Source organism: Lithobates pipiens, unplaced genomic scaffold (genome assembly GCF_037356315.1).
Source record: "Lithobates pipiens isolate NorthernLeopardFrog02 unplaced genomic scaffold, aLitPip1_a1.2 Scaffold_27, whole genome shotgun sequence".
NCBI classification, from domain to species: domain Eukaryota; kingdom Metazoa; phylum Chordata; class Amphibia; order Anura; family Ranidae; genus Lithobates; species Lithobates pipiens.
The window spans coordinates 179048809-179192987 of NW_027507788.1; the positions used below are offsets into that span (position 1 = coordinate 179048809).

Here is a 144179-nt window from a genome sequence, read left to right on the forward strand (position 1 = left end):
TCTCCCAAAGATTTTATCCGCTTGGTCGCACGACCGGCTGGAGAAAATTTTAAAGTGTAATGGAGGTCTAAGTGCTGACCAGTGACCATGACCACTGACCACCACGTAACTAATCTACCTCATCCAGACTAACTGACTGTCGCAAATATGGAAGATCAGTTGCACTTGCAGAAAAACATATCAGCTATACCAGCTATTAATATCAAGTTACATTACACTCACTCACCAAAGAGAAGCCATTGCATTAAGGATGACCTTTTAAAAAAAAGTTGTTTCATAAAATATAGCAGGCTACTTCTTAAAGGTTATAAATTTCATGTGGCCACTGATTGAATAAGCCCCACTTCTGTTCTAAGCCAGGTAGATTATTACTCCTGGTCTAGGCTAGGATGTATAACAGAGATTACATGAATTACAATTACTGAACCTTCGATATCCCAGTGCTTCATCTGCTCCCCTCTGCTACTGCAGTGGTCTGGTCTCTCCCTGAGCCTTCAAGACCTATGCAGGTCTTAATAACTGAGGGTGCATGGAAAATGTGTCTGACCACTGGGAAATGGGGATCCAAGGATCAGTATGTCTAAGCCCTTGTACACGCGGTCTGAGATTCCAACGGAATGTGTCCAATCGGACCATTTTGTCGGATATTCCGACTGTGTGTGGTCTCCATCGGACTGTTTCCATCGGAGTATCCGACGGACCAAGTTTTCCAACTTGTTGGTAAAATTTTCAGACAAAATGCTCCGATCGGACATACTCCGATCATGTGTAGAGAATTTCAATCGGACAAAGTGCCACGCATGCTCAGATCAAATTCCTACATCAAAGCTATTGGCTACTAGCCTGATGATAGTCCCGTTGTAACAAAATAACGTCATCATGTTCTGAACGATCGGATTTTCCGACAACTTTGTCCGACCATGTGTATGCAACAGTTTCGGACAAAATCTGACGGATTTGGTTGTCGGAATGTCCGACCATGTGTACAAGGGCTAAAACTTCTAAAACAAAAAGCACTAGACAAAAATGAGCAGCAGTTAAAGAAAAACTCCAGGGTACATGTAAAATATGTCAGAAAACAAAACAAACAGCCTGTTGCCAATGTGCAACACAATACACTCTGGAGTCTGAACTATAGCCTAAAGACTCAAATCACATCCGATCTCCGTAGCGATGCGAGTTCAGCCATACAGATAGTATGGCTGAATTTGCAGCGCTCCCGCAGCAAACTCGCACGGGACCCTTTTTTTGGTCCGCAACAGAATCGGATTGCATGGGGGTTCACACCATGCGATCCGATTCCTGTGCGAGTCGGCAGATCGCACTGCGATATGCAGACGGATCTGGGGGTGTCATTAACATAACATTGACACTCCCAGCCGTCCGCATAGGGCAGTGTGAACTGCCGGCGGGAGGTGTGCGATGCGGGAAAACGCCGCGGATTCGCGGCGTTCCCGCATCGCAGCGGTGTGAACCCGGCCTAACAGTAATTGGCTCAGACTGGGAATCTGAACTGCAGCAAGAAGGTGGCGTGATCAGGGAAGTGACATTGAGGAAGTAACAAGCACAGGTCACGCTAACCGGAAGACTGGAATCGGCTGCAGAGGGGGACTAATATAATTAATAATTCCAGCTAAACCAAAGCCTTGCAGAATAAAGAAGAACCATTTCTAGACAAGGTATGCCACCAGCATTTAAAATACTATTTGCCTGGAAAATACTAAAAAAGTTGTACTTACTCCCTGGATCTGCCGCGTCTGGCTGGTCACCGTCTTCCGGCGCATCCCCAGCAGCCTCTACAGGGCAGGTCTCCTCCACCTCCTGCTCAGCCTCAGCAGCTGTTGATCAATTTAATATAGAAAAGACGATTACAATCTACATTACTACATGTATGATCACTCAGCAGCATATACCAGCAAGATTATACTAACTTACATGTGGGTGTTGCTGCCTCAGCTTCCTCCTCCTCCTTAGTCTCCCCCTCTGACTGTATGATGACACCTATTTAATAATAAAGGAGAAATGATGAACATTACAATGTTCAAGCTTCAAAGAAATTATTACTATAAATAAATACTGTATATAGATAAAATTAATTATCCATTAGCATGGCAATCCAAAAATAAAATAAAAAAACTGTAAAAAAATAAAAAAAAAGGAGGCACTTACCTGTCCTGGTTCCAGCGGCGAGTGCTAGGTGCACGACACTGATCAGATTACATAAGTTACACAAGCGCTTGCGTTACCTGACAGAACGTCATAGAGGCTCTACCTGTCACTGCTTGAGCGAGAAGCAATGACATTGGAATCAACAATGGAAGGCTGGACAAATGGAAAAGGACCCACTGTAGTAGTGTCACTACTACAGTACTTACTGCATGTTGATGATGTGGAGGACTCCTCCTCCTCCGCCCTCCGCTTCCGGCGGTGCTGATCCTGTATACGATCTTTAAATAAAATCAAACACAACATGGTAAATGTCCGATGCTTGACAAAAAAAATCCCGTCCTGCACAATGCAATGCTGACACCAACCTTGATGAGCCAGGAGCTGGTTGATCTCCTTCTCCCCTACGCCCTCTAAGCCCTTGTACACACGGTCGGACATTCCGACAACCAAATCCGTCTGTTGTCTGTCTGAAACTGTTGCATACACACGGTCGGACAAAGTTGTCGGAAAATACGATCGTTCAGAACATGATGACGTTATTTCGTTACGACGGGACTACATTCAGGCTAGTAGCCAATAGCTTTGGTGTAGGAATTTGATCTGAGCATGTGTGGCACTTTGTCCGATCGGAATTCTATACACATGATCGGACAAGGTCCAATCGGATCATGTTGTCGGAAAATTTTACAGACAAGTTGGAAAACTTGGTCCGTCGGATACTCCGACGGAAACAGTCCGATGAAGACCACACACAGTCAGATTATCCGTCAAAACGGTCCGATCGGACACATTCCGTCGGAATCTCCGACCGTGTGTACAAGGGCTAACAGCTCCGCCTCATAGGGGAGGAGAGGCACCCGCTTCCCTCTGTGCCCCGACTGCCTGCGTTTACGTGCAATGGAGCTGCAAAACAAAAAGAGAAGAGAAGCGGGTTCCACAATTAAACTACAATTGTAATCTGAAAATGACATCAACACATGAAACAATTGTAGAATGAACCTGTAGTATGAAATGCAAATGGAATTTTTGGATTAAGCAAATTTTTTTCATTTAGCCCAAGATTTTCACATTTTTTTATTAACCAAATTCATTTTAAGAAAAAGGTATGCTTTTTTGGTGCATAATAAAATATAAAAGACAGGATTGGGATTGTGCCGAGTAAATATTAATATAGATGTCCAGTCCACCTTTCTAATTAGGCGCTTGTGTGAACTGTGTATGGTGTAAATTTCCTTTCTTGTTTCTTTTGCATTAATCACTTGTGGATTTGGACCCCTCCACATATGGTGGCGGGTCCGCAAGCTGGTTAAGTCCAGCCACCATAACAAATTTTTTTATTTTTTTTTATTTTTTATATTTAACTCTTTTTTCAATAACAAAATATGTAAAACCCAGTGTGGTGATCTAATGCCATAAAAGCTCTATATGTGACAGGAAAAGGGCATACATTTAATTTGGGTAGTACATCGCAGGAGCGTGCAATTGTCAGTTAACCACTTCCCGACCGGCGCACGACGATGTACGTCGGCAGAATGGCATGGGCAGGCATATTGGCATACAGGTACGTCCATTTCTATATGCCACCCTGCCATCGCATGCGTGCCGCCAGTTGGGACCCCCATGAGTCCGATCGTAGGTCCCGCGGGCTCGATCGCTGTGGGGATACCCGCGATCGTCTCACGGGGCAGCTGAACAGGGAGATACCATTGTAAACAGCATCTCCCCATTCTGCCTAGCAACAAGTGACACTGATGTCTGCTCCATGTGATTGGAGCAGAGATCAGTGTTCACTAACACACAGCCACGCCCCGCAAAGTTAGTAACACACCCCTAGGACAGACTTAACCCCTACACTGCCACCCCCTGGTTAACCCCTTCACTGCCAGTGTCATTTACACAGGAATCACTGCATTTGTATAGCAGTGATTGCTGTATAAATGACAATGGTCCCAAAAACGCTATATTGTCGCAGTCACAAGAAAAATCGCTGATCGCCACCATTACTAGTAAAAAGAATAATTATTAATAAAAATGCCAAAAAACTATCCCCTATTTTGTAAACGCTATAACTTTTGCGCAAACCAATCAATCCCTAATTGGGATTTTTTTTTAACAAAAATATGTAGAAGAATACGTATCGGCCTAAACTAAGGAAAAACATATTTTTTGGGGGGATACTTATATAGCAAAAAGTAAAAAAAAAGAAAAAAAGAAAGCTTTATTTGTGGGGAAAAAAGGCCAATTTTATTTGGGAGCCACGTCGCACGACCGCGCAATTTTCAGTTAAAGCGACACAGTGCTGAATCGCAAAAATTGGCACGGTAATTTGGCAGCCAAATCCTCCGGCGCTGAAGTGGTTAAAATGTAAAAAAATTTTTTTTTAAATCAGAGACGTTACTTATGTACCGTTTTAATGAATCAAAGACAGAGCTTCTTATCTTACACCCAAATCATAAGCCCGCAACCAAAACCTCCTGGTCTCCACCAACCGTCTTTGGGCAGACTATCTCCCCAAAGACCAAAGCGAAGAGTCTCGTGGTTATTTTAGATGCACAAATGTCAATGGATGCGCAAATAGGAGCAGTAGTCAGTGGATCTCACCATCTGCTGCGCATGCTTCGCAGACCCATCCCTTTTATCCCAAAGAATGACAAAGCAGTGGTAGTTGGAACAATCATTAATTCACGACTGGACTACGCAAATTCGCTTTACATAGGATTACCACAATATCAACTTGCGCAATTACAACTGATCCAAAACACAGCGGCAAGGCTGATAACAGGAAAAAAAACCTGGGAATCCATCTCTCCTTCGCTGAGAAGCTTACATTGGCTAACCGTAAAAAATCAGATCACGTTCAAGACCCTTTGCCTCACCCACAAATGTGTGCATAGAGAAGCTCCGCAATACCTAATGGAGAAAATAAATCATTACACACCAAACCGCAGTCTTCGATCAGCCAACAAAAACCTCCTCCTCGTGCCCAAAGCCTGGGAAAAATAATCCAAGGGGGATCGGAGATTCGCTGTCCAAGGGCCTCGGCTATGGAATGCTCTACCAATCAACATCCGCCTGGAAGAAAATCACCTGGCTTTTAGGAAAAAACTCAAGACCTTCCTCTTTTAGCAGATGATCAAAGCTCGCCACAGTGTCTAGAGGCGATTCAGTTTGCATTGTGCGCTATACAAGTATTTCATTCATTCATTCATGTCCTGAATTTTTTTCGGCAGGCAGTCGGGTCACGCTGGTGGTGGTACATCTCCTCCACTTTTTTGGAGATCTCCTCCCATTTGCGCCTCTTCCACTCAGGCGTGGATTCCCTGGAACGGGGGCCACACAGCTGCTTCCAGCAAGGAAGCGTTTCCCTTATTAGGACCTGGGACTCAATATGAGTCCAAGTAATGTTGCGCTTCCTGCTGGATGCAGCTTGTTTCCCCCTCCTACGCTGTTTTGTCCCTGCTGCCACAGTAGATGGCCCAGGAACTTCCTCCTCCTGTGACACTGCCTCCATCTCGCTCATATTAGCCTCTAGTTGCCACCTCATAGTTGCCACCATTTTCACTCTCCTCAGTCTCCTGTCAATTCGACACTGACCACCTGGATGCTGCGGTGGAGACGCACGTAGAGCATTCATTCGACATGAATGACGCAGATTCAACAAAGCTACTTAAAACATACACGTTTATAATAATATTCGACGGGATCGTCGCAACTGTACGACGCTGCAATCGTACATTTCCAGAATCAAATGCTCCGCCTATAGGCTATATAGAGTTTAGCAGCTCCGTCGAATCTTCTTTATCCATTCGACAGACACCATAAGCCTTCAAAGACAGATTCGACTAATTCATGTGGATTTTTGGACGAATGCAATTTTTGAACGAAAAACTAAATAAATAAAAGCGAATTTCAGGAGTAACTAAATAAATTTAGTTTTCGGACGAAAAGGAAATAACGAAACAAAATATTTCACTCTGTACATGTCTAGTATTTAATGTTTGCTAATGTGTTATATTTCTTTCCTCATTCCCTAATTACTATGATTGCAATATGCTCTAATTGATATGCTGTGCCCCTTTGTCCTCATGCATGCTGGAAGCTTTTCAAGTTCCTTTTTTGTCCTTCATGCATATTTGCCTTCACTAACTTCCCCAGCATGCTCTTCTGGGGCCATAAACCTATAGCCTAGTCACTTATCAATGTATTTTATCACCTCCATAGTATTGCTTTCCCCTAAACACCCCCTAAAATGTGTACAAATGTTATGTGTGTGCTTAAATTCATGCAGAGTGCCAGAATTTTTTTTTGGTTGGGCCAAACTCATTAGGAACCCCCTCCCCCCAACTTCTAGGTCAGCTGATAGCAATCCTCTATCTGCTGACTTTGCCAAACCCAATACACACTATACCTACCTTTTTTCTGATCAGATTTATGGATGAATTCACCAAAGCATGTAGTGCAAGGGCCTGCCTCAATACTTTCAAATGCTACAGTTTAAAGTTGTTTTTGCTCCTATTATTTTCTTGATAGGTAATATCAGAATGTCAAAATGTGCTTCCATTTGTTCCTTTTTTTTGCATTATGACACTTCTTACCTGTCCGGTGGGCTGCCAATAGTGTAAGTAAGGAGGGGCTGGCCAAAGTATCACACATTATTTATGCATTCAGCTCTCAATGAAGTGGAGAGGGTTACTGGTCCAAACCCCCCCCCTCATTTTTTGCAATGGCCCATCAGATGGGGGGGATGGGGGGGGATGAATCTGATAAGGGGACCTTATACTTTAGGCTTTAAATACTCATTTACAAAAATGTTATACTGATATTGTCCAAAATGTTTGCCTCTAATCTGCTTGCAATGTTCATGTGCAAAATTAGTAATTTTTTTCTTGTTTCACTCCACAGTTTCCTTCAACGCCACAGGAATGGCAGACTGTGGCCTCCCACTTTGCCAGCCGTTGGGACTTTCCCAATTGTGGAGGTGCAATTGATGGGAAACACGTCCGCATTGTCCCACCCCCCAACTTGGGGTCCTACAATTATAATTACAAGGGGTATAATAGTATTGTGATGTTGGCGGTGGTGTCAGCGACCTATGACTTCCTGTATGTGGACGTGGGGAAAAATGTCCATATGTCAGATGGTGGAGTGTTCGCAGGGATGGAATTCTACTGGCATCTCCAGAGTGGCAGTCTGGGCTTGCTACCCCCAGAGGACTCCCGTTTGTTTTCGTCGTGGATGAGGCGTTTGCTCTGGCAAACCATCTGATGCGGCCTTTCCTGATGAGGACCCTCACCCCGGATCAGAGGATCTTTAATGTGCGGCTGGCGAGAGCCAGAAGAGTCATGGAGAACACTTTCAGGATAATGGTCAGCAAAAACATTCAGCAAACTATGTGGCCTCAGTAGGCCCTTATGCAGACTTGCCGGAAAATGTCAACCTCATGGCCCTTGAAGTTTGCCCCCCCCAAAGTGCCCATGAGGTCAGAAACCAATACATGGAGTACTTTGTGGGTAGGGGGGTTATTGATATGCCAGACAATGTCTGAGAGGCAATTTTTTTATGAATTTTTCTTTGAAACTGCAATAATATTTGTTTTTATTTACTGCTTGGCTTTGTTTTAGGTGTCTCCTAGGTTTTTTGCTGTTTTTTTGGCCCTTTTTCTACAACAGTGCAAACCCAAGTTCTGAGCAAGATGAGGTGACAGTCTCTTCTTCAGATAATCTTATTATGTTGTGGGTCTGCTACACACACACCTTGTTTTTGTTGATAATGTATGTAGTGCATTACTGACAAAAATATTGCTCATTTTCAGCACCATGGCAGAAATATGTGGGGTCAGGAAAATGGCGTGATTGGGGAAATTTAAACATCACTGTGGGTGTTATTTACTAAAGGCAAATCCACTATGCACTACAAGTGCACTGCAAAAGTGCACCTGAAACTGCACTTGGAGTGCAAAGTGGATTTGCCTTCAGTAAATAACACTCATTGCTACAGAAAACAACAACTTTACTCCAAATACTGCAGTTGCACATTGAAAAAGGAAGCCCCACATTGTTGATAATTTAACTTTTTACTCAAATCACATTCACATGTGCGTTTAGAAAAGGGTTTTACAACAAACCAACATATTTGGTGTATATAACATTATTTTGGGAAACATTTTTATAACTTGGTGTTTTTGTGTAAACAGGCATGTATCAAAGCATAACATACAGAACACAGGAACTTACAAAGTTCAACTTTGAAAAGTGAAGGCAATATCAGACATGAGTATGTACAAACTGTGCTGATATTGCCTTCATCAGATGGGGTGTCACCCCTGGAAAAGCCAAATTTGGAAGATGCACACAAATTGAGAATCATAAAGTGGCCAGTTTCCTCCTGATCCCATGCCTAATGTCAGCATGTGCTATCTCCCATCAAGGGGTATCAATGTACGTGCCAGCCACTTTAGTAGCAAGGAAGGGGTTGCACCCACAAAACACATACATTGATCCCCCATGATGGGAGATAACACATGTTGACACACTGTGTGCATCTTCCAAATTTGGCTTTTCTAAAAATATAAAAGTGTCTTTGAAAATTTAAAAATGATGCTAGCTAGTTTGGGGTGTTTCAGACTCTCCCCAAAACATCAATGATGTTCTTCATTTTTTGTTGAACATCATTGATGTTTTTCTGTATATTCTCTAAATCGTGATTGCACCCCATTTTCTCCCCAATGAGGATCTGGGCACTTTCACTGATAAAATGCGATTCTTCTTCCACATCACCTAAAAATTAAAAAACCAAAAAACACACCATGTATTATAAATATGCAGACATACATTGATTAGCTTACCAGGAGCTGTGGTCTCCGACACTCACCTGTTGTGGTGACAATTTCACCGATTTCAACAATCTCTCCTTCCTCCTCCTCCTCTGCTTTTGTGTTGGTATTTCCTCTTCTTTGGGAGGTGTGGGGTCCCTGGTGTCCTCAGATGTCCCGAATCTTTTCTCCCCTATGAGAATGTAAAAAAGGAATACTTAGCATACAGAGGGCAGAAATAGGAATATGAAACATTGCTTGGAAGTGTGGTACAATTGTGTTTTTTGGCAGAGTTCAATGGTGAAAACATTATTTTGGACACTTTCTAAAGCTGGAATACTTACCAGTAGTGTGAACAAATGTAGTCAAGTGCAAGTTGGCAAAACATTGTTTTTGGAGTGGGCTAATGAACGATGTTTATTACGAACGATTGAACCCATGAACATGAAAGTGGCCATTTTAAACTGTACAACATTAAATCAAAGCACATGGAGCAGTATGCAAGCAATAATAATAATATGAACACACGACAACTACTTACTTTTTTGAAGAACTCGCTTGATCATTCTGTACTGATCGTGCTCCCTCAGTTTCAGGTCTGACCAGCGTTTTCTCAGTTGATCCTTGGATCGTCGTAGCCCAAAAATTCTTCTGAAGACTCTTCACAACTTTAGTCATGATCTTGGCCTTTCTGATATTTGGATTTGGGTAAGGTTCATACTTCCCATCATAATCGTTCCTTTTCAATATGTCCACCATCTCCAACATCTCTCCAAAAGACATATTTGAGGCCTTAAATCTTCTCCTCCGGGATCGGGAAGTTTCAGGCTCCGGGCTTTCCTCGTCCTCCTCCTCGTTAGTGGAATTATTATTGTGCACCTGCTGTGTCTCTGCCATGTGCTCTCCCCACTGCGCCGAAAGAGAAGGGGCGGAGAATAGTCTAGAAAGAATGTCAGGGGCGGGCAGAGTTTCACACATGCGCACTGTATATAAAACGCAACACGCGTGTGTCGTACGTACGATCTGTGAGCAGAGTGAGCCGATCATGCAACTGAAGGTACAATTTTAAAACTTGGTACATCACTAGCCTATACTGCTTCTATATAGGCCTATGTTGGGACAAGATTAGGAGAGTTTAGCATGGCATTATTATTAGGGTTTGTCTTGTGTTGTGTCTTGCAGACAAGATGGATCCCTTCCAGAAATCGCATTTTATGGGGCTATTCATTGATCTGCTCAGGGAGCTGCCCTGCCTGTGGCAGATGAACAACCCCTTTTATAATGACCTAAGAAAAACTAAGGCAGCGCTGGAGAAACTGCTTGGTTTGGTGAAGATCATGGTCCCCACGGCAGACATGACCTATGGGAAGGCCAAAGTTGGTGCCCTGAGGAGTACATATCTCAGGGAGTGCAAGAAGTACCAGAATTCCCCGAGATCAAGAGATCCAGATGCCATTTATATCCCCAGGATGGTGTACTATGAGAGGCTGCATTTTCTGGCAGACCAGGGGGAACCCAGGCCACCACTCTACAGTCTTCCTTCAAGGGTTCCTTCACCCCCAGCTGAGGCTTCCAATGTCCAACCTGGGCCTTCCAGGCTGCAACATGTGGAGGGGCCCAGCTTGAGACAGGTATAGCATTGTTGAACATATTTCTTGTCGTACATTTAATGATGTTAAATAGATGTTATTATTGATCAGTAAGTTGTGATTTAACAAAGTGGTTTACATATCAATAGACAGTAGTGACCAAAAATGATTAGGACAAGAATGAAAAATGCTGGGCTCAGAATGATAGTCTGTTCTAGTTGGTAACATTAAATTTGCAACAGTCATGAGCACAAAATTGTGTGATTGATGACCAAAAAACTAAAACTATGTCCCATTTTCATACACAGGAAGACCTCAGCCGGGAGGAGGCTGTGGCAAGTAGCAGCCGGGTGGTCGGCCATTGCCCTCCTTCTCCTCCTCCTGCCCCAACTAAGCCACAGCCACAGCCTGGAAGGAAGCCTGGAGGGAAGTGCCTAAGGAAGACCAGAGAGTGATGGCCTTGGTTCAGTCTGGTCTGACAGAAGATGAAGGCCTCTTGTAGGACCACAGCCTGGGGACATAGATGGCATCTGCTCTTCCTGATCTCTTGGACTTCTGGACCAGACTGCTCTCCCTGAGATATGTACTCCTCAGGCCACAAATTTTGCATTTTCAAATTAGTTCATGTCTGCCCTGAGGGCCAAAGGCTTCGCCAAATTGACCAGTTTCTCCAGCGCTGCCTTCCTGTTTATTTGTTTGACACCTAAATAAAGTTTTTTTTGGTTGAAGAAATACTTGCCTATGTGTTTTACTTCAAAAAGGACAGTTTATTTGAGAGTAGGCAGGTACATTTCAAAAATACAAAGTCAAATTAATAACAAGGGGCACCAACACCAAACAACAACAACCTCCTCTAGATTAAAAAAGAAAACAATAAAATGGGGAGATGTGACGAATGAAAATATTGTATTCATGAATAGTGATGGACGAACTTCCGACGGGATGTTTCGCGAACACGGACCGCGAACGCGGCCGATAGTTCGCGAACCGTAACGTTCGCGGCGGGCCCCATTGACTTCAATGGGAGGCGAACTTCGCAAACCTACAAGTCAAATTTGCAGCCACAAAATAATTAATAGCTGTGCAAACATAGTCCCACCACATGGCCAATTACATAACACATGTATGAGGTGAATCTGGGATCGACAACTACAAGCATTCTTTTTTTATATTGGAAATTGTTGTGACAATTCAGGACTGTGGAGCGCATGAAGGCAATGGAGGAGAGGGAAGGTCAGGGTAGGCAAAGAGGGTGCAGGAGATGATCACCAGCAGCGTGACATACAGCAATGACACCTGCACCATGATAGAGTCATCTGACAACAGCACCGTGATAGAGAGCACTGACATCAGCAGATTGACATAAAGCACTAACACCAGCACCGTGATATACAGCACTGACAGCAGCACCATGATAGAGAGCACTGACATCAGCAGCGTGACATAAAGCACTAACACCAGCAACGTGATATACAGCACCGACAGCAGCACCGTGATAGAGAGTACTGACATCAGCACCGTGATATATAGCACTGACACCTGCACCGTAAGCAGCCCCAGGAGGAAGTCAGCATAGCACAGGGATGGTGGGAGCCCCTCATAATGAGCATAGCACAGGGATGGTGGGAGCCCCTCATAATGAGCATAGCACAGGGGTGGTGGGAGCCCCTCATTATGAGCATAGCACAGGGATGGTGGGAGCCTCTCATAATAAGCAGCCCCAGGAGGATGTCAGCATAGCACAGGGATGGTGGGAGCCCCTCATAATAAGCAGCCCCAGGAGGATGTCAGCATAGCACAGGGATGGTGGGAGCCCCTCATAATAAGCAGCCCCAGGAGGATGTCAGCATAGCACATGGATGGTGGGAGACCCTCATAATAAGCAGCCCCAGGAGGATGTCAGCATCGCACAGGGATGGTGGGAGCCCCTCATAATAAGCAGCCCCAGGAGAATGTCAGCATAGCACAGGGATGGTGGGAGCCCCTCATAATAAGCAGCCCCAGGAGGAAGTCAGCACAGCACAGGGATGGTGGGAGCCCCTCATAATGAGCATAGCACAGGGTTGGTGGGAGCACCTCGAAATATGCACAGCAGAGGTACAGCCCCAGGAGGAATCAGCACAGCACAGGGATGGTGGGAGCCCCTCATAATATGCACAGCAGAGGTACAGCCCCAGGAGGATGTCAGCACAGCACAGGGATGGTGGGAGCCCCTCATAATAAGCAGCCCCAGTAGAAATATGACACCGCTCAACCTCTTCAAAGAGGAGGGTACGGGCATATAGTACGGTGTGCATTTTTTGGACAAGGAAGTGAGCCAAATGAAGAAAGAAGGTCTCTGTGCTCGATAAAAAAAATTGTTTATAGACATATACATGGTCTACTGGTCACATGTGTTGAATTCCTCTGAGATCCATGCCTCATTCATTTTTAGAAATGTGAGGTAGTTAACACTGTCGTGAGCTAGGCGAGTACGCTTATCGGTCACGATCCCCCCTGCTGCGCTGAACGTCCTTTCGGACAGGACACTGGATGAGGGGCAAGCCAACAGTTCGATTGCAAATTGGGCAAGCTCTGGCCAGAGGTCAAGCCTGCCCACCCAGTAGTCCAGGGGTTCATCACTCCTCAGAGCGTCCACATCGGCCGTTAACCCGATGTAGTCGGACACCTGACGGTCTAGGTGTTCCCTGATGCTGGATCCGGATGACACCTGTCGATGGGTCGGCTGAAAGAATGACCTCATATCCGAAGTCACCAACACATCTTCAAACCGGCCTCTTCTTGCAGGCACTGTTGGATTGGTACCCGCAACTCCTTCTCTGGGAGTGGGAATTGCTCCTCTGCCAGCGCACGCAAAGGCAGAATGCAGCATTTCTCGAAGCAAGGCCTGGAAGTGCTCCATTCTGCCAGCCCTCTGTGACGGCGGTAACATTTCCACCATTTTGTGTTTGTACCGGGGGTCTAAGTATGTTGCCACCCAGTACTGGTCCTTGACCCTTATGCTTTTTATACAGGGGTCCCTATTAAAACACTGGAGCATGAAGGCCCCCCATTTGCACTAAAGTGGAAGCGGTGTGGTGGCCTGGCTCCTGCTCATCATCCAGGATAATGTCGTCCTCTTCATTCTCCTCTCCCCATCCACGCACAACAGGGATCCCAGAAAGGTTTAAAGCATGCTCTTCTTGCTCCTCCTCATCCGCCCCGGCACCATCCTCCTCTGACTCCTCTTCAGACTCCTGTTGTTCACTTGTCTCAGATAGAGTAGCCCCCCCTGGGAATTCATCCAGCATTGCGACTTCCTCATCTTCCCGCTCCTGCTCCTCCACAGCTTGATCAATGACACAACGCAATGCACGCTCCATAAAGAAGGCATAAGGTACAATGTCACTGATGGCGCCATGGCTGCGACTGACCAGTTTGGTGATCTCCTCAAATGGGCGCAAAAGTCTGCATGCGTCGGCATGAGCAGCCACTGGCGCGGTGAAAAAAAACCCAGCTTCCCAGAACCTGTTCTGCCGCAGAGTTCATACAGGTAGACGTTAACTGCACGTTTCTGCTGGAGCAGCCTATTAAGCATATAGAAGGTTGAGTTCCATCGCATCGGGCAATCGCAAATAAGACGTCTGACCGGCAGATTGTGTCGCCGCTGAATGTCAGCAAGGCGAGCCATGGCCGTGTAAGATCTTCTGAAAAAAAAAAAATGAGATTTTCCTTGCCTGCCGCAAGATGTCCTGGACCCCAGGGTATTTGAAAAGGAATTGCTGCACGACCAAGTTTAAGACGTGTGCCATGCATGGCACGTGCGTGATTTTGCCCTGTTTCAATGCGCTAAGCAGATTGGCACCGTTGTCACACACCACTTTACCAACTGTCAAATTGAGCGGTGTTAGCCACTGATCTGCCTGTGAACGCAAAGCTGAAAGGAGTGCCGGGCCAGTGTGGCTCTTGGCTTCCAGGCACAACAGACGCAGCACGGCATGGCAACGTCTCCCCTGGCATGTCGAATAGGTTCTGGGGAGCTTGGGCGGCGCAGCGGAAGAGACGCTAGCAGCGGAAAAGGAGGAGTCAGCCGAGGAGGAGAGGGAGGAGGATGGAGTAGGAGGAGGAGGAGAAGAAGAGTCAGGCCTGCATGCAATCCGTGGCGGTAAAACCAAATCTACACGGGTGCCACGGGTTACATGCTTGATGGCCATCAGAAGGTTCACCCAGTGGGCAGTAAAAGTGATATACCTTCCCTGCCAATGTTTGCTAGACCACGAGTCTGTGGTCAGATGTATCTTGGCACCGACACTGTGTGCCAGAGATACATTCACTTGCCGCTGAACATGGCCATATAGCTCTGGGATGCCCTTCTCTGAGAAATACTTCCTTCCTGGGACCTTCCATTGTGGTGTTCCAATGGCCACAAATTTTCGAAAAGGCCTCCGAGTCCACCAGTTTATATGGCAGTAGTTGGCGGGCTATGAGTTCTGACAAGCCAGCCGTCAACCGTTGGGCAAGAGGGTTATTTGGTGTCATCATTTTTTTTTTACGCTCCAGCATTAGGCCCACGGAAGCCTGCCTTTTTGCAGAAAAACGAGAGCTTGGCGTGATGGAAGGTGGAGTGGAGGACAATTGTGAGGAGAGAGGAGAAGGAGAAGTAGAAGACGAGGCTGGACGATGAGAGCCTAGAGTGTGGCTTTGTGTGTTCCGTTGCTCCCACTCGGCTCGGTGATGGCTGCTCATGTGCCTTCTTAAGGCGGTCGTCCCTAGGTGAGTGTTGGGCTTACCGCGACTAATGCGTTGACTGCAAAGATTGCAGATGGCAACGCTATTGTCAGCAGCGGACACGTTAAAAAAAAGCCCACACTGCGGAGCCATGTGCCGGTGTCCTGGGAGTGCCAGATGTGACCGTACATGGTCGATGACTCGCTCCTGATACATTTGCAGTCTGCTTTGTCCCTCCTGTGCAATGTAAGTTATTCCTGCTTCTCCTCCCTATCTGCTGGTCCATATCTCCCTCTGAACTCCCCTCCTCTTCCTCTCTTGTGGGCACCCACGTGACATCACTAGACACGTCATCATCGACGTCACCTTCCCCACCGCTATAAGTAGAGATCTCGGAGTAGGCAGCAACACCGGGAACCAACCTCCTCCTTGGGTTGATCTGGGTACTGTCGTCAGACTGCTGAGTAGTGGTTGTTGCTACCTCCTCTTCCTGATCCAATACCAAGAGTTTCTGCGCATCAGAAATGTCTTGATATGGATCGGAAAATAATTCCTGTGACTCAAGCGGAAGGTATGTGGTGGTGGTGGTGTTGTTGGTGGTAGTGTCTTTGGGGATGCACATAGCAGAGAGTGAAGAAGAGGGTGCAGATCGAGAGGATGAGGAGGGTGCAGAAGAGTAAGGCTGAGTGAGCCACTCAACCAAGTCTGGTGCGTCCTTTAAAGTAATTGAACGCACCTTCTGCAACTTCCCACTTTGGCTCAAGCCTGCTGCTCCTGCCCTACCCCTACCACCCCTGCGGAAGGGCCTGCCTCTTCCTCTGCCTGTCATTTTTTAAATGACCCTGTGACAAAACTCTCAGTCCCTATACCGATGAAGGACTGCTGCAGTATAGGGCAGCGGTCAGCAGTAGTGCACCTCAACCCTATGTATTGTGGACCTATACCAGTCCTTATAGAATAGCAGACTGTACCTCACTCAACCCTATGTACTGTAGTACCCTATACCTTACCAGTCCTTATAAGGACCTTTGTGGAACAAGTAGGTTGTGTGTGAGTGATTAGCAGACTGTACGTCAGTCCCTATATAGATGAAGGACTGCTGCAGTATAGGGCAGCGGTCAGCAGTAGTGCACCTCAACCCTATGTATTGTGGACCTATACCAGTCCTTATAGAATGGCACACTGTACCTCACTCAACCCTATGTACTGTAGCACCCTAGACAGACCAAGTTACCAGTCCTTATAAGGACCTTTGTGGAACAAGTAGGTTGTGTGTGAGTGATTAGCAGACTGTACGTCAGTCCCTATACCGATGAAGGACTGCTGCAGTATAGGGCAGCGGTCAGCAGTAGTGCACCTCAACCCTATGTATTGTGGACCTATACCAGTCCTTATAGAATGGCAGACTGTACCTCACTCAACCCTATGTACTATAGCACATACCAGGTTATTACCAGTCCTTATAAGGAGCTTTGTGGAACAAGTAGGTTGTGAATAGGGATGAGCTTCATGTTTGAATCGAACATACGATCGACTCGAACATCGGCTGTTCGCCCGTTCGGCAAATTCCGAACGTTATGGGCCGTTCGCTCCAAATTCGTGTGGCGCTCACGGCCCACAATGCACTGCGTCATCGCAGTGCATTGCTGGCTCATGATTGGCCAAGCATGCACTGTGACCCCGCATGCTTGGCCAATCCCAGCGCCAGCAGTGAGGAGAGCCATGATTGGCCACAGGCAGGATGCCTGTGGCCAATCATAGCTCAGGCTGTGTAGTACACTATATAAGGCCGCCAGCGCGGCGGCCTTGTGTAGTGTATTGGCGTCTGAAGCAGTTAGTGGGTGTTCTGTGTACCTTCAACACAGTACACAACGATCGTTATCGGCCGATTTTCGATCTTGCTCTTCTGTAGTGGTTGTTGTCTGCTTGCCCTGACCGCAGTATACACCGCTATAGTCACCTCGCCTATATAGCTAGTGATCTATCTTTTATAATAGAGCTTGCAGTCAGTAGTGTTAGGAGCTTGTGCGTGCTGTCTGCATGCTCTGTACCCAGTACACACCGCTATATCCACCTACATAGCTCTTCTCTATTTGAGCCCACTTGCCATCTGCAGGAGTTATTGGAAGTTGTGTGTGCCTCCAGCACAGCACAGTATACATCTGTATATACCCCTTTATCTCTGGTGTTCTATAATAAAGGCATCTGCAGGAGTTAGTGGGTTTTTTGTGCCTCCAGCACAATATACACCTGTATCTACCCTTCATTGCTGTTCTCTAATAGAGCCATCTGCAGGGCTTAGTGGGTGCTGTGTGACTCAATTACAGTATACCCCTTTATCTCTGGTGTTCTATAATAAAGGCATCTGCAGGAGTTAGTGGGTGTTGTGTGCCTCCAGCACAATATACACCTGTATCTACCCTTCATTGCTGTTCTCTAATAGAGCCATCTGCAGGGCTTAGTGGGTGTTGTGTGACTCAATTACAGTATACCCCTTTATCTCTGGTGTTCTATAATAAAGGCATCTGCAGGAGTTAGTGGGTGTTGTGCGCCTCCAGCACAATATACACTACCCAACTGCTGTTTTACCCAACTCCCTTCAGGCCATTACCATGTCTGGAAGGCCAGCAAGAAGAGGCAGACAGGCGCGAGCCGATAAAAGAGGGCAAGCAGGCTCTGTGTCTAGAGACAACAGTGCTGGTCGTGGACGCGGTGCATTGTCATCAGCACGTGGCCATGGGACACGCTTGTCCTTCTTTTCGGCAGCTGGACATGTTGAACGGCAACATGCCAACGACTTGGTAGAGTGGATGACCAAGCCCTCTTCATCCTCCTCATCCTCTCTCACCCAGTCTCAGGGTACTAGCAAAGCAGCTGCCAACGCATCGTCTTCCCTCCTCTCAATGTCATCATCAGTGACTCCTTCCCTAGACCCACCACGTCCTCCTGAGGAGTTTCCTGAACTCTTTGAGCACAGTGTTGGGTACATGCTCCAGGAGGATGCCCAGTGTTTTGTAGGCTCTGATGATGACACTCAGCTAGAGGAAGGCAGTAGCGTGAGCGCAGAGAGAGGGGATGCTCAAGAAGGACAGCAATCTGGCAGTCATGTTCCACAAGCTGCAGCATACTGCCAGGTTTGCTACAGCGATGAAGAGGGAGGGGATGATGAGGGCACTGACTCCACGTGGGTGCCTGGTAGGAGAGAGGAGGAGGAAGAGGCACATGTCCAACGAGGCAGGATGCCCTCCGGGGGCCAGCTTAGGGGCAGCACACTGACTGAATCACACCGCAGAGCTCCGCCTGTGCAGGGCGCTGCCTCTGCGCGTTATTCTAAAAGTTCTTTGGTGTGGGCCTTTTTTGAGACGAGTGCATCAGATCGCACCGCTGCTATTTGCAACATATGTCTCAAGCGTATCTCGCGTGGCCAAAACATCAGCCGCTTGGGCACCACATGCTTGACCAGACATATGTTGACCTGCCATGCAGCTCGTTGGCAAGCGTACCTCAAAGACCCACACCAAAGAACAAAGCGTTCTTCAGCTGGCATCTCCAACCCTCATCAGCTGGCATCTCCAACCCCACTGCTACCTGCTCTGAGAGGAATGAAGGTGTAGAATTAGGTGTGTCACAGCCAAGTGCTTCCGGGCACTCTGCTAGCAGTACACCCACGTCCGATTATAGCAGGCAAATGTCCCTTCCCCAGCTGCTGGACCGGCGAAAGAAGTTCACGAAAGAAGAAAGAAGAAGTTCACTCCCAGCCATCCACATGCCCAGCGGTTGAATGCTAGCTTGGCTAAATTGCTAGCACTTCAACTGCTGCCTTTTCAGTTGGTAGACTCGGCCCCCTTCCGTGAGTTTGTACAATGTGCGGTTCCTCAGTGGCAGGTCCCCAGACGCCACTTTTTCTCACGGAAGGCGATTCCGGCTCTTTATCGGCATGTGGAAGGCAATGTCGTTGCCTCACTGGACAGGGCGGTCAGTGGTAAGGTGCATATTACCGCTGACTCATGGTCCAGCAGGCATGGACAGGGACGTTACCTGTCTTTCACGGCCCATTGGGTCACTCTTCTGGCAGCTGGGAAGGATGCAGGACAAGGTGCAGTAGTGTTGGAGGTTGTTCCGCCACCACGCCTCCAAAATGCTACTGTTGGTTGTGACACACCTCTCTCCTCCACCCCTCCTCTTCTTCTTCCTCCATGGCCTCTTCCAGTGCTCTGTCCTCAGAACCAGCGGTGCTCCGTAGGCGTTCCAGGGGCTACGCAAGTACGCAGGCAAATCGATGCCATGCCGTGCTTGCGCTGGTTTGTTTGGGGGACAGGAGCCACACTGGGGCGGATGTTTTGTCAGCTCTGCAGGGGCAGGCCGAGAGGTGGTTGACGCCACGCCAGCTTAAGCCAGGAATGGTGGTTTGTGAAAATGGCACCAACCTCCTCTCCGCCCTCTGACAGGGACAACTGACCTAGGTGCCCTGTGTAGCTCACGTCCTTAACCTGGTGGTGCAGCGGTTCTTGGGCAGGTACCCGGGCTTACAGGATGTCCTGAAGCAGGCCAGGAAAGTCTTTGTGCATTTCCGCCGATCATTTAATGCCTGTGCTCGGCTGGCTGAGCTCCAAAAGGAGTTGAACCTGCCCAAGAACCGCCTTATATGTGACATGCCCACCAGGTGGAACTCAACGTTGGCCATGCTGCAGCGGCTGCACACGCAGCAGAGGGCCATCAATGAGTACCTGTGCGACTACGGCACCAGGACAGGGTCAGGGGAGCTCGGTTTTTTCTCACCACGCCAGTGGGGCATGATCAGGGATGCATGCACTGTCCTGTCACCGTTTGAGGAGGCCACAAGGATGGTGAGCAGTGACAGTGCATGTATCAGTGACACTGTACCTCTTGTCCACCTCTTGGAGCATACGCTGCGTGGGATAATGGACAGGGCACTTGAGGCAGAACAGAGGCAGGAAGAGGAGGACTTCCTTGCCTCTCAAGGCCCCCTTTATCCAGACAGTGTTCCTGCTGTGCCACCCATCACACAGGAAGAGGATGAGGAGGAGGAAGAGGAGGAGGAGGATGATTGTGTCAGCATGGAGGTGGAGGCTGGCACTCAGCATCAGCAGCAGCAGTCTTGTAGGGATGATTTACAGTCCCAAGAAACACATGGACTTGTACGTGGCTGGGAGGAGGTAGCTGCGGATCATGTTGCCCTTAGTGACCCAGAGGACTCCGGACCGAATGCCTCAGCTAACCTACGCTGCATGGCCTCCCTGATCCTGCAAAGCCTGCGGAAGGATCCTCGTATTCTTCGGATCAAGGAGAGGGACCATTACTGGCTGGCCACTCTCCTTGATCCACGGTACAAGGGTAAGGTTGCCGACCTTATCTTGCCATCGCAGAGGGAGCAGAGGATGAGACATCTCCGGCAGGCCTTGCAGAAAGGTCTGTGCAACGCGTTCCCAGAGACTGGGAGGTTACAAACTCCTGGTCCTGGACAACGTGTTGCTGAGGCATCGGTCAGAAGGAGCGGTGGAGAAGGTGGCCGTCTGACTGATGCTTTCAGACAATTTTTTAGTCCGCAGCCCCAAGGTATGATCGGTTCCAGCAACCATCGCCAGCGTCTGATTTACATGGTGCAGGAATACCTAGGGGCAAGGTCAGACTTGGACACCTTTCCCACCAAAAATCCTCTGGCTTACTGGGTCTTGAGGATGGATCACTGGCCAGAGCTTGCACAGTATGCAATTGAGCTACTGGCCTGTCCTGCATCCAGCGTTCTTTCGGAACGCACCTTCAGTGCTGCTGGTGGCTTTGTTACCGATCACAGGGTGCGCCTGTCCACCGAATCAGTTGATCGACTGACCTTCATCAAGATGAATCAGTCTTGGATCACCCACAGCTACCAAGCACCTGAAGCTGATGTAACCGAATAATTTTTTTTTAAATATCACATCCCTTCAAGACTGCCTATGCTGATGCTGAGTGACTGTCCTGTTATGTTGATTGTCTATCCTCTTCCTCCTCCGCTGATATGTTGGACGAACATTTCTGGTTCTGGGTGATGCCATCAGCCCAATTTTTCTGCCCCTGTTTAACAGGGGCGCTTAAGTACAATTTTTGATGCAATGCTTTGCAGCAGGGCTAATTCCTGCAATAAAAATAGAGTATATGGGAGAGGTTGCAGTGTGGTGGCACCAGCACCAGTGCCTAAGGCCCAATTTTTCTGCCCCTGTTTAACAGGAGCGTTTAATTACAATTTTTGATGCAATGCTTTGCAGCAGGGCTAATTCCTGCAATAAAACTAGAGTATATGGGAGAGGTTGCAGTGTGGTGGCACCAGCACCAGTGCCTAAAGCCCAATTTTTCTGCCCCTGTTTAACAGGGGCCTTTAATTACAATTTTTGATGCAATGCTTTGCAGCAGGGCTAATTCCTGCAATAAAATTAGAGTATATGGAAGAGGTTGCAGTGTCGTGGCACCAGCACCAGTGCCTAAGGCCCAATTTTTCTGGCCCTGTCTAACAGGGACATGTAATTACAATTCTTGATATAATATTTCACAGGAGGGCCCATTCCTGTGCCCACCCAGAGTAACTGTGAGGACTTATAGTGTTGTGGCACCAGCACCACAACCACCAAAGGTCAATTTTTCTACCACTGTTCAACAATGGCATGTAATTACAATTCTTGATATAATCATTCACAGCAGGGCGCTCCAGCTCCCACCAAGAGTCACTTTCAGGGCTTACAATGTTGTGGCAAAACCAACACCTTGTTCCGCCATTTCTGCAGAGCATATAGGGCAGGCCCCTACTTTCAAACATCCAACTTACAAACATCTCCTACTTACAAACGGAAGGAGACAACAGCAAGTGAGATGAAAAAAGATGTACGACAAAACAAATTATACAGGGGTGATAACCCTTCCCTATGTTTTCCAAAAAGCTTAAAAAATTTTTTTTTGACTGGAGCTACACTTTAAAAATGTACCAGTTGAAAATTACAAACAGATTCAACTTAACACAACAAACCTACACAGTCCCTGTCTTGTTTGCACCGCCTGTATACTGCTGTTCTGAGCATATAGGACCTGGGGGCCACACGCATTTTCTTTTTTTAATATGGGTACAGGGTTCCCCTTAATATGCGTACAAGACCCAAAGGGGCTGGTAATGGGCAGGGAGGGCTACCCATGCCATTTTTCTCAATGATTTTCAACCATATTGCAGGAACCAGATATAACATTAAAACTGCAAGCAGTTTTCAATGATGTTATTTCCGTTTAATGTCTTTTTGTGCAGGGACTGTTCTAAACACGGGAAACACGTGGCACTTCACAGGCATACTACAGACACCCCCCAGGCACCATATTTAAAGGAATATTTACTTTTTTTTCACTTTAATCGTCATTAAAATCAGTGCTCCCGCCAAAACGGCCATTTTTAAAAACATTTTAGGCATTGACCCATGTCCCCTGGGGCAGGAGCCAGGTCCCCAAACCCTTTTTAGGACAGTATCTTGCATATTAGCCGTTAAAATTAGCACTTTTAATTTCGAACGTTCGAGTCCCATAGACTTCAATGGGGTTCTAAAGTTCGTACGAATTTGGGGTCCGTTCGAAAGTTCTGGTGCGAACCGAACCGGTGGGTTTTTGGCTCATCCCTAGTTGTGAATGATTAGCAGACTGCAGCAGAAGGGCAGCAGTCAAGTATAATATTCTTTCTATATTTGGAAGAAAGAATATTATACGTGTACAAGCCTATTACCATACCACTGATACCAGTACTGAAAAGAACCTTTGTGGACCTAATATAGTAACAGCTACTGATTAAACTGACCCTCACTGCCTCACACACTGGTTCCTGCCTGTCCCTATATAAACTGACAAAACAGAGGCTACTGGAACAATAACTGGAATAGCACTTTTGTGGACAGTAACAGCTAATGACTAAACTGACTGTCCCTACAGCAGACACACCGTCCTGTCCCTTTCTCTAAACTGACAAAAGACATTCAGGCTGCTGCAACAATCAGTAGCACAGCAAACCTATATCCTGAACTGTGAACTATACCTAACATCTATACCAGTCCTGAAAAGAATTTTTGTGTACCAAATAGGTAGAAATTTGGGTCACTGCAATCTCTCCCTGCTCCACACAGCAACCTCTCCCTATAGTGACAGAAGAAAGAATGTAAAATGGCCGCCGGATCGGGTCTATTTATAAGTTAGGGGGAATGTCCAAGTGTCCATGTGCTGTAATGTCTCAATTGGCTGTCCTGTACCCCATGATGGATATGTCATCATAGGTCAAAGTTCTTTTACACAGTAAACACGGAAGTCCGCCGGGCGAACGGCGCCAATAGTCCGCCGAACGGGCGGACCGCGAACAGCTGAAATTCGCCGCGAAACGACCGCCGGGCGAACCGTTAGGCCATCACTATTCATGAAATGAGGATAAAGAATAAAGAAATAACTTTGGGAGAAGTGTGTGTGAATATGAGCAGCAAAACAACTTCATTCTTGTAGCATTGTAAAGAAAAAGAGAATGTGTTGCATTAAAGAATTTTTAACATTGCAGCGTGACAAATGTGCTGTATTGATTACGAGTGGTAGTTTTACCTGACTGAGCACTTCCATCTCAGAATTTATTGTGCGCATGCGTGGCACCTTGTCCATCGGACTAGGCTACACATGATCAGAACTGCTGCGATCGGATCATATTGTCGGAAAATTTTATAGCCAAGCTCTCAAACTTGGTCTGTCGGATATTCCAATGGAAACAATCCGATGGTGCCCACACACTGTCGGATTATCCGACAACACGGTCTGATTGGACATTTGCCATCGGAATACCCGACCGTGTGTACAAGGGCTAACACCCTTCCCCCAATCTCTGCTGCACTTATACAGTATATTATGGCCACCCACACCAGCCTGTGTAACAGACCTCACACTTGGATTATTCACTGCACAGCTCTTGGGGCTATGTACTATCGCAATGCATGCAACAAGGTGAACTTTGTCTTTAACTAATCTAATAGTTTGGTTTATATGTATCTACAATCAGCTCCTTTGGCCACACTGCTTGCATAGTGGTGCATTTCCTAGCTGGCCTTTTTAACTCCTTTGCACCGACAGTACACAAATATGTGGCCTCTCCGAGCGGCCGCAAATTTGCAGATGATTTTGTAAACACATCTGTACCGAGCGCGTGCGCCCTGTGCGCTCCCAGCACAGTTACCAGCGACTAACAGAAAGCTTTCCAACTATGTGACTGCTGTAACAGACAATCATTGTGGTCACATGATCATAAACTGTCCCCTGCCTCCCGACATCCGAAACCCCTTAAAGGGCCAGGAGGCACTGGCGCCAAGAGGTTTTCCTCATCACCATAGGTCATAGAAAATGAGGACTGTAGCTGTCAATTTCAGTTCTATCTTTTAAGAAGGTGCTGAATGCAGAACCTCAAACATGACCAACTCCATGAGGTAGAGAATACTTTGACAATTTGTTTTTACAATTCTATTGGTCTAAGACACTGCATTGGCAAACAGGTATAGATAAGACTAGACCTGGGCTATTGCATCGTGTTTTCACCCTCATTTCTGTTCCATTTATAGTTATGGAATTTATAATGTTGAAAAAAAATATTCCAGTTAATCCTATGTAGTGTGATCTATATTCTCTAACAATCCCAGTAGCCTTGTATATTCTGTCTTGTGAAAAAGACATCTAAATGTTTTTTGAAGTATAGTTCTTTACTTTATGTGGCCTCAAATATCCTGGTCAGCTCATCTTGTAATTGGCTACTATGCAGCTTCTGCCTGAAGACTTGCAGATGTCCTTTTGCAGGTACTTTGCATAAGTAATTTATGTTAGTACTGTCCCTGGTACTGGTTAAAAAAAAAAAAACACTAACCTAAAGCTTTAGATAAATATAGTAATAACAAATGATGATGAAAAAGTATAACTAAAGAAAGTCACCTTTTGTGATAACGTAAACATTTACTTTTTGGTTTCTATGATGTGTATATCTAATTAATATTTAAAGTAATTTATTTATCATGCTATTTAAAAAACGTAGTTTATTTATTATTAGGGATGAGCCAAACATCCCTCAGCAGAACATGCGAACAGGCAAAAAATTTGAATATGCGAACACTGTTAAAGTCTATGGGACACAAACATGAATAATCAAAAGTGCTCATTTTAAAGGCTTATATGCATGGCATTGTCATAAAAAGTATTTGGGGACCCCGGTCCTGCCCCAGGGGACATGTATCAATGCAAAAAAAGTTTTAAAAATTGCAGTTTTTTCAGGAGCAGTTATTTTAATAATGCATAAAGTGAAACAATAAAAGTGAAATATTCCTTGAAATTTCATACCGGGGGGGGGGGGGGGGGGGTGTCTATAGTATGCTTGTAAAGCATGTTTCCTGTGTTTAGAACAGTCCGAGAGCAAAATGACATTTCTAAAGGGAAAAAAAGTAATTTAAAAGTACTCGCGGCTATAATGAATTGTCGGTCCCGGCAATACACATAAAAGTCATTAAAAAAAGGCATGTGATTCCCCCACAGTCCATTACCAGGCCCTTTGGGTCTGGAATGAATATTAAGGGGAACCCCGAACCAAAATTAAAAAAAAAAGGCATGGAGTTCCCCCTTCAAATTCCATACCAGGCCCTTCAGGTCTGGTATGGATACTAAGGGGAACCCTGTGCCAAAATAAAAAAATCTCCACAACCCTTGCCCGATGGTTGTGGGGGTCTGCGGGTGGGGGGCTTAAAAAGGGGACGCCCAGTTACCGGCCTCCCCCCTGTGTGAAATGGTAACGGGGTACAAATGTACCCCTACCATTTCACAAAAAAGTGTGAAAATTGTAAAAACGACAATACACGCCTTGGGGCAAGTCCTTTATTAAAAAATAAGTGTCCCACAAAGACCAATCATTCATCTTCTTCTTTTCTTGCTCCGACAGACCGAAAAAAAAAAAAAATCCACATGGTGACCCTGCCCCCCTTTGACACACAGGGACATCCCTATGGCTTCCCTGTAGCATCCGAGGGGGCGGGGCCACCTGGTGATGTAACCGAGTGACTCCATCCCCTCTGACACTAGGGATGTCCCCATGCGTCAGAGGGGGCAGAGTCACCTGTCGATGTCACCGTGTTGCCCCGCCCTCAGTTATAAAAGAACTGTCACCTGAGAGGCCAGTCATTACGGCGGATGCCGGTGTGTGGATTTTTTTTCTTTTTGGTCCATCGAGCGAGAGAAGAAGAAGATGAATGGACTTCGTGGGACACTTTTATTTAAACATTTTTTAATAAAGGATTTGTCCCAGGGCATGTATTGTCGTTATGACCATTTTCCCACTTTTTTTGTGAAATGGTAGGGGTACATTTGTACCCGTTACTATTTCACATGGGGGGAGGTCGAGATCAGGGGGTCCCCTTGTTAAATATTCCAGATTCCAATAAGCCCCCCACCTGCAGACCCCCACAACCACCGGGCAAGGGTTGTGGGGATGAGGCCCTTATCCCCATCAACATGGGAATAAGGTGCTTTGGGAGGGCTGCTACCCCAAAGCACCCCCCTATGTTGAGGGCATGTGGCCTGGTACAGTTTAGGAAGGGGGCGCTCTCTCATCCTCCCCTTTTCCTGCGGCCTGCCAGGTTGCGTGCTCGGATAAGGGTCTTCTATAGATTTTTGGGGGGACACCCCACACCATTTTTTTTTATTTTGGCGTGGGGTTCCCCACTTTAAAGGCATACTATAGACACCCCTCAGGTAGGAAATTTAAAGGAATATTACACTTTTATTGTTTCACTTTAAGCATTATTAAAATCACTGATCCCGAAAAAACGGCCGTTTTTAAAACTTTTTCTTGCATTGATGCATGTCCCCTGGGGCAGGACTCAGGTCCCCAAACCCTTTTTATGACAATACCATGCATATAAGCTATTAAAATTGGCACTTTTGATTTCTCCCATAGACTTTTAAAGGGTGTTCCGCAGCTTTCGAATTTGCCGCAAACGCCTCAAATTGTTCGCTATTCGGTGAACAGGCAAACACCTGATGTTTGTGTTGAACTTACGTTTGACTCAAATATCGGGCTCATCTCTATTTATTATATGTACACTGTGATATTGGAGCCATAGATCATGAGCCAAGCACCTTAGTAAATGCAAAAGTCCCTTTTAGCCCTTGTACACACGGTCGGACATTCCGACAACCAAATCCGTCGGATTTTGTCCGAAACTGTTGCATACACAAGGTCGGACAAAGTTGTCGGAAAATCCGATCGTTCAGAACGTGATGACGTTATTTCGTTACGACAGGACTACGTTCAGGCTAGTAGCCAATAGCTTTGGTGTAGGAATTTGATCTGAGCATGCGTGGTACTTTGTCCGATTGGAATTCTCTACACATGAACGGACAAGGTCCGATCAAGTCATGTTGTTGGAAAATTTTACCGACAGGTTGGAAAACTTGGTCCGTCGGATACTCCAACGGAAACAGTCCGATGAAGACCACACACAGTCGGATTATCCGACAAAACGGTCCGATCGGACACATTCCATCGGAATCTCCGACCATGTCTACAAGGGCTAACAGTCAAAAACAGTCCAACAGAAAAAACAGCTTATCCTCTGGAAGCAAAAAATATCGATCAATTGTTGTTACAAAAACATAAACGCTCTGCTCACTGCCACTTCTACTTTAACAGGGTGTTTGAAATCTCCTGGATGCCTAAGGTGTCCCAAAGACATCAGAGTTCAGCAACCTTGTCTCAGCCACGCGCTAGCCCACATTGCTCATTTAGTTGTGTTTTTCTTCTCTACTTCACCTCACAGACTGGCACTGAATGTTTCCTTCCCCTTGTCTGGACTCTGATGCAAACGGGTGAATTCTTCAGGGTGAAAGTTCTTTCTCACCCAAATAGTTCTCTGAAACTCCAAATTTCGGTTCCCAAATGAGGACTTATTGATCCAGAGGGGACCATAAGTCAGTCTTCTTCTCTCCCTTGGGTTTAGACTCACAGTTTGGGGTAAAGGGCCAATCACAATGGTCCTTTACCACGTGATCAGCTGTATCCAATGGCTGATCACGGATGTAAACACAAGCCAGTTATCTGTGTTTCTTTCCTCACACTGACAGTGCTAGGAGAGAAGAAGGAAGCCAATAACCAGCTTGTGTTAAAGGGGCATCAGCACTGATTATCAGTGTACTGATTATCAATGCAGTGCCCACCAGTGCTGCCAATCAGTGACCATCCGTGCCACCTATCAGTGTTGCCTACCAGTACCCATCAGTGTCACCTATCAATGCCACCTATCAGAGCCCATCAGTGCCACCTATCAGTGCCCACCAGTGCTACCTATTAGTGTCCATGAAATGTCCTGAAATGCGTTTGTTATCAATCAATAGATAAAAAGATAAGTTGTATACATAAAAGGTTTACAATATTATTCCAAGACAAGTATACACACATTTATATTCTGAATGATCTTTATTAAGATAGTTAACACAATTTAACACAAATTAATGCAAAATAACATTGCTGACTTTAGTGCAACTGCTGTGATTTCTGACTGCCATAGAACCCAGAGGCCAACATAATTCTATTTGGCTTGATTTGGCACCAGATTAATGCTATTCGCTCCAATCATCTACTCCCCTTTGCGTCCTACAATGAATAGCATAGCTTTATAATCAGTGAGATCGCTGACATTGCGTCTCCTCTGCACTGCATAGTAATCAATGGCTAAACCCACCTTACCAAGGGCATTTTTCACAAACTCCTCATTACATTTAAAACAATGGAACCGTTCTGCTCCAGCAACCCAGTAAGTTGCATCAATTATTGCAATAATTAATAGTTGGCCTCCATGTTTTAGCAGCTTTATGATCTTCTCCAGATTCTTTATGTATTCATCTTCATTTTTACTGATAATTTCCAGTATCCCCGCACTAATAATACAATCAGAAATTGGTAGTAGCACCGGGGAAGTTATGTCTTCCTGTTCAAAATCACATTTCAAAATCTGCTTGATGGATGACTTTAGGCGCATTTCTTTCTCCTGAAATTGATCTCTGAAAGAAAAAAAAACATAATATGGACATTACAGGAAATATATCAATATAAAGTGATATGGTGTGAAAAGCAATTCTGCCAATATTCAGTTAGAATGTAATTTGACAAGTTAAAATAAATTTGTCATACTAGTGTAGTACTACCCCCATAGGAGAGGCTAATGGCAGGGTTCCCCAATCGCCACTACTGCAAAGACAGTCACACAGCATTTCCTTCTTGTATCCAGACACAGTGATCAGACCTTTGGCTTTTTTGTTGTTTTTATAGGGGATAACTTGGATGGGGTAAGGGCAGGGCGGTCTTAATAGCATCATGGACCCCTGGGCAAAGTAATGCACTGGGACCCCTATCAGCTTGCCCCAATTTACACACCTGCTTTCAAGAAATAAAGTATAAATAGTTGATAGAATTAAACATAGATTCATTAGTACTTTCAAAAAAAATAAATTTTACAAAAGGAAAACATTCCATGAATCAAAAACTAATCAACACAGAGGGCACAGTACAGTGGGAAATGCAGTACAATACTGGGATCAGGAGAGCACAGTATAGGTTCTGGGATACTTCCCACGACACGACCATCTCGGGACAGTTTAGTAAAAATCTTGAATGTCCCAGACAGTTTGCAAATATGATGTAATGCAAGATTATTGCGGGATGCCATGCACCGGGGGTCCCTGGGCAGTGCCCAGGAGTGCCCTTGCATTCAGATGGCCCTGGTTAAGGGATTATGGGATACCCAACTTGAAAATGTCCAACAATTAAAACCGGGGACAACTTCCTCCCTATTTACAGATTGAGACGGGGCCGCGGTCTCGTCTCAGAAGTTCGGACCCCTACTCCTTCCTCCGCCACCAGACCAATTATAAAGCACAGCGCGCTACACGCACGCAGTAAGGACCTGGCTTTGAAGCCAAAAGCTGGGCTCCCTTACCTGGAATGGTGGCGACTGCACCTGACAGTTGATCAGAAGATTGGCTAGGGTGCAAACATTGCAGGCTCCCTGGACAGATACGTGTCCATATATTAAAAGTCATCAGCTGCAATATTTGTAGCTGATGACTGATCTTTAAGTTCATTCTCATAACTGATTATTCACTGTGATTGTATTTCAATACATTTTACCTTCGACTAAATGCATTTCTCATTTTTGCAATCTGCCTAATAGTCCTTTCCTGTGCATGGCATGGCTGCATACTGATGGGTCAAACCTTACAGGGATACAAGACTGACTATTCCATAAATAAAGAAACTCTACCTAGCACCAGAATCCTTTTTTTATCCTCACAGTAATAGTATGCAGCTACTGTCCCTAGCAAGAAATGAATTACTAATGAAATGAATTTTTGTACTATTTTTACCCTTCCCTGACTGTTTAACTTTGATCCTTTCCAAGCAGGTTCTCTGAAACTCTCCTCCCTGAATTCCTAATACCATGGGTGCTAAAGGGGTCCCTCATAAGGAACTCTATTATGGTGGTTGTGGAGGTAATATCCAATAAGCGGGTAACAGAGTAATGTGGTGTTCAATCAATGAAGCACAGGACATGTGTCCCATGCTTTTATTTCCATGCTTTCAAACAGGCTTTCTGAGCCAGTGCATATGGAAATCAGTACTTCAGATAAGCCAAATTGGCTCTACGTATTGAATCTGCAAAGGTGGCTGAACATGGGAACTTGGATCACAATACGTCTGATGTCAGCACTCAAGGCTGCACAGCTAATTTTCAGGATATTCTAGTCCAGGGCAAATAACGATGGTCAGAAATAATAACAGTCTTCAATATTCTGGAACTTTGAGCAGCATGACAAACATTGTACTTATTGGTTTTAGGAAGAAAACTCTAATTAAAACTCTAATTCAAGTAAACAAGAAGATGGTAGTGTCCTATTTTCCAAAGCAAGAGAGAATGAAATGCAATACCATCCTGAAGGAGGCCAAGCCAATGAGCACTGCACAGTGCATTCTGCACCCTGATTGGGCAAAGCTTTGCCCAATCATGGCGTAGTGTAAGCTGGTTGTTAGGGAGCAGGGCTGGGAAGCTGGCTGCTAGTGATGGCCGAACGGTTCGCCCGGCGGTCGTTTCGCGGCGAATTTCCGACTTTCGCCGTCCGCGGGTTCGAACGCCTTTTTCCGTCGTTCGCCCCGGCGGACTTACGTGTTTAATGTATACAAGAACTTTAACCTTTCGTGACACGTTTATCATGTGTTACAGGACAACCAATTGAGACATGACAGCTCATGGACACTTGGACATTCCCCCTAACCTATAAATACACCCGATCCGGTGGCCATTTTACATTCTTTCTTCTGTCACTGTAGGGAAAGGATCCTGTGTGGAGTAGGGACAGAGAAAACGCTAGCTATTTGGTACACAAAAGTTCTTTTCAGGACTGGTATAGGTGTTAGGTCAGCAGCCTGAGTTTCTTTTGTCAGTTTAGATAAAGGGACAGAGCGCTGTATGCTGCTATTTTAGGGACAGCTCAGCCAGATTAGTCTTTCTTCATCATCATCATCATCATCATCATTAGCTGTTACTATCAGGTCCACAAAAGAGCTGTTCCAGCTAATCGTTCCAGCCTACTCTTTTTTGCCAATTTGTATAGGGACAGGCAGGAAGCAGTGTGTCAGGCAGTGAGGATAATTTTAAAGACTTGCTGTTACTATTAGTTCCACAAAGGTTCTTTTCAGGACTGGTATCAGTGGTACGGTAATAGGCTTGTACACGTATAATATTCTTTCTTCCAAATATAGAAAGAATATTATACTTGACTGCTGCCCTTCTGCTGCAGTCTGCTAATCATTCACAACTCACTTGTTCCACAAAGCTCTTTATCAGGACTGGTAACTTGGTCTGTCTAGGGTGCTACGGTACATAGGCTTGGGTGCGGTACAGTCTGCTGTTCTGTAAGGACCGCTATCGGTCCACAATACATAGGGTTGCCGTGCACTACTGCTGACCGCTGCCCTATACTGCAGCAGTCCTTCAGCGGTATAGGGACTGACGCACAGTCTGCTAAACACTAATACACAACCTGCTTGGTCCACAAAAGTTCTTATAAGGACTGGTAACTTGGTATAGGGTGCTACGGTACATAGGCCTGAGTGCAGTACAGTCTGCTGTTCTGTAAGGACCGCTATCGGTCCACAATAGATAGGGTTGACGTGCACCACTGCTGACCGCTGCCCTATACTGCAGCAGTCCTTCATTGGTATAGGGACTGACGTACAGTCTGCTAATCACTAACACACAACCTGCTTGGTCCACAAAAGTTCTTATAAGGACTGGTAACTTGGTATAGGGTGCTACGGTACATAGGCCTGAGTGCGTTACAGTCTGCTGTTCTGTAAGGACCGCTATCGGTCCACAATACATAGGGTTGCCGTGCACTACTGCTGACCGCTGCCCTATACTGCAGCAGTCCTTCATTGGTATAGGGACTGACGTACAGTCTGCTAATCACTAACACACAACCTGCTTGTTCCACAAAAGTTCTTATAAGGACTGGTAACTTGGTATAGGGTGCTACGGTACATAGGCTTGAGTGCGGTACAGTCTGCTGTTCTGTAAGGACCGCTATCGGTCCACAATAGATAGGGTTGACGTGCACCACTGCTGACCGCTGCCCTATACTGCAGCAGTCCTTCAGCGGTATAGGGACTGACGTACAGTCTGCTAAACACTAATACACAACCTGCTTGGTCCACAAAAGTTCTTATAAGGACTGGTAACTTGGTATAGGGTGCTACGGTACATAGGCTTGAGTGCGGTACAGTCTGCTGTTCTGTAAGGACCGCTATCGGTCCACAATAGATAGGGTTGACGTGCACCACTGCTGACCGCTGCCCTATACTGCAGCAGTCCTTCAGCGGTATAGGGACTGACGTACAGTCTGCTAAACACTAATACACAACCTGCTTGGTCCACAAAAGTTCTTATAAGGACTGGTAACTTGGTATAGGGTGCTACGGTACATAGGCTTGAGTGCGGTACAGTCTGCTGTTCTGTAAGGACCGCTATCGGTCCACAATAGATAGGGTTGACGTGCACCACTGCTGACCGCTGCCCTATACTGCAGCAGTCCTTCAGCGGTATAGGGACTGACGTACAGTCTGCTAAACACTAATACACAACCTGCTTGGTCCACAAAAGTTCTTATAAGGACTGGTAACTTGGTATAGGGTGCTACGGTACATAGGCTTGAGTGCGGTACAGTCTGCTGTTCTGTAAGGACCGCTATCGGTCCACAATAGATAGGGTTGACGTGCACCACTGCTGACCGCTCACCTATACTGCAGCAGTCCTTCAGCGGTATAGGGACTGACGTACAGTCTGCTAATCACTAACACACAACCTGCTTGTTCCACAAAAGTTCTTATAAGGACTGGTAACTTGGTATAGGGTGCTACGGTACATAGGCTTGAGTGCGGTACAGTCTGCTGTTCTGTAAGGACCGCTATCGGTCCACAATAGATAGGGTTGACGTGCACCACTGCTGACCGCTGCCCTATACTGCAGCAGTCCTTCAGCGGTATAGGGACTGACGTACAGTCTGCTAAACACTAATACACAACCTGCTTGGTCCACAAAAGTTCTTATAAGGACTGGTAACTTGGTATAGGGTGCTACGGTACATAGGCTTGAGTGCGGTACAGTCTGCTGTTCTGTAAGGACCGCTATCGGTCCACAATAGATAGGGTTGACGTGCACCACTGCTGACCGCTGCCCTATACTGCAGCAGTCCTTCAGCGGTATAGGGACTGACGTACAGTCTGCTAAACACTAATACACAACCTGCTTGGTCCACAAAAGTTCTTATAAGGACTGGTAACTTGGTATAGGGTGCTACGGTACATAGGCTTGAGTGCGGTACAGTCTGCTGTTCTGTAAGGACCGCTATCGGTCCACAATAGATAGGGTTGACGTGCACCACTGCTGACCGCTGCCCTATACTGCAGCAGTCCTTCAGCGGTATAGGGACTGACGTACAGTCTGCTAAACACTAATACACAACCTGCTTGGTCCACAAAAGTTCTTATAAAGACTGGTAACTTGGTATAGGGTGCTACGGTACATAGGCTTGAGTGCGGTACAGTCTGCTGTTCTGTAAGGACCGCTATCGGTCCACAATAGATAGGGTTGACGTGCACCACTGCTGACCGCTCACCTATACTGCAGCAGTCCTTCAGCGGTATAGGGACTGACGTACAGTCTGCTAATCACTAACACACAACCTGCTTGTTCCACAAAAGTTCTTATAAGGACTGGTAACTTGGTATAGGGTGCTACGGTACATAGGCTTGAGTGCGGTACAGTCTGCTGTTCTGTAAGGACCGCTATCGGTCCACAATAGATAGGGTTGACGTGCACCACTGCTGACCGCTGCCCTATACTGCAGCAGTCCTTCAGCGGTATAGGGACTGACGTACAGTCTGCTAAACACTAATACACAACCTGCTTGGTCCACAAAAGTTCTTATAAGGACTGGTAACTTGGTATAGGGTGCTACGGTACATAGGCTTGAGTGCGGTACAGTCTGCTGTTCTGTAAGGACCGCTATCGGTCCACAATAGATAGGGTTGACGTGCACCACTGCTGACCGCTGCCCTATACTGCAGCAGTCCTTCAGCGGTATAGGGACTGACGTACAGTCTGCTAAACACTAATACACAACCTGCTTGGTCCACAAAAGTTCTTATAAGGACTGGTAACTTGGTATAGGGTGCTACGGTACATAGGCTTGAGTGCGGTACAGTCTGCTGTTCTGTAAGGACCGCTATAGGTCCACAATAGATAGGGTTGACGTGCACCACTGCTGACCGCTCACCTATACTGCAGCAGTCCTTCAGCGGTATAGGGACTAAGAGTTTTGTCACAGGGTCATTTAAAAAATGACATGCAGAGGAAGAGGCAGGCCCTTCCGCAGGGGTGGTAGGGGTAGGGCAGGAGCAACAGGCTTGAGCCAAAGTGGGAAGTTGCAGAAGGTGCGTTCAATTACTTTAAAGGATGCACCAGACTTGGTTGAGTGGCTCGCTCAGCCTTACTCTTCTGCACCCTCCTCATCCTCTCGATCTGCACCCTCTTCTTCACTCTCTGCTATGTGCACCCCCAAAGACACTACCACCAACAACACGACCACCACCACCACCACCACATACCTTCCGCTTGAGTCACTGGAATTATTTTCCGATCCATATCAAGAGGACATTTCTGATGCGCAGCCACTCTTGGTATTGGATCAGGAAGAGGAGGTAGCAACAAGCGCTACTCAGCAGTCTGACGCCAGTACCCAGATCAGCCCAAGGAGGAGGTTGGTCCCCGGTGTTGCTGCCTACTCTACTTATAGCGGTGGGGAAGGTGACGTTGATGATGACGTGTCTAGTGATGTCACGTGGGTGCCCACAAGAGAGGAAGAGGAGGGGAGTTCAGAGGGAGATATGGACCAGCAGATAGGGAGGAGAAGCAGCAATGACTTACATTGCACAGCAGGGACAAAGCAGACTGCAAATGTATCAGGAGCGAGTCATCGACCATGTACGGTCACATCTGGCGCTCCCAGGACACCGGCACATGGCTCCGCAGTGTGGGCTTTTTTTAACGTGTCCGCTGCTGACAATAGCGTTGCCATCTGCAATCTTTGCAGTCAACGCGTTAGTCGCGGTAAGCCCAATACTCACCTAGGGACGACCGCCTTAAGAAGGCACATGAGCAGCCATCACCGAGCCCAGTGGGAGCAACGGAACACACAAAGCCACACTGCAGGCTCTCACCGTCCAGCCTCGTCTTCTACTTCTCCTTCTCCTCTCTCCTCACAATTGTCCTCCACTCCACCTTCCATCACGCCAAGCTCACATTTTTCTGCAAAAAGGCAGGCTTCCGTGGGCCTAATGTTTGAGCGTAAAAAAATGATGACGCCGGATAACCCTCTTGCCCAACGGTTGGCGGCTGGCTTGTCAGAACTCATAGCCCGCCAACTACTGCCATATAAACTGGTGGACTCGGAGGCCTTTCGCAAATTTGTGGCCATTGGAACACCACAATGGAAGGTCCCAGGAAGGAAGTATTTCTCAGAGAAGGGCATCCCAGAGCTATATGGCCATGTTCAGCGGCAAGTGAATGTATCTCTGGCACACAGTGTCGGTGCCAAGATACATCTGACCACAGACACGTGGTCTAGCAAACACGGGCAGGGAAGGTATATCAGTTTTACTGCCCACTGGGTGAACCTTCTGACGGCCGTCAAGCATGTAACCCGTGGCACCCGTGTAGATTTGGTTTTACCGCCACGGATTGCATGCAGGCCTGACTCTTCTTCTCCTCCTCCTACTCCATCCTCCTCCCTCTCCTCCTCAGCTGCCTCCTCCTTTTCCGCTGCTAGCGTCTCTTCCACTGCACCGCCCAAGCTCCCCAGAACCTATTCCACATGCCAGGTGAGACGTTGCCATGCCGTGCTGCGTCTGTTGTGCCTGGAAGCAAAGAGCCACACTGGCCCGGCACTCCTTTCAGCTTTGCGTTCACAGGCAGATGAGTGGCTAACACCGCTCAATTTGACAGTTGGTAAAGTGGTGTGTGACAACGGTGCCAATCTGCTTAGCGCATTGAAACAGGGCAAAATCACGCACGTGCCGTGCATGGCACACGTCTTAAACTTGGTCGTGCAGCGATTCCTTGTCAAATACCCTGGGGTCCAGGACATCTTGCGGCAGGCAAGGAAAATCTCGGCCCATTTCAGAAGATCTTACACGGCCATGGCTCGCCTTGCTGACATTCAGCGGCGACACCATCTGCCGGTCAGACGTCTTATTTGCGATTGCCCGACGCGATGGAACTCAACCTTCTATATGCTTGATAGGCTGCTCCAGCAGAAACGTGCAGTTAACGTCTACCTGTATGAACTCTGCGAAAGAAACGGTTCTGGGGAGCTGGGTTTTTTTTCACCGCGCCAGTGGCTGCTCATGCGCGACACATGCAGACTTCTGCGGCCATTTGAGGAGATCACCAAACTGGTCAGTCGCAGCCATGGCGCCATCAGTGACATGGTACCTTATGCCTTCTTTCTGGAGCGTGCATTGCGTCGTGTCATTGATCAGGCTGTGGAGGAGCAGGAGCGGGAAGATGAGGAAGTCGCAATGCTGGATGAATTCCCAGGGGGGGCTACTCTATCTGAGACAAGTCAACAACAGGAGTCTGATGAGGAGTCAGAGGAGGATGGTGCCGGGGCGGATGAGCAGGAGCAAGAAGAGCATGCTTTAAACCTTTCTGGGATCCCTGTTGTGCGAGGATGGGGAGAGGAGAATGAAGAGGACGACATTATCCTGGATGATGAGCAGGAGCCAGGCCACCACACCGCTTCCACTTTAGTGCAAATGGGGGCCTTCATGCTCCAGTGTTTTAATAGGGACCCCCGTATAAAAAGCATGAGGGTCAAGGACCAGTACTGGGTGGCAACGTACTTAGACCCCCGGTACAAACACAAAATGGCGGAAATGTTACCGCCGTCGCAGAGGGCTGTCAGAATGCAGCACTTCCAGGCCTTGCTTCGAGAAATGCTGCATTCTGCTTTTGCGTGCGCTGGCAGAGGAGCAATTCCCACTCCCAGAGAAGGATTTGCGGGTACCAATCCAACAGCGCCTGCAAGAAGAGGCCGGTTTGAAGATGTGTTGGTGACTTCGGATATGAGGTCATTCTTTCAGCCGACCCATCGACAGGTGTCATCCGGATCCAGCATCAGGGAACGCCTAGACCGTCAGGTGTCCGACTACATTGGGTTAACGGCCGATGTGGACGCTCTGAGGAGTGATGAACCCCTAGACTACTGGGTGGGCAGGCTTGACCTCTGGCCAGAGCTTGCCCAATTTGCAATCGAACTGTTGGCTTGCCCCTCATCCAGTGTCCTGTCCGAAAGGACGTTCAGCGCAGCAGGGGGGATTGTGACCGATAAGCGTACTCGCCTAGCTCACCACAGTGTTAACTACCTCACATTTCTAAAAATGAATGAGGCATGGATCTCGGAGGAATTCAACACATGTGATCAGTAGACCATGTATATGTCTATAAACAATTTTTGGAATCAAGCACACAGACCTTCTTAATTCATTTGGCTCACTTCCCTGACCCAAAAAAGCACACCGTACTATATGCCCCTACCCTCCTCTTTGAAGAGGTTGAGCGGTGTCATATTTCTACTGGGGCTGCTTATTATGAGGGGTTCCCACCATCCCTGTGCTGTGCTGACTTCCTCCTGGGTGTTCTTATTATGAGGGGCTCCCACCATCCCTGTGCTGTGCTGACTTCCTCCTGGGGGTTCTTATTATGAGGGGATCACACCATCCCTGTGCTGTGCTGACTTCCTCCTGGGGCTGCTTACGGTGCTGCTGTCAGCGCTGTATGTCACGGAGCTGCTGTCAGCGCTGTATGTCACGGAGCTGCTGTCAGCGCTGTATGTCACGGAGCTGCTGTCAGCGCTGTATGTCACGGAGCTGCTGTCAGCGCTGTATGTCACGGAGCTGCTGTCAGCGCTGTATGTCACGGAGCTGCTGTCAGCGCTGTATGTCACGGAGCTGCTGTCAGCGCTGTATGTCACGGAGCTGCTGTCAGCGCTGTATGTCACGGAGCTGCTGTCAGCGCTGTATGTCACGGAGCTGCTGTCAGCGCTGTATGTCACGGTGCTGCTGTCAGCGCTGTATGTCACGGAGCTGCTGTCAGCGCTGTATGTCACGGAGCTGCTGTCAGTGCTGTATGTCACGGAGCTGCTGTCAGCGCTGTATGTCACGGAGCTGCTGTCAGCGCTGTATGTCACGGAGCTGCTGTCAGCGCTGTATGTCACGGTGCTGCTGTCAGCGCTGTATGTCACGGAGCTGCTGTCAGCGCTGTATGTCACGGAGCTGCTGTCAGCGCTGTATGTCACGGAGCTGCTGTCAGCGCTGTATGTCACGGAGCTGCTGTCAGCGCTGTATGTCACGGAGCTGCTGTCAGCGCTGTATGTCACGGTGCTGATGTCAGTGCTCTGTATTACGGTGCTGCTGTCAGTGCTCTGTATCTCCTGCACCCTCTTGTTTGCCTACCCTGGTCCCTGACCTTCCCTCTCCTCCATTGCCTTCATTAGCTCCATAGTCCTGAATTGTCAGAACAATTTCCCAAATAAAAAAAAAATGCTTGTAGTTATCGATCCCAAATTCACCTCATACATGTATTATGCTATTGTCCAGGTGGTGGGACTACGTGCTACCCCCTAATAATTACCCCGTGGCCGCAAATTCGACCTAAAGGTTTGCGAAATTCGCCTCCCATTGAAGTCAATGGAGCCCGCGGCGAACGGTCGTTTTCGCGAACGTTTGTGTCCGTTCGCGTTTCGCGTTCGCGAAACGTCCCGTCGGAAGTTCGTCCATCACTACTGGCTGCATCGTTCTTAACAACTGATGAGTCATCAGCTGTCAGCAGGGAGAACCCCTGGACAGCTGAAGTGCCAGTAAAAAAATTAAGAAAAAAATGGCGTGGTCTGGTATGGGTTTGGAGGGAATCCCACCAAATAAAAATAAAAAATGGCGTGCAGTCCCCCAAAATCCATGCCAGTCCTTATCTGGGCATACAGCCCGGCAGGTCTGGAAAGAGGGGGTGAGTGAGTGTCCCCTCAACATGGAGGGTGAGTGCCCTGTGGCCACCCAAAGCACCTGTTGATGGGAACAAGGGCCTCATCCCCACAACTGTGGCCATTGGTTTTGGGGGTCTGCAGACAGGGGACTTATAAGAATCTGGAAGCCCCCTTTAACAAGGGGCCCCCAGATCCCCCCATGTGAATGGGTATCAGGTACATAGTAACACCACCCATTCACCAAAAAAGTGTCAAAATGTAATAAAAACACACTTTTGACAAATCTCTTATTAAAGATTAAAAAAATTGTGTCCCTCAATGTAAATCCATCATTAATCACGCCACCCACCACACCGCTGACCCCAAAAAATAAAAATCAGTTGAAATTGCTATGCCTCCTGGAAAAGCGTCCCGTCAAATGTCTGCTCTGCACTTTTACATTTTTTATATAGGTAAGGGGTGGGGCCACCTGTCTACATCACAGGCCCAGCATGCACCAGTCCATGAAGTCATAAGAGGGCGGTGACACCGGGTGATGTAGCCAGGTGGCTCTGCCCCTTACCTATATAAGAAATGTCAAAGCACAGAGCAGTCATTCAGTGGGAGGCTGTCCCAGGAGGTGGGAGTGTTTTTTTTATTTATCCATTTTTTTGTGTTGGTGGGCAGAGTTATTGACAATAGATTTACATTGAGAGACACAATTTTTTAGGTTTTCACATGGGGGCAGGATCTGGGAGCTTCCAGATTCCAATAAGCCCCCCACCTGCAGACCCCCCCAACCACTGGTCATCAACATGGGGACAAGGTGCTTTGGGGTGAGGGGGCAGAGCCCCCCTGCTCAAAGCACCCAACCCCCATGTTGAGGGCAAGTGGCCTGGTATGTATAAAATAGCTCAATTCTGTTGGGGAGTTGGAGAAATAGCCCACATCCCTAATAAAACAGATAAATAGCAAAACAAGAACTCTCTGACCGGACTTTAAAAGGCGTTGACTTCAAAGATTATATATGCGGACATTGAATGTATAAAATGTATATAAGTTTAATAATACACATTTCTAAAAGATAGATACATAGAAAGTTTGACCACTTTGGAGTTACAACACAAACAATCTCAGTCGATCATAGTGGAGGAAAAATTGACGCAAAGCAGATTATCCTTGAGACTTATCCTAGATTTAAATATCAAAAGATCCTTTTTCTTTAAAAAGAATATATTTTAAGAACATGGAGACAAAAGTGGGAAACAATTAGCCAAAGCTTTGAAAGACACAACAATATCAGGTCACATCCATGCCATTAAAAACAAGGAAGGAACACCAAAACATAAATCCCAAGAAATCGCAGACCTCTTCCATAAATTTTGCTCCAAATTGTATAACCTCCCACCTCAGCATAAACCATCCCACCTAACGCAATCAAAATGGGACATAATTCAATCCTTCTTAGCCTCCTGTACACACGGTCGGACATTCCAGCAACCAAATCCATCGGATAAATTCCAACGGATTTAGTCAGGAAGTGGTCCGGAAGTGGTGTCGCATACACACGGTCGGACGTTCCGGTTGGCAAGAACGCGGGGACGTAAGCCGCGTACAATGGGACTAGAAAAGGGAAGTTCAGCACCACGTCTGACACCCTTTGGGCTTCTTCTGCTGATCTCGTGTTTATCACGTGTTAGTAGAAGTTTGGTGAGAGACAATTTGCGCTTTTCAGATTTGTGTTTCAGTTCGTTACTACTCTTCAGTTTGTGCTTGTCGGTGCGTATCTGATTATCAGTGTGTGTAGTCAGTAAGCATTTGTTGCTCATTGTGGACTATATCTTGGTACAGTACGCTTTGATTTGCATTGCTTACTGTCTGCTTGTTTCTGCTTTTCAGGTCGTTCTTTCAGGCATTGGTGTTTATCGGGGCTTTCTGTTGTCCGTTCTGACCAGCCGACCGTTTTAAACCATGTTTCGTGTACGTACTCGTCGTAGAGTTTGTGCTGTGCAGGGGCTTGGTGTTGGGCTTTTAGCTTTCACACAAGCCCGGTCCATGAACAGGGCGAGGAGGAGTTTGTGTACCAAAAATTGGTTGCGCCAGTGTGACCAGTTCTCGCACATGCCTTTACTCCGTGAGATCCGGGAGAATAATCCTGATGATTTCAGGAATTATCTCTAGATGACGGACCCCGTTTTTCACCATCTGCCGGCTTTGCTGTCCCCTTATATCAGCAGGCAGGATACCTGCATGCGGCAAGCCATCACTCCGAAACAGAGGCTCATCGCCACGTTGTGCTACTTGGCGACAGGGAGAAGCCTTCAGGACCACAAGTTCTCCACATGCATCTCCCCCCAGGCTCTGGGGATCATTATTATACTGTTATGCCATCATTCAGGTCCTGCAGAAGGACTATATGAAGGTAAGTTTTCTCCTTTAACATCACATTCTATGTATTTAATGATTGCTAATGTCTTGTATTTCTTTCCTCATTCCTTAATTACCATGATTGCAATATGCATTGATATGCTGTGCCCCTTTGTCCTCATGCATGCTGGAAGCTTTTCAAGTTCCTTTTTTGTCCTTCATGCATATTTGCCTTCACTAACTTCCCCACCATGCTCTTCTGGGCCCATAAACATATAGTCTAGTCACTTAGCAATGTCTTTTGTCAGCTCCATAGTATTGCTTTCCCCTAAACACCCCCTAAAATGTCTACAAATGTTATGTGTGTGCTTAAATACATGCAGAGTGCCATTTTTTTTTTGGTTGGGCCAAACTCATTAGGAACCCCCCTCCCCCCAACTGCTAGGTCAGCTGATAGCAATCCTCTATCTGCTGACTTTGCCAAACCCAATACCCACTCTACCTACCTTTTTTCTGGTCAGATTTATGGACAGGTAACCCTCTCCACTTCATTGAGAGCTGAATGCAGAAATAATGTGTGATACTTTGGCCAGCCCCTCCTTACTTACACTATTGGCAGCCCACCGGACAGGTAAGAAGTGTCATAATACCAAAAAAAAAGGAACAAACGGAAGCACATTTTGACATTCTGCTATTACCTATCAAGATAATAATAGGAGAAAAAAAACTAGAAAATGTAGCATTTGAAAGTATTGAGGCAGGCCCTTGCACTACATGCTTTGGTGAATTTGTCCATAAATCTAACCAGAAAAAAGGTAGGTAGAGTGGGTACAGCTCTCAATGAACTAGAGAGGGTTACCTGTCCAAAACATCCCCCCCCCTAATTTTTTGCAAGGGCCCATCAAATGGAGGGATGGGGGGGGGGGTGATGACTCTGATAAGGGGACCTTATTCTTTAGGCTTTAAATACATATTTCCCAAAATGTTATACTGATATTGTCCAAAAATGTTTGTGTCTAATCTGCTTGCAATGTTGATGTGCCAAATTACAATTTTTTTTTCTTGTTTCACTCCACAGTTTCCCTCAACGCCACAGGAATGGCAGACTGTGGCCTCCCACTTTGCCAGCCTTTGGGACTTTCCCAATTGTGGAGGGGCAATTGATGGCAAACACATCCGCATCATCCCACCCCCCATCTCGGGGTCCTACTATTATAATTACAAGGGGTTTAATAGTACCGTGATGTTGGCGGTGGTGTCAGCGATTTATGACTTCCTTTATGTGGACGTGGGGCAAAATGGCCAGATGTCGGATGGTGGAGTGTTCGCACGGATGGAATTCTACTGGCGTCTCCAGAGTGACAGTCTGGGCTTGCCACCCCCAATTCTCGTTCGTTTTCGTTGCGGATGAGGCATTTGCCCTGGCAAACCACCTGATGCGGCCTTTCCCGATGAGGATCCTCACTCCGGATCAGAGGATCTTTAATTTACGGCTGGCCAGAGCCAGAAGAGTTGTGGAGAACACTTTTGGAATACTGGCCAGCCGGTTCCACCTATTTTTGACGCCAATCCACATGGCGGAATATAAACTAAATCACATTGTGCTTCCCTGCTGTGTTTTTGAAAAAAAATTCAGCTAACTATGTGGTCTGATTTGGCCCAGATGCAGACTTTTCTGAAAATGACAATCTCACGTCCCTTGAAGCTGCTCGTCCTGGCTTGCCCCCCCAAAGCGCCCGCGAGGTCAGAACCCAATACATAGAGTACTTTGTGGGTATGGGGGCCATTGATATGCCAGACAATGTCTGAGAGGCATTTTTTTAATAAATTTTTCTTTGAAACTACAATAATCTTTGTTTTCATTTACTGCTTGGCTTTGTTTTAGGTGTCTCCTAGGTATTTTTGCTTTTTTTTGGGGGCCTTTTTCTACAACAGTGCAAACCCAGGTTCTGAGCGAGATGAGGTGACAGTCTCTTCTTCAGATAATCTTATTATTTTGTGGGTCTGCTACACACATGCTAATGTATGTAGTGCATTACTGACAAAAATATTGCTCATTTTCAGCACCATGGCAGAAATATGTGGGGTCAGGAAAATGGCGTGATTGGGGAAATGTAAACATCACTGTGGGTGTTATTTACTAAAGGCACATCCACTATGCACTACAAGTGCACTGCAAAAGTGCACCTGAAACTGCACTTGAATTGCAAAGTGGATTTGCCTTTAGTAAATAACCCATTGCTACAGAAAACAACAACTTTACTCCAAATACTGCTTTTGCGCATTGAAAAAGGAAGCCACACATTGTTGATAATTTCACTTTTTAATCAAAGCACATTCACATGTGCGTTTAGAAAAGGGTTTTACAACAAACCAACATTATTGGTGTATTGAAAACATTATTTTCAGTAACTTTTTTGTAACTTGGCGTTTTTGTGTAAACAGGCATGTATCAAAGCATAACATACAGAACACAGGAACCTACAAAGTTCAACTTTGAAAAGTGAAGACAATATCAGACATGAGTATGTACAAACTGGGCTGATATTGCCTTCATCACATGGGGTGTTACCCCTGGAAAAGCCAAATTTGAAAGATGCACACACATTGAGAATCCAAAAGTGGCCATTTTCCTCCTGATCCCATGCCTAATGTCAACATGTGCTATCTCCCATCATGGGGTATCAATGTACATGTTTTGGGGGTGCAACCCCTTCATCTCAACCACTTTCCACAAAACACGTACATTGATCCCCCATGTTGGGAGATAGTACATGTTGACACACTGTGTGCATCTTCCAAATTTGACTTTTTGTAAAATACAAAAGTTGTTTGTTAAAAAAAAAAAAAACAAATAGCTAGTTTGGGGTGTTTCGGACTCTCCCCAATACATCAATGATGTTCTTCATTTTCTGTTGAATATCATTGATGTTTTTCTGTATATTTTCTAAATCGCGATTGCACCCCATTATCTCCCCAATCAGGATCTGGGCACTTTCACTGGTAAAATGTGATTCTTCTTCCACATCACCTAAAAAAATAAAAATAAACACACCATGTATTATAAATATGCCGACATACATTGATTAGCTTACCGGAAGCTGTGGTCTCCGACACTCACCTGTTGTGGTGACAATTTGTCCAACTTCAACAATCTCTCCTTCCTTCTCCTCCTCCTCTGCTTCTGGTGTTGGAATTTCGCCTTCTTTGGGAGATGTGGGGTCCCTGGTGTCTTCAGACGTCCAGAGTCTTCTCTCCCCTATGAGAATGTAAAAAAGGAATACTTAGACACACAGAGGGCAGAAATAGGAATATGAAACATTGCTTGGAAGTGTCGTACAATTGTGTTTTTTGGCGGGTTCAAAGGTGAGAACATTATTTTGGACACTTTCTAAAGCTGGAATACTTACCTGCAGTGTGAACAAATGTAGTAAAGTGTAATTTGGGAAAACATTGTTTTGGGAGTGGGCTAACGAACGATATTTATTACGAACGATTGAACCCATGAACATAAAAGTGGCCATTTTATACTGTACAACATTAAATGAAAGCACATGGAGCAGTATGCAAGCAATAATAATCATATGAACACAACACAATTACTTACTTTTTTGAAGAACTCGCTTGATCCTTCTGTACTGATCATGCTCCCTCAGTTTAAGGTCTGACCAGCGTTTTTTCAGTTGATCCTTGGATCGTCGTACCACAAAATTCTTCTGAAGATTCTTCACAACTTTAGTCATGATCTTTGCCTTTCTGATATTTGGGTTTGGGTAAGGTCCATACTTCCCATCATAGTCGTTCCTCTTTAATATGCCCACCATCTGCAACATCTCTCCAAAAGACATATTTGAGGCCTTAAATCTTCTCCCCCGGGATCGGGACGTTTCAGGCTCCGGGCTTTCCTCGCCCTCCTCCTCGTTAGTGGAACTCTGATTGCGCACCTGCGTTGTCTCCACCATGTGATCTCCCCACTGTGCTGAAAGAGAAGGGGCAGGGAATAGTCTAGAAAGAACGTCAGGGGCGGGCGGAGATTCACGCATGCGCACTGTATATAAAACGCAACACGCGTGTGTCGTACGTACGATCTGTGAACAGAGGATGAAGCTGACGTGCCGATCGTGCAAACAAAGGTACAATTTTTAACTTAGTACATCACTAGCCTATACTGCTTCAAGATTGACGCCTGCATTGGGACAAGATTTAGTGGAGTTTAGCCTGACATTAGGGTTTGTCTTGTGTTGGGTCTTGCAGAGATTATGGACGGGTTTAATGACCACAGTTTCCTCCCTCTGTTCATCGATAAGTACAGGGAGCTTCCCTGCCTGTGGCAAATCTATGCATCCACATTACAGTAACAAACTAAAGAGGCAGGCAGCGATGGAGAAACTGGTTGAGTTTGTGAAGCCGGTGGTCCCCAGGGCAAACATCAACTATTTAAAAGTGAAAATTGGTGGCCTCAGGAGTACATATCTGAGGGAGCGGAAGAAGGTGCTGAATTCCATGCAATCTGGAGCTGCAGCAGATGATGTTTATGTCCCCAGGCTGTGCTATTATGACAGGATGCATTTTTTGTCAGACCAGGCTGAGGTCAGGGAATCACTCTCTACCCTTCCTTCCACGCGTCCTTCTATGCTACATTCCACACCTGATGAGTCTTCCGACGCCCAACCTGGGCCTTCCACTCAGGAAGAACTGGAGGAGCCCAGCCTGAGCCAGGTATAGTATTGTTCTACGTATTTTGGGAGTAAAAATTAATGATGTTAACTTGATTTTTGCTCTCTAATTGCTAATTTTAGAAAGTGTTTCACATATCAATAGACAGTAGTGGCCAAAACCTTTGGGCCAAGAATGAAAAATGCTGGGCTCAGAATGATAGTATTTTGTATTGGTTAACGATTTGCAACAGTCTTGAGCTGAAAATTGTGTGCGTGCTTGATGAACCAAAAACTAAAACTATGTCCCTTTTTCATACACAGGAAGACCTCAGCCAGGAAGAAGAGGATGTGGAATGCAGCAGCCAGGAGGAGGCTGGGGAAAGTGGCAGCCAGGAGGAGGCTGGGGAAAGTGGCAGCCAGGAGGAGGCAGGGGTAAGCGGCAGCCAAGTGGTGGGTGGGCGGAGGAGCCTGACTAAACCCCAGGTCCCTCCCCTCCGCCTTCCACTCAAAGGGGCCAGAAAGGGGGGGAATGTGGAGGAGTCGGCTCTGAAGCTGATCGGGGAGGCTTCAGAGGCCCTCAAAGCCACCCCCACCTATCAAGAGTCCTTTGCCACCTTGGCTGCCTGCAAACTCCAGCAAATGGAGGAGGGGCAGCAGATCTTGTGTGAGGAGCTAATTATCCACACGCTCAACAAGGGGCTGTTGGGCCAAATCACACAAGCAACACACTTCTGTGATTTGGCCCATGCCCCTCCTCCTCCTCCTCCTTCTGCCACACCTCCAGCACCACAGCCACAGCCTGGAAGGAAGCGTGGAAGGAAGACCAGAGTGTGATAACCTGGGTTAAGTCTGGTCTGACAGAAGATGCAGCCTCTTGTAGGACCACAGCCTGGGAACATAGATGTCATCTGCTGCTGTTCCGGGTTTCTTGAACTTCAGGACCAGACTTCTCTCCCTCAGACATGTACTCCTCAGGCCACAAATTTTTGCGTTTAAATAGTTAATGTGTGCCCTGGGGGCCAAAGGCTTTGCTAATCTCCCCAGTTCTCCAGCGCTGCCTCCCTCTTTATTTGTTACTGACACCTAAATAAAGTTTTTTTTTTGGTTGAAGAAATACTTGTGTATGTGTTTTACTTCAAAAAGGACAGTTTATTTGTGAGTAGGCAGGCACATTTCAAAAATACAAAGCGAAATGAATAACAAGGGGCACCAACACCAAACAACCTCCTGTAGATTAAAAAAGAAAAAAAAAATTAAAAAGATAATAATGGTGTTGTGGTAAGTTGACACACAAAACACATCCAAAAAAATGCAAAGATGAGCAAACTGTCAAAAAAGGAGATGCTGATTAAAAAAAACAACCACAAAATAAAAAAAAAAAAGATTGGGTAGATGTGACGAATTAAAATATTGTATTGCTGAAATTAGTAAAAAGAATAAAGAAATACGTTTGTGAGAAGTGTGTGTGAATATGAGCATCAAAACAACTTCATTCTTGCAGCATTGTAAAGAAAAAGAGAATGCGCTGCATAAAATAATTTTTAACATTACAGCGTGACGAATGTGCTATATTGATTACGAGCGGTAGTTTTACCTGAACGAGCGCTTCCGTCTCCGAATTTTATTGTGAGCATGCGTGGCACCTTGTCCGTCGGACTAGGCTACACACGATCGGAACTGACGTGATCGGATCATGTTGTTGGAAAATTTTATAGCCCAGCTGTAAAACTTGGTCCGTTGGATACTCCGACGGAAGCAGTCCGATGGAGCCTACACACGGTCGGATTATCCGACAACACGGTCCTATCGGACATTGTCCATCGGAATATCCGAACGTGTGTACAAGGGCTTAGAGGACAGCAAAATCCCCTCCCTATCAGAAAGGGATTCAAACAAACTAGAAGAACCCATATCCATAATTGAGATCACCGAAGCAATATCAGATTTAAAAACAGGGAAGAGCCCAGGCCCTGATGGCTTTACCTCACAGTACTACAAAATGTATACTCACCTACTTGCAAAACCCCTTCAATCCACCTTTAATTATCTCGCAAAGAACAAAACCAATTCTAACTCCTTCTTCATGGCACACATAGCTCTAATCCCCAAACCCGACAAAGATCATACCGACTGCGCAAATTTTAGGCCTATCTCACTCCTAAATATTGGCCTCAAACTCCTTGCTAAAATACTAGCTAACAGACTAAAACTCCTCCTAACAAAGATTATTGGCCCTGAACAGGTTGGGTTTATGCCAGGTAGAGAAGCCCACGATAACATTACGAAAGCCCTAAACCTAATTCACTTTGCCCAAAACTCTAAAACCCAAGAAATACTACTCTCCACTGATGCTGAAAAGGCTTTTGATAGAGTCTCCTGGGATTACATGTTGTCCACATGTACCCACATTGGTTTAAACGAAAACATGTTAACATGGATCTCAGCCCTCTATCATAATCCTCAAGCCAAAATTAAAGTGAATAATACTCTCTCCGAACCCCTAAGAATCCACAACGGCACTCGCCAAGGCTGTCCCCTCTCTCCCCTACTCTTTATTATAGCACTGGAACCCCTAATAAGGAAAATTAACTTAACCACTTGCCGACCGCCGCACGACGATGTACGTCGACAGAATGGCACGGGCAGGCATATGGGCGTACCTGTACGTCCCTGCCTTCCCGCGGGTGGGGGGAGCGGTCGGTATTCGTTCGGGAGCGATCCGGGATGAGGGGGCGGCCATTCATTCATGGCCACCCCCTCGCGATCGCTCCCGACGAATGGAAATGCTCCGTGACATCACTTCCTCTCCTGTAATGTAAACACAGGCAGAGGAAGTGATGTAATCTCTCCTCCGTGTCGGTATTTTTCGTTCCGGCACCGAGGAGAGAGGATCGGTGAGTTGCACCAACACGACACTACACAGTAGAACATGCCAGGCACACTCACACCTCCCCTTAACCCCCCGATCACCACCCCAATTACCCCTGCCCCCCCCCCCCAGTCACAGTGACACCAATTGCATTTTTTTTTTTTTTTGCATTGGTGTCATTTGTGACTGTAATAACTGTTAGGGCAGTTAGGGTTAGCCCCCTTTAGTTCTAATGTACCCCCCTAACCCCCCCAATAAAGGTTTAACCCGGTGATCACCCCCCGTCGCCAGTGTCACTAAGGCTGGGTTCACATTGCAGCGGTTTATGAGAACGGATGTGATTCGCACCGCACTGCAGTGCAAATCACATCCGATCTCTGTGCGATTCGAGTTCAGCCATACAGATAGTATGTCTGAATTCGCGCCGCACCCGCCGCACCCGCCGCACCCGCCGCAAATTCGCACGGGACCCTTTTTTTGGTCCGCAGCAAAATCGGATCGCATGGGTGTTCACACCATGCGATCCGAGTTTGCAGATCGCACTGCGATATGCGAACTGATCTGGGGGTGTCATTAACATTTCACTGACACTCCCAGCAGTTCGCATAGGGCAGTGTGAACTGCCGCCGGGAGGCATGCGATGCGGGAACCCGCCGCGGATTCGTGGTGTTCCCGCATCGCTCCAGTGTGAACCCAGCCTAATAAGCGATCGTTTTTCTGATCGCTGTAATAGTGTCACAGGTGACGCTAGTTAGGCAGGTAGGTATTTAGGTTCGCCGCAGCTTTTTATAGCGCCAGGGACCCCCATATACTACCGCATAAAGCCCCCTGATTGCCCCCTAGGTAACCCTTTCACCAGTGATCACCATATAACTGTTACAGGTGACGCTGGTTGGTTAGTTATTTTTTTATAGTTTCAGGGCACCCGCCATTTATTACCTAATAAAGGTTTAACCCCCTGATCACCCGGCGGGTGTCATTTGTGACTGTAATAACTGTTAGGGCAGTTAGGGTTAGCCCCCTTTAGTTCTAAGGTACCCCCCTAACCCCCCCAATAAAGGTTTAACCCCGTGATCACCCCCCGTCGCCAGTGTCACTAAGGCTGGGTTCACATTGCAGCGGTTTATGAGAACGGATGTGATTCGCACCGCACTGCAGTGCAAATCACATCCGATCTCTGTGTGATTCGAGTTCAGCCATACAGATAGTATGGCTGAATTTGCGTCGCACCCGCCGCACCCGCCGAAAACTCGCACGGGACCCTTTTTTTGGTCTGCAGCAGAATCGGATCGTATGGGTGTTCACACCATGCGATCCGAGTTTGCAGATCGCACTGCGATATGCGAACTGATCTGGGGGTGTCATTAACATTTCACTGACACTCCCAGCAGTTCGCATAGGGCAGTGTGAACTGCCGCCGGGAGGCATGCGATGCGGGAACCCGCCGCGGATTCGTGGCGTTCCCGCATCGCTCCAGTGTGAACCCAGCCTAATAAGCGATCGTTTTTCTGATCGCTGTATTAGTGTCACAGGTGACGCTAGTTAGGCAGGTAGGTATTTAGGTTTGCCGCAGCTTTTTATAGCGCCAGGGACCCCCATATACTACCGCATAAAGCCCACTGATTGCCCCCTAGTTAACCCTTTCACCAGTGATCACCATATAACTGTTACAGGTGACGCTGGTTGGTTAGTTATTTTTTTATAGTTTCAGGGCTAGGCTCCCAAAAAGTCCCACATATGTGGTATCCCCGTACTCAGGAGAAGCAGCAAAATTTATTTTGGGGTGTCATTTCACATATGCCCATGGCATGCGTGAGCAATATATCATTTAGTGACAACTTTGTGAAAAAAAATTAAAAAAATAAAAAGTTTGTAATTTTCCCGCAACTTGTGGCAAAATATAAAATATTCCATGGACTCAACATGCCTCTCAGCAAATAGCTTGGGGTGTCTACTTTCTAAAATGGGGTCATTTGTGGGGGTTTTGTGCCATCTTGGCATTTTATGGCCTTCAAAACTGTAATAGGTAGTGAGAAGTGAAATCAAAAATTTACGCCCTTAGAAAGCCTGAAGGCGGTGCTTGGTTTTCGGGGCCCCGTACGCGGCTAGGCTCCCAAAAAGTCCCACATATGTGGTATCCCCGTACTCAGGAGAAGCAGCAGAATTTATTTTGGGGTGTCATTTCACATATGCCCATAGCATGTGTGAGCAATATATAATTTAGTGATAACTTTGTGAAAAAAAAAAAAGTTTGTAATTTTCCCGCAACTTGTGGCAAAATATAAAATATTCCATGGACTCAACATGCCTCTCAGAAAATAGCTTGGGGTGTCTACTTTCTAAAATGGGGTCATTTGTGGGGGTTTTGTGCCATCTTGGCATTTCATGGCCTTCAAAACTGTAATAGGTAGTGAGAAGTGAAATCAAAAATTTACACCCTTAGAAAGCCTGAAGGCGGTGCTTGGGTTTCAGGGCCCCGTACGTGGCTAGGCTCACAAAAAGTCCCACATATGTGGTATCCCCGTACTCAGGAGAAGCAGCAGAATTTATTTTGGGGTGTCATTTCACATATGCCCATAGCATGTGTGAGCAATATATCATTTAGTGACAACTTTGTGTAAAAAAAATAAATAAAATCTTAAAAAAAAAAAAATCACTCTCACGACACCTACTTACTGCCGCCAAAACTCTCATACCCATTTACTGGAAATCTACGAAAAAGTCCCAGGAGTCAAGTATTGGTTATATTCAGTACAATATATTTATAAAATGGAAGAAATTGTGGCCATGAAGGGAGAAAACAGCTTAAACTTCAATAAAACATGGAAACCCTGGTTGATATTCACTCTATCTCCTGAATACCAATCACTTACTCAGTGAAATACCCACTCCTATTAATTTTCAATATTGCTGTAATGTCATAAATAAATGAGGTCTGAATAGTTAACGCAACCAAGAATTCTTGTGCATTGAGGCCCCCCCCCCTCAATTTTCTAAATCCCCCAATCTGACATTCACTAATCCTGACAATCTCCTTGAGTATACCAATCCATATCTAGTCTATCTGACTCTGATATTAATTGTAAACTTCACATTCTAGCGTCTAGTGAAACTCTATGCGTTTCGAGATTATGCGTCATTCCTCTTCATCAGGATGCAAGTGGTATAAGGGTTTATGATATCTACAATTCAAAAAATACAATGAGTACAGAATCTATGCATACAACTGTTTAAAGAAAAACTGAAAATGTCCTTATCTACAAGCAGGCACTTGATTTTATAAATTAAAAATGAAAAACCATGTCTACTAATCAATTATGTAGAAACAGATCTCTTGAGTATGAAGAAAGGGGTGAAAGGCAAAAAACAGGGAATGAATGGCTGCACTGAACTTCATGGTGCCCAAAAGGGGCAGAGGCAAGAATGGCGAGACAACAATGGAGATCAAAAAGGGGGAGCAAAGTAGGAGGGGAGAGATCCAACCCAATGCTCCCCGTCCGTGGCAAAGGTGTAGATGTCCAAATCTATTGATCATATAAAAGACATATAGTAAACAGCAAAACTCAGTATTTGCAGAGAGAAACATGATATATTTAAGAATTAGTGGTATCCAAACCTACCTCACTTTAGAATAATTGATCTGCTGGACTGGAAATATTCAGGTTGAGAGGAGGGGGAGAAAGAGGAGAGAGGGACACCCAAAGGGGGCCCTAGGCCAATAGAAGATGGTATGATAACTGATTTGATGATCTACAATTAAAAGATATAAAAGATATAAAATGTTTTTTCAATCCTATAACTGATACCCAGATTGGAGAATATTGGCTCCAATAACAGTCCTAATCTGCTACACCAAAGAAGTGGGAGTGTTTCTTCCAGAGGATCATCTAGATTTAATAAATCACAAAAAAACAAAAGGAAGTCACCAGGCGGCAGGACTAATGCAAACCAAAACAAAAAACATATTAGGGAACCACAACAGCAGCATGAGCACAAGGGCACACACAGTGCTAGGTAACTAGATGGTTTGGTTTCTGTGCACTCTACCTCTATAGCTCCTTTAGTTACCAACTTATCCTTTAATGCACCTCCAAAATTCACTGCACCTTATACAGAGGTTCAATTACCTTTGACATCACTATGATGGGGTCCCTTTTGTCCCTTTCGATCAAACACAACTACTTTCAGTCTCACATCAACTGAAACTGATGTCCTAGCATGAGGTTTAAGTTTTTGTCCCAGCGATGACAGATAAATTTGAGGTGATAAAGGATCTTCAACTTTTTGCCCTCAAACAGCTCTATTCCAAAGAGGGATTAGGCAATCCCGCCTTGAACCTCAGGAACTACAGGCAATTGACTCCCTTATTGCCCTTCTGGAGGAAAATGATCCCCCTGATCTAATCAATCAAATCGATTTGGAGTTTTTGCTCCAGCGTTTGGATCAACCCAAAAAAAAACATTCACCCCACGAGACCCATCAATAAGAAAAAAATTGGGCAAATTCCCAGCACTTAATGTCAATTCTAATGTCATGGCATTTATTAAATTAACATGCGATAAAATTAAAAGACTAAGGGGGTTATGTACTAAAGGAAAATCCACTTTGCACTGAAAGTGTACTTGGAAGTAAAGTCGCTGTAGATCCGAGGGGGACATGCAAGGAATATAAAAAACAGCATTTTAGCTTGCACATGATTGGATAATAAAATCAGCTGAGCTTCCACTCATTTCAGATATACCCCTTAGATTTAGAGCGACTGCACTTCCAAGTGCACTTTTAAGTGCACTTGCAGTGCAAAGTGGATTTGCCTTTCTTAAATAACCCCCTAAAAGTAAAGCGTGGGAGTCCCAATAATCTCTCTGTTGGTCAACTCAATACTCTTCAATTACTGGCATCAAATTCCACAATCACTGTGAAACCCTCCAACAAAGTGGAACATCGTGATTATGGATAATCAAAAATATATTGATATGTGGGGAAAAATCCTTAAAAACAAAGAATGGTATTGTTGTATTCTGACTAACAATTGATTGATGATGCCTATGCCAACAATGTGATATCTAAAAATGATTGGGAATTTATACATACAGATTTCCCACATACTCCCACGTTCTACTCGTTGCCTAAGATTCACAAAAGTCTCCAGCACCCGATAGGCAGACCAATTATTTCAGGAAATGGTTCACTGACTGAGAATTTAAGTAGATTTGTTGATGGATATCTTTACCCACATGTACTTAATCTACCTAGTTACACATGGAATACAATACATCTGCTGCAAAATATATATGGACTTCATGTCCCCCTTCAGGTCTATTAGTTGCTATTGATATTGAGGCACTATATAGCTCAATCCCCCACGAACATGGCCTGGCTTGCATCAGTTGGATTATCTCACAGACCCATAAGGTTGATCGCACATTGAATCAATTTGTCATTGATGCACTGCATATAATTTTACAACATAATTATTTTTCATTCAATGGTTCCGACTTCCTCCAGGTACAGGGCGTAGCCCCATCCAACACCAATCTGTACCTGGGGGAGTGGGAACGTATGATCAATGTGTAAGTATGTCTGCATTCCATGATTGTATACTGCTCTGGTATATATACATAGACAATAGTTTTGTTGGTCTGGAATGGTTCTCCTGATCTACTTCACTCCTTTTTTCAGTCCATCAACAACAATGATTACAAATTGCAAATTGCATTTTACTATGAATCACTATAATGACTCCATCACTTTGCTGGATATCCAGATACATAAGGACAGTGATGGCCTAATAACGAGCAGCCTCTTTCGCAAGCCTACGGTGGGCAACTGTACTCTACATGCCGATAGTTTTCACCCTAGACCTCTCGTTACTTCAATTGGAAAAGGAATGCCCTAAAGGGGATTGTGCAGGTAGGAGTATGAGTGAGGGATGAAAATGAAAGTACCAGAGTATATAAAAATATAACAAATTTTATTACAAAATAGAATTTACTAAATACATTTAAGATGTTCCTAAAAGCATAGGATATGTATTACATATACAGTTGCTTATTTTGTTGGATCACATATAGACTCCTAGACGTCAAGCAAGTGATGTGATTGGACAAATACCCCCGAAAAAAAACAGGGGAATAGGGATAACAGTATTAATTTCCTTCCTCAGGGGTTTAAGCGAAAGCAGGACTGTTTTATGTCAAGTAGAAAAAAGAAGTTGTTTTCAGTATAACACATACAATAAAAATACAAATATATATCTTTACTTGGTGCAATAAATGCTGTGTAAACATAGCAGAACATGTCAGAAACACGGATTAAACACAATACTCACATTTACAATATCCTGATTAGGTTAATGCACAGGCCATATTGAAGAGCGATGGAGCCTCGATTCTCCAAAAATACTAGATAACAATGTTGTACCAGTAGAAAGGGATTTGGCTAGATCAGTAGCTGGTCATCAAATAGATTAAAGAAACCAGAGCACTAGGCTGAAGTGTCCCCAGACTATGCATTAGGATATGCTGTGGTATAAGTTTGCTGCTTGATGTTGGGGACAACGACAACTTATACCACAGCATATCCTAAAGCATAGACTGGGGACACTCTAGCCTAGTGCTCTAGTTTCTTTCATTTATTTGATGACCAGCTAATGTGGTGTTCAGTGACCTTAAAGGCTCTTCAGGCAGAGATCCATGTAAAAGATGGGGAGGTTGCAACTATTGCAGGTATATAAATAAATAAATAAAGTCGCGCTATGGAGAAACCAAAAACAAAGCTAGATCTCCAATGTGATAGAAATATAAAAAATAAAAAGTGAAGGAAGAAAAGAAAATATACTGGGTTAGAGCTGCCTGTGCCTGAAGCCCTCACTTCCTTAGTGGGGAGGAGAGGGAAATGAAAAGTGTAAAATAAAAATAAAAAGGTTATGGCGCTAAACCCTATCAGTGATGTGATAAATTAACCTATCATCAAAACCTGGTGTTTTTTTATATAAAAAGAAAAAACTGTTGGCAATAGCGTACAAAGATTTCCTAAAATAATTTTGTATCCTAATTAAAAAAATATGTGTGTGATCAATGTGGAATCAACATTCGTGTTCCATCCTAATTATAACCAAAATAGATATTAAGTTATCTTATACGTGTCAGCCTACTATGAGTGAATACCAAAAAATATGTAAACATTCATTTAGATATACAAAATGGTGAAAATGTTGTTTGTATCCAACAATGTGCTAGTTCAAAACAAACTGTGCAAACATGTGCAAAATAAGTGCAAAAAAGCAACTAAGGATCAGAACAGCCAGGGATCAGAAATATATTCAACCAATAATCGCATGAAGACGCATCTATGTCCAATATAAGTCCAAAATTAATGTTTGGCTTAATGATACTGCCTCCTCAGATTATTGCTGTAATTGATGCGTAAAGTCAATAGGGAATATTTGATTCACTCGTGCAAACAGTGCGGGTTTTCAATTAGAGAACTTCATCCCCGGTGCGCCACTCAGTGCTATAGTATGTAAATGCTCTCACCAGAGTTAATGCCCCTTGTGGGGCTGGATGAACCTTCACAATGTAAGCCACTGTGCCGCTCTCTGGCTGCTGCTGGTGCACTGGGTGAAGCTTCGCTATTCCGTCCGTATGGTAAAATAATCGATTCCATGCACTTTAAAATGAAGCCGGCCGGCAACAAAAAACACAAACTCCCGTCCTCGTCAACGGCGTGGTGACGTCAGCACGTACCTCCCACTCCTCTGCTGCCACTTCCAACAATGTCTTCTCTCTACTTCTACAGGCAGGTTTCCGTTACATCAGAGGGGGGCGGGGTCACCCATACGTCACAGGGAACCCCGGGTTTCCCCTTGCGTCAGAGGGGGGCGGGGTCAGGTGACGGGTGGCCCCGCCCTCCGTATATAAGAAACATCAGGCCAACGGAATCCTTGCAGTGTCTCCTCTGCGGAGACAGAAGAAGGATGTATTCGCTGCGCTGGATGAGATGAGCCATCGCTGGAGAGATGACCGTCAGTCGCTGGATAGCAAGAGTGGATTACCGCCGCTGGAATCTTTTTTTTATTTTTAATAAAGGAATTTTTCAAAAGTGTGTTTGTTTTATTTAACTATTTTTTACACTTTCTTTGTGAAATGGTAGGGGTACTTTTGTACCCCCTTACCATTTCAAACAGGGGGGGGCCGGGATCTGGGGGTCCCCTTGTTAAAGTGGGCTTCCAGATTCTGATAAGCCCCCCCGCCTGCAGACCTCCACAACCACCGGCCACGGTTGTGGGGATGAGGCCCTTGTCCTCATCAACATGGGGACAAGGTGCTTTGAGGGGTCACAGACCCCCAAAGCATCCTCCCAATGTTGAGGGCATGTGGCCTGGTACGGTTCAGGAGGGAGGGGGGGCCGCTCTCTCGTCCCCCCCTCTTTTCATGCAGCCTGCCAGGTTGCGTGCTCGGATAAAGGGTCTGGTATGGATTTTTAGGGGGACCCCCACGTAAAAAAACTTTTACATTTGACGCGGGTTCCCCTTAATATCCATACCAGACCTGAAGGGTCTGGTTATGGATATTTAGGGGGAACCCCACGTCAAATTTTTTCTTAAATTTGAGGCAGGGTTCCCCTTAATATCCATACCAGACCTGAAGGGCCTGGTAATTGAATTTGGGGGACCCCCGCGCTTTTTTTTTTTTTTTTTTTTTTTTTATCGATGACTTTCAATGAGTGTTCTCTGTATTACGGAGCCAACAATTCATAATAGCTGCGAGTGATTTTAAAGGACTTTTTTTCCTGCATAAATTACACTTTGTGCAGGGACAGTTCTAAGCACCAGAAACGTGCGCCCCTTCACAGGCATACTATAGACACCCCCCCCACTACGAAATTTAAAGGAATATTACACTTTTATTGTTTCACTTTAATCATTATTAAAATCACTGCTCCTGAAAAAACGGCAGTTTTTAAAACTTTTTTTTGCATTGATCCATGTCCCCTGGGGCAGGACCCGGGTCCCCAAACACTTTTTAGGACAGTAACTTGCAAATTAGACTTTAAAATTAGCACTTTAGATTTTTAATAATGGAGTCCTATAGACTTTAACAGGGGTTCTAAAGTTTGCTATATACTAGCTCCGTCGAATCTTCTTTATACATTCGACAGACACCATAAGCCTTCAAAGACAGATTCGACCATAATTCATGTGGATTTTCGGACGAATGCAATTTTTGAACGAAAAACGAAATAAATAAAAACGAATTTCAGGAGTAACTAAATAAATTAAGTTTTCGGACGAAAATGAAATTCCGAAACGAAATATTTTACTCTGCACATGTCTAGTCACAATTAAAGGATAACGCAGACCTCCACATAGAGGTTCGTTTCGCTGAGTGATTCAGTCCCCTTGCATTTAGGGACAATATTTTGAAAGACATATTAATATATATCAAAATTAGATGTTACTATAATTCTATATATTCCTAAAATAATGTTCTCTAGTTTCTATAACGCTTAAACTAAAGATCTAAGTATTTGTTATATGATCATTTCACAGTTACTATTAAAACATGCACACAACAATGTAGAATTCTTTTTGTTTTTTTTTAAACCTATGAAAAAACGAGTTACTCTATTAGTAGTTATTTGAGGAAAAACAAAACAAAAACAAAAAAAAAAAAAAGGAGAGAAAAAAAAAAAAAAAAAAGAGTAAAGAAAAAAAATATTTTCCAAGAGGCAGCAGTAATCCACTCAAAGGAATGCTGACCAAGATAGGGGGTGAAGTTCAAGTAGTAAGGTATTGAGCATCAAACCAGACCGTATAGTAATGCATATGAGTTAACAGGCAGGAGTAGTTCATTTGTATTTAATTCTATTTTGTTCACGTTTTTGTCCAAAGTGGAACAAATTTGTTTTTTCCTTCAAGTCGGGGGTGTTATGTGGAAGATCAACTATAATACCCCATGTTTGGAGTAATTGCATGTCATCTTCAATGGTAAATATTGCAAAATGTTTCCTGTTGTAAGCGGTCAAGATAGTGGCTGTATGTCTCCATTTGTATGTGATCTTATGATTAGATAATGCCTTTGTTACAGTTTTGAGCTGTCTTCTCATTTGTAGTGTAAATTGCGAGAGATCGGCAAATAATTGTATATCTGAGTATGGGGGTGGGAGAGTAGTTAGCTCCCTCGCTTTGGAGAGAATTTGCTCTTTAGCTTGATTAAATGGATTTGCAGAATAACATCTCTGGGAATTAATTCTTCTAGATGTTTTGGTTTTGGAATTCTATGAATACGATCGATTGTAAGTTCAATCAGCGATAATTCTGGCAATAATGTAGAAAATAGTGCATTTGCATAGTTACGTTACTCTATTAGTAGTTATTTGAGGAAAAACAAAACAAAAACAAAAACAAAAAAAAAAGGAGAGAAAAAAAAAAAAAAAAAAGAGTAAAGAAAAAAAATATTTTCCAAGAGGCAGCAGTAATCCACTCAAAGGAATGCTGACCAAGATAGGGGGTGAAGTTCAAGTAGTAAGGTATTGAGCATCAAACCAGACCGTATAGTAATGCATATGAGTTAACAGGCAGGAGTAGTTCATTTGTATTTAATTCTATTTTGTTCACGTTTTTGTCCAAAGTGGAACAAATTTGTTTTTTCCTTCAAGTCGGGGGTGTTATGTGGAAGATCAACTATAATACCCCATGTTTGGAGTAATTGCATGTCATCTTCAATGGTAAATATTGCAAAATGTTTCCTGTTGTAAGCGGTCAAGATAGTGGCTGTATGTCTCCATTTGTATGTGATCTTATGATTAGATAATGCCTTTGTTACAGTTTTGAGCTGTCTTCTCATTTGTAGTGTAAATTGCGAGAGATCGGCAAATAATTGTATATCTGAGTATGGGGGTGGGAGAGTAGTTAGCTCCCTCGCTTTGGAGAGAATTTGCTCTTTAGCTTGATTAAATGGATTTGCAGAATAACATCTCTGGGAATTGATTCTTCTAGATGTTTTGGTTTTGGAATTCTATGAATACGATCGATTGTAAGTTCAATCAGCGATAATTCTGGCAATAATGTAGAAAATAGTGCATTTGCATAGTTACGTAAGTCCATAAGTAGAACTAACTCTGGTATTCCTCTCATTTTCATGTTGTTTCGACATGAGCGGTCCTCGAGATCTGCCAATTTCATCTTGACCCACATGGAATCATCTTTTTGTTCTGTACATGCATCCACTAGCTCATTCACTGTTTCAGTGCATTCCCCCATTTTGTTTTCAACGTATTGCAGTCTACCATCCATATGTTTTATATCAAGAGAGAATTTATGAATCATGGAGGATAGATTAGATATAATAGATGATTGTAATGACACAAACATTTCTTTCATTGTGGTATCTAGTACTGGCTGACCTGATGTTGGGAAAGCAGCTATAGATGTCTGTAATGAGTACATAGCATTATCACTATGCAGAGCTGTGTTCACAGTATCAGCTGCCTGGCAAGATGAATTCAGCTTCATCCGCGATTTTGCGGGTCCCTGGGAAGTTGGGGATAGATGAGAGGAGTCATTAGAATATGAGAATAATAATTCCTCATCCATTTCAGGTGGGTGGCTATCAGAAAGGTTTGTGTGAGTTTTATTATTTTTCCTCACAGCTCCAGTGGCCCCATCTTGGATTTTTGTCAGCTCACCGCTCTGTTTAAATGTAAATGATGACAGCTTTTTTGGTCCCCTTTCTTGTCCTCTTTTGCGAGACATTTTTGCCCCTACTGTCCCAGGAGTACTGCAGAGTATTTAGGTATGTTTTTAGAGGAGAATACCTGTCTGTTTTTTGCTGTTAAACGGCCAGCTATGAAAAGCTCTAGGCTTAAGCAGCCATCTTATTCAGCGCAAGCCACGCCCCCCAAGGATTTCATTTTTTAATGTTGTTTAGTTATTGGCGTTCACTTTAAAATATGTAGTACTAAAAAGCTAAAAAAAATACATGTCTTAAAAGACAGGAGAAAAATGTAGGTGGCGTTGAGATTGTGCCATGATAATAAACCTGCGTACTAAATCCTCATGGTAAAACTCAATCAAAAATTACAAGAAAAGGTCCAAGATTCATAGAAGGATATCGTGTAAGATAGGGAGCAAAACTCCCACAACCTAAGCAAGCTGAAATAGTAACCTATAGGGACACAATGAACTGAGATGAGTCTATTTACAAGATTCACTTGAGTGAATAGATGATCTCCAAATGAGAAAAAAAGGGAATAATATGAATAGTCTGTGTAGGTTCATGAGATTATTAAATCCAGCAAAGATGATGAATATGTAAATGAAAAAATAAGTTCACAGGAATAAATTACTGTATTTATTGGCATATAACACTCACTTTTTCACCTTGCAAATCGGGTGCAAATAGTGTGTGCGTGTTACATGCCGATACTGGAATTTGAGCTGCCTAACAGGGAACAGGGAGGGGACAGGACAAGAGCCGTCAGATTACATACAGCGAGAATCTCCTGTTTACTCATCGGCCTCTCTAATAGGAAGTCCCATCTCCTGGGCCGGCATTGGACCAGTTTTCTGTCATAGAACTTTGTATTAAAGAGGCTGCAGAGTAAACAGATTTGCGCTGTATGTAATCTGACGACACTCGCCCCCCCCCCCCCCCCCCCCCCCACCATCCCTGTCCCCTCTGAGGCAGCAGCAATCTAAGGTGAGGCTGCAGATGGGCACTGATCAGGCTGCATTTATGGCAAAGGTGAGGCTGCATATGGGCATTGATCAAGCTTCAATGATGGGCAATTGTGAGGCTGCAGATGGGCATTGATCAAGCTGCAATGATGGGCAATTTTGAGGCTGTAGATGGGCAATGATCAAGCTGCATTGATGGGCAATTGTGAGGCTGCAGATGGAATTGATCAGGCTACAGATGGGCAATGGTGGGGCTGCGTTGATGGAACTGACCCTTATTTTGCTTCAAAGTTCTTCATTTAAAATGTAATTTTTTTTCCTGAAACTTCCCTCCTAAAATGAAGGTGTGTGTTATAAGCCTGTGCCGATAAATACGGTAAGTGCTGAACTCAGAGGTAAATATGTGTGATTAAATATCACAAGACTGTGCTGTAGCCCACAGAAAAAAGTAACATTGATGCAAGATTAAAGGCTCGTTCACATCATACGTGTGTGAAAAATGATGGGAACTGAAGGGAATGCAGATTTTACTTGCAGAAACGTCAAATTTCATGTCAGTTTCTACCAATTTTCATGCGTGTCAGTTCTGTGACCTGTTCACACCGATGTTGATGTCATCTCAGGTTTTTTTTGTGTGGAAAACTGCATACACATTTTAGCCACCGTACACACGGTCGGACATTCCGATGGACAAGGTCCGATAGGACCGTGTTGTCGGATAATCCGACCGTGTGTGGTCTCCATCCGACTGTTACCGTCGGAGTATCCGACGGACCAAGTTTTCCAACTTGGCTATAAAATTTTCCGATAACATGCTCCGATCGGACATAGTCCGATCATGTGTACCCTACTCCGACGCACAAGGTGCCACGCATGCTCATAATCAAATTCGGAGAAGGAAGCGCTCGCTCAGGTAAAACTACCGCTCGTAATCGATATAGCACATTCGTCACGCTGCAATGTTAAAAATTCTTTCATGCAGCACATTCTCTTGTTCTTTACAATGCTGCAAGAATGAACTTGTTTTGATGCTCATATTCACACACACTTCTCCCAAATGTATTTCTTTATTCTTTTCACTCATTTCAGCAATAAAATATTTTAAATCGTCACATCTACACCATTATTATCTTTTTTTAATTTTGTATTTCTTTTTTAATCTACAGGAGGTTGTTTGGTGTTGGTGCCCCTTGTTATTCTTTTCACTTTGTATTTTTTAAATGTACCTGCCTGCTCACAAATAAACTGTCCTTATTGAAGTAAAACACATAGGCAAGTATTTCTTAAAACAAAAAAAACCCTTTATTTAGGTGACAGTAACAGATAAAGAGGGAGGCAGCGCTGGAGAAACTGGGGAGATTAGCGAAGCCTTTGGCCCCCAGGGCACACATCAACTATTTAAATGCAAAAATTGATGGCCTGAGGAGTACATGTCTAAGGGAGAGAAGTCTGGTCCTGAAGTCCAAGAAACCCAGAACAGCAGCAGAATGAGCAGATGACATCTATGTTCCCAGGCTGTGGTCCTACAAGAGGCTGCATCTTCTGTCAGACCAGACTGAACCCAGGTTATCACACTCTGGTCTTACTTCCACGCTTCCTTCCAGGCTGTGGCTGTTGTGCTGGAGGTGTGGCAGAAGGAGGAGAAGGAGGGGCATTTGCCAAATCACACAAGTGTGTTGCTTGCGTGATTTGGCCCAACAGACCCTTGTTGAGGGTGTGGATAATTAGCTCCTCGCACAAGATCTGTTGCCCTTCCTCCATTTGCTGGAGTTTGCACTCAGCCAAGGCGGCAAAGGCCTCTTGATAGGTGGGGGTGGCTTTGAGGGCCGCTGAAGCCTCTCCGATCAGCTTCAGAGCCGACTTCTCCACATTCCCCCCCTTTCCCGCCCTTTTGCGTGGAAGGCGGAGGGGAGGGACCTGGGATTCTGTCAGGCTCCTCCGCTTGCCCACCGCTTGGCTGCCGCTTAGCCTGCCTCCTCCTGGCTGCCACTTTCCATAGCCACCTCCTGGCTGCTGCATTCCACACCCTCCTCCTGGCTGATGTCTTCCTGTGTATGAAAAAGGGACATAGTTTTAGTTTTCGGTTCATCAAACACACACACAATTTTCAGCTCAAGACTTGCAAATTGTTACCAATAGAAAAGACTATCATCCTGAGCCCAGCTTTTTTTTTTTCTTGTCCCAAAAGTTTTGGCCACTACTGTCTATTTAGATCTGAAACACTTTCTAAAATCAGCAATTAGAGAGCAAAAATCAAGTTAACATCATTAATTTTTACTCCCAAAATATGTAGCACAATACTATACCTGGCTCAAGCTGGGCTCCTCCAGTTCTTCCTGAGTGGAAGGCCCAGGTTGGGCGTCGGAAGACTCAGCGGGTGTGGAATGTAGCATAGAGGGACGCGTGGAAGGAAGGGTAGAGAGGGATTCCCTGACATCAGCCTGGTCTGACAGAAACTGCATCCTCTCATAATACCACAGCCTGGGGACATAAACTTCATCTGCTGCAGCTCCAGATTGCATGGACTCCAGCACCTTCTTCCTCTCCCTCAGATATGTACTCCTGAGGCCACCAATTTTCACTTTTAAATAGTGGATGTCTGCCCTGGGGACCACCGGCTTCACAAACTCAACCAGTTTCTCCATCGCTGCCTGCCTCTTTAGTCTGTTACTGTAATGTGGGTGCATAGCTTGCCACAGGCAGGGCAGCTCCCTGTATTTATCGATGAACAGAGGGAGGAAACTGTGGTCATTGGAACTGTCCATAATCTCTGCAAGACACAACACAAGACAAACCCTAATGTCAGGCTAAACTCCACTAATGCAGGCTTCAATCTAGAAGCAGTATAGGCTAGTGATGTACCAAGTTAAAAATTGTACCTTCATTTGCACGATCGGCACGTCAGATCGTATGTACGACACACACGTCTTGCGTTTTATATACAGTGCGCATGCGTGAAACTCCATCCGCCCCTGACGTTCTTTCTAGACTATTCCCCGCCCCTTCTCTTTCGGCGTAGTGGGGAGAGCACATGGCGGAGACAACGCAGGTGCGCAATCAGAGTTCCACTAACGAGGAGGGCGAGGAAAGCCCAGAGCCTGAAACATTCCGATCCTGGAGGAGAAGCTTTAAAGGCCTCAAATCTGTCTTTTTGAGAGATGTTGGAGATGGTGGACATATTGAAGAGGACCGACTATGATGGGAAGTATGGACCTTACCCAAACCCAAATATCAGAAAGGCCAAGATCATAACTAAAGTTATGAAGAGTCTTCAGCAGAATTTTGGGGTACGACGATCCAAGGATCAACTGAGAAAACGCTGGTCAGACCTGAAACTGAGGGAGCATGATCAGTACAGAAGGATCAAGCGTGTTCTTCAAAAAAGTAAGTAGTTGTGGTGTGTTCATATTATTATTATTGCTTGCATACTGCTCCATGTGCTTTGATTTAATGTTGTACAGTTTAAAATGGCCACTTTCATGTTCATGGGTTCAATCGTTCATAATAAACATTGTTCGTTAGCCCACTCCCAAAATGATGTTTTCCCAAATTACACTTTATTACATTTCTTCACACTGCAGCTAAGCATTCCAGCTTTAGATAGTGTCCAAAATAATGTTCTCACCTTTGAACTCGGCCAAAAAACACAATTGTACGACGCTTCCAAGCAATGTTTCATATTCCCAGTTCTGCCCTCTGTGTGCTAAGTATTCCTTTTTTACATTCTCATAGGGGAGAGAAGACTCGGGAAGTCTGAGGACACCAGGGACCCCACACCTCCCAAAAAAGGTGAAATTCCAACACCAGAAGCAGAGGAGGAGGAGGAGGAAGGAGAGATCGTTGAAGTTGGACAAATTGTCACCACAACAGGTGAGTGTCGGAGACCACAGTTTACGCTAATCAATGCATGTCATCATATTTATAATACATGGTGTGTTTTTTTTTTTTTTTTTTAGGTGATGTGGAAGAAGAATCACATTTTACCAGTGAAAGTGCCCAGATCCTGATTGGGGAGATAATGGGGTGCAATCACGATTTAGAAAATATACAAAAAAACATCAATGATGTTCAACTTAAAATGAAGAACATCAGTGATGTTTTGGGGAGAGTCTGAAACACCCCAAACTAGCTAGGGTTTTATTTTTGTGTTTTTTTTAAAAAAATTGTATTTTACAAAAAGCCAAAATTGGAAGATGCACACAGTGTGTCAACATGCCCTATCTCCCATCATGGGGGATCAATGTACGTTTTTTGTGGAAAGTGGCTGAGATGAAGGGGTTGCGCACCCAAAACATGTACATTGATCCCCCATGATGGGAGATAGCACATGTTGACACACTGTGTGCATCTTACAAATTTGGCTTTTCCAGGGGTGACACCCCATGTGATGAAGGCAATATCAGCCCAGTTTCTACATACTCATGTCTGATATTGTCTTCACTTTTCAAAGTTGAACTTTGTAAGTTCCTGTGTTCTGTATGTTATGCTTTGATACATGCTTATTTACACAAAAACGGCAAGTTACAAAAAAGTTACCGAAATGTTTTCGATACACCCAATATGTTGGCTTGTTGTAAAACCCTTTTCTAAAGGCACATGTGAATGTGCTTTGACTAAAAAGTTAAATTATCAACAATGTGTAGCTTCCTTTTTCATTGTGCAAAAGCAGTATTTGGAGTAAAATTGTTGTTTTCGGTGACAATGGGTTTTATTTACTAAAGGCAACTCCACTTTACACTCCAAGTGCAGTTTCAGGTGCACTTTTGCAGTGCACTTGTAGTGCATAGTGGATGTGCCTTTAGTAAATAACACCCACAGTGATGTGTAAATTTCACCAATCACGCCATTTTCCTGACCCCACATATTTCTGCCATGGTGCTGAAAATGAGCAATATTTTTGTCAGTAATGCACTACATACATTAGCAACAAAAACAAGGTGTGTGTGTAGCAGACCCACAACATAATAAGATTAACTGAAGAAGAGACTGTCCCCTCATCTCACTCAGAACTTGGGTTTGCACTGTTGTAGAAAAAGGCCCAACAAAAAAAAGCAAAAATACCTAGGAGACAGCTAAAACCAAGCCAAACAGTAAATGAAAACAAAGATTATTGTAGTTTCAAAGAAAAATGTATTACAACAATGCCTCTCAGACATTGTCTGGCATATCAATGCCCCCCCTACCCACAAAGTACTCCATGTATTGGGTTCTGACCTCACGGCGCTTTGGGGGGGGGGGGGGGCAAGCCAGGATGAGCAGCTTCAAGGGATGTGAGATTCTCATTTTCAGGCAAGTCTGCATCTGGGCCAACTGAGACCACATAGTTAGCTTAATGTCTTTTCAAGAAATTGTGCAGAACACAGCAGGCAAGCACTATGTGATTGAGTTTATATTCAGCCATGTGGATTGGCGTTAAAAAAAGGCGGAACCGGCTGGCCAGTATTCCAAAAGTGTTCTCCACGACTCTTCTGGCTCTGGCCAGCTGGAAATTAAACATCCTCTGATCTGGAGTGAGGGTCCTCATCGGGAAAGGCCGTATCAGATGGTTTGCCAGGGCAAACGTCTCATCCACGACGAATACAAACGGGAGTCCTTCCTGATTCTCCTTTGGGGGTGACAAGCCCAGACTGCCACTCTGGAGACGCCAGTAGAATTCCGTCCGTGAGAACAGTCCACCATCCGACATCTGGCCATTTTGCCCCACATCCACATACAGGAAGTCATAGGTCGCTGACACCACCGCCAACATCACGAAACTATTAAACCCCTTGTAATTATAATAGTAGGACCCCGAGTTGGGGGGTGGGACGATGCGGACGTGTTTCCCATCAATTGCACCTCCACAATTGGGAAAGTCCCAACGACTGGCAAAGTGGGAAGCCAAAGTCTGCCATTCCTGTGGCGTTGAAGGAAACTGTGGAGTAAAACAAGACAAAGAATTTGTAATTTTTCAAATCAACATTGCAAGCAGATTAGACACCAACATTTTGGGCCAAGATCAGTATAACATTTTGGGAAACGAGTATTTAAAGCCTAAAGTATAAGGTCCCCTTATCAGATTCATCACCCCCCCATCCCCCCATCTGATGGGCCCTTGCAAAAAATGAGGGGGGGGGTGTTTTGGACAGGTAACCCTCTCCACTTGATTGAGAGCTGAATGCATAAATAGTGTGGGATACTTTGGGAAGCCCCTCTTTACTTACACTATTGGCAGCCCACCGGACAGGTAAGAAGTGGCATAATACCAAAAAAAGGGACAAATGGAAGCACATTTTGACATTCTGCTATTACCGATCAAGATAATAATAGTAGAAAAAATACTTGAAACTGTAGCATTTGAAAGTATTGAGGCAGGCCCTTGCACTACATGCTTTGGGGAATTTGTCCATAAATGTGACCAGAAAAAAGTTAGGTAGAGTGTGTATTGGGTTTGGCAAAGTCAGCAGATAGAGGATTGCGATCAGCTGACCTAGCAGTTGGGGGGAGGGGGGTTCCTAATGAGTTTGGCACAACCCAAAAAAAAATGGCACTCTGCATGAATTTAAGCACACACATAACATTTGTAGACATTTTAGGGGGTGTTTAGGGGACAGCAATATTATGGAGCTGACAAAAGACATTGCTAAGTGACTAGACTATAGGTTTATGGGCCCAGAAGAGCATGGTGGGGAAGTTAGTGAAGGCAAATATGCATGAAGGACAAAAAAGGAACTTGAAAAGCTTCCAGCATGCATGAGGACAAAGGGGCAGAGCATATCAATTAGAGCATATTGCAATCATGGTAATTAGGGAATGAGGAAAGAAATCCAAGACATTAACAATCATTAAATACATAGAATGTGATGTTAAAGGATGAAACTTACCTTCATATAGTCCTTCTGCAGGACCTGAATGATGGCAGAACAGGTCTCTGGAATAATGATCCCCAGAGCCTGGGGGGAGATGCCTGTGGAGAACTTGAGGTCCTGAAGGCTTCTCCCTGTCGCCAAGTAGTGCAACATGGCGATGAGCCTCTGCTCCGGAGTGATGGCTTGCCGCATTGCATATATACTGCCTGGTGATATAAGGGGACAGCAAAGGCAGCAGATGGTGAAAAACAGGGTCCGTCATCCAGAGATAATTTCTGAAATCATCAGGATTATTCTCCCGGATTTCACGGAGCAAAGGCATGTGCGAGAACTGGTCACGCTGGCGCAACCAATTCTTGGTCCACAAACGCCTCCTCGCCCTGATTATGGCCCGGGCTTGTGTGAATGCTAAAAGCCCAACACCAAGCCTCTGCACAGCACAAACTTTACGACGAGTACATACACGAAACATGGTTTAAAACGGTCAGCTAGTCAGAACGGACAACAGAAAGCACCGATAAACAGCAATGCCTGAAAAAATGACCTGAAAAGCAGAAGCAAGCAGACAATAAGCAATGCAAATCAAAGCGTACTATACGAAGATATAGTCCACAATGAGCAACAAATGCTTACTGACTACACACACTGATAATCAGATACACATGGACAAGCACAAATTGAAGAGCAGTACCGAACTGAAGCACAAATCCGAAAAGCGCGAATCGTCTCTCACCAAACTTCTACTAACACGCGATAAACATAAGATCAGCAGAAGGAGCCCAAAGGGTGCCGGATGTGGTGCTGAACTTCCTTTTTCTAGTCCCGTCATACGCGGCTTATGTCACCGTGTTCTTGGCAACCGGAACTTCTGACAACTTAGTCCGACCGTGTGTATGCAACACCACTTCCGGACCTCTTCCGGACTAAATCAGTCGGAATTAATCCGACGGATTTGGTTGCCGGAATGTCCAACTGTGTGTACGGGGGCTTCGATTTCTGCAAAGAAAAAATCCACACATGATACCAGTGTTGTGGTGTGCACAGGGCACATAGAGAACCATTATTTTTTGTGCCCTTGCAGAACGCATGCAGAAAAACTGGAGTCTCTGCACCATGGTGTGATCCAAGGGCTAAGGCCTTGTGCCCTGTTCACACCGCAACATGCAGATTTTTTTCTTCACAGGAATCTGCAACCTGTATACAAAAAAGACTGACATGGCATCAACATTGGTGTGAACAGGGCACAGAACTGACAAACATGAAAACTGATGTCAACATGGCATAAAAATTGATGTGAAACTGATGTCTCTGCAAGTGAAATCTGTGCGGTATTCCCTTCAGTTCCCATCCGTTTTCATGCACATATGGTGGGAACGAGCCCTCATGGTAGAAATGTTTTCAATCCTGAGCTGATTTAGGCTGGATTCACACATGCATTTTTTGTGCTTTTCACATTTTGCAGATTTGCACTACAGTCCATTTATCATGGTTTCCTATGGAATACATTCTGTAGTGCAAATCTGCAAAATGCAAAAAGCACTAAAAATGCATAGGTGTGAATCCAGCCTAAATACATATGAAAGAATGGTGATACTCTCCTTGATAGGAGACTTCAACCACCACTAACCAAGTAGAAGCACCATACCTTAGATAGGCCCCATAGTTTTTTAACAATTTAATTACTGACCCCCAAAGACCCTTTGACCCGCCACATGAGCTTGAGTGACACCTAACTCAAGGGAATCCCTCCACACCTGCAGCACCCTCAGCACCCCCTCTGTAGGCTGAAAGACTAAATATCTGTCCCTACTGCATTCAGGTAAGGGAACCCTCCTAGCCTATTTCTGAGCAGATGGGGAAGTAGCAGTTGAGGGAGCTTCTTCCGACCTCCAGCATGTCTGATAGCTGCTGCTGCAACCACTGTGGCTCCGATCCTCCGCTGCCGCTGCCCTGACCTGGCCCAACAAGACCTCCACTTCACTCATTCTGTATCTCACTTAGAGCAGGGGGGGCAACCGAATCTGCCACTCCTCCTGACTTCTTGGAATGTGGTAGAACTACCTCACCACAAAGACTCTCCAATCTGAACCCTGCCCCTTTGACCTCTGCCTCCAATCAGGTAAGGGCTACACCCCCATCAAACACACTGACCACCCATTCCCTGACCTTGTTCCTCCCTTAGTCATGCAGCCCTTCTGTCCATTTTCTCCTCCAGGTCTCACTTTATACGTGATCACTAAAAAGTGAATATACAAATGAAATATAAAATAATCTAATAAGTTTAGACCTCTAAACAAAGGTCAATTGTGCATGAAATTGCATCTAAAGGGTTAAGAAAAAATGCTCCAGTTTTGTAACTTAATAATATCAGCCATGGCTCACACATTCAGCAAAGTGACACACTGAGACTTCCAAGGAGCCATTATACTTGCAGATAAACCATAAAACAAGGTAATTTGTCCAACTGTTCACAACAGTCCATATGATCCAGTCAGAGACAAGAACTTAGCTTCATTGTTGAGATTGTTTAGACCTGTGTACATGCTGGGATGTGCCCCAGCTGTCAGCTCATTCACCACAGTAGTGCCTTCAGGTGAGGCATAAATCATAAGCATTGAAGATAAGAATAAATATAAATATAAACGGACCAAGCAGCAAGATCCTGTATAGAAATCATACTCTAAAGTGCACAGCTTCAATAAGTACTCAATGGACCAAAGCCGAGACCAGGGAACCCGGACTTACTCACTGTGACACATGATAAATGCTTAAGGGTACCCGCTCATGTTGTCAAGGTCCCATGAGTTGGATGCTGCAGACTAGTGAGGGTGCAGTCTGAGGACAGGTCCTCCCAGACCCAAAGCATACTGCAGAAGTAGAAAGAGAGTCCAGCCGCCACACACCTCAACCCGCCCAAGTGGTTAGCAGGTAAAAGGTAACTCTGTGCAACTTTAAATGGGTAACCTGTAAAAGTGTTTAAAGCGTTGCCTATGGAGAATTTTAAGTACCGTAGTTAGGCACCATACCACGGGTGTACGCAATTTTAAAGTGTGACACGTTGGGTATTATATTGTGTTTGTGTGCAAGTAAAATCATTAAAGTGTATTTCTTCCAAATGAAAGTTTGAATATCCTCTGCACAGATACCCATTATTTTCTTCTATAGGGCCTCCGCTAAAAATATATATATATATATACAGTATATACAATGTTTGGGAATTTTTAATAATTTTCAAGCAAAAACAAATGTAGATTTTTACATGTATGTGAGAAGTGGCAGAATTGGCCTGAGAAGGAAGTTGTTACATCAAGAAATAGTCTTGCCAATTTTCCCAAACTTATCATATACCAGTGATACCAGTGACAGAGTGCATGAGCATCATGGCAAATGTAGTTCCGAAACATCTGGGGTACCAAAGTTTGCCATTACTGTCATAGACCAACTTCATGCTCTTACCATCCAAATTTACCTGTAAAAGAGCAGAATATGGTGCCACAAAAAATGTATTTGTGCTACCATGACGACCATGCAAAAGACAACCAGTGACTTCCAGAACCATTTTCCTCATGGCTGGAAAAAAAAAATCATGAAAATTACATACTATGTCCATAAGTTCCATTTGGTATTACAGAATATTCATGAGAGCTTTATGTTTGTCTATAGCAGTGATCCCCAAACTGTGGCCTGAGGGGCAGAAGCGGCCCTTTGACTGCTGTTATCTGGTCCTTTGGGCACTCTTTCATCCACTGATACCGAAAATAGGGCATCATTTCTCCAACTGACATCAATAAAGGGGCACAATTGCTCCCAATGACACTAATGATGGGGCATGATTCCTCCCACTGACATCAGTGAAAAGGGCATTGTTTTTTCCCACTGATGTCGGGACCTTCTCTACTCCCAATGTCCACAGTCCTGCCCTCCTAAAGTCTGAAAGACAATAAACTGGCCCTTTGTTTAGAAAGTAGTTAGAAGACCATTGGTCTATAGTAGGGGTCTCTAAACTATGACCCTTCAGTTGTTCAGTAACTACAACTCCCATCATGCCTAGTAATGTCTGTGAATGTCAGTTTTTCATTACCTTATGGGATGTGTAGTTCCGCAAAAGCTGGAGGGCCGTAGTTTGGATCCCTGGTCTATAGCAACATGCAGAAGATTTCACTCCATTGGAGATTTTTAAGGCAGCAATATGGTCATCTTATGCTACCTCCTTGACACCTGCCAGGGTCAATCCTATTGCCTTTGCCACTGTGGACTTTGGAAGATCTGTAGTTTTCTCGTCTACTTCCAATATTAATAATTAAAAGAGAAGTAAGGGTTTTTATTTTTTTAGATTTATACTTACCTTGGTGGATGCAGAATCAGTCTGATGCTGCATCTGTCCCCAGTGCCTTTGCACTGAAAACAGAGCGATCGAACACCGCCGATCGCTCAGTTTTCACAGCTCCGACTGTCAGTCACATCTCTCTGCTCATCACCCTCCGTGCTCATTGGAGCACTGAGCTGTGGAAGGGAGGGTCCATGAGAGGCTGAGACGGGTGTCAATCCAGGCACCTGGCGGTTCCCATTGTCGGGATGACGCAGTGCCTGGACTGATATCCATGACGTCAGCAGAGAGCGGACTTCAGTCCGCTCTCTGCTGACGTCATGGATATGACGTCCACTTTCTACTGACGTTATGGATATGACGTCCACTCTCTGCTGACGTCATGGATGTGACTTCTGTACAACCACCCTGTTGAATTCTCCACGCTCGATCAGTGCTGTAGGAAGACACAGCAGGGATGATTTATTTATCCACCTTGATTGTGTGGATAGGGGGATCTGATCAGTTTTTTTTTATTCAGCCCGCTCATCTATGGGCAGCCTAACACACCACTCTAATACTCACTAGCTGTTCCAACATATCTGGTGTAGCAAGGTCCCTGGCCTCCTTTAGTCTAATGAGAACCTCCGGAGCCAGGGATAGCTGACATCCTTCTGTATAGAGTGCGTTGCAAGTCATAGTGGGTGCAATGTAAGGTATATTTATGGGAGCCAAACACTTCTTGAATGCAAACAGATGCATTTTCTCTTGAACAGAATGGTGGGAGAGAGAGTTTAGAGCCAGGACACCCTTAGGTAGTTGCAATGTCAATTGGCAAACTCTGAGACTTCTACAGGCAGACAGCCATGCAGGGAAAGGCATCCAGCAAGACACCACATCTGCATGTATAGAAGTGCTGTCTCCTTTGACAACAGTTTCTAACATTCCTAACACTTACTCCTTTACTTTTATACTATCACTTCTTGTAGATTCTCAGACCACTGTGATCGCAGTCTCTCTCACTAGGCTGATTCATTGCCACTGAATCCCGTGAGCTCTTCTAATCTTCCTCAAGCTTCACCCCCTCTTCCCTGCTGGGTCCCTGGCTTGGCACTACAGATACTCCTCAAGCATCACCCGAATGGCTGGGTCCCATAGCTTGGCACCTGCTGAAGTTTCCAGATTCTTCACCGTTCCTGGTTGGTGAGAATACTGCTCAGGCACTTGCTTCAGCTACTCACTGAGGTCCCTTATATCAAATATGGACCCGCATAGCGAAACATATGTCGGAGCGGAGGATCCATCATTTCCAGGTCCATATTTGATGCCCCCACCAGGCTTTGCACCTTCAGAGCGAGACGTGGTACGCATGTTACCCCCTTGGATCAACTGACTCAGACACACTGTTTACACTTAGGGCCAGTCCAGGCACTATTATATGTGAGTGTAACTGCTATCATTGCTGCTGTTTTTATTATTATAAAAATTACTACACTATAAGACTTTCATCCGTGTCTCCTGTGGAGTCAGTTTTTACATTCTAGCTCTTTCCTGAGTGGCCATTGGAGTGTATTCATGCCGTTAGTGGAACTAATCTGGTTGTTTCCAAAGCATTTTTGGCTGTCCTGTAAAAAGCAATCAAATAGCTCTGATGAGTGGCCATCTTCATACTAAGCCCTCATGGCGAAAGATCTAGAAGTTTTATCTCAGAGTTTTCCATTTTGGTGTTGGGATTTATTCACTTATGGACTTTATGCTTGCTTATTTTTTTCATTATTGTTTTCATTAGTGTGCACATTTAAGTTTGATGCAGTGTTTTCCAGGGCCAGATTAAGAACATCATGGTCCTGGTGCTGAGGATTTTGGTGGGGCCTTTTATAAACAATAAATAAATAAAAATGCAAACTATTTTTTTTTTTATAACAAATTAAATTAAAGAGAGAGAGGAAGGATGAGAGAGTGAGAGAAAGAGAGAGAGAGAGAGAGAGAGAGAGAGAGAGAGAGAGAGAGAGAGAAAGGGGATGAAAGAGGTGTGAGGGGTAAGGGAGGGAAGATGAGAGAGAAAGGGGGGATGAGAGAAAGAGGATGCACATGAGCATGTGTGGGAATGACATCAACACAGCCTGGCCAAGGCAAGTGACCAAAGGCACAGAACCCAGAAGGAAGACCGGGTAAAGATGGAAGTGCCCGGGCCCCGTCGGATTGATCACAGCACAGCACTGGAGGGCTCAGTCTGACAATTTAAGTGTACCCTTATGTGCTAATATGCTGGGCATACTTGTACATTATGGCATAACCTACCCCAGGGCCTCTAAAAAGTAGTAATGTTAGAAAATTTTACTACCGCTTTAATATCACAGGAGCCTCTTATGGACCCCCTACTGACCCTGTGGCCCTTGGGCAGTGCCTAAGTGCATAGCTGTCAACATTTCAAAAATATTTTCAGGGACGCTTTTTTTACAAGTGCTATATTTAGAGTAGCTGACATCCCCTATGTTCCTCTATACATCACAATAGTAATTACAAAATGAAATAAGTACTAATAATGGGGCAGAAAAAAATATGAGGACTAAGGCCGCGTACACACAGGGGCGGACTGTCTGCCGAAACTAAGTTCGTCAAACAGTCCGCTCAAACTTTTGAATGAACGAACACGCCCACACACGGCACTTTTTGAGCGGACAAATACGGCAAACTTTGTTCGTCGTACTAAGTCCGCGCAACTTTTGAAATGAACGGACTCGCCCACACACGAGGCAACAGTCCGCTCATTTCGAGCGCGTGTGCAGGTAGGCGGGGCCCGCGACGGAGACGTCGCGGGCTCCGCCGCCTGGAATGAACTTAAAGGGGAACCCCAACGCCGAAAAAAATCGGCGTGGGGGTCCCCCCAAAGTCCAAAACAGACCCTTGTCCGAGCACGCTACCCGGCCGGCCAGGAAAGGGGGGCGAGCGAGCGCGCCCCCCCTCCCGAGCCGTACCAGGCCGCGTGCCCTCAACATGGGGGGTGCCTTGGGGAAGGGGGGGCCGCGCGGCCCCCCACCCCAAAGCACCTTGTCCCCATGTTGATGAGGATAAGGGCCTCTTCCCGACAACCCTGGCCGTTGGTTGTCGGGGTCTGCGAGCGGGGGGCTTATCGGAATCCGGGAGCCCCCTTTAATAAGGGGGCCCCCGGATACCGGCCCCCCACCCTATGTGAATGAGTATGGGGTACAATGTACCCCTACCCATTCACCTGTAAAATAAAAGTACCCAAAAAAAAAAACACAACACACGAAATAAAATATTTTATTGCACAGCTCCGGGGGTCTTCCGTCTTCGGGGGGTCTTCTCGCCGGACTCCTCCGCTATCTTCGTGTAGCTCTTTTGCTAGCGGAGGAGTCCGGCTTTCTTCCTCCCCGCCGCCGGCCTCTTCTCCCGACTTCGGGGGTCTTGTCCCCCTCTTCGGTTCTTCTGCCAGGCCACCGCGCCTTCTTATAGCTCTTTTGCAGGCGGTGGCCCGGTCTTCTGTCGCCGCTGCCTTCCGTTCTTCTGCCGGGCCACCGCGCCTTCTTATAGCTCTTTTGCAGGCGGTGGCCCGGTCTTCTGTCGCCGCTGTCGCCTTCCGGTCGCCTTCCGTTCTTCTTCTTGTTCTTCTTGTTCTTCTCCAGGAGATGTTGACACGTCGCTCTCTCCGGCCGGAATGCCAGAGCCGCGCTGTGCGGCCACTTATATAGTGACAATGGGGCGGTGTCACATGGTATATGTCACATGGGTTGGTCACATGGGTTGATGTCACATGGGGACTATGACATCGTAAGGGGGCGGGGTCACCATGTGACCAACCCATGTGACATATACCATGTGACACCGCCCCATTGTCACTATATAAGTGGCCGCACAGCGCGGCTCTGGCATTCCGGCCGGAGAGAGCGACGTGTCAACATCTCCTGGAGAAGAAGTAGAAGAACAAGAAGAAGAACGGAAGGCGACCGGAAGGCGACCGGAAGGCGACAGCGGCGACAGAAGACCGGGCCACCGCCTGCAAAAGAGCTATAAGAAGGCGCGGTGGCCCGGCAGAAGAACGGAAGGCGGCGGCGACAGAAGACCGGGCCACCGCCTGCAAAAGAGCTATAAGAAGGCGCGGTGGCCCGGCAGAAGAACCGAAGAGGGGGACAAGACCCCCGAAGTCGGGAGAAGAGGCCGGCGGCGGGGAGGAAGAAAGCCGGACTCCTCCGCTAGCAAAAGAGCTACACGAAGATAGCGGAGGAGTCCGGCGAGAAGACCCCCGAAGACGGAAGACCCCCGGAGCTGTGCAATAAAATATTTTATCTCGTGTGTTGTGTTTTTTTTTTTGGGTACTTTTATTTTACAGGTGAATGGGTAGGGGTACATTGTACCCCATACTCATTCACATAGGGTGGGGGGCCGGTATCCGGGGGCCCCCTTATTAAAGGGGGCTCCCGGATTCCGATAAGCCCCCCGCCCGCAGACCCCGACAACCAACGGCCAGGGTTGTCGGGAAGAGGCCCTTGTCCTCATCAACATGGGGACAAGGTGCTTTGGGGTGGGGGGGCCGCGCGGCCCCCCCTTCCCCAAGGCACCCCCCATGTTGAGGGCACGCGGCCTGGTACGGCTCGGGAGGGGGGGCGCGCTCGCTCACCCCCTTTTCCTGGCCGGCCGGGTAGCGTGCTCAGACAAGGGTCTGTTGTGGACTTTGGGGGGACCCCCACGCCGATTTTTTTCGGCGTTGGGGTTCCCCTTTAAGTCCATACCAGGCGGCGGGGCCAGCGACGTCTCCTTCGCGGGCCCCGCCTACCTGGAGACGCGCTCGTAATGAGCGGACTTTCCTCCGAGCGGGAACAGTTTGCTCATTTCGAAAGTGGCCTACACACGGGCGGACTGTTCGCTCAAACAAAGTTTCAGCGGACAGTTTTTCGGAATTTCCGAAAAACTTTGTTCGTCAAACTGTCCGCTGAAACTGTCCGCTGAAGCCCCACACACGAGCGGACTGTCCGCTGAAACACTGTTCAGCGGACAAAGTTGAGCGAACAGTCCGCCCGTGTGTACGCGGCCTGAGATTTCCTTTAGGTGGACTGACAAAAGTGTGCCCATTCTAGAGCTGGTAACATTGAGAATATTCAGTATAATTTTAAAGAACAGTTTTTGTGGGTAAGAGGCATAGGGGAGGAGTATGGATGGTATAAAAGTGGGAAGTATGTGCAGATGAGGGAGAGGAATGTGGAGGGTCTAACAGTGGGCACTATGTACACGAGAGGACTGCAGAGGGTATGGCAGAAGGCACTATGTACAGGAGAGGAGTGTGAAGGGTATGACAGTGGGCAGTATGCACAGCAGAGGAGTGTGGAGAGTAGGACAGTAAGCAGTAATTACAGGAGAGGAGTGTGGAGGGAGGGTTTGATAGTGGGCACTATGTATAGGAGAGGAGTATGGAGGGTATGACAGTGAGTAGTATGTCAGAGCCAGATACACACAGGTTACATACGCCACGATCGTTAGAGCGGGAGCTATAATTCTAGCACTAGACCTCCTCTGTAACTCTAAACATGTAACCTGTAAAAAAATTTAAAGCATCGCTTAGTACACAACAAAAAATCATGCTAACTTTAGTTTTTTTTTTATGAATGAAACAGTTTCTTTCCAAAAAAAGTTTGAAAAATTGCTGCGCAAATATCGTGTAACATAAAAAGTTGCAAAGACCACCATTTTATTCCATAGGGTGTCTGCTAAAACAATATATAATGCTTGAGGGTTCTGTGTAATTTTCTAACATAAAAAAATTATGATTTTTACATGTAGGAGAGAAAGTCTCAGAATGGGCCTGGGTGGCAAGGGATTAATTATCATAAGTAATATACAAATGATTATTATAAGCACTGTGAGTTCATCCTCTCAGTCTGCTGCAGAGTGTTCCAGCTTGTATTTAAACTGGCCGCTCTGCATGTAGCTTCTGACAGGATGTGCAAGGAGCCTCGTATCTCCGGAACCATAGATGATAGCAGCCCCATTTTTTAACCAGTGCTGGAGTGGGTCTTTAGCTACCTACACCCCAAATGTGACTCCTGATCACCGAGCTACAATCCTCGAAGTCGATCCTTTTTTTGGGGGGGGGGGGGGGTTTTGGGCAAATGGTCCTATCTTGAGAAAGGGGCCTGGAGCTGCAGCTCCAATAGCCCCTATGTTAATCCGGCCCTGGTGTTTTCTTTGTGACTTTTTTTTATGAACATGTATAGCGCCTCATTCTTTATTTTACAATTTCATCAAAAAATATACCCCTATTGACTTCAACACAGTTAAAAACCTTTGTCTGCATTGGGGACACCCAAGCTGATGTCTGGAGAGAGCTGGAACTGCTAAAATCCAAGGCATTACTGATTTAAGTTCTATATATGTTACAGATTGAGCTATTGAAGTAGAAGTCCAATCAAATACTCTCTAAACTTCAACCTGTGCCCACCTTTATTCTAAGCCCTATATTAACTACCCTGTAAAGGAAATAGGTACCAGAGTACCTATTCTGAAGGTGCTCTGTTCCGGTCACATGATCTCCTCATCAGACGGCTTCCTTGGAGAGGAGAGATCGCCAACAACGGCTGCAGTGTCTGGGTGGTGATCTCAGCCATAGGCTTCACAGTAGAGGGAAATGGTCCGGTTGGTCACATGATCGGCTCCCAGAGCCAGCTTCACTGTATTGGAGGAACAACTGACTAAGGATGTCCCATACTAATATAAAATAAATAGTGTAGCACTAAGATAATAAACACAATTGATATGAGTGAACAAAAAATCTAAAGACAGTGTATAAATACTGAAGGAATAATCCCACAGTTATTGTGCACTACAGAACAAACAAAACTAAGTATCATAAAGAATTATTGTGCAATACAGAGCATTACAAAGCTGGATATCAAAATGCTCCAGATGGTGCAGATCAAAAAAAAAACAATGGGTTTATTGAAAAAATATATATATGGTACAAAATTCTAATTAAAAGTGATCACAAAATAGAACGAATAAAAGCAATGTGGGGTACAAGCAATGCAGCATTACTTGTACCCCACATTGTTTTTATTCGTTCTATTTTGTGATCACTTTTAATTTCAATTTTGTGCCGTATATATTTTTTCAATAAACCCATTGTTTTTTTTTTATGTTACTCATACGAGTTTTTACCTGAGATCTGTGTTTGGATATGCCTGGTTCCTGAAATACCATTCCTCCCTGGAACTTGGAGACCACCGGAAGGTGTTTGTTGGGAACACCTACCTCTATTTGCGATCTAGGATGGTTAAACGAGGACTTCACACCGGGATCCCTCCTACTGAAGGCCAGAGCATAACCTTTGGTGATTATAAGCCTTTTAGACCCACTGTCGTACGACAGGTGGGTCCAACACTAATGGTAAGAGTACCCATCTTATATTTATAGAAGGTCCTCATTAGGGATGAGCCGAACACCCCCCTGTTCGGTTCGCACCAGAACCTGCGAACAGACCTAAACTTCCTGTGAACTTTAGAACCCTATTAAAGTCTATGGGACTTGAACGTTCACAATCTAAAGTGCTCATTTTAAAGGGTAATATGAAAGTTACTGTCCTAAAAAGTGTTTGGGGACCTGGGTCCTGCCCCAGGAGACATGGATCAATGCAAAAAAAAGTTTTAAAAACGGCCGTTTTTTCAGGAGCAGTGATTTTAATAATGATTAAAGTGAAACAATAAAAGTGTAATATTCCTTTAAATTTCGTAGCTGGGGGTATCTATAGTCTGCCTGTGAAGGGGCGCATGTTTCTGGTGCTTAGAACTGTCGCTGCACAAAGTGTCATTTGTGCAGGAAAAAAAGTCTTTTAAAATCACTTGCGGCTAAATTGTCGGGTCTCTGTAATACAGAGAACACTCAATGAGTGTTCTCTGTATTAGCCAACAATTCATTCATTCATTGATTAAAAAAAAAAAAAAGCGTGGGGGTTCCCCTAAATTCAATCAAAAGGCCCTTCAGGTCTGACATGGATATTAAGGGGAACCCCGTGTCAAATTAAAAAAAAAAATTGACGTGGGGGTCCCCCCAAATATCCATACCAGACCCTTCAGGTCTGATATGGATATTAAGGGGAACCCCGCATCAAATTTTAAAAAAAAATTGACGTGGGGGTCCCCCTAAATATCCATACCAGACCCTTTATCCGAGCACGCAACCTGGCAGGCCGCAGGAAAAGAGGGGGGGACGAGAGAGCGGCCCCCTTCCCTCCTGAACCATACCAGGCCACATACCCTCAACATTGGGAGGATGCTTTGGGGGTCTGTGACCCCTCAAAGCACCTTGTCCCCATGTTAATAAGGACAAGGGCCTCATCCTCACAACCCTGGCCGTTGGTTGTGAGGGTCTGCGGGCGGGGGGCTTATCAGAATCTGGAAGCCCCCTTTAACAAGGGGACCCCCAGATCCCGCCCCCCCCCTGTTTGAAATGGTAAGGGGGTACAAAAGTACCCCTACCATTTCACAAAGAAAGTGTCAAAATGGTTAAATAAGACAAACACACTTTTGAAAAATTCCTTTATTAAAAATAAAAAAAATAAAAAAAAAATTCCAGCGGTGCTAATCCACTCTTGCTATCCAGCGACGGGTCTCCGGGGTCCAGCGATGGATGATCATATCCAGCGACGGGGGATCTCTCAGTCCAGCGCTGTCCATACCTCCTTCTTCTGTCTCCACTGCGGAGACACTGCAGAGAGCCGAGCGCTGACATTTCTTATATTGGGAGGGCGGGGCCACCCGTCACCTGACCCCGCCCCTCTGACGCAGGAGAGGGAAGCCAGGGGTTCCCCAGTGACGTGTGGGTGACCCCGCCCCCTCTGATGTAACGGAAACCTGCATTACATCAGAGGGGGCGGGGTCACCCACACGTCACTGGGGAACCCCTGGCTTCCCTCTCCTGCGTCAGAGGGGCGGGGTCAGGTGACGGGTGGCCCCGCCCTCCCAATATAAGAAATGTCAGCGCTCGGCTCTCTGCAGTGTCTCCGCAGTGGAGACAGAAGAAGGAGGTATGGACAGCGCTGGACTGAGAGATCCCCCGTCGCTGGATATGATCATCCATCGCTGGACCCCGGAGACCCGTCGCTGGATAGCAAGAGTGGATTAGCACCGCTGGAATTTTTTTTTTATTTTTTTTATTTTTAATAAAGGAATTTTTCAAAAGTGTGTTTGTCTTATTTAACCATTTTGACACTTTCTTTGTGAAATGGTAGGGGTACTTTTGTACCCCCTTACCATTTCAAACAGGGGGGGGGGCGGGATCTGGGGGTCCCCTTGTTAAAGGGGGCTTCCAGATTCTGATAAGCCCCCCGCCCGCAGACCCTCACAACCAACGGCCAGGGTTGTGAGGATGAGGCCCTTGTCCTTATCAACATGGGGACAAGGTGCTTTGAGGGGTCACAGACCCCCAAAGCATCCTCCCAATGTTGAGGGTATGTGGCCTGGTACGGTTCAGGAGGGAGGGGGGGCCGCTCTCTCGTCCCCCCCTCTTTTCCTGCGGCCTGCCAGGTTGCGTGCTCGGATAAAGGGTCTGGTATGGATATTTAGGGGGACCCCCACGTCAATTTTTTTTTTAAATTTGATGCGGAGTTCCCCTTAATATCCATATCAGACCTGAAGGGTCTGGTATGGATATTTGGGGGGACCCCCACGTCAATTTTTTTTTAAAATTTGACACGGGGTTCCCCTTAATATCCATGTCAGACCTGAAGGGCCTTTTGATTGAATTTAGGGGAACCCCCACGCTTTTTTTTTTTTTTTTTTTTAATCAATGAATGAATGAATTGTCGGCTAATACAGAGAACACTCATTGAGTGTTCTCTGTATTACGGAGACCCGACAATTTAGCCGCAAGTGATTTTAAAAGACTTTTTTTCCTGCACAAATGACACTTTGTGCAGCGACAGTTCTAAGCACCAGAAACATGCGCCCCTTCACAGGCATACTATAGATACCCCCCAGCTACGAAATTTAAAGGAATATTACACTTTTATTGTTTCACTTTAATCATTATTAAAATCACTGCTCCTGAAAAAACGGCCGTTTTTAAAACTTTTTTTTGCATTGATCCATGTCCCCTGGGGCAGGACCCGGGTCCCCAAACACTTTTTAGGACAGTAACCTGCATATTACCCTTTAAAATGAGCACTTTAGATTTCTCCCATAGACTTGTATAGGGTGTTCCGGCTTTTCGAATTTGCTGCGAACAGCCCAAATTGTTCACTGTTCGCTGAACAGGCGAACAGGCAATGTTCGAGTAGAACATGAGTTCGACTCGAACTCGAAGCTCATCCCTAGTCCTCATATGAACACCGCTTCAGACAAATAGATTGCTGCTGTTGGTTCCTTCCTCTCCTCTTGTTATATCTTGGAAGAGAAGATTGGCTTCTTTCCTATTCAGCACAATAAGAGGACATTTACATAGAGAGATGAACTGACATTAGCTTCTCTTTAGCATTCATGATATGCAGCCTTATTGTTATTATGTTGCGCAATAACTGTTTATGATATCCAGCTTTGTTATGCACTGTATTGCACAATAATTCTTTATGATACTTAGTTTTGTTTGTTCTGTAGTGCACAATAGCTGTGGGATTATTCCTTCAGTGTTTATACACTTTCTTTTGATTTTTTTGTTCACTCATATCAATTGTGTTTATTATCTTAGCGCTACACTATTTATTTTATATCCTGTTTTGACTTTGCATGTTTGAGTGATAGTATGATTTGTATGATTTCATTGCAGTAGCGCAGTGTTTTTTCCTTCACTTTCCTGTCCCATAGTAAGCCTATAGGTTACGCATAATCACAGCTCAGTGTTGGTCTCCACTTGTACCATCTCCACTGCATACTGCCAGGTACTGGCCCTGTTCATTATGGTCTTCACATTAGAGGAAAAGGGTCTGGTCGGCCACACATCTCACAAAATTACCTTATTTAGACATATTCCGAACAGACACTTCAAAATGTACAATCGAGGGAAAATGGCACACCAGCTAGTGCTATTTTCCCTCATTGGTACACTGTGGAGTGTCTATTTGAAATATATCTTCTTAATAAAAGTGATTTTATCAGATGTGCGGCTGCCGAGACCCTTTTCCTCTACTGTAAAGCCTGTAATGGACACGGCCGGCACCTGGTAATGTGCAGTGGAGGTGGTACAGGGGGAGACCGACCTTGAGTGATGATTATTTTTCACCCATAGGCTTACTGTGGGGCATCCGTAGTCAGTTCTGACCGGAGGGCCCACAGAATAGGTAAGCATAGGCATCCTTCCTTTACAGGGTAGTTAGTATAGGGCTTAGAATGGGGATGTGAGCAGGGTTAAGTTTAGATTTGACTGGACTTTTACTTTAAACAATGTGAATAGGCTTTTTCAGCACAGTAGATAAGGAGAGCCTGATTAAACACATTATAAAGAGCTGAGAGCTCCATCTGCTGGATGAAAACATAGATTTGAACTTTTGAAATACAACATTTCAAAGTTACCTGACTAAAAACATGAAAAAAAAGTTTGTAATTTAAACAACTTAATAAATGAAATATACTCAAAAACTATAGAAGTTGCCTTTAGAGAAATAATCTTCTGCAACCTAAAATGCAAAAATCAGAAAGGGGACAAGTCACCTCGTTCCTTCTAACTCAGCTGCGGCTGATGATGTATGTGACCAATCATATGCTCCGGTACGGTTATGTAGCCATCTGTTCAGTTCCATAATACATTTCTCTTGGAATCTTAATAGGACTATCTTTTTGAAAAACTTAGAGGCGGAATAAAGATGGTGAATGTTGGAACCAAGGCTGATGTCAATCAAAAATGTACCCTCAGATCGACCTGGAGGAATATTAGAGATCCAGATGTTATCTTACCCGAATTTCACTGCCAAAAAAGAGATTTCACATTTTCATAATATTTGGTATTTAATGACACTGCTAGGTGAAAATAGCTTTAAAAAATTGTTCCCAACCAATATATAATATGGCTCTGGGATTTCCTGCTAGGCCAGCCACCATTATATGTCACATTATCCTCCACCAGCTGAGCAAGGAGCTGAGAGAGAGAGAGAGAGAGAGAGAGAGAGAGGGGAGAGGGGGTAAGGAGAGTATGAAGGGTCAGGGGGCCAATTGCAGAGAAACAGTCACTCTGCTCTACATCTGTTCTGATCATTTAGGCTCCATTCACACTTGTGCAACTTCAAAATTGTGCAATTTCCACTGCAACTTTACAGTGTGAATTGATGCGACTTTGATGCCACTTTGACCATATGACTGTGTGTGTTCTACTAAGTCGCACACACATGCATATGATTCAGGTGTGACTTTCATGCTACTTTTGAGGTTTTCCATTGAAGTCTATAGCCCTCATGTTGCATGAAAATCTGACCAAAGTAGTACAGGAATTACTTTAAAGTTACTGTGACTTTAACGCCCCATGCACACAGTGCGTTAAAAACAAACAAAAAAAACAAGCTGCAAAGCCAGTACCGACACCAGGAAAAACGCATTTTTAGAAGCGTTTTGCATTGGTGTTAATGCCCATTTAGCTTTGTTTAGCTGCATTTAGCTGCGTTAGTGTTTAGCAGTGTTTCTCTGCCCTCTTCTATTTTCCACTCCCAAATCCACTTGCTACAGCTTAAAAACTATTGACGCAGCCTAACGCTGTACACAGCATTAACATGCGTTTAGGCGCATCAGGAATTTTTACAGCTGTAATGCTGCTGCTCAAGAACACGCTGGCCCTGGGGTTTTTTTGCAGCTTGAAAATGCCTATGCCACTAAAAGCTCCTAAAAGCCTATGTGGACACATAATATAACATGGAGAGATGTTTTTAATCTGTAAAAAAAAGCCTGACGCTTCTAAAAGTGGAAGGAAAAAAGTACTGAGTCTTAAGTTGCACAAATATGAATAGTACTCATTGGAAAACATGAGGTGCAACTTGTCATGTGACTTTGGGGTTCAAAGTTGCATGACAAACCGTACAAGTATAAACTGGGCCTTAAAGATAGAAAATAATAATAATGTTTATGAATTGACCTTTTGCAAGCAAATACATAAAAAGTGATAATATAATGACTAAGAGTGACATATGAATTAAAACAGTCATAAGAAATAAATTATCATATTATAAATTTGTTATTGTCTCATAATAATGTGGTACCAGTTTATGATTCTGTTTTACATAAATCTTCTTTGGATCAGGCTGCCACTGTTGACCTCTTCACCTCAAGTTGAAGTTCTCCATCCCTTCATTGTGCCATTGGATGGAGTAACTGGACAGAGGCTTAATCTTGAAGTTGTTGTTTGCCTCCCATGGAAGTGGCACCCAACACAGCTTTTCACAATACATTTTTTTTTAAAACCCACTGGAGATGTTTCTAAAAATAATTTCTAGAACCCAACCTTGATTGGTACTGGTCTAAACCCTTATTCTGGACTTGCTTACTCCAGGAACATTAATTACCCAAAAGTAGACTCTATTCAACCAATTATACTAAATCAGAGGGCAATTGGGAACCCCAATTTTATGTGTTGATTGTTGTTATTTATTTACAAATTCAATTTAATTTCATGTACCTCACTGTTATAAAATATCAATCAAATCGATTTCAATTGCAGGTTGCAACACAACAAGAAGAGCCCATAGAAAAAAACTTGATTTTTGAGTAAGAAATAAAGCATTCCCCCTCTACCAGAAATAGGAAGCGGTGAGGTCAGAGCTATGGGAACTGCCACTTATGTGAGTAATACTCTTAGCCCTTGTACACACAGTCGGACATTCCGCCGTAAAATGTCTGATCGGACCGAGTAGTCGGATAATCCGACCGTGTGTGGGCTCCATCGGACTGTTTCCGTCGGAATATCCGACGGACCAAGTTTTCCAGCTTGCCTATAAAATTTTCTGACAACATGGTCCGATCGGACTTTGTCCGATCGTTTGTAGAGAATTCCGATCGGACAAAGTGCCATGCATGCTCAGATCAAATTCCTACACCAAAGCTATTGGCTACTAGCCTGAACGTAGTCCCGTCGTAACGAAATAACATCATCACGTTCTGAACGATCGGATTTTCTGACAACTTTGTCCGACCGTGTGTATGCATCAGTTTCGGACAAAATCCGGTTGGATTTGGTTGTCGGAATGTCCGACCGTGTGTACAAGGGCTTAGATTTATTAACAACATTCAACTTTTTTGTTGAAAATATCAATATATGCTATACATACCGAGGTTGAGTTGATAGTGAAACATCGCCATTGGAAATTTTAAAGTGTCCTCTGCAAACACCATTTCCTCCTTATTGGAGAAATACATATCAAGATAACTTCTGGAATCCATTCCATGTACATGATAGAGTTTATGTGTTGTGGAATCCATCGTCCTGCAATGATGAACTTCACCTCTTTGATTTCTGCTTTCAACTAAGCTTTAATGTTAGAGTTCTATTGATATTCTTTTGAAATAAGGTGGTTACATTTTGTTGTATTATAATCATAAATATATTTATAAAGCAGTCATGTGGATAGTGCTGACTGAGGTATGATTGCCATCTGAGTTTGCAAAAGTTTAACCACTTTAAGATCAGGCTTTTTTTACATTTGTACTTGGAGTCTTTGTGAAAGATCGAGTGCAAAACATTATACAGCAAACATGATAAGTGACCTGGGGTGTGCCAAAAGTCACATGGTCAGTATGCTTAAAGGGGCATACTCAAATATGAAAATTAAATGAAATGAAAAAGAAAAAGATGAGAATAAAGGGGATCGGGTGGGTGGATACGAGCAGGAAGGATGACAGGGGAAAGGAGGAGGAGGGCAGGTTTATGTACAGCCCTACTCCTCCCACAAATTCAGGGTGGCCTGTGGCCAGCCATCCCATTTGTACTTGGTGTCTTTGTGAAAGATCAAGTGTGAAACATGATAAAGCAAACAAGTGAAGTGACCTGGGGTGTGCCAAAAGTCACATGGTCAGTATGCCTAAAGGCGGCAAAAATAAGGACAGTAGGATAAATTTGCGAACAGATTTATTTAAAGTAAACATGACATCAGTCAACTAAATGCCTGAAAGCCTGAGACATCGCCACATGTGGATCTGGGACATATCTGGAAAAACACATTGAGTTCCATCTACCCAACTTCTTGATGATATGAGCTGGGATTCCCTGATGAGAAGCTGAGGAAGCCATCCCGATTCTGAAGGAGTGGCCAGAAAAACAGCCTGGTTTAAGCCTATGTTGGACAATAATGTGCGGCAATGCTTAGTAAATTGTGCCACCGTGAGTGGAGCCTGTGGGGAGTGACTATCCCTGGGTCTGTCTTTAACCAGCGCCATGAGCTGATCCAAAACTAAAATGGAGCACCAGGCACTGCCAGTCTTAAAGAACTTGACGTCCGTACCAGCCCCAAACTGCTGCGTCTTACACGTGACCAAATGTAACCTGAAATTATCTGTACATCTGAGCAACTGGTTAATTGTGAGGACCCGGGAACTCGCCTGGCCTGAGAAACCCAGAAAATGCCTATATGGCTGCTTTGAGGACAACGTTGAGCAGCCTCCCGAAAGGCAAGCTGGTTAGAAAATCAGACATGCCCCGGAAGATATGTCTGGAAATAGGGAGTCTGCTGACCAAAGAAGGAGGACTACTGACCCCCCTCAAAATGGCCATGATGGAATGGGCTTAAAAAATGGATGGTTTATTTGGGGCCTGTAAGGCCAAAAAATGCTGAACCCCTGCCAAATATGTCTTAATCTTGCCATATGACAGCTTCAGTTGAGAGTGGCAAAAAGCGACAAAAACCAGCAGATAACGCACGTCATGACCATTAAGATAAGGATAACGGGACTGGAAAACCTGGAGACATAAGCCTTCCAGGTGTTGACCCATAAAGACTTAACCCAATGGGACGCTAATCCATCATCAATACAGAGGACTCCGGGGATGGTGTGGCATAGGCATCTGCTTCTGGAATCTGTTGGAAAAATAATGGATAATTAAACCGTGACAGGGCATCTGCTGCCACATTCTCTACTCCACTGATAAACTTATGTAGCACTGACCCCTGAAGGAGCTGCTGGTTTTATTGGGCCGTTACCTTCTTGACCTTGTCTCTGTCTAGGGTTTCCCGTGGTAGATGGCCCAAAGAAATGCAGAAACTGACACTGGATCTTCTTTTTGGTTATTTATTTCAAATAGAAACAGGGTCTCTCAGCTTAGGGTAGAGGGTTAGGAGGAAGTTCAGGTACTTTGGACTGTCAAATATGAAAGGTCTCTATAGGAGAAATCCAGAGAATAACCATTTCACAGCTGGATTTTTCACAACTTGTGGATAGACCTCCTCTCACTAGGCCTAGCAGCCGGTAGAGTGTTAAGTAAAGTAAAGTCTCTGCCACAGACGTGAGCGTAAGTGAGGGACGTAGACAAATTTATAGAACAATCATACGATACCAATATCTCTCAGCCGGTCTGGCGATACTGTACTGTAGTATCCATGAAGTGTCCTTCAACTGAGCCTCCAGGCTCCTTCAGAGAAGCCAGGCTTGTGCATAGCCTTCTCCTGAAGAGTCCTCCCCTGGAAACCTGCATTACATCAGTTGGGGTCAGGTGATGGGTGGCCCCGTCCTCCTCAGCTAAAACCTGTCAGGCTGCCGGGATTCCCGCAGTTTCTCTGGTGGAGACAGGATGGATGCACTGTGCTGGACCATCGGGAGAGATCACCCATCGCTGGATACCGGAGAAGAGATCAGGCATTGCTGGACCCCGGAGAAGAGATCAGCCATCGCTGGATAGCAAGAGTGGATTATCACCGCTGGAATCTTTTTTTTTTTTTTTTTAATAAAGGACTTTTCCCAACGGTGTGTGTGTGTTTTTTAACAATTTTTTACAAATTCTTTGTGAAATGGTAGGGATACTTTTGTACCCCCTTACCATTTCAAATGGGGGGGCTGGGATCTGGGGGTTTCCAGATTCTGATAAGCGCCCCATCCGCAGACCCCCACAACCACCGGCCAGGGTTGTGGGGATGAGGCCCTTGTCCCTATCAACATGGGGACATGGTGCTTTGAGGAGTCACAGACCCCCAAAGCATCCTCCCAATCTTGAGGACATGTGGCCTGGTATGGTTCAGGAGGGGGGTCCCCCTCTTTTCCTGCAGCCTGTCATTTTGCGTGCTCGGATAAAGGGTCTGGTATGGATTTTTGGGGGGACTCCACGCAATTTTTTTGGCGTGGAGTTCCCCTTAAAATCCATACCAGACCTGAAGGAAGGGTCTGGTATGGATATTTGGGGGAACCTGTCAGGGCTGGCTTAGCCCTTCCTTCTCTGGGCTGGCCACTCAGCTGTTGGCTAATTGCCAGCTCTCCTCTCTCCACAGTTACCAGCTGTTCCCGATGATGCTCGTCTGACCTGCCTACTTAAAGCCTTCCAGCTCACTTCACCTTTGCCTTCGCGTTGGTCACATCACAAGGAACCATCTCCTGCGGTTTGTTTCAAGACTGGCTTGCTGACATCCCTCCTGGCTCCTTATCCTGCTTGCAGTTGCTCTACTTGGATCCCTGACTTTAGGCCTGGCTGATTACCCAATCCGGTTATTGAACTTTGGACTGGCTGACTACCCGATCTGGTTACTGGACTCTGGCTATGCTTGACTACGCTTTTTCTATTTACCTTTTTATTTTTATTAATAAACAAGTTTGATTTAATTGTACTTCTGTCTCAGTCTGATTCATGGATTCTGACAGAACCCCACATCATTTTTTTTATTTTTATTTTTTTTTTAACCATAAATTTTTTATTGAGTTTTGCAGTTTACATATGATAGGTGAGACAATGTATACATCAAAAGGAAACAAAATGATTAATCTCAGTTAATAAACTTACAAACTAATAAACGTAGATCGCATTTGAGCTACTTGTATTACAACGGAAGGTGGCCTCTTAAGAGGCATATCCTGTCACCCCATTTGGGTACACACTGTGATCAGGCTCAGCTTTTATATGTTTTAAAAGTAGCTCTCCTTGGACCTTGTTGAGGGTCTCTGGAGATAGTGTACAAAGTACGTTCCGTGCATAAAAATGGTTAAAATGTAAACTTTTAAACTTACAAACATTGATATTTCTTCAGTACTATTTGGTGCACATATTTCAGTATAGGGGTGGTTGTTATTATTGCATTAATTGAGGGTATACTACTGTTACAACCACTCCTATTATTAATTGGTCTGACCACTGGATGTTCAGGTATCAATAGGATAAAACAGGAAGTCTGTAATCACAAGTGTGGAGAGGCATGTTTTGAAGTTCTCCATTTCTCCCAGTATTTGTGGAAAACTGGAGCTCTTCTTTCTTTGTATGCAAGTAACTTTTCCATGAGATATTGGTTGTTAACTCTACATATTACTACCTCAATATGAGGAGGCGTATGCGAGCGCCATTCTTTTTGTCTTTTAATTTTTTAATTTGACTTAATATCCATTCCAGACCTGAAGGGCCTGGTAATTGAATTTGGGGGGAACCCCATGCTTTTTTTTTTTATCAATGACTTTCAACGACTGTTCTCTGTATTACAGGGAGCCGAAAATTCATTATAGCCGCGAGTGCATTTAAATTACTTTTTTTCCTGCAGAAATTACACTTTGTGCAGGGACAGTTCTAAGCACGGGAAACATGCGCCCCTTTAGAGGCATACTATACACACCCCCCAGGTACGAAATTTAAAGGAATATTACACTTTTATTGTTTCACTTTAAGCATCATTAAAATGACTGCTCCTGAAAAACAACCGTTTTTAAAACTTTTTTTGCATTGATATATGTCCCCTGTGGCAGGACCCAGGTCCCCAAACACTTTTTAGGACAATAACTTGCATATAAGCCTTTAAAATTAGCACTTTTGATTTTGAACGTTCGAGTCCCATAGACTTTAATAGGGTTCTAAATAGAGATGGACGAACTTCCGAAGGGACGTTTTGCGAACGCAAATTGCGAATGCGGCTGGAAGTTCGCGAACCGCAAAGTTCGCGGCGGGCCCCATCGACTTCAATGGCAGGCAAACTTTAAAAACCTATAGGTCATATTTTCAGCCACAAAATAATTACTAGCTGTGCACACATAGTCCCACCACATGGCCACTGACATAACACATGTATGAAGTGAATCTGGGATCGAAAACTACAAGCATTCTTTTTTTATATGTGAAATTTTGACAATTCAGGACTCAGGAGCGCATGAAGGCAATGGAGGAGAGGAAAGGTCAGGGTAGGCTATGAAGAGGGTACAGGAGATGATCACCAGCACCGTGATATAGAGCACTGACACCAGCACCATGATAGAGTGCACTGTCACCAGCACCGTGATATAGAGCACTGACACCAGCACCGAGATAGAGTGCACTGACACCAGCCCCGTGATAGAGTGCACTGACACCAGCACCGTGATATAGAGCACTGACATCAGCACCAAGATAGAGAGCACTGACACCAGCACCGTGATAGAGTGCACTGACACCAGCACCGTGATATAGAGCACTGATACCAGCACCGCGATATAGAGCACTGACACCAGCACCGAGATAGAGTGCACTGACACCAGCACCAAGATATAGTGCACTGACACCAGCACAGTGATATAGAGCACTGATACCAGCACCACGATATAGAGCACTGACAACAGCACCGAGATAGAGTGCACTGACACCAGCACTGTGATAGAGTGCACTGACACCAGCACCGTGATATAGAGCACTGACACCAGCACCGTGATATAGAGCACTGACACCAGCACCATGATAGAGTGCACTGACACCAGCACCGAGATATAGTGCACTGACACCAGCACAGTGATATAGAGCACTGATACCAGCACCGCGATATAGAGCACTGACAACAGCACCGAAATAGAGTGCACTGACACCAGCACCGTGATAGAGTGCACTGACACCAGCACCGTGATATAGAGCACTGACACCAGCACCGTGATATAGAGCACTGACACCAGCACCATGATAGAGTGCACTGACACCAGTACCGAGATATAGTGCACTGACACCAGCACCGTGATATAGAGCACTGACACCAGCACCGTGATAGAGTGCACTGACACCAGCACCGTGATATAGAGCACTGACACCAGCACCGTGATATAGAGCACTGACACCAGCACCGTGATAGAGTGCACTGACACCAGCACCGTGATATAGAGCACTGACACCAGCACCGTGATATAGAGCACTGACACCAGCACCGTGATAGAGTGCACTGGCACCAGCACCGTGATAGAGTGCACTGACACCAGCATTGTGATATAGAGCACTGACACCAGCACCGAGATAGAGAGCACTGAGACCACACCGGCACCGAGATCGAGAGCACTGACACCACACCAGCACCGAGATAGAGAGAGAGCAGCACTGATACCAGCAACTCGCTGCTGGGCACTAAAAATATGACACCGCTCAACCTCTTCAAACAGGAGGGTACGGGCAGCGAGATAGAGAGCACTGAGACCACACCAGCACCGTGATAGAGAGCACTGACACCAGCACCGTGACAGAGAGCACTGAGACCACATCAGCACTGAGATAGAGAGCACTGAGACCACACCAGCACTGAAATAGAAAGCACTGAGACCACACCAGCACCGAGATAGAGAGCACTGACACCACACCAACACTGAGATAGAGAGAGAGCACTGACACCAGCACCGAGATAGAGAGCACTGACAGCAGCACTGATACCAGCAACTCGCTGCTGGGCACTAAAAATATGACACCGCTCAACCTCTTCAAACAGGAGGGTACGGGCATATAGTACGGTGTGCTTTTTTTGTACAAGGAAGTGAGCCAAATGTAGAAAAAAGGTCTGTGTGCTCGATTAAATAAGTAGTTTAAAGAGATATACATGGTCTACTGGTCACATGTGTTGAATTCCTCCGAGATCCATGCCTCATTCATTTTTAGAAATGTGAGGTAGTCAACACTGTCGTGAGCTAGGCGAGTGCGCTTATCGGTCACGATCCCCCCTGCTGCGCTGAACGTCATTTCGGACAGGACACTGGACGAGGGGCAAGCCAACAGTTCCATTGAAAATTGGGCAAGCTCTGGCCAGAGGTCAAGCCTGCCCACCCAGTAGTCCAGGGGTTCATCACTCCTCAGAGCGTCCACATCGGCCATTAACCCGATGTAGTCGGACACCTGTCAGTCTAGGCGTTCCCTGATGCTGGATCCGGATGACACCTGTCGATGGGTCGGCTAAAAGAATGACCTCATATCAGAAGTCACCAACACATCTTCAAACCGCCCTCTTCTTGCAGGCGCTGTTGGATTGGTACCCGCAACTCTTTCTTTGGGAGTGGGAATTGCTCCTCTGCCAGCGCACACAAAAGCAGAATGCAGCATTTCTCAAAGCAAGGCCTGGAAGTGCTCCATTCTGACAGCCCTCTGTGACGGTGGTAACATTTCCGCCATTTTGTGTTTGTACCGGGGGTCTAAGTATGTTGCCACCCAGTACTGGTCCTTGACCCTTATGCTTTTTATACGGGGGTCCCTGTTAAAAGACTGGAGCATGAAGGACCCCATTTGCACTAAACTGGAAGCGGTGTGGTGGCCTAGCTCCTGCTCATCATCCAGGATAATGTCGTGCTCCTCGTTCTCCTCTCCCCATCCACGCACAACAACAGGAATCCCAGAAAGGTTTAAAGCATGCTCTTCTTACTCCTCTTCATCTGCCCCGACACCATCCTCCTCTGACTCCTCTTCAGACTCCTGTTGTTGACTTGTCTCAGATAGAGTAGCCCCCCTGGGAATTCATCCAGCATTGCGACTTCCTCATCTTCCCGCTCCTGCTCCTCCATGGCTTGATCAATGACACGACGCAATGCACGCTCCATAAAGAAGGCATAAGGTACCATGTCACTGATGGAGCCATGGCTGCGACTGACCAGTTTGGTGATCTCCTCAAATGGACGCAGAAGTCTGCATGCGTCGCGCATGAGCAGCCACTGGCGCGGTGAAAAAAAAACAGCTCCCCAGAACCTGTTCTGCCGCAAAGTTCGTACAGGTAGACGTTAACTGCATGTTTCTGCTGGAGCAGCCTATCAAGCATATAGAAGGTTGAGTGCCATCGCGTCGGGCAATCGTAAATAAGACGTCTGACTGGCAGATTGTGTCGCCGCTGAATGTCAGAAAGGCGAGCCATGGCCATGTAAGATCTTCTGAAATGGACCAAGATTTTCCTTACCTATCCCAAGATGTCCTGGACCCCAGGTTATTTGAAAATGAATCGCTGCATGACCAAGTTTAAGACATGTGCCATGCATGGCACGTGCATAATTTTGCCCTGCTTCAATGCGCTAAGCAGATTGGCACCGTTGTCACACACCACTTTACCAACTGTCAAATTGAACGGTGTTAGCCACTGATCTGCCTGTGAACGCAAAGCTGAAAGGAGTGCCGGGCCAGTGTGGCTCTTGGCTTCCAGGTATAACAGACGCAGCACGGCATGGCAACGTCTCACCTGGCATGTCGAATAGGTTCTGGGGAGCTTGGGTGGTGCAGCGGAAGAGACGCTAGCAACAGAAAAGGAGGAGTCAGCCATGGAGGAGAGGGAGGAGGATGGAGTAGGAGGAGGAGGAGGAGAAGAAGAGCCAGGCCTGCATGCAATCCGTGGCGGTAAAACCAAATCTACACGGGTGCCACGGGTTACATGCTTGACGGCCGTCAGAAGGTTCACCCAGTGGGCAGTAAAAGTGATATACCTTCCCTGCCCGTGTTTGCTAGACCACGTGTCTGTGGTCAGATGTATCTTGGCACCGACACTGTGTGCCAGAGATACATTCACTTGCCGCTGAACATGGCCATATAGTTCTGGGATGCCCTTCTGTGAGAAATACTTCCTTCCTGGGACCTTCCATTGTGGTGTTCCAATGGCCACAAATATTCAAAAGGCCTCCGAGTCCACCAGTTTATATGGCAGTAGTTGGCGGGTTATCAGTTCTGACAAGCCAGCCATCAACCATTGGGTAAGAGGGTTATCCGGCGTCATCATTTTTTTATGCTCGAACATTTGGCCCACGGAAGCCTGCCTTTTTGCAGAAAAACGTGAGGACAGCATGATGGAAGGTTGAGTGGAGGACAATTGTGAGGAGAGAGGAGAAGGAGAAGTAGAAGACGAGGCTGGACGGTGGGAGCCTGGAGTGTGGCTTTGTGTGTTCCGTTGCTTCCACTGGGCTCGGCGATGGCTGCTCATGTGCCTTCTTAAGGCGGTTGTCCCTAGGTGAGTGTTGGGCTTACCGAGACTTATGCGTTGACTGCAAAGATTGCAGATGGCAACACTATTGTCAGCAACGGACACGTTAAAAAAAGCCCACACTGCGGAGCCATGTGCCGGCGTCCTGGGAGCGCCAGATGTGACAGTACATGGTTGATGCCTCGCTCCTGATACATTCGCAGTCTGCTTTGTCCCTCCTGTGCAATCTAAGTTCCACCTGCTTCTCCTCCCTATCTACTGGTCCATATCTCCCTCTGAACTCCCCTCCTCTTCCTCTCTTGTGGGTACCCACGTGACATCACTAGACACGTCATCATCAACCTCACCTTCCACACCGCTATAATTAGTGATCTCGGAGTAGGCAGCAACAGCGGGGACCAACCTCATTGGGCTGATCTGGATACTGTCGTCAGACTGCTGAGTGGCGGTTGTTTCTACCTCCTCTTCCTGATCCAATGCCAAGAATGGCTGCGCATCGGAAATGTCTTGATATGGATCGGAAAATAATTCCTGTGACTCAAGCGGACGGTATATGGTGGTGTTGGTGGTAGTGTCTTTGAGGGTGCACACAGCAGAGAATGAAGAGGGTGCAGATCGAGAGGATGAGGAGGGTGCAGAAGAGTAAGGCTGAGTGAGCCACTCAACCAAGTCTGGTGCGTCCTTTGACATAATCAAACACACCTTCTGCAATTTGCCACTTTGGCTCAAGCCTGTTGCTCCTGCCCTACTCCTACCGCGGAAGGGCCTGCCTCTTCCTCTGCCTGTCATTTTTTAAATGACCCTGTGACAAAAGGCTCTAGAGAAGTGCAGTATGTATGTGGAAGAAGGTATATAACACCCCGCTTCGATCTGTCATTTTTGTGGGCCAGGGCCATCTTTAAGGCAGGGCAAAAGGGGCAGCTGCCCTGGGCCCTGTCATTATTGTGGGGCCCAAAGCAGCTGCCTCATACTTGCCAACTATCCCAGTTTACATTCCCTTGTCCCTTGAGGTTTAGTCCTGTGCTGTGTCCTGATATGTCAGTGTGACATATTAAAGACGGCCCTGTTGGGGGCCACTGGTCTATCACACCAGTTATAATACTTTTTTTTATTGCGTTTGTCAGTCTTTGTAGTATTGCTGTAGAACCGCTCAGCAGTCACAATGCTGCACAGTGGAAATGCGCTATACTATGCTTTCTATATGTGCAAGTATTTTATACGTGTATTACACCTCTATATACTGCACACCAAATAGTACACCTATACCAGTCCTTAAAAGGACCTTTGTGGACCTAGTAGTTAGTGATTTGCAGACTGTCCCTCAGTCCCTACACTGATAAGACAGCTGCAGAATCGGTCAGCAGTCAAGTATAATAGGTTTTCTATATTTGAAAGAAAGTATATTATACGTGTACAACCCTACATACTGTACACCTATACCAGTCCTTAAAAGGACCTTTGTGGACCTAATAGTAATAGCTAGTGGTTAAACTGACTGTCCCTGCTCCACACAAAGTCCTGTCCCTACACTGACAAAAGACAGCTGCAGAATTGGTCAGCAGTGCACTCAGCAATCAGCAGCACAGCAGTCAGCAGCAGTGCACCAGAACCCTATATACTGCACACCTACACCAGTCCTTAAAAGGACCTTTGTGGACCTAATAGTAATAGCCAGTGATTAAACTGACTGTTCCTGCTCCACACAGCGTCCTGTCCCTACACTGACAAAAGACAGCTGAAGAATTGGTCAGCAGTGCACTCAGCAATCAGCAGCACAACAGTCAGCAGCAGTGCACCAGAACCCTATATACTGTACATCTATACCAGTCCTTAAAAGGACTTTTGTGGACCTAACAGCTAGTGATTTGTGTCACTACAGTCTGCCCCTGCTCCACATAGCAACCTCTCCCTACACTGACAAAAGACAGAATGTAAAATGGCTGCCAGATCAGGTCTATTTATAAGGTGGGGGAATGTCCAAATGTCCATGTGCTGAAATGTCTCAATTGGCTGTCCTGTACCCCATGATGGATGTGTCATCCATGGGTCAAAGTTCTTTCACAATGTAAACGCATATGTCCACCGTGTGAACAGTGCCAGAAGTCCACCGGTTTGGCGAATCGCGAACACGCAAAATTTGCCGCAAACCGACTGCCAGATGAACCGCAAGGCCTTCTCTATTCAGCAACCTTGTCTCAGCCACATTGCTCATTTAGTTGTGTTCTTCTCACAGAGTGTTTCCTCCTCCTTTTCTGGACTCTGATGCAAAGGGGTGAACCCTCTCTGGGTAAAAGTCCCTGTAATGAGGAAAGTTCTTTCTCACCCAAATATCTCTCTGAAACTCCAAATTTTGGGTCCCAAATGAGGACTTATTGATCCAGAGGGGACCATAAGGCAGTCCTCTTCTCTCCCTTGGGTTCAGACTCACTGATCACAGTTTGGGATAAAGGGCCAATCACAGCAGTCCTTTACCACGTGCTGAGCTGTGTCCAATGACAGCTAATCATGGATATAAACACAAGCCAGTTATCTGTGTTTCTTTCCTCACACTGACAGAGCTAGGAGAGAAGAAGGAAGCCAATAACCAGCTTGTGTTAAAGGGACATCAACACTGATAATAAGGACACTGATTATCAATGCAGTCCCAACAGTGAATTGTTATTCGAATTGTCATTCAAAGTGTGACAGCACTGGAAGCTGAAAATTGGCCTGGGAAGAAAGGGGGTAAAAGTGCCCAGTAAGCAAGTGGTTAAAGGGACCACAACCCAAATAGTGGGGAAAAATAGCTGCCATGCAGGACCCATCCCTGTCGTCCTATACAACACTTATCAATTTTATATCTATTTCTTCTCCTCATAAACTTAATAAAGTTTAGGTATTGAACCTGATAATGTTAATTTTTTATGTTTTCTAATATATAATGCATACACTGTATCTGATGTTGTGTTTTTATATAATCTTTATCCATATTCAGATGAAAGGCAAACAGTTAGCCCTTGTACACACGATCGGAGATTCCGACGACCAAATCCGTCTGAGTTATTCCGAGGGATTAATTCCGGACCAGGTCCGGAAGTGATGTTGCATACACACGGTCGGTCCAAGTTGTTGGAATTTCCGGTTGCCAAGAACGTGGTGACGTAAGCCGCGTACGGCGGGCCTACAAAAGGGAAGTTCAGCACCACGTCCGGCACCCTTTCGGCTCCTTCTGCTGATCTCGTGTCTATTGTGTGTTAGTATAAGTTTGGTGAGTGACGATTCGCGCTTTTCAGATTAATGATTCAGATCACTACTGCTCTTCAGTTTGTGCCTGTCTTTGCGTATCTGATAATCAGTGTGTGCAGTCAGTAAGTATTTGTTTCTCATTGTGGACTATATCTGGTATAGTACGCTTTGATTTGCATTGCTTAGTGTCTGCTTGCTTCTGCTATTCAGTTCGTTCTTTCAGGCATTGCTGTTTTTCGGTGCTTTCTGTTGTCCGTTCTGACAAGCCGACCATTTTGAAACCATGTTTCGTCTACGTACTCGTCGTAGAGTTTGTGCTGTGCAGGGGCTTCGTGTTGGGGTTGTTACTTTGACACAAGCCCAGTCCATGAACAGGGAGGGGAGGCATTTGTGGACAAGAATTGGTTGCGCCAGCGTGACCAGTTCTCGTACATGCCTTTGCTCCGTGAGATCCGGGAGAATAATCCCGATGATTTCAGGAATTATCTCCGGATGACGGACCCTGTTTTTCACTGTCTGCTGGCTTTGCTGACCCCTTATATCACCAGGCAGGATACCTGCATGCGGCAAGCCATCACTCCGGAGCAGAGGCTCATCGCCACGTTGCGCTACTTGGCGACAGGAGTGACTTTTTTGAATTTTTTTGGTTGTGCCAAACTCATTAGGAACCCCCCTCCCCCCAACTGCTAGCTTAGCTGATAGCAATCCTCTATCTGCTGACTTTACCAAACCCAATACACACTATACCTACCTTTTTGATGGTCACATTTATGGATAAATTCACCTAAGCATGTAGTGCAAGGGCCTGCCTCCATACTTTCAAATGTTTTTTTTTCCCCCTATTAATTATCTTGATATGTGATAGCAGAATGTCAAAATGTGCTTCCATTTTGTTTTCTTTTTGGTATTATGACACTTCTTACCTGTCCGTTGGGCTGCCAATAGTGTAAGTAAGGAGGGGCTTCCCAAAGTATCACACATTATTTCGGCATTCAGCTCTCAATCAAGTGGAGAGGGTTACCTGTCCAAAACATCCCCCCCTCAGTTTTTAGCAAGGGCCCATCAGATGGGTGGGATGGGGAGTGGGGGAGGGATGGGATGACTCTCATAAGGGGACCTTATATTTTGGGCTTTAAATACTTAGTTCCCAAAATGTTATACTAATCTTGGCCAAAAATGTTTGTGTCTAATCTGCTTGCAATGTTAATTATTTAAATTACAAATTTTGGTTCTTGTTTCACTCCACAGTGTCCTTCAACGCCACACGAACGGCATACTGTGGCCTCCCACTTTGCCAGTCGTTGGGACTTTCCCAATTGTGGAGGAGCAATTGATGGGAAGCACGTCCGCATCGTCCCACCACCCAACTCGGGGTCGTACTATTATAATTATAAGGGGTTTCATAGTATCGTGATGTTGGCGGTGGTGTCTGTGACATATGAGTTTTTGTATGTGGACGTGGGGCAAAATGGACGGATGTCGGATGGTGGAGTGTTCGCATGGACGGAGTTCTACTGGCGTCTCCAGAGTGGCAGTCTGGGCTTGCCACCCCCAGAGGAGAATCAGGAAGTACTCCCGTTCATCTTCGTCGCGGATGAGGCGTTTGCCCTGGCGAACCATCTGATGTGGCCTTTCTCAATGAGGACCCTCACCCCCCACTTCCGCCTGTCCAGAGCCCGAAGAGTGGTGGAGAACACTTTTGGTATACTGGCCAGCCGGTTCCGCCTTTTTCTAACGCCTATTTACATGGCAGAATACAAACTCAATCATATAGTGCTGGCGTGCTGTGTCCTTCACAATTCTCTTAAAAAAGTTTCTGTGAACTATGCGGTCTCAGTTGGCCAACAAGAAGCAGACTTGCTTGAAAATTATGATAACCTCATGGGCCTTGAACCTGCTCATCCTGGCTTGCCCCTCCCAAAGCGCCTGTGAGGTTAGAACCCAATACATGGACTACTTTGTGGGTGGGGGGGCCATTGATATGCCAGACAATGTCTGAGAGGCATTTTCTCAATAACTTTTTCTTTGAAACTCCTTCATTTACTGCTTGGCTTGGTTTTAGATGTCTCCTACGCATATTTAGGTTTTTTCTTGTTGTGCCTTTTTCACCAACAGTGCAAACCCAATTTTAGAGCGAGATGAGGGGACAGTCTCTTCTTCAGATAATCTTATTATGTTGTGGGTCTGCTACACACACACCTTGTTTTTGTTAACTAATGTATGTAGTGCATTACTGACCAAAATCGTGCTCATTTTCAGCACCATGGCAGGAAAATGGCATGATTGTCCAAATTAACACATCACCGTGGGTGTTTTTTACTAAAGGCACATCCACTATGCACTACAAGTGCACTGCAAAAGTACACCTGAAACTGTACTTGGAGTGCAAAGTGGAGTTTCCTTTAGTAAATAACACCCATTCTCACCGCACTCCAAAATTTTACTCCAAATACATCTTTTTCGCAATGAAAAAGGAAGCCACACATTGATGATAATTTAACTTTTTAATCCAAGCACATTCACATGTGCGTTTAGAAAAGGTTTTTACAACAAACCAACAAATTGTGTGTATCAAAAACAGTCTTTCAGCTAATTTATGTTTACTTGGAGTTTTTGTATAAACAGGCATGTATCAAAGCGTAAAATACAGAACACAGGAACTTACAAAGTTCAACTTTGAAAAGTGAAGACAATAACAGGCATGAGTATGTACAAACTGGGCTGATATTGCCTTCATCACATGGGGTGTCACCCCTGTAAAATCCAAATTTGGAATATGCACACAGTGTGTGAACATGTGCTATCTCCCATCATGGGGGATCAATGTACATGTTTTGGGGCTGCAACCCCTTCATCTCAGCCACTTTACACAAAACACGTACATTGATCCCCCATGATGGGAGATAGCGCATGTTTACACACTCTGTGCATCTTTCAAATTTGGATTTTCTAAAAATACAAAAGTTGTGGTTTAAAATAGCAAAACTAAAACCCTAGCTAATTTGGCTGTTTCACACTCTCCCCAAAACATCAATGATGTTCTTCATTTTATTTTTAACATCATTGATGTTTTGCTGTATATTTTCCAAATCCCGATTGCACCCCATTATCTCCCCAATCAGGATCTGGGCACTTTTACTGGTAAAACGGGATTCTTCTTCCACATCACCTACAAAACAAATCAAAAAAACACACTATGTATTAAAAATATGGTGATATACATTGATGAGCTTACCGGAAGCTGTGTTCTCCAACACTCACCTGTTGTGGTGACAATTTGTCCAACTTCAACAATCTCTCCTTCCTCCTCCTCCTGCTCCAATGCTTCTGGTTTTGGAATTTGGCCTTCTTTGGGAGGGGTGGGGTCCCTGGTGTCCTCATACTTGCCGAGTCTTCTCTCCCCTATGAGAATGTAAAAAAAGAATAATTAGCACACAGAGGGCAGAATTAGGAATATGAAACATTGTTTGGAAGTGTTGTACAATTGTTTATTTTGGCGGAGCTCCAAGGTCAGAACATTATTGGGGACACTGTGTTCAGCTAGAATACTTCCCTGCAGAACGATGTTTCCTACGAACGAATGAAACAATGAACTTGAAAGTGGCCATTTTAAACTGCACAACATGAAATCAAAGCACATGGAGCAGTATGCAAGCAAGAATAATCATATGAACACACGACAACTACTTACTTTTTTGAAGAACACGCTTGATCCTCATGTACTGCTCGTGCTCCCTCAGTTTCAGGTCTGACCAGCGTTTTCTCAGTTGATCCATGGATCGGCGTACCCCAAAATTCTTCTGAAGACTCTTCACAACTTTAGTCATGATCTTGGCCTTTCTGATATTTGGGTTGGGGTAAGGTCCATACTTCCCATCATAGTCGGTCCTGTTCAATATGTCCACCATCTCCAACATCTCTCCAAAAGACATATTTGAGGCCTTAAATCCTCTCTTCTTGTATTGGGACGTTTCAGGCTCCGTGCTTTCCTCACCCTCCTCCTCGTTAGTGGAACTATTATTAGTGCGCACCTGCGTTCTCTCCGCCATGTGCTCTCCCCACTGCGCCGAAAGCGGAGGGGCGGGGAATAGTCTAGAAAGAACGTCAGGGGCGGGCGGAGTTTCACGCATGCACACTGTATATAAAATGCAACACGCGTGTGTCGTCCGTACGATCTGTGAACAGAGGGAGAAGCTGAGGCGACGAACGTGCAAACAAAGGTAAAATTTTGAACTTGGTACATCACTAGGCTATACTGCTTCTAGATTGAGGCCTGCATTAGTAGAGTTTAGCCTGACATTACCGTTCGTCTTGTGTTGTGTCTTGCAGACATTATAGACGGCTTCAACGATCATAGCTTCCTCCCTCTGTTCATCGATAAATACAGAGACATGCCCTGCCTGTGGCAACCAACACACCCTCAATATAGTAACAGACAAAAGAGGCAGGCAGCAATGTTGAAACTGGTTGAGTTTGTGAAGCCGGTGGTCCCCAAGTCAGACGTCAACTATTTAAAAAAGAAAATCGGGGGGGGGGGGGTGGGGGCGTGGTTTGCCGTGACTGGAAATGGCTGCCTAATCTCCCTGCTCCGTCTGACTATAGCCTAAACGAAGCTTTCGACGGGGATTTTGTTCTTTACTTCGGTTCGCCGAGTATGGGGACTGCCTCTAGAACAAATTCTACCTCACGATCGAGATCTCCGAGAGGAAATAGGAACCAAAATCCGCCCGGTATCCCAGAGCTATTCCGGACACAGAGGGCTAATATGGCGGCGTCTTCTTCAGCCTCCTCACAGGCGCATGACGAGATCGTACTGACTCCGGCCGTGACACACCGCTCAGATACTCCGGCGGGTCCCGCTCCTTCTTCCTCTCAACACCCGACCTTACAGGACCTGCGAGCGGTGGCATCCGACATAAAGGACACCTTTACCTCAGTGATTGCGGATCTCCGCCAGGAACTGCATGACATGGCAGGCCGAGTGCAAGAAGTTGAGAAGAAGATGGCATATCAGCAATCCGCAATTAGGAAAGTCTCTGCAGCTGTAGATACACACTCACTTCAATTGAGAGAAATACAGAGACATGTCGAAGATCTCAACAATCGCGGCAAGAGACATAATTTGCGGGTGAGGGGTCTGCCTGAGAGTGTGGATAATACTCAACTGCTTTCTACGGTATCCTCACTATTCAGACAATTACTTGACTCACAGGACACAACTCATATTGAAATGGAACGGATCCACAGAGCTCTTAGACCAAAAGGCAGGGAATCTGATCCCCCTGGGGATGTTATTTGCTATATTAACGACTATAAATTAAAGGAAGATATCTTAAAGCAGGCACGGACCAAAGGCTCCCTGGAATTTGATGGCCACAGGATATCCTTCTACCAAGATTTGTCTGCTATCACCTTGAGGCATAGGAAAGATTTGCGCCCTCTGCTGGAAGTGCTGCAGACCAGAGGTATTCCTTATCGATGGAAATACCCCTTTGCACTCTCCGCCACTCATCGTGGTCATACAGCTATACTCAGAGTCCCAGAAGATTTGAGTTCTTTCTGCAAATCCCTGGATATTCCTTATACAGCGGTGCCTAATTGGTATGCGGACATCAACATTCCGGGTAATACTTCTAAGCTGCCACAGGAGGATCCCATGGAAACGCAGCACACCCACTTCAGGAGGCGGCGGTCTCCATCTACTATGAGATCAGGCCCGAATTCATTCCCACTCCATGATCCTTATAGTCCTACAGCTGCTCCTCTTCCCAGAAGAGCTCGCAGAGATCGCTAGTTACTCTATTCACCTTCTATCCTGTAATTGAGTTAACGACACATTGAAGACAGTTATCAATACCCCTTATTTCTTTTTACTCCTTCAAGAGTTTCTTTTTTCTAACTGGAGAGGCAGTAGTTGCACATAGATATACATTTTTATTTATCGGTACACTTCTGTTGTTCTAAGTCCCCATCTGGGTGCAAATACCTGATTCATATATATATTTCGGCAGAATTATCAATTTACCACATTATAAAACATGGTTTATGGTTTGCATCGCTGACTTCCTGCTTTTTATTGATTGAATTCACAAGGCCGAGCATACATCTCTATGATGTCTCCCTTAAACAAGGCTATTACATGCATAATCCCACTGGCGCTCAGATAATAAGATTTTATGGAGAAGGAACTATAATTCTTGAAGTGATATTTTTACTTCCATCATAAGCACCCCCACACAAGCAATTTGATGGTCTTCATTTTATTCTCAATAAATGGGAATGGAGAGCTCTCATTCTGGGGTCAAACGCTTTTGCTCACCTTCGCAAGCTGGGATTGTCATCTTTTTTATAGCATATACCATCTGAGCCTACTTAATTGGGTTTACGCTTCCTTGTACTTACTCTGGAGATGCCCGCATGATAGTAAGTCTTCTTACCTACTATGAAGCGTTCTTCTCTCCATATATTCCATGCGGACATAGAGCATTGAATATATACTGTGAGAACGGATCTTACAGCGTTTCTTACTTATACTCATCAACTGATCCTCTTTTTATGATCGAAGTACAAAAACCTGACTCTTCATTCATATAAGTTTCGAGGTTCTACTTCACTATTAGAGCCTCAAATTGGATCTCTACGATATCTTACTGTTGACATTAGTACATCTCTTCCATAAGATCCTGATTGTTCCCCATTACTTGGTTATCTTTAGGTCCTATGGGCCACAGTTCTCAAAGAGGTATAGAGACTTTCACAGTATACCTCCTGTTTGCAATGCCTTAACTTGAATCTTACATATTCACATGATATGGTTCTGTTTTCAGAAGTACTGATAAGAGTCTTTCTGTCGCTATATCTATGTCGTCTTTGGCGCTTTAACCTCAATTTTTTCTTTCACAGGTTTGCATTATTATTAAGAATTGTCTTCTTCATACAGAGGCTTTTAGTTTTACCTTATCAATTGTTTACTGTAAGGGGTGCACTTCCTCTAATATTTTTATTCTCTTTTATTGCAAATTTGCTAATTGTTCTTTGCTAAGATAGATCTTTACTTTTCTTACATACGCATATAAGACCAAGCTTTTCAACCTTAGGTTCCCGAATTAGCTCCAAACACTCTAATATCCTTTGCCCCTTTAACCTTCCGGGTGCCTCCTTCCATTCCCTCTTGCAATGCCGTCCCCACTATACACCGTTTCTCTAGCCCCTAGGCACATAGTCAGACAATTGTTTCTTGTTTTTCCCGTCTTTCTATTCATACAAACCACCTCCCACAAAGTGGTGCGATTCCTAATTTTACATACTTATCACTTTCTCTTATAATAAACCACTGCCTTTTTCCGGCGCTATTTTTCTTCCTTTTTGATAGGCGAGCTGGTTCTCACCTATAGCCGGATATCCCTCTCTTTACCGATTGTCCCTAACCCTCTTACCTATCCCTTACTTCCCAATCACTGGCATTAAACTTTATCTAGAGTACCTAACGGTACAGTTATACGATTGCATTCCTTGCTTCACAACAAGTTTACTATTATAGTCAAGTGTACGATAGCATATTGTTTCTTTTAATTCCACATTCTTGCACCTTACCTTCGGATCCCACACTCACATTGCTTATGGCTCCCTCACAACATACCTCACCCTCTACGCAACTCAAAGTTACCTCTTTGAACGTCAAGGGTTTGAATATTCCTGAGAAACGATCGCAACTCCTCCTCACTATGCAACGCAATAAAGTTGACATAGTTTTTATACAAGAAACACACTTCCGTACTAATTCTATTCCGAAACTTTACAATTTTTACTATCCCACAGTTTTCCATTCAACAAATGATATAGCAAAAACGAAAGGTGTCTCCATTCTCATATCAAAACATACTCCCTTTCAAATCACAGGTGAGCTGTCTGATCACCAAGGACGATTCCTCTTCCTGAAAGGCACGTATAGGAACAGGACAATTACACTAGTCAATATCTATGCCCCTAATATTGGTCAAGTACCCCTCTTCCGTGACATGATGAAGCAATTAGCAAATTTCAAAGAAGGGACGTTAATCTTAGGAGGTGACTTTAACGCCCCACTAAACCCCATTCTGGACACCTCCACGGGTACTTCCTCCTTACCTTACACAGCACTTAAAGCAATCAAATTGGAATTACAATCTTTTTTACTCCATGACACCTGGCGTTTGCTTCATCCTGATCATAAAGATTACACATATTTTTCACCACCTCATCTGAAATATTCTAGAATTGATTACCTCTTCTTATCCCAACCAGATCTTCCAATACTTCAGAAAGCTACTATTGACCCAATGTTCATTTCAGACCACCATCCAATCTCAATAACCTTATCTTTCCCAGCTTCACTTCCTCGCTCACAAACGTGGAGACTAGACCCTGCCCTACTCACTGACACTGCTATAGTTTCAGAAATTGAGAAAAGTCTACAACAATTTTTTACCGAAAATGATACAGCCGATACTTCACCACAGATCACGTGGGAAGCACATAAATGCGTAATTAGGGGGCTTTTTATTGCTGAGGCCTCTAAAAGATGGAAACTTAGATCTCAATATCAGAACGACTTATTACAAAAGATCAGTCGTCTGGAACAAGCACATAAACAAACATTAGCCCAGGCTACCTTACACTCCTTAACTTTATGTAGAAAGGAACTAATAATCCTACTAGACAAACAAATCAGACGTAAATATATCCTTACCCAAAAAACATTTTATGAATATGGTAATAAAGCTGGAAAATTATTAGCTAGAGCTTTACAGACTAAGAAAGCTAAAATGACCATTCATTCCATTACCACCACACAAGGCCAAAAACTTTCTTCCACCCCAGACATAGCTAAACAGTTCTTAGCATACTACTCGAAATTATACAATCTGAATTCTCCAAATTCCATAAAAACGTCTGCAGAACGGACACAACTGATCAAAACCTTCCTTACGCGCTATAGCCCTACTCCCATCTCTGAATCCATCTGCCAAGATCTAGACAAACCCATAACCATAGAAGAAGCGAACCTTGCCTTAAACATGCTAAAAGCTGGTAAAAGTCCGGGGCCCGATGGCTTTATGGTCGGCTATTATAAATCGTTCAAACAATACTTAACGCCTATCTTTACCAAAACTTTTGATGCCTATGCTACACCCATCTCACCCCCGAGAGATCTACTTACGGCCCACATAACGGTCATCCCGAAACCGGGTAAAGATCCCTCACTAATATCTAATTACAGACCAATTTCCCTTTTAAACGTTGACCTTAATTGGTATGCTAAGATCTTAGCTAATAGACTCCTTCCCTTGCTTCCGGATCTGGTTCACCTTGATCAGGTGGGATTCATTCCTGGCAGAGAGGCAAGGGATAACACCCTCAAAGCCATAAATATCCACCATTGGCTTAATGGTTCCAACCAAAAGGGATTCTTCTTGTCGTTGGATGCGGAGAAGGCATTCGATAGAGTGGCCTGGGATTATATGTCAGAGGTCTTGAGGGCTACGGGCCTTCCCGATCAGATGCTAAATTATATCCTTGCACTTTACTCCGGCCCTACAGCCAGAGTCCGAGTCAACGGCGACCTGTCGGACGCCTTCTCCATCTCCAACGGCACGCGACAGGGTTGTCCCCTGTCTCCACTTATTTTTGTACTTACCTTGGAACCACTTCTTCGTTGCATACGGGAAAACCCAGATATCAAAGGAATTGATATACGTGACCATACGTATAAATTAGCTGCCTTTGCTGATGATGTTCTTTTATTTCTGACGGAGCCCTTGACTACATTGCCGAACCTTTTGAAAACGCTTGAACATTTCAACTACTTGTCCCATTTCAAGATCAATTTCTTAAAATCAAAAGCCCTAAACATCACCTTAACCCAGTCTCAATGCTCCCATTGTCAGCAAAATTTCCCCTTCAAATGGAACACTTCTACCCTCACTTATTTGGCATCCAAATTCCTGCTTCTCTTAATAAACTTTACGATGTAAATTATTTACCCTTGCTACAAAATATTACAAAAGATCTAAAAAATTGAGCCTCCGGACTATTTTCATGGTTCGGAAGAGCGGCCATACTTAAAATGAATATCCTCCCGAGGGTATTATATTTGTTACAAACAGTCCCCATTAAACTTCCTTCACCATTTTTCAAAACATATCGAAAAATTTGTACTAAATTTATTTGGGGTACACTTCGCCCCAGATTAAGTTATACTAAACTTACATCCCCCAAGAGGCTTGGGGGTATTGGGCTCCCAGATGTGGAAAAATATTATCAGGCAAGTCATCTAACGAGGATATTAGATTGGAATCTTCACCTCCTTTCTAAAGATTGGGTTCAATTGGAAAACTTGTTCTCACACATTCCACTTGCATCAACACCGTGGATACTGGCCACCCACTTCCCCCCGACTTACAGATCTCATCCACTGATTCATCCTACAGTATCTATCTTTCAAAAAGTCTGCTCAAGATCTCAGATATCTTCTGTTACTGGCCCTATGACTCCCCTCAGAATGAATCCGGCTTTTTTACCGGGTATGCATTCATCTTTTTTGAAAAATGTCTGGCCTCATACAGCTGTCCGGGCCATGCTTTTTTTCAATAATGGCAAATTGATTTCACACTCTAACTTATTAGATCATTTACATCCACACATGTTTCCGTACTGGACCTACATCCAAATTAAACATTTTCTCGAATCACAAGCTAAATCTTCAACATTATATCGATCCCTAACTCCTTTCGAAGACATGTGTCAAAAAGCTGAACCACAGAGGCATCTCATTCTTTTACATATTCCTTATTGTTCCCCTTTCATACTAATCTCCGAGATAAAAACACAGAGAAATGGTCTAGAGATCTCTCTATTGACCTTACAAACAAGGACTGGGAAAAAATATACACTTTAACGCACAAAGGTTCTCAGAATATTTTTGCACAGGAAAATGCTTACAAACTAATATCCAGATGGTATAGAACCCCTCTCCATCTACATCACATCTCTCCATCGATTTCACAACAGTGTTGGAGATGTGAATCCGAACCAGGTTCCTTATTACATCTGTGGTGGTCATGCACTAAGATTCAACCATTTTGGAGGAAAGTCCATGAATTGATACATCATGTTACAACCTACAAATTAGAATTTACCCCTGCACAATTTTTACTCCATCACCCTAATATTCCTAGCCGATCGTACCGACATTCACTTGTTATGCATATGATTTCTGCTGCCAATATGTGCATCCCCAAACATTGGCGCTCGCAAACTCCACCTTCCATGAGGGATTGGCTCGAGCGCATCCAAAAAACTGCTGACATGGAAGATTTGATCCATCAGGCGAAAGACACGCCTTCTAAATATGTTAAGACCTGGTCTTGTTGGAAGCATTTTATCACCACACCTAAATACCGAGCGTTCCTTACCTGATGTGATAACTTTATCGCCACATTTCCTTTACTCACTGTATCAACTGGCATAACCGGTCTCATCATCTCACTTACCTCAAAGATACACTTACGGTATTATCTTCTCTGCACGCTAATTCCCAGCTCACAGGGATCCCTTCTATGACGCCAGAGACCTCTCTCAACGCTTAGATCCTCTTTTCCCTTGGTGACACCATAACTAACTAGATGAAGTTCTTATGGGCTCTATACATGGCACTCCTGCCCTTCATTTGTTACCCCTTTTTCCCGTTACCCTTAACTGACCTCCCTTTATAGTCCTGATTGATGCCTTTGAAATATGTAATATATGTTTTTTTTCTTTTTTTTTTTTTTTTTGGGGAATAGCGGTTGGTTCCGCTAACACCAGATATGGTGTGCTTGTTTAGACACATTAACAAATATTTTTAACATTTACCAGTTCCTTCCTGTTAATTTGGTGCACGGGGTATTGCCGTACTTCTGGAAACTTTATTCCTCTCCTCTGTCCTGTCGCAGTCTGATCCCAGTTGGGGCGACCGGTCACCGAGGTCTCATATTTACTTTCTCGCTTTTATGGAGTATGGTACATACCTAGGGCACTAATACTTCACTCTCCATACCCAGCCTCAGTTCCATGAAATGTCCGAACACGATTTTACACTGATCATATCTCAATGTTGTAATAGATCTTAGATTATTTGTTTAACCAACAAGCTATCTACCAGACGATATCTCCCGACTAATATTACCCTGCATGTACTTAAATGGAGATGTTCTTTTATAATTCATGTACTTATTATATTGCATTTTACAGTTCCTGTTTTTGTTCATTTGTAAAACTTCAATAAAAACTTTGAAAACAAAAAACAAAAAAAAAAAGAAAATTGGTGGCCTCAGGAGTACATATCTGAGGGAGAAGACCAAGGTGCTGAAGTCCATGCAATCTGGAGCTGCAGCAGATGACGTTTATGTCCCCACACTGTGGTATTATGACAGGATGCAGTTTCTGTCAGACCAGGCTGAGGTCAGAGAATCACTCTCTACTCTTCCTTCCACGCGTCCTATGCTACATTCCACCCCTGCTGAGTCTTCCGGCACCCAACCTGGGCCTTCCACTCAGGAAGAACTGGGGGAGCCCAGCTTGAGTCAGGTATAGTATTGTACATATTTTGGGAGTATAAATGAATGATGTTAACTTGATTTTTGCACACTAATTGCTGAGTTTAGAAAGTTTTTCACATATCAATAGACAGTAGTGGCCAAAACCTTTGGGACAAGAAAGAAAAATGCTGGGCACAGAATGATAGTCTTTTCTATTGGTTAACAGTTTGCAACAGCATTGATGTGAAAATTGTGTGTGTTTGATGAACCAAAAACTAAAACTATGTCCCTTTTTCATACACAGGAAGACCTCAGCCAGGAGGAGGGTGTGGAATGCAGCAGCCAGGAGGTGGCTGTGGAAAGTGGCAGCCAGGAGGAGGCGGGGGTAAGCGGCAGCCAGGTGGTGGGCAGGCAAAGGAGTCTCACTGAATGCCAGGTCCCTCCCCTCCGCCTTCCACGCAAAAGGGTGAGAAAGGGGGGGAATGTGGAGGAGTCTGCCCTGAGGCTGATTGGTGAGGCATCAGCGGCCCTCCAAGCAAAACCCACCTACCAAGAGGCCTTTGCCACCTTGGCTGCGTGCAAGCTTGAGAAAATGGAGGAGGGCCAACAGCTCTTGTGTGAGCAGCTAATCATACACACCCTCAACAAGGGTCTTTTGGGCCAAATGACACAGGAAACATACTTGTGTGGTTTGGCCCATGCCCCTCTTCCTCCTCCTCCTTCTGCCACACCTCCAGCTCCACAGCCATAGCCTGGAAGGAAGCGTGGAAGGAAGACCAGAGAGTGATGACCTGGGTTCAGTCTGGTCTGACAGAAGATGCAGCCTGTTGTAGTACCACAGCCTGGGAACATAGATGTCATCTGCTGCTGTTCTGGGTTTCATGGACTTCAGGACCAGACTTCTTTCCCTCAGACATGTACTCCTCAGGCCACCAAGTTTTGCGTTTAAATAGTTGATTTGTGCCCTGGGGGCCAAAGGCTTCGCTAATCTCCCCAGTTTCTACATCGCTGCCTCCCACTTTATCTATTACTGACACCTAAATAAAGGTTTTTTTTGGTTGAAGAAATACTTGCGTATGTGTTTTACTTCCAAAAGGCCAGTTTATTTGTAAGCAGACAGGTACATTTCAAAAAAACAAAGTGACATGAATAACAAGGGGTACCAACACTAAACAACCTCCTGTAGATTAAAAAAGAAAAACAAAATATAAAAAATACAATAATGTTGTTGTGGTAAGTTTACACACAAAACACACCCCAAAAAATTGAAAAATTAGCAAACTGTCAAAAAAGGAGATGTTTAGGGAAAAAAAATGCACCCAAAAAAAAATAACAAAATATAAAATTGGGTAGATGTGACGAAATCAAAAATTGTATTGCCGAAATGGTTAAAAAAGAGTCAGGAAATATGTTCGGGAGAAGTGTGTGTGACTATGAGCATCAAAAGAAGTTCCTTCTTGCAGCATTGTAAAGAACAAGAGAATGCGCTTCATGAAAGAATTTTTAACATTGCAGCGTGACGAATGTGCTATATCGATTCCGAGCGCTTCCGAGTCGGAATTTGAATGTGAGCATGCGTGGCACCTTGTCCGTCGAAGTAGGCTACACATGATCGGAGTATGTCCAATAGGAGCATTTTGTCTGAAAATATTTCCGGCAAGTTGGAAAATTTGGTCCGACGGATATTCCGACGGAAACAGTCCGATGCATACCACACACAGTCGGAATATCCGACAAAACGGTCCGATCGGACACATTCCGTCGGAATCTCCGATCGTGTGTACAAGGGCTAAATGTCCTGCAATGCATTGTTATCAATAAATAGATAAAGAGATATGTTGTATATATAAAAGGTTTACAATATTGTTCCAAGACAAGTCAACACACAATTATATTCTGAATGATTTTTATTAAGCTAGCGATATTTGTTAACACAATTTAACACAGATTAATGCAAAATAACATTGCTGACCTTAGCGGAGCTGCTATGATTTCTGACTGCCATTAGTAGGTCATTAGATAATTTTATTTGGCTCTATTTGGCTCCAATCATCTACTCCCCTTTGCGTCCTACAATGAATAGAACAGCTTTATAATCAATGAGATCGCTGACATTGCGTCTCCTCTGCACTGCATAGTAATCAATGACTAAACCCACCTTACCAAAGGCGTTTTTCACAAACTCCTCATTACATTTAAAATAATGGAACCGTTCTGCTCCAGCAACCCAGTAAGTTGCATCTAATACCGTAATAAGTAACAGTTTGCCTCCGGGTTTTAGCAGCTTTATTGTCTTCTCCAGATTCTTCATGTATTCATCTTCATTTTTACTGATAACTTCCAGTATTGATGCACTGATAATACAATCAGCAAGTGGTAGTAGCACCGGGGAAGTTATGTTTTCCTGTTCAAAATCACATTTCAAAATCTGCATGATGGATGACCTTAGGCGCATTTCTTTCTCCTGAAGTTGATCTCTGAAAGAAAAAAAATAATAATAGACATTACAGGAAATATTTCAATATACAGCAATGTGGTGTAATAAGCAATTCTGCCCGTAGGAGTTGCTAATGGCAGGGTTCCCCACTACTGCACAGCCAGTCACACAGCATTTCCTTCTCGCATCCAGACACAGTGATCAGACCTTTGTTTTTGTTTTTTTTGCTGTTTTGTTAGGGGATGATAACTTGGATGGGGTAAGACCAGGGCCCTCTTAATTGCATCATGGGCCCCTGGGCAATGTAATGCTCTGGGGCCCCTACCAGCTTGACTCCATTGACACACTTACTTTCAAGAAATAAAGTATAAATAGTTCATAGAATTAAACATATATTTATTAGTACTTTAAATAAAATCGATTTTACAAAAAGGAAACATTCCATAAAATCAAAGACTAATAAACACAAAGGGCACAGTACAGGGGGAATGCAGAAGGGCACAATACTGGGATCAGGAGTGTACAGTATAGGTTCTGGGACGCTTGCCGGGACACAGCCATCTCGGGACAGTTTAGTAAAAAGCATGAATGTCCCAGACAGTTGGCAAATATGATGTAATGCAAGATTACAGATTTAGATTTAGATCCCTATTTACAGATTGCTCTTCTTCCTTCCACCTGCACAAACTTGGTTCCATTGTACAGCTCCTGCTGGTTCATGACCTGCGTAGCCCAAATGTCCCCTTTCTTTTTACCCACTGCCACCTCGACCTTCTTATCAACCTTAATTTGCTGGTAAATGACCAGAGGTCTTTTTACAATTTGGCCCTGCGCTGCTTTAACTAGTAATTGCGCGGTCATGCAATGTTGTACCCAAACAAAATTTGCGTCCTTTTCTTCCCACAAATAGAGCTTTCTTTTGATGGTATTTGATTGCCTCTGCGATTTTTATTTTTTGCGATATAAACGTAAAAAGACCGCAAATTTTGAAAAAATATGATATTTTCTACTTTTTGTTATAAGAAAAATCCAATAAACTCAATTTTAGTCATACATTTAGGCCAAAATGTATTCAGCCACATGTCTTTGGTAAAAAAAAAATCAATAATTGTATATTTATCGGTTTGCGCAAAAGTTGTCACATCTACAAACTAAGGTACGTTTTCTGGAATTTACGCAGCTTTTAGTTTACGACTGCCTATCTCATTTCTTGAGGTGCTAAAATGGCAGGGCAGTACAAAACCCCCCCAAATGACCCCATTTTGGAAAGTAGACCCCCTAAGGAAATTGATAAGTGGCATGTTGAGCCCATTGAATATTTTATTTTTTTGCCTCAAGCGATTGAATAATGACAAAAAAAAAATTTTTTTTTTTTTTACACAAAGTTGTCACTAAATGATATATTGCTCACGCATGCCATGGGCATATGTGAAATGACACCCCAAAATAAATTCTGCTGCTTCTCCTGAGTACGGGAATACCACATATGTGGGACTTTTTGGGAGCCTAGCCGTGTACGGGGCCCCGAAAACCAAGCACCGCCTTCAGGCTTTCTAAGGGCGTAAATTTTTGATTTCACTTCTCACTACCTATTACAGTTTTGAAGGCCATAAAATGCCAAGATGGCACAAAACCCCCACAAATGACCCCATTTTAGAAAGTAGATACCCCAAGCTATTTGCTGAGAGGCATGTTGAGTCCATGGAATATTTTATATTTTGCCACAAGTTGCGGGAAAATTACAAACTTTTTTTTTTTTCACAAAGTTGTCACTAAATGATATATTGCTCACGCATGCCATGGGCATATGTGAAATGACACCCCAAAATAAATTCTGCTGCTTCTCCTGAGTACGGGGATACCACATATGTGGGACTTTTTGGGAGCCCCGATCACTGGTGAAAGGGTTAACTAGGGGGCAATCAGGGGGCTTTATGCGGTAGTATATGGGGGTCCCTGGCGCTATAAAAAGCTGCGGCGAACCTAAATACCTACCTGCCTAACTAGCGTCACACTGGAGCGATGTGGGAACGCCACGAATGCGCGGCGGGTTCCCGCATCACATGCCTCCCGGCGGCAGTTCACACTGCCCTATGCGAACTGCTGGGAGGGTCAGTGAAATGTTAATGACACCCCCAGATCAGTTCGCATATCGCAGTGCGATCTGCAAACTCGGATCGCATGGTGTGAACACCCATGCGATCCGATTCTGCTGCGGACCAAAAAAAGGGTCCCGTGCGAATTTGCGGCGGGTGCGGCGGGTGCGGCGAATGGCTGAACTCGAATCGCACAGAGATCGGATGTGATTTGCACTGCAGTGCGGTGCGAATCACATTCGTTCTCATAAACCGCTGCAATGTGAACCCAGCCTTAGTGACACTGGCGACGGGGGGTGATCACGGGGTTAAACCTTTATTGGGGGGGTTAGGGGGGTACATTAGAACTAAAGGGGGCTAACCCTAACTGCCCTAACAGTTATTACAGTCACAAATGACACCAATGCAAAAAAAAAAAAAATGACATTGGTGTCACTGTGACTGGGGGGCAGGGGTAATTGGGGGGGTGATCGGGGGGGGTGTGAGTGTGCCTGGCATGTTCTACTGTGTAGTGTCGTGTTGGTGCAACTCACCGATCCTCTCTCCTCGGTGTCGGAACGAAAAATACTGACACGGAGGAGAGATTACATCACTTCCTCTCCTGTGTTTACATTACAGGAGAGGAAGTGATGTCACGAAGACTTTCTATTCGTCGGGAGCGATCGCGAGGGGGTGGCCATGAATGAATGGCCGTCCCCTCGTCCGGGATCGCTCCCGAACGAATGCCGACCGCCGCGGGCACCGGGCAGGGGCCCGATCGGGCCCCCGACCCGCGGGAAGGCAGGGACGTACATGTACGCCCATATGCCTGCCCGTGCCATTCTGTCAACGTACATCCTCGTGCGGCGGTCGGGAAGTGGTTAACACAACCAAAACTTTTTACTCACTCCAAAGATATATATATAAATATATAAATATATAAACATGTATATCAAACCATAAACAACATTTTTTAAACTAAATTCCAGTCTGGTGATCTCTGACGGTGACCCACTTTAAACCAAAAACACCAACCTCACTGCGGTACCTTTAACATACCAGGCCTCTAGCTGTGACCGCTCAGAGACAACCAATTCCTGCAGTGAAAAACATCCCAGTATTCCGTCCACCGTTCAGGAATACACAACATCCCAGTATTCCATCCACCGTTCAGGAATACACCGGAGGGGCCCATCTTACCGATGAGCCCCCCACCCCTTTTTGATCACCTCTGTTTACCGCCACCATCAAAGACCACCAGAAAGATACCGCTGCAGCCCCCCAAAAGGGCCGTTTTCCACCGTTGAGACGACCAGCCATCTGCGCCTGCAAGAAAAACAGAAACGAAAAAACACCAGCCAGATACAAAACAGCCCCGCACTAAAGAACAACCCCACAGTAGGGAGGGAGGGTGGGAAAGCTGCCTCCTCCGATGATTTCCCTCGTGCACTGGTGCTCGCTCTGGCTCCGCCCCCCTTTTATACCGCTCCTCCCCTTCTTCTATTTTCCTCACCTACCACTCCCTCTTCTATCTTCCTGGCTCCTAAGGCACCAGGTCATGCCCGCCCCTCCATTACCCCTCCCCTTGGGGCGGATCATTACGGGGCTCCCTCTCCTGGGGGAACTAACAGTCTCTAGTTAGTTCAGCAAATGCCCATTACAGGCTAGGAACAGTCCCTCACACAACCTTCTGCCTCTTTGTAGACACTTGTCCCAGTTCTATTGCTTGCAGAAATGCTAGCCCACCGGGCTGTTTTCTCTTCCCACTCCTGTAATGGGATCCTTGCAGGCCAGCCTCCCAAGCTCCAGCCTGAGGTAAAATTCCTCCTGGCAGGGGTCCCTCAAGGGCCAACAACAGACTCTCTTCAACACTGCCACTCAACTCCTCTGCTGGAATGGCTCATTAGTTCCCTACCAGTCCCCCAATCTGGGGATTGGATAAAGCAGGGCTTGAAAAATTTGCTTGGAATCTAGAAGCCAGCTAAAAAAATTAGGAGCGAGGTTTTTTTTTTTCAACGACCGACAAAACGTCCCCCCCGCCACCGTGCTCCGGTGCCCTTTACTGCTTACCCTGGACGGTAACGGCAGAGGGGATCCGGACCTGTCCCTGGGCTGACATGGAGATGAGTGAGGGGGAAGATGTCCCCCACCCTCCTCCAAGTCATTGCAGGGCGGAAGTGATGTCAAATCGTCACTTCCGCCCATAGCTCTTAAATGGGACATTTTATTTTTATTCATTTCAAATGACAATTTATTTAATTTTTTTAATGCACTTTAGTTTAAATATGAGATCTGAGGTCTTTTTGACCCCAGATCTCATTGTTAAGAGGACCTGTCATGCTTTTTTCTATTACAAGGGATTTATACATTCCTTGTAATAGGAATAAAAGTGACACAATTTTTTTTTTTTAAAAGAACAGTGAAAAAATAAAAGTTAAAATAAATAAGTAAAAACATTTTTTAAACGTGCCCCGTCCCACCGAGTTGGCGTGTAGGAGTGAATGCATACGTGAGTAGTGCCCGCATATGAAAGCAGTGTTCAAACCACACATGTGAGGTATCGCCACGATCGATAGGTCGAGATCAATAATTCTAGCCCTAGACCTCCTCTGTAACTCAAAACATGCAACCTGTAGAATTTTTTTAACCGTCGCCAATGGAGATTTTAAAGGGTAAAAGTTTGTTGCCATTCCACAAGCGGAGGCAATTTTGAAACATGACATGTTGGGTATCAATTTACTCGGCGTAACATTATCTTTCACAATATTAAAAAAAATTGGGCTAACTTTACTGCTGTCTTATTTTTTAATTTAAAAAAGTATTTTTTCCAAAAAAGTGCGCTTGTAAGTCCACTGCACAAATACTGTGTAAAAGAACGTATTGCCATTTTATTCTCTAGGGTGTTAGAATAAAAAATATATATAATGTTTGGGCGTTCTAAACAGTGTTGGTCATCTTACTTTAAAAAAGTAATTAGTTAAGTTACAAATTACTTCTCCCAAAAAGTAATTACGTTAGTAACTCAGTTACTACATTGGAAAAGTAATTAGTTACTCAGCAAAGTAACTGTGACTTTTTTTTATATTCTAAGGGGCAGGTCTAGTATTACTGTAAGCAAGGGGCGGGTTCCCCCCTGCACGTCTATTTCCCCTCTGTACCCCCCTGCACGTCTGTCCCCTCCCCTCACATATATCTGTTCCCCCTCTGTACCCCACTACACGTCTGTCATCCCCCACACACATATATCTGTTTCCCTTCTGCACATCTGTCCCCCCCCAAACTCATGGATCGGATCGTTCCTCGAATCGGATCATTTTTCGGATCAGCAAATAATAATTGAATTTGTAAAAACCTGTGAAAATTCCACCACCATATAGTCCCCACTGTAATATCCACAATATCCCCCACTGTAATATACATCTCCCCACTGTAATATCCACGTCATCTCCCCCACTGTAATATTGACCGAGTATGGCTGAGTACGGCTGAGCATGGCTGGGTATCGCCAAGTATGGCTGGGTATTACCGAGTATTGCAGAGTATGGCATAGTATGGCTGGGTATTACGAGTATTGCAGAGTATGGCAGAGTATGGCTGGGTATTACCGAGTATGGCAGAGTATGGCAGGGTATGGCAGAGTATGGCAGGGTATGGCAGAGTATTGTCAGGGTATGTCAGAGTATTGTCAGGGTATTGAAGAGTATTGTCAGGGTATTGCAGAGTATTGCCAGGGTATTGCAGGGTATTGGCAGGGAATTTCAGAGTATTGGCAGGATATTGCAGAGTATTGGCTGGGTATGGCAGAGTATTGGCTGGGAATGGCAGAGTATTGTCAGGGTATTGCAGAGTATTGTCAGGGTATTGGCAGGGTATTGCAGAGTATTGCAGAGTATTGGCAGGGTATTGGCAGAGTATTGGCAGGGTATGTCAGAGTATTGTCAGGGTATTGAAGAGCATTGTCAGGGTATTGCAGAGTATTGCCAGGGTATTGCAGGGTATTGGCAGGGAATTTCAGAGTATTGGCAGGATATTGCAGAGTATTGGCTGGGTATGGCAGAGTATTGGCTGGGAATGGCAGAGTATTGTCAGGGTATTGGCAGGGTATTGCAGAGTATTGCAGAGTATTGGCAGGGTATTGGCAGAGTATTGGCAGGGTATTACAGAGTATTGGCAGGGAATTGCAGAGTATTGGCAGGGTATGGAGGGGTGGCTGTAACTGCAATTGTCACAGAGCAGCGCTGTGGGCACTACAGATCCAGCCCACATCGCTGCTGCCATCCGATCTCTCCCCTCCACTGTACAGATCTGTACACAGAGGGGAGAGAGGAACCGGCGTCATCATGATTATGTTTACAAGTGATCTCTCCGTCATTTGACGGAGCAATCACATTGTAAACGGCCGGCGGGTGCACCAAGATGGCCGCCGCTCCAGAGCTAGGCTGAAGCCGCGGCCTATCCCAAGGCCGAGGCCGTGGAGCGCGCCGCGGAGCGCTCCGCGGATCGCGTGGCGCTCATGTCCCAAAATACACTGCGACATCGCAGTGCATTGCTGGCTGATGATTGGCCAAGCATGCACTGTGACCTGTATGCTTGGCCAATCACAGTGCTAGTAGCGAGGAGAGCCATAAATGGCCACAGGCAGGATGTCTGTGGCCAATTATAGCTCAGGGGGTTTAGTACACGCCCCACACTATATAAGGCCGCCTACACGGCGTCCTGGTGTAGTGTGTTGCAGCGTACATAGAGAGACAGATAGGCAGGGAAAGTGTCTTAATTTCATGTGAACCTTACAATTTCAGTCGGTGTATTGTGCCCACTGCACAGTGTACACCTGAAGCTACCCCAATTGTTGGTGTTTAGGGATGAGCCGAACACCCCCCGGTTCGGTTCGCACCAGAACTTGCGAACGACCCCCGCGTTCGGTACGAACGTTAGAACCCCATTGAAGTCTATGGGACTCGAACGTTCGAATTGGAAAGTGCTAATTTTCACGGCCAATATGCAAGATAGTGTGCTAAAAAGGGTTTGGCGACCTGCCTCCTGCCTCAGGGGACATGGGTCACTGCAAAAAAAAGTTTTAAAAACTACCGTTTTGGCGGGAGCACTGATTTTAATGACGATTAAAGTGAAAAAAAAAAAGTGAAATATTCCTTTAAATATGGTGCCTGGGGGGTGTCTATAGTATGCCTGTGAAGTGCCACGTGTTTCCCGTGTTTAGAACAGTCCCTGCACAAAATGACATTAAACGGAAATAACACCATTTAAAACTGCTTGCGGTTTTAATGTTATATCTGGTTCCTGCAATATGGTTGAAAATCATTGAGAAACATGGCATGGGTAGCCCTCCCTGCCCATTACCAGCCTATTTGGGTCTTGTACGCATATTAAGGGGAACCCCGTACCCATATTAAAAAAAGGAAATGCGTGTGGCCCCCAGGCCCTATATACTCAGAACAGCAGTATACAGGCGGTGCAAACAAGACAGGGACTGTGTAGGTTTGTTGTGTTAAGTTGAATCTGTTTGTCATTTTCAACCGGTACATTTTTAAAGTGTAGCTCCAGTCAAAAAAAATATCTTTAAGCTTTTTGGAAAACATAGGGAAGGGTTATCAGCCCTGTATAATTTGTTTTGTCGTTCCATCTTTTTTCATCTCACTTGCTGCTGTCTCCTTGCGTTTGCAAGTAGGAGATGTTTGTAAGTTGGATGTTTGAAAGTAGGGGCCTGCTCTATATTATAGCGGTATGTACTGGGTACAGAGCACGCAGACAGCATGCACTATCTCCTAACACTACTGACTGCAAGCTCTATTATTAACCACTTGTTAGCCCAATGTTTGCATAAAGTGAAAGATGAAGTTATGCTGAGTAAATAGATATCAAACATGTCACTCTTCAAAATTGCACATGCCCGTGGAATGGCGCCAAACGTCGCTACTTAAAAAATCCCCATAGGCGACGCTTTAAATTTTTTTTTACTGGTTACATGTTTTGAGTTGCAGAGGAGGTCTAGGACTAGAATTATTGCTCTCGCTCTAACATTCTCGGCGATACCTCACATGTGTGGCACATGCGAGCACATGGGGACATTGGCGCTTTAATTTTTATTTTATTTTTTTATTGTTCATTTTACTTTATTTATTTTAGTTTGACATTTTTTTTCCCAAAAATATATTTTTGATCACTTTTATTCCTATTACAAGAAATGTAAACATCCCTTGTAATAGGAATATGGGGTGACAGGTCCTCTTTACAGTGAAATCTGGGGGGTCAATATGACCCCACATCTCACCTCTAGGCTGGGAAGCCTGAAATAAAAAATTAAAAAAAAGATTCTGGCTTTGATCGTACTGGCGAGTTGGTAGAAGCACCGGAGGGCGGTGAGGGGTGGGGGGCGTCTATGGCTGGGTACTTCAGGGTATCACCGAGTATGGCTGGGTATCTCTGAGTATGGCTGGGTATGGCAATTTATGGCAGGGTATTACAGAGTATTGGCGGGGTATTGGCGGGGTACTACAGAGTAATAGCAGGGTACTGCAGAGTATTGGGGGTACTGCAGAGTAATGGCGGGTACTGCAGAGTATTGGGGGGTACTGCAGAGTAATGGGGGTTACTGCAGAGTAATGGGGGGTACTGCAGAGTAATGGCGGGGTACTGCAGAGTAATGGCAGGGTACTGCAGAGTAATGGCAGGGTACTGCACTGCAGAGTAATGGCAGGGTACTGCACTGCAGAGTAATGGCGGGGTACTGCACTGCAGAGTAATGGCGGGGTACTGCACTGCAGAGTAATGGCGGGGTACTGCAGAGTAATGGCGGGGTAGTGCAGAGTAATGGCAGGGTACTGCACTGCAGAGTAATGGCGGGGTACTGCACTGCAGAGTAATGGCGGGGTACTGCAGAGTAATGGCGGGGTAGTGCAGAGTAATGGCAGGGTACTGCAGTGCAGAGTAATGGCGGGGTACTGCACTGCAGAGTAATGGCGGGGTACTGCAGAGTAATGGCAGGGTACTGCAGAGTATGCACTGGTATTGCAGAGTATTGGCAGGGAATTGAGGGGTTAAATTCGGTGAGCAGCGATGTGGGCACTGCAGATGCAGCCCACATCGCTGCTGACACCGATCTCTTTCCCCTCCGCTGTACCGATCGGTACAGAAAGGGGAGGGAGGAACAGGCGTCATAACATGACGCCGGTTTGTTTCCAAGTGATCACTCCGTCATTTGACGGAGCAATCACGTGGTAAACGGCCGCTATGAGCGGCCGTTTACCGTGATGCGCCGGGTCCTGTGGACCCGGCGGTCACGGATGCTCTCGAGTGCGCACACCTCGGGGCACGCGAGAGCAGAATTCTGGGAGGCCGTTAATTAACGGCCTCTCTGAGTTAAACAACCGCCCTGAAGCCGTTAATCGGCAATGGGCAGTTGTTAAGTGGTTAAAGCTAGATCACTAGCTATATAGGTAAGGTACAGGTGACTGTATACTGCAGTCAGGGCACAGACAACAACCACTACACAGCAGCAAGATAGGAAATCAGCCAAAAACGATTGGTGTGTACTGTGTTGAAGGTACACAGAACACCCACTGCTTCAGATGCAAAGTAACACACTACAGGAGGCCGCCTTAAAGGCGGCCTTATATAGTGTGGGGCGTGCACTACACAGTCTGAGCTATGATTGGCCACAGGCATCCTGCCTGTGGCCAATCATGGCTCTCCTCGCTGCCGGCGCTGCGATTGGCCAAGCATGCGGGGTCACAGTGCATGCTTGGCCAATCATCGGACAGCAATGCACTGCACCAACGCAGTGCATTGTGGTCCGCGCGTGCGTCACTCGAATTTTGACGCGAACGGCCAAAACGTTCGGAATTCGCCGAACGCACGAACAGCCAATGTTCGAGTCGAATGTACGTTCGACTCGAACACGAAGCTCATCCCTATTGGTGTTATTCTGGACCTATACCACAGGCAGCAGCAGTAATACAGTCAGTGTATTGTGCCCCCTGCACAGTGTACACCTGAAGCTGCCACAATTGCTAGTGTTGTTCTGGTCCTATATCACAGGCAGCTGCAGCAGTTACAGTCGGTGTATTGCACCACCTGCACAGTGTACACCTGAAGCTACCCCCAATTGCTTGTATTGTTCTGGTCCTATACCATAGGCAGCTGCAGCAGTTACAGTCAGTGTATTGTGCCACCTGCACAGTATACACCTGAAGCTACCCCAATTGCTGGTGTTGTTCTGATCCTATACAACAGGCAGCTGCAGCAGATACAGTCTGTGTATTGCGCCACCTGCATAGTGTACACCTGAAGTAACCCCAATTGCTGGTGTTGTTTTGGTCCTATACCACAGACAGCTGCAGTAATACAATCGGTGTATTGTGACCCCTGCACAGTGTACACCTGGAGCTACCCCAATTGCTGGTGTTGTTCTGGTCCAATACCACAGGCAGCTGCAGCAGTTACAGTCAGTGTATTGTACCACCTGCACAGTATACACCTGTAGCTACCCCAAATTGCTCGTGTTGTTCTGGTCCTATACCACAGGCAGCTGCAGCAGTTACAGTCGGTGTATTGTGCCACCTGCACAGTATACACCTGAAGCTACCCCCAATTGCTCGTGTTGTTCTGGTCCTATACCACAGCCAGCTGCAGCAGTTACAGTCAGTGTATTGTGCCCCCTGCACAGTGTACACCTGAAGCTACCCCAATTGTTGGTGTTGTTCTGGTCCTATACCACAGGCAGCAGCAGTAATACAGTCAGTGTATTGTGCCCCCTGCACAGTGTACACCTGAAGCACCCCAATTGCTGGTGTTGTTCTGGTCATATACCACAGGCAGCTGCAGTAATACAGTCTGTGTATTGTGCCCCCTGCAAAGTGTACACCTGAATCTACCCCAATTGCAGTTGTTGTTCTGGTCCTATACCACAGGCAGCTGCAGCAGTTACAGTCAGTGTATTGTGCCACCTGCACAGCATACACCTGATGCTACCCCCAATTGCTTGTGTTATTCTGATCCTATACCACAGGCAGCTGCAGCAGTTACAGTTGGTGTATTGTGCCACCTGCACAGTATAATCCTGAAGCTGCCCCCAATTGCTCGTGTTATTCTGGTCCTATACCACAGGCAGCTGCAGCAGTTACAGTCAGAGTAATGTGCCACCTGCACAGTATACACCTGAAGCTACCCCCAATTGCTGGTGTTTTTCTGGTCCTATACCACAGGCAGCTGCAGCAGTTACAGTCAGTGTATTGTGCCACCTGCACAGTATACACCTGATGCTACCCCCAATTGCTCGTGTAATTCTGGTCCTATACCACAGGCAGCTGCAGCAGTTACAGTCGGTGTATTACACCACCTGCACAGTATACACCTGAAGCTACCCGCAATTACTCGTGTTGTTCTGGTCCTATACCACAGGCAGCTGCAGCAGTTACAGTCGGTGTAATGTGCCACCTGCACAGTATACACCTGAAGCTACCCCCAATTGCTCATGTTGTTCTGGTCCTATATCACAGGCAGCTGCAGCAGTTACAGTCAGTGTATTGTGCCACCTGCATAGTATACACCTGAAGCTACCCCCAATTGTTGGTGTTGTTCTGATCCTATACCACAGGCAGCTGCAGAAGATACAGTCAGTGTATTGTGCCCCCTGCACAGTGTACCCCTGAAGCTACCCCAATTGATGTTGTTGTTCTGGTCCTATTCCACAGGCAGCTGCAGCAGTTACAGTCGGTGTATTGTACCACCTGCACAGTATACACCTGAAGCTACCCCCAATGGCTCGTGTTGTTCTGGTCCTATAGCACAGGCAGCTACAGCAGATACAGTCGGTGTATTGTGCCACCTGCATAGTGTACACCTGAAGCACCCCAATTGCTGGTGTTGTTCTGGTCATATACCACAGGCAGCTGCAGTAATACAGTCTGTGTATTGTGCCCCCTGCAAAGTGTACACCTGAATCTACCCCAATTGCAGTTGTTGTTCTGGTCCTATACCACAGGCAGCTGCAGCAGTTACAGTCAGTGTATTGTGCCACCTGCACAGCATACACCTGATGCTACCCCCAATTGCTTGTGTTATTCTGGTCCTATACCACAGGCAGCTGCAGCAGTTACAGTTGGTGTATTGTGCCACCTGCACAGTATAATCCTGAAGCTGCCCCCAATTGCTCGTGTTATTCTGGTCCTATACCACAGGCAGCTGCAGCAGTTACAGTCAGAGTAATGTGCCACCTGCACAGTATACACCTGAAGCTACCCCCAATTGCTGGTGTTTTTCTGGTCCTATACCACAGGCAGCTGCAGCAGTTACAGTCAGTGTATTGTGCCACCTGCACAGTATACACCTGATGCTACCCCCAATTGCTCGTGTTATTCTGGTCCTATACCACAGGCAGCTGCAGCAGTTACAGTCGGTGTATTACACCACCTGCACAGTATACACCTGAAGCTACCCCCAATTACTCGTGTTGTTCTGGTCCTATACCACAGGCAGCTGCAGCAGTTACAGTTGGTGTAATGTGCCACCTGCACAGTATACACCTGAAGCTACCCCCAATTGCTCATGTTGTTCTGGTCCTATATCACAGGCAGCTGCAGCAGTTACAGTCAGTGTATTGTGCCACCTGCATAGTATACACCTGAAGCTACCCCCAATTGTTGGTGTTGTTCTGATCCTATACCACAGGCAGCTGCAGAAGATACAGTCAGTGTATTGTGCCCCCTGCACAGTGTACCCCTGAAGCTACCCCAATTGATGTTGTTGTTCTGGTCCTATACCACAGGCAGCTGCAGCAGTTACAGTCGGTGTATTGTACCACCTGCACAGTATACACCTGAAGCTACCCCCAATTGATCATGTTGTTCTGGTCCTATAGAACAGGCAGCTGCAGCAGATACAGTCGGTGTATTGTGCCACCTGCATAGTGTACACCTGAAGCACCCCAATTGCTGGTGTTGTTCTGATCCTATACCACAGACAGCTGCAGTAATACAGTCTGTGTATTGTGCCCCCTGCACAGTGTACACCTGAATCCACCCCAATTTCTGGTGTTGTTCTGGTCCTATACCACAGGCAGCTGCAGCAGTTACAGTTGGTGTATTGTGCCACCTGCACAGTATAATCCTGAAGCTGCCCCCAATTGCTTGTGTCATTCTGGTCCTATAAGACAGGCAGCTGAAGCAGTTACAGTCAGTGTATTGTGCCACCTGCATAGTATACACCTGAAGCTACCCCCAATTGCTGGTGTTGTTCTGATCCTATACCACAGGAAGCTGCAACAGATACAGTCAGTGTATTGTGCCCCCTGCACAGTGTACCCCTGAAGCTAACCCAATTGATGTTGTTGTTCTTGTCCTATACCACAGGCAGCTGCAGCAGTTACAGTCAGTGTATTGTACCACCTGCATAGTATACACCTGAAGCTACCCCCAATTGCTTGTGTTGTTCTGGTCCTATACTAAAGGCAGCTGCAGCAGTTAGAGTCGGTGTATTGTACCACCTGCATAGTGTACACCTGGAATTTCCCCTATTTGCTTGTGTTGTTCTGATCCTATACCACAGACATCAGCATTTATTACAGTCGGTGTATTGTGCCCCCTGCACAGTGTACACCTGAAGCTACCCATTTGCTCGTGTTATTCTGGTCCTATACCACAGGCAGCTGCAGCAGTTACAGTCAGTGTAATGTGCCACCTGCACAGTATACACCTGAAGCTATCCCCAATTGCTCCTGTTGTTCTGATCCTATACCACAGGCAGCTGCAGCAGTTACAGTCAGTGTATTGTGCTACCTGCACAGTATACACATGAAGCTACCCCCAATTGCTGGTGTTGTTCTGATCCTATACCACAGGCAGCTGCAGCAGATACAGTTGGTGTATTGTGCCACCTGCATAGTGTACACCTGAAGCAACACCAATTGCTTGTGTTGTTCCAGTCCTATACCACAGGCAGCTGCAGCAGTTACAGTCAGTGTATTGTGCCACCTGCACAGTATACACCTGATGCTACGCCCAATTGCTTGTGTTATTCTGGTCCTATACCACAGGCAGCTGCAGCAGTTACAGTCAGTGTAATGTGCCACCTGCACAGTATACACCTGAAGCTATCCCCAATTGCTCCTGTTGTTCTGATCCTATACCACAGGCAGCTGCAGCAGTTACAGTCAGTGTATTGTGCTACCTGCACAGTATACACATGAAGCTACCCCCAATTGCTGGCGTTGTTCTGGTCCTATATCACAGGCAGCTGCATCAGTTACAGTCGGTGTATTGTACCACCTGCACAGTATACACCTGAAGCTACCCCCAATTGCTTGTGTTGTTCTGGTCCTATACTAAAGGCAGCTGCAGCAGTTAGAGTCGGTGTATTGTACCACCTGCATAGTGTACACCTGAAGTTACCCCTAATTGCTTGTGTTGTTCTGATCCTATACCACAGACATCAGCATTAATTACAGTCAGTGTATTGTGCTCCCTGCACAGTGTACACCTGAAGCTACCCCCAATTGCTGGTGTTGTTCTGATCCTATATCATAGGCAGCTGCAGCAGATACAGTCGGTGTATTGTGCCCCCTGCACAGAGTATACCTGAAGCTACCCCAATTGCTGGTGTTGCTTTGGTCCAATACCACAGGCAGCTGCAGCAGTTACAGTCGGTGTATTGTGCCACCTGCACAGTATACACCTGAAGCTACCCCCAATTGCTCGTATTGTTCTGGTCCTATACCACAGGCAGCTGCAGCAGTTACATCAGTGTATTGTGCCACCTGCATAGTATACACCTGAAGCTAACCCCAATTGCTGGTGTTGTTCTGATCCTATACCATAGGCAGCTGCAGCAGATACAGTCGGTGTATTGTGCCACCTGCACAGCATACACCTGAAGCTACCCCCAATTGCTCGTTTTGTTCTGGTCCTAAAGCACAGGCAGCTGCAGCAGATATAGTCGGTGTTTTGTGCCCCCTGCACAGTGTACCCCTGAATCAACCCCAATTGATGTTGTTGTTCTGGTCCTATACCACAGGTCGCAGCAGCAGTTACAGTCGGTGTATTGTACCACCTGCACAGTATACACCTGAAGCTACCCTCAATTGCTTGTTTTGTTCTGGTCCTATAGCACAGGAAGCTGCAGCAGATACAGTCGGTGTATTTTGCCACCTGCATAGTGTGCACCTGAAGCACCCCAATTGCTGGTGTTGTTCTGGTCCAATACCACAGGCAGCTGCAGCAGTTACAGTCGGTGTATTGTACCACCTGCACAGTATGCACCTGAAGCTACCCCCAATTGCTCATGTTGTTCTGGACCTATACCACAGGCAGCTGCAGCAGTTACAGTCAGTGTATTGTGCCCCCTGCACAGTGAACACCTGAAGCTACCCCAATTGCTGGTGTTGTTTTTGGTCCTATACCACAGTCAGCTGCAGTAATACAGTCGGTGTATTGTGCCCCCTGCACAGTGTACACCTGAAGCTACCCCAATTGCTGGTTTTGTTCTGGTCCAATACCACAGGCAGCTGCAGCAGATACAGTCGGTGTATTGTACCACCTGCACAGTATACACCTGAAGCTACCCCCAATTGCTCGTGTTGTTCTGGTCCTATACCACAGGCAGCTGCAGCAGATACAGTCAGTGTATTGTGCCCCCTGCACAGTGTACACCTGAAGCTACCCCAATTGTTGGTGTTGTTCTGGTCCTATACCACAGGCAGCAGCAGTAATATAGTCAGTGTATTGTGCCCCCTGCACAGTGTACACCTGAAGCTACCACAATTGCTGGTGTTGTTCTGGTCCTATATCACAGGCAACTGTAGCAGTTACAGTCGGTGTATTGCACCACCTGCACAGTATACACCTGAAGCTACCCCCAATTGCTCGTGTTGTTCTGGTCCTATACCACAGGCAGCAGCAGTAATATAGTCAGTGTATTGTGCCCCCTGCACAGTGTACACCTGAAGCTACCACAATTGCTGGTGTTGTTCTGGTCCTATATCACAGGCAACTGTAGCAGTTGCAGTCGGTGTATTGCACCACCTGCACAGTGTACACCTGAAGCTACCCCAATTGCTGGTGTTGTTATTGGTCCTATACCACAGTCAGCTGCAGTAATACAGTCGGTGTATTGTGCCCCCTGCACAGTGTACACCTGAAGCTACCCCAATTGCTGGTTTTGTTCTGGTCCAATACCACAGGCAGCTGCAGCAGATACAGTCGGTGTATTGTGCCACCTGCCTAGTATATACCTGAAGCTACACCCAATTGCTCGTGTTGTTCAGATCCTATACCACAGGCAGCTGCAGCAGTTACAGTCAGTGTATTGTGCCACCTGCATAGTATACACCTGAAGTTACCCCCAATTGCTGGTGTTGTTCTGATCCTATACCATAGGCAGCTGCAGCAAATACAGTCAGTGTATTGTGCCCCCTGCACAGTGTACCCCTGAAGCTTCCCCAATTGATGTTTTTGTTCTGGTCCTATACCATAGGCAGCAGCAGCAGTTACAGTCGGTTTATTGTACCACCTGCACAGTATACACCTGAAGCTACCCCCAATTGCTCGTGTTGTTCTGGTCCTATACCACAGGCAGCTGCAGCAGTTACAGTCAGTGTATTGTGCCCCCTGCACAGTGTACCCCTTAAGCTACCACAATTGATGTTGTTGTTCTGGTCCTATACCACAGGCAGCTGCAGCAGTTACAGTCAGTGTATTGTGCCCCCTGCACAGTGTACACCTGAAGCTACCCCAATTGCTGGTGTTGTTCTGGTCCAATACCATAGGCAGCTGCAGCAGTTACAGTCGGTGTATTGTGCCCCCTGCACAGTGTACCCCTGAAGCTACCCCAATTGATGTTTTTGTTTTGGTCCTATAGCATAGGCAGCAGCACCAGTTACAGTCGGTGTATTGTACCACCTGCACAGTATACACCTAAAGCTACCCCCAAATGCTCGTGTTGTTCTGGTCCTATAGCACAGGCAGCTGCAGCAGATACAGTCGGTGTATTGTGCCACCTGCATAGTGTACACCTGAAGCACCCCAATTGCTGGTGTTGTTCTGGTCCTATACCACAGGCAGCTGCAGTAATACAGTCTGTGTATTGTGCCCCCTGCACAGTTTACACCTGAATCTACCCCGATTGCTGGTGTTGTTCTGGTCCTATACCAGAGGCAGCTGCAGCAGTTACAGTCAGTGTATTGTGCCACCTGCACAGTATAATCCTGAAGCTGCCCCCAATTGCTCGTGTTATTCTGGTCCTATACCATAGGCAGCTGCAGCAGTTACAGTCAGTGTATTGTGCCACCTGCACAGTATACACCTGATGCTACCCCCAATTGCTTGTGTTATTCTGGTCCTATACCACAGGAAGCTGAAGCAGTTACAGTCAGTGTAATGTGCCACCTGCACAGTATACACCTGAAGCTACCCCCAATTGCTCCTGTTGTTCTGATCCTATACAACAGGCAGCTGCAGCAGTTACAGTCAGTGTATTGTGCCCCCTGCACAGTTTACACCTGAATCTACCCCGATTGCTGGTGTTGTTCTGGTCCTATACCAGAGGCAGCTGCAGCAGTTACAGTCAGTGTATTGTGCCACCTGCACAGTATAATCCTGAAGCTGCCCCCAATTGCTCGTGTTATTCTGGTCCTATACCATAGGCAGCTGCAGCAGTTACAGTCAGTGTATTGTGCCACCTGCACAGTATACACCTGATGCTACCCCCAATTGCTTGTGTTATTCTGGTCCTATACCACAGGCAGCTGAAGCAGTTACAGTCAGTGTAATGTGCCACCTGCACAGTATACACCTGATGCTACCCCCAATTGCTTGTGTTATTCTGGTCCTATAGCACAGGCAGCTGCAGCAGATACAGTCGGTGTATTGTGCCACCTGCATAGTGTACACCTGAAGCACCCCAATTGCTGGTGTTGTTCTGGTCCTATACCACAGGCAGCTGCAGTAATACAGTCTGTGTATTGTGCCCCCTGCACAGTTTACACCTGAATCTACCCCGATTGCTGGTGTTGTTCTGGTCCTATACCAGAGGCAGCTGCAGCAGTTACAGTCAGTGTATTGTGCCACCTGCACAGTATAATCCTGAAGCTGCCCCCAATTGCTCGTGTTATTCTGGTCCTATACCATAGGCAGCTGCAGCAGTTACAGTCAGTGTATTGTGCCACCTGCACAGTATACACCTGATGCTACCCCCAATTGCTTGTGTTATTCTGGTCCTATACCACAGGCAGCTGAAGCAGTTACAGTCAGTGTAATGTGCCACCTGCACAGTATACACCTGAAGCTACCCCCAATTGCTCCTGTTGTTCTGATCCTATACAACAGGCAGCTGCAGCAGTTACAGTCAGTGTATTGTGCCCCCTGCACAGTGTACACCTGAAGCTACCCCAATTGCTGGTGTTGTTCTGGTCCAATACCATAGGCAGCTGCAGAAGTTACAGTCGGTGTATTGTGCCCCCTGCACAGTGTACCCCTGAAGCTACCCCAATTGATGTTTTTGTTCTGGTCCTATAGCATAGGCAGCAGCACCAGTTACAGTCTGTGTATTGTACCACCTGCACAGTATACACCTAAAGCTACCCCCAAATGCTCGTGTTGTTCTGGTCCTATAGCACAGGCAGCTGCAGCAAATACAGTCGGTGTATTGTGCCACCTGCATAGTGTACACCTGAAGCACCCCAATTGCTGGTGTTGTTCTGGTCCTATACTACAGGCAGCTGCATTAATACAGTCTGTGTATTGTGCCCCCTGCACAGTTTACACCTGAATCTACCCCGATTGCTGGTGTTGTTCTGGTCCTATACCAGAGGCAGCTGCAGCAGTTACAGTCAGTGTATTGTGCCACCTGCACAGTATAATCCTGAAGCTGCCCCCAATTGCTCGTGTTATTCTGGTCCTATACCATAGGCAGCTGCAGCAGTTACAGTCAGTGTATTGTGCCACCTGCACAGCATAATCCTGAAGCTGCCCCCAATTGCTCGTGTTATTCTGGTCCTATACCATAGGCAGCTGCAGCAGTTACAGTCAGTGTATTGTGCCACCTGCACAGTATACACCTGATGCTACCCCCAATTGCTTGTGTTATTCTGGTCCTATACCACAGGCAGCTGAAGCAGTTACAGTCAGTGTAATGTGCCACCTGCACATTATACACCTGAAGCTACCCCAAATTGCTGGTGTTGTTCTGATCCTATACCACAGGCACCTGCAGCAGATACAGTTGGTGTATTGTGCCACCTGCATAGTGTACACCTGAAGCAACCCCAATTGCTGATGTTGTTCCGGTCCTATACCACAGACAGCTGCAGTAACACAGTCGGTGTATTGTACCCCCTGCCCAGTGTACACCTGAAGCTACCCCAATCGCTGGTGTTGTTCTGGTCCAATACCATAGGCAGCTGCAGCAGATACAGTCGGTGTATTGTGCCACCTGCATAGTGTACACCTGAAGCACCCCATTTGCTGGTGTTGTTCTGGTTCTATACCACAGGCATCTGTAGTAATACAGTCGTGTATTGTGCCCCCTGCACAGTGTACCCCTGAAGCTACCCCAATTTATGTTGTTGTTCTTGTCCTATACCAGAGGCAGCTGCAGCAGTTACAGTCGGTGTATTGTACCACCTGCACAGTATACACCTAAAGCTACCCCCAATTGCTTGTGTTGTTCTGGTCCTATACTAAACGCAGCTGCAGCAGTTAGAGTCAGTGTATTGTACCACTTGCATAGTGTACACATGAAGTTACACCTAATTGCTTGTGTTGTTCTGATCCTATACCACTGACATCAGCATTAATTACAGTCGGTGTATTGTGCCCCCTGCACAGTGTACACCTGAAGCTACCCCCATTTGCTTGTGTTGTTCTGATCCTATACCATAGGCAGCTGCAGCAGTTACAGTCAGTGTAATGTGCCACCTGCACAGTATACACCTGAAGCTACCCCCAATTGCTGGTGTTTTTCTGGTCCTATACCACAGGTAGCTGCAGCAGTTACTGTCAGTGTAATGTACCACCTGCACAGTATACACCTGAAGCTAGCCCCAATTGCTCCTGTTATTCTGATCCTATACCAGAGGCATCTGCAGCAGTTACAGTCAGTGTATTGTACTACCTGCACAGTATACACCTGAAGCTACCCCCAATTGCTCGTGTTGTTCTGGTCCTATACCACAGGCAGCTGCAGCAGTTACAGTCAGTGTATTGTGCCCCCTGCACAGTGTACCCCTTAAGCTACCACAATTGATGTTGTTGTTCTGGTCCTATACCACAGGCAGCAGCAGTAATATAGTCAGTGTATTGTGCCCCCTGCACAGTGTACACCTGAAGCTACCACAATTGCTGGTGTTGTTCTGGTCCTATATCACAGGCAACTGTAGCAGTTGCAGTCGGTGTATTGCACCACCTGCACAGTGTACACCTGAAGCTACCCCAATTGCTGGTGTTGTTATTGGTCCTATACCACAGTCAGCTGCAGTAATACAGTCGGTGTATTAAGCCCCCTGCACAGTGTACACCTGAAGCTACCCCAATTGCTGGTTTTGTTCTGGTCCAATACCACAGGCAGCTGCAGCAGATACAGTCGGTGTATTGTGCCACCTGCCTAGTATATACCTGAAGCTACACCCAATTGCTCGTGTTGTTCGGATCCTATACCACAGGCAGCTGCAGCAGTTACAGTCAGTGTATTGTGCCACCTGCATAGTATACACCTGAAGTTACCCCCAATTGCTGGTGTTGTTCTGATCCTATACCATAGGCAGCTGCAGCAAATACAGTCAGTGTATTGTGCCCCCTGCACAGTGTACCCCTGAAGCTTCCCCAATTGATGTTTTTGTTCTGGTCCTATACCATAGGCAGCAGCAGCAGTTACAGTCGGTTTATTGTACCACCTGCACAGTATACACCTGAAGCTACCCCCAATTGCTCGTGTTGTTCTGGTCCTATACCACAGGCAGCTGCAGCAGTTACAGTCAGTGTATTGTGCCCCCTGCACAGTGTACCCCTTAAGCTACCACAATTGATGTTGTTGTTCTGGTCCTATACCACAGGCAGCTGCAGCAGTTACAGTCAGTGTATTGTGCCCCCTGCACAGTGTACACCTGAAGCTACCCCAATTGCTGGTGTTGTTCTGGTCCAATACCATAGGCAGCTGCAGCAGTTACAGTCGGTGTATTGTGCCCCCTGCACAGTGTACCCCTGAAGCTACCCCAATTGATGTTTTTGTTTTGGTCCTATAGCATAGGCAGCAGCACCAGTTACAGTCGGTGTATTGTACCACCTGCACAGTATACACCTAAAGCTACCCCCAAATGCTGGTGTTGTTCTGGTCCTATAGCACAGGCAGCTGCAGCAGATACAGTCGGTGTATTGTGCCACCTGCATAGTGTACACCTGAAGCACCCCAATTGCTGGTGTTGTTCTGGTCCTATACCACAGGCAGCTGCAGTAATACAGTCTGTGTATTGTGCCCCCTGCACAGTTTACACCTGAATCTACCCCGATTGCTGGTGTTGTTCTGGTCCTATACCAGAGGCAGCTGCAGCAGTTACAGTCAGTGTATTGTGCCACCTGCACAGTATAATCCTGAAGCTGCCCCCAATTGCTCGTGTTATTCTGGTCCTATACCATAGGCAGCTGCAGCAGTTACAGTCAGTGTATTGTGCCCCCTGCACAGTGTACCCCTGAAGCTTCCCCAATTGATGTTTTTGTTCTGGTCCTATACCATAGGCAGCAGCAGCAGTTACAGTCGGTTTATTGTACCACCTGCACAGTATACACCTGAAGCTACCCCCAATTGCTCGTGTTGTTCTGGTCCTATACCACAGGCAGCTGCAGCAGTTACAGTCAGTGTATTGTGCCCCCTGCACAGTGTACCCCTTAAGCTACCACAATTGATGTTGTTGTTCTGGTCCTATACCACAGGCAGCTGCAGCAGTTACAGTCAGTGTATTGTGCCCCCTGCACAGTGTACACCTGAAGCTACCCCAATTGCTGGTGTTGTTCTGGTCCAATACCATAGGCAGCTGCAGCAGTTACAGTCGGTGTATTGTGCCCCCTGCACAGTGTACCCCTGAAGCTACCCCAATTGATGTTTTTGTTTTGGTCCTATAGCATAGGCAGCAGCACCAGTTACAGTCGGTGTATTGTACCACCTGCACAGTATACACCTAAAGCTACCCCCAAATGCTGGTGTTGTTCTGGTCCTATAGCACAGGCAGCTGCAGCAGATACAGTCGGTGTATTGTGCCACCTGCATAGTGTACACCTGAAGCACCCCAATTGCTGGTGTTGTTCTGGTCCTATACCACAGGCAGCTGCAGTAATACAGTCTGTGTATTGTGCCCCCTGCACAGTTTACACCTGAATCTACCCCGATTGCTGGTGTTGTTCTGGTCCTATACCAGAGGCAGCTGCAGCAGTTACAGTCAGTGTATTGTGCCACCTGCACAGTATAATCCTGAAGCTGCCCCCAATTGCTCGTGTTATTCTGGTCCTATACCATAGGCAGCTGCAGCAGTTACAGTCAGTGTATTGTGCCACCTGCACAGTATACACCTGATGCTACCCCCAATTGCTTGTGTTATTCTGGTCCTATACCACAGGAAGCTGAAGCAGTTACAGTCAGTGTAATGTGCCACCTGCACAGTATACACCTGAAGCTACCCCCAATTGCTCCTGTTGTTCTGATCCTATACAACAGGCAGCTGCAGCAGTTACAGTCAGTGTATTGTGCCCCCTGCACAGTTTACACCTGAATCTACCCCGATTGCTGGTGTTGTTCTGGTCCTATACCAGAGGCAGCTGCAGCAGTTACAGTCAGTGTATTGTGCCACCTGCACAGTATAATCCTGAAGCTGCCCCCAATTGCTCGTGTTATTCTGGTCCTATACCATAGGCAGCTGCAGCAGTTACAGTCAGTGTATTGTGCCACCTGCACAGTATACACCTGATGCTACCCCCAATTGCTTGTGTTATTCTGGTCCTATACCACAGGCAGCTGAAGCAGTTACAGTCAGTGTAATGTGCCACCTGCACAGTATACACCTGATGCTACCCCCAATTGCTTGTGTTATTCTGGTCCTATAGAACAGGCAGCTGCAGCAGATACAGTCGGTGTATTGTGTCACCTGCATAGTGTACACCTGAAGCACCCCAATTGCTGGTGTTGTTCTGGTCCTATACCACAGGCAGCTGCAGTAATACAGTCTGTGTATTGTGCCCCCTGCACAGTTTACACCTGAATCTACCCCGATTGCTGGTGTTGTTCTGGTCCTATACCAGAGGCAGCTGCAGCAGTTACAGTCAGTGTATTGTGCCACCTGCACAGTATAATCCTGAAGCTGCCCCCAATTGCTCGTGTTATTCTGGTCCTATACCATAGGCAGCTGCAGCAGTTACAGTCAGTGTATTGTGCCACCTGCACAGTATACACCTGATGCTACCCCCAATTGCTTGTGTTATTCTGGTCCTATACCACAGGCAGCTGAAGCAGTTACAGTCAGTGTAATGTGCCACCTGCACAGTATACACCTGAAGCTACCCCCAATTGCTCCTGTTGTTCTGATCCTATACAACAGGCAGCTGCAGCAGTTACAGTCAGTGTATTGTGCCCCCTGCACAGTGTACACCTGAAGCTACCCCAATTGCTGGTGTTGTTCTGGTCCAATACCATAGGCAGCTGCAGAAGTTACAGTCGGTGTATTGTGCCCCCTGCACAGTGTACCCCTGAAGCTACCCCAATTGATGTTTTTGTTCTGGTCCTATAGCATAGGCAGCAGCACCAGTTACAGTCTGTGTATTGTACCACCTGCACAGTATACACCTAAAGCTACCCCCAAATGCTCGTGTTGTTCTGGTCCTATAGCACAGGCAGCTGCAGCAGATACAGTCGGTGTATTGTGCCACCTGCATAGTGTACACCTGAAGCACCCCAATTGCTGGTGTTGTTCTGGTCCTATACTACAGGCAGCTGCATTAATACAGTCTGTGTATTGTGCCCCCTGCACAGTTTACACCTGAATCTACCCCGATTGCTGGTGTTGTTCTGGTCCTATACCAGAGGCAGCTGCAGCAGTTACAGTCAGTGTATTGTGCCACCTGCACAGTATAATCCTGAAGCTGCCCCCAATTGCTCGTGTTATTCTGGTCCTATACCATAGGCAGCTGCAGCAGTTACAGTCAGTGTATTGTGCCACCTGCACAGCATAATCCTGAAGCTGCCCCCAATTGCTCGTGTTATTCTGGTCCTATACCATAGGCAGCTGCAGCAGTTACAGTCAGTGTATTGTGCCACCTGCACAGTATACACCTGATGCTACCCCCAATTGCTTGTGTTATTCTGGTCCTATACCACAGGCAGCTGAAGCAGTTACAGTCAGTGTAATGTGCCACCTGCACATTATACACCTGAAGCTACCCCAAATTGCTGGTGTTGTTCTGATCCTATACCATAGGCACCTGCAGCAGATACAGTTGGTGTATTGTGCCACCTGCATAGTGTACACCTGAAGCAACCCCAATTGCTGATGTTGTTCCGGTCCTATACCACAGACAGCTGCAGTAACACAGTCGGTGTATTGTACCCCCTGCCCAGTGTACACCTGAAGCTACCCCAATCGCTGGTGTTGTTCTGGTCCAATACCATAGGCAGCTGCAGCAGATACAGTCGGTGTATTGTGCCACCTGCATAGTGTACACCTGAAGCACCCCATTTGCTGGTGTTGTTCTGGTTTTATACCACAGGCATCTGTAGTAATACAGTCGTGTATTGTGCCCCCTGCACAGTGTACCCCTGAAGCTACCCCAATTTATGTTGTTGTTCTTGTCCTATACCAGAGGCAGCTGCAGCAGTTACAGTCGGTGTATTGTACCACCTGCACAGTATACACCTAAAGCTACCCCCAATTGCTTGTGTTGTTCTGGTCCTATACTAAACGCAGCTGCAGCAGTTAGAGTCAGTGTATTGTACCACTTGCATAGTGTACACATGAAGTTACACCTAATTGCTTGTGTTGTTCTGATCCTATACCACTGACATCAGCATTAATTACAGTCGGTGTATTGTGCCCCCTGCACAGTGTACACCTGAAGCTACCCCCATTTGCTTGTGTTGTTCTGATCCTATACCATAGGCAGCTGCAGCAGTTACAGTCAGTGTAATGTGCCACCTGCACAGTATACACCTGAAGCTACCCCCAATTGCTGGTGTTTTTCTGGTCCTATACCACAGGTAGCTGCAGCAGTTACTGTCAGTGTAATGTACCACCTGCACAGTATACACCTGAAGCTAGCCCCAATTGCTCCTGTTATTCTGATCCTATACCAGAGGCATCTGCAGCAGTTACAGTCAGTGTATTGTACTACCTGCACAGTATACACCTGAAGCTACCCCCAATTGCTCGTGTTGTTCTGGTCCTATACCACAGGCAGCTGCAGCAGTTACAGTCAGTGTATTGTGCCCCCTGCACAGTGTACCCCTTAAGCTACCACAATTGATGTTGTTGTTCTGGTCCTATACCACAGGCAGCAGCAGTAATATAGTCAGTGTATTGTGCCCCCTGCACAGTGTACACCTGAAGCTACCACAATTGCTGGTGTTGTTCTGGTCCTATATCACAGGCAACTGTAGCAGTTGCAGTCGGTGTATTGCACCACCTGCACAGTGTACACCTGAAGCTACCCCAATTGCTGGTGTTGTTATTGGTCCTATACCACAGTCAGCTGCAGTAATACAGTCGGTGTATTAAGCCCCCTGCACAGTGTACACCTGAAGCTACCCCAATTGCTGGTTTTGTTCTGGTCCAATACCACAGGCAGCTGCAGCAGATACAGTCGGTGTATTGTGCCACCTGCCTAGTATATACCTGAAGCTACACCCAATTGCTCGTGTTGTTCAGATCCTATACCACAGGCAGCTGCAGCAGTTACAGTCAGTGTATTGTGCCACCTGCATAGTATACACCTGAAGTTACCCCCAATTGCTGGTGTTGTTCTGATCCTATACCATAGGCAGCTGCAGCAAATACAGTCAGTGTATTGTGCCCCCTGCACAGTGTACCCCTGAAGCTTCCCCAATTGATGTTTTTGTTCTGGTCCTATACCATAGGCAGCAGCAGCAGTTACAGTCGGTTTATTGTACCACCTGCACAGTATACACCTGAAGCTACCCCCAATTGCTCGTGTTGTTCTGGTCCTATACCACAGGCAGCTGCAGCAGTTACAGTCAGTGTATTGTGCCCCCTGCACAGTGTACCCCTTAAGCTACCACAATTGATGTTGTTGTTCTGGTCCTATACCACAGGCAGCTGCAGCAGTTACAGTCAGTGTATTGTGCCCCCTGCACAGTGTACACCTGAAGCTACCCCAATTGCTGGTGTTGTTCTGGTCCAATACCATAGGCAGCTGCAGCAGTTACAGTCGGTGTATTGTGCCCCCTGCACAGTGTACCCCTGAAGCTACCCCAATTGATGTTTTTGTTTTGGTCCTATAGCATAGGCAGCAGCACCAGTTACAGTCGGTGTATTGTACCACCTGCACAGTATACACCTAAAGCTACCCCCAAATGCTGGTGTTGTTCTGGTCCTATAGCACAGGCAGCTGCAGCAGATACAGTCGGTGTATTGTGCCACCTGCATAGTGTACACCTGAAGCACCCCAATTGCTGGTGTTGTTCTGGTCCTATACCACAGGCAGCTGCAGTAATACAGTCTGTGTATTGTGCCCCCTGCACAGTTTACACCTGAATCTACCCCGATTGCTGGTGTTGTTCTGGTCCTATACCAGAGGCAGCTGCAGCAGTTACAGTCAGTGTATTGTGCCACCTGCACAGTATAATCCTGAAGCTGCCCCCAATTGCTCGTGTTATTCTGGTCCTATACCATAGGCAGCTGCAGCAGTTACAGTCAGTGTATTGTGCCCCCTGCACAGTGTACCCCTGAAGCTTCCCCAATTGATGTTTTTGTTCTGGTCCTATACCATAGGCAGCAGCAGCAGTTACAGTCGGTTTATTGTACCACCTGCACAGTATACACCTGAAGCTACCCCCAATTGCTCGTGTTGTTCTGGTCCTATACCACAGGCAGCTGCAGCAGTTACAGTCAGTGTATTGTGCCCCCTGCACAGTGTACCCCTTAAGCTACCACAATTGATGTTGTTGTTCTGGTCCTATACCACAGGCAGCTGCAGCAGTTACAGTCAGTGTATTGTGCCCCCTGCACAGTGTACACCTGAAGCTACCCCAATTGCTGGTGTTGTTCTGGTCCAATACCATAGGCAGCTGCAGCAGTTACAGTCGGTGTATTGTGCCCCCTGCACAGTGTACCCCTGAAGCTACCCCAATTGATGTTTTTGTTTTGGTCCTATAGCATAGGCAGCAACACCAGTTACAGTCGGTGTATTGTACCACCTGCACAGTATACACCTAAAGCTACCCCCAAATGCTCGTGTTGTTCTGGTCCTATAGCACAGGCAGCTGCAGCAGATACAGTCGGTGTATTGTGCCACCTGCATAGTGTACACCTGAAGCACCCCAATTGCTGGTGTTGTTCTGGTCCTATACCACAGGCAGCTGCAGTAATACAGTCTGTGTATTGTGCCCCCTGCACAGTTTACACCTGAATCTACCCCGATTGCTGGTGTTGTTCTGGTCCTATACCAGAGGCAGCTGCAGCAGTTACAGTCAGTGTATTGTGCCACCTGCACAGTATAATCCTGAAGCTGCCCCCAATTGCCCGTGTTATTCTGGTCCTATACCATAGGCAGCTGCAGCAGTTACAGTCAGTGTATTGTGCCACCTGCACAGTATACACCTGATGCTACCCCCAATTGCTTGTGTTATTCTGGTCCTATACCACAGGCAGCTGAAGCAGTTACAGTCAGTGTAATGTGCCACCTGCACAGTATACACCTGAAGCTACCCCCAATTGCTCCTGTTGTTCTGATCCTATACAACAGGCAGCTGCAGCAGTTACAGTCAGTGTATTGTGCCCCCTGCACAGTTTACACCTGAATCTACCCCGATTGCTGGTGTTGTTCTGGTCCTATACCAGAGGCAGCTGCAGCAGTTACAGTCAGTGTATTGTGCCACCTGCACAGTATAATCCTGAAGCTGCCCCCAATTGCTCGTGTTATTCTGGTCCTATACCATAGGCAGCTGCAGCAGTTACAGTCAGTGTATTGTGCCACCTGCACAGTATACACCTGATGCTACCCCCAATTGCTTGTGTTATTCTGGTCCTATACCACAGGCAGCTGAAGCAGTTACAGTCAGTGTAATGTGCCACCTGCACAGTATACACCTGATGCTACCCCCAATTGCTTGTGTTATTCTGGTCCTATAGCACAGGCAGCTGCAGCAGATACAGTCGGTGTATTGTGCCACCTGCATAGTGTACACCTGAAGCACCCCAATTGCTGGTGTTGTTCTGGTCCTATACCACAGGCAGCTGCAGTAATACAGTCTGTGTATTGTGCCCCCTGCACAGTTTACACCTGAATCTACCCCGATTGCTGGTGTTGTTCTGGTCCTATACCAGAGGCAGCTGCAGCAGTTACAGTCAGTGTATTGTGCCACCTGCACAGTATAATCCTGAAGCTGCCCCCAATTGCTCGTGTTATTCTGGTCCTATACCATAGGCAGCTGCAGCAGTTACAGTCAGTGTATTGTGCCACCTGCACAGTATACACCTGATGCTACCCCCAATTGCTTGTGTTATTCTGGTCCTATACCACAGGCAGCTGAAGCAGTTACAGTCAGTGTAATGGGCCACCTGCACAGTATACACCTGAAGCTACCCCCAATTGCTCCTGTTGTTCTGATCCTATACAACAGGCAGCTGCAGCAGTTATAGTCAGTGTATTGTGCCCCCTGCACAGTGTACACCTGAAGCTACCCCAATTGCTGGTGTTGTTCTGGTCCAATACCATAGGCAGCTGCAGAAGTTACAGTCGGTGTATTGTGC

The 144179-nt window shown here is 45.7% G+C and overlaps 2 protein-coding genes across 2 annotated transcripts in view; both read right to left on the reverse strand.

Moving 5' to 3' along the window:
* Positions 1–28840: 28840 nt before the first annotated feature.
* LOC143933003 (indolethylamine N-methyltransferase-like) lies at positions 28841–88083 on the reverse strand. The gene is made up of 3 exons (XM_077455920.1): positions 87906–88083; positions 85309–85516; positions 28841–29358 (listed from the first exon to the last, which is right to left on the reverse strand). Exons 1-3 carry the CDS (start codon positions 88054–88056, stop codon positions 28935–28937), a joined length of 783 nt encoding a protein of 260 aa, XP_077312046.1. The 5' UTR covers positions 88057–88083; the 3' UTR covers positions 28841–28934.
* A 26652-nt stretch (positions 88084–114735) lies between these two features.
* Positions 114736–144179, reverse strand: part of LOC143934386 (indolethylamine N-methyltransferase-like) — a 159430-nt gene continuing 129986 nt past the window's right edge. The window contains exon 3 of the mRNA XM_077457955.1: positions 114736–115176. Coding sequence (XP_077314081.1) covers positions 114753–115176 — 424 coding nt within the window. The 3' untranslated portion in view covers positions 114736–114752. The remainder of the gene's footprint in view (positions 115177–144179) is intronic.

Excerpts from the sequence above, each read along its gene's own strand:
- LOC143933003 (XM_077455920.1), bottom strand. The coding sequence starts at position 88,056 with ATGGATTCCACAACACATAAACTCTATCATGTACATGGAATGGATTCC. Across the intron at positions 85,517-87,905 it reads TCACTATCAACTCAACCTCG|GTCGATCTGAGGGTACATTT; the intron begins GTATGTATAGCA and ends ATATTCCTCCAG. Across the intron at positions 29,359-85,308 it reads GCTGAGTTAGAAGGAACGAG|AGATCAATTTCAGGAGAAAG; the intron begins GTGACTTGTCCC and ends TTTTTCTTTCAG.